Below are 144,179 nucleotides of genomic sequence, written 5' to 3' on the forward strand. Positions count from 1 at the left end.
CACTTCTCCTGTGAGGACAGGCTGAGAGAGCTGGGGTTGTTCAGTCTTGAGAAAAGAAGGCTCCAAGGAGACCTTATAGTAGCCTACCAGTATCTTATGGGGGCCTACAAGAAAGCTGGTGAGGGATTTTTTAGGATGTTGGGTAATGGTAGGACTAGAGGGAATGGATTAAAACTAGAGATGGGTCAATTCAGGATGTTAGGAACAAGTTCTTCACCATGAGGGTGGTGAGACACTGGAAGAGGTGGCCCAGAGTGGAAGCCCCACCCCTGGAAGTTTTTAAGGCCAGGCTGGATGAGGTTCTCAGCAACCTGATCTAGCGGGATGTGTCCCTGCCCATGGCAGGGGGGTTGGAACTAGATGATCTTTAAGGTCCCTTCCAACCCTAACAATTCTATGATTCTATGAAAGCCACGTAAATTCATTCTACTTCATGTTTTGTCTGTCAGATAAATGTATGTGGTGATCTTTGCTCTTTTATCATCATTTCTTTGAAAGAAAATACTCTGCCATCAATTTTCAGGTATCAGAACTATATCTCTTCTTAGCAGGCTTACTGTAGCTACTTTAATAAGCAATCATAAGAAAACATTGGGAAAATCAGAGAATTCCTACTGTTGCTTCCAAGTAAGAATTTTCTCCCATGCTCGGTGTTCAGAAATTCGGTGACACTACATTTCAATGAACAAAAGCCCTTAGCAACAAATGAAGGGAAGTTAAAAAGTATCACAGGAGGAGTCAGAGCTTGATTTCAATGTTAAAATTACAAGACATTCATAAACACTTTATGAACACTGAGCAGTAAAATGCTGTAATTTGAGTAGAATTATGATAACAGCCTTCCCAACATATGACTAAAAACTCTCAATAAAATGATTAGCAGCCTAATATGTCCTAAGCAAAGTCTAAAATAAGCAGTTATATTACCTTGTATTTGTAAGGCTGTGCTGTTCTGAAGAATTGAGAATGCAAAGTACTTTCAGCAGATCCCATTCTGCTACCCCCCTGATTACTCTGATGAAGGGAATGAGACAGGCTCTGAGAAAAGCTGGAGAGCACTCTCTAGATCCAAAGGCATACCATAAAACACAAGGAGAGAAATGCAAATTAAAGATGAAGTTTGCCTGTACTTATCCCTGATTGCAACAGTGCCTGTAGAAACTGACATTATTCAAAGATCAGTGAGTCAGCAACCACTATAACTACGACTGGAGCTTATACCAAGGAAAAAATAAGCTGCTTCACATCTAATTTAAAATATACATATTTCTCTGAATCTCTAAATTCAATAACATCCACCAATTACAACAACAACAGGGCTTGCACCAGATTGGAATCACCTAACCTGGAAGCTCTTCTGAGTGCCCACCCTTATAAAAAGTGCTATAAGCCCTTTAAGAGACAGAAGTTCTCTGAACTTTTTGCTGACCATTTCCTCCGAAGCATGTTTAGCACCCCTAGGCACTTTGTTCAGTGTTGACTGAGAGGGAAGAATGTTACCAGCTGAATGACTAGCACTCTTCCCTGCAGATCCTAGTTATAGGATCACGTGGTTTCATCCATCATTATGACCATAAGGTCGTAATTCATGAGGATACACTGAAGAGTGTTACCACTGCTCAGATATCTCTTTTTAAGCATTGTATTAAGCCAGTGACGCACAGGAAGCCCTGTCACTGTGTTTCTATTCACTCTGAGTTTTCATTATTTCTTCTAATTTTCCCTGATCAACTTGAGTTTCTTCTGTTAGTCATGAAAGCAGTACATGGGGATGAGAGGTTTCTGTTGTTTGCTTTTTAACATATGGAAGTACTTTAATCAAAGTCCAGTTCTACTCCAAAAACTGGGGAGAATTCTTATGCAGTAAATCTGCTCTTTCTGTGATGTTGAGAATGACGTATGACTAATACATGTAGAAGTTTAGGCTGTTTGCAAGTTACTGTTTTGGAAAGCCAATGGGAAAAATGAAAATCCTAGTATGTTTGCACACTGTTGTTCTGAGGCAGTTTGTAGAGGTGACGCTACTGATATGCAGACATGGCTCAATGCTATGCCATAGTGCCAAATGCCTTAAATATCTAAAAGGCGCAGAATAGCACGTGTGTCCAAGCACAACCCTCTGCCTGCATGGGTGCAGCCTGGCATATCCAGCATGGGACTTCCCCTGTGATGACCAGTGTGTCACAGAAAAAGCTCTGCCAGGCAACCACAGCTCATTGGCTTGGGCAGGAAGATGCACCACTAGCACTGAGCTGCTTCTAAAACGTAAGACATTTGCTCAAAAACTTAGGTCAGGGATATCCCTGTTGCTCTTCACTGTGCCATGCTGACATGCCGTAAATCTAGTTCAATGCCTGTTGAATTCAGTATTTCTGTGATGTGGTTCAAGTTGCAAGAGCAGAAACATCCAACTGCTTCACGAAAGGGAAAATGGTGGTTGGTACAGCCTTGTCGATCTTTATTGACGGATGATAGATAAAGTACACAAGCTGGCTACCAGACTCAAAGGTAAATTTACTGAATTAATAGTTAATTTAACTATCACTGGTGGTCTTGAGGGGCTGTGAGTAGTTTGGGGAGGGATTTGTCTGTTTTATTTGCAACCTCTCCACAGTTGTCAAAGAGGTTCATAAAACAGACAAGCACGGCATACATTTAACTGATGCTCTGCAGACAAATCGCGATGACAACCTGAGCTTTTTTAAGTGCCACATTTTGGATTTTCTTGGTGGACAGTGGTAGCCGTTTCACAGAAGTTACCTTGTGCTTTCTGTAGAGATCATTGTAGAGAATTCGGAAATGCTTCCTTGTGTAGCTGCTCCGATAAGCTCCACCAAGGAGGTACTCTATCACCAGTCCAATATCAATCAGTGATATCTTGTAATCCAAGGAAAGGGTATTCTGAAACACCAAATGTCACAAGCATTTCATGACACTATTATATGCAACATTCAACTCAACATGTCAGAGCCCTACTACTATAAGGGGAGTCTGGAAGAAAGTGCAACGAAGAGCTCCCACATCTGTCAGGAAAGCGTATACATTTGTTAGACATATGAAAATCCCCTAGGAGGCAGAACACGGGTACATCCACATTTTCAGCCTGAAAAGTGTGATGTCTACAGTCCACTGCACCCACATTGCATAGGGACATATATTGCAATGTTCACAAGACCAGCCGCATTCAACAGTGCGGGTAGTGGTTCTTCAGGTTAATCACCAACAACCAGACAGACAGATAACCATCTTCTTCTTCTCATAACAAGCAAAAACTAGCATGGTACTAGATTACACTAGTTCATTAATTAAAAATGAAGAAGTGGATGAAGCCTGCATTTAATGTTGTAGACTAATTTCTGGAGACTGGTAATCGCTTGTAGTGGCTCAAGATTGTCATGACAACTAGGACAGCAGCTGCATGTGCATTAGCTGTACCTTCTAAGTCTCTTACTACTTCTGTTTAAAGCACCACTGCTTCCCAGATTACCTCCACTGTCCTTCCATGACACAAGGTTTGTGACAAATTCTCTGAAGAACAGATTGTCTTCCATACAGATTTTAAAAATTATTGGTAAAACCTTGAATCACAACTCTTGGAAGTGAAAAATGGGCCTGTGCATAAAAGGGGTTAGAGGTGTCACGTATTCCTAGTGGTGTATGCCTTTCAGACTGTAAAAAGTAATTTTCTTCATTAGACTAAGGTTTTTTTCAATATAATTTAGCGGCAAGCCTCAGTACAGCCAGCTAAGGCCACCCAGCCCTAGGGAGGAGAAGGCAGCAACATGCCGAGCACTCTAGGGCAAAAGTACATCTCACAGGACAGAGCTTGCCAGCTCTGTCACTGATAGTTAGGCAAGTATTTCTGACTAATTTCTCTGCAATTCTGCACTCTGATAATTCTCTGCACTAAAAAGCATATTTTATGCTACCATTGCAGACTGCAATGTGTCTCCATTCAAAAGTAGCAGCAGCGAAACTGGTCACACTAATGGAGAAAATACTCTAGAATCCATGGTGACATCAGTCTGGTGACTGTCCTAGCTATTGTGTTACCATGTGTAATAAGACTGCAAGGGCACAGCCCATTCACAGAGCATTTATGCATACTTACAGAAGCTCAGGTGAAAAAGGCTTTTAGACCTGTTTGCAGGTCCCAAGGGAGTTTAGCTTACCCAACAGTGCAGAAAGTTTTGAAATTGTGCACCCGTTTTCTACATAAATTCCACTATTTCATTTCAACTGCCAAAAGCTTCACTTTAGACCATGCCCTGAGTTTTCCCAGAGTGTCCTGAGATGTAGCAAGGCCATAAGTTTTAGGAGAGAGGTCATATCAAGGAGCAAATCACTTCAGTATCAATGAGAAAGACAGATTTCTCAGCCTGAAAATGTTCTACGTACTTTTGACACTGAGATCTTCCAGATCTGTCACAGAAATTAGACCCCAAATATGTCCATCAGTATGGGAAAACACAGAAAACAGCTTGCTGTGGAGACCAGAATACCCGACACCTATCTACAGCATCATCAATGGGATTGACATGAAATCCCACTACTTGAGACCACAGAACTCTGCAAACAGTCAGACTTAATATTTTATCTTAGCACTCACACCCTGAAAGAATCAGCCAATTAATCTAGTTTTGTATCTAGGCATCTCCTGCAGTGGAGACTAGATGCAGGAAGAACAGCCTTCCTGGCTAAGCAGCGCTGTGAGGTACAACAGATAACAGAAACACGAAATAAATTAACTGTGTAGCTCTAATAAGGCTGCTGCTGAACTACTAACGGAGCCAGTGCTCCATGCAGTAGTCATCCACTGCCATCTTCTGTTCTCCTAAGCAATGCAGCACATTAAAATGATGTATCTTGTCACAGTATCTTTTTGTTACTGCTCAACAAGGTAAGACTTTTTTAGCTTTGGGGAAATAAGGAAAAGCTTAAAGCCATGAGCATAATTGCTGCACTAATTCACTAAGTCTTTTGCACAATGACTTCATAATGTCATTTTAGTAACTTGAGAAAGAGAGTCTGATCTACATGAACTGCTTGGCTTTGAAATTAAGGTAGAGGACTCTCGGGAGCATTCAACAGCAGTACACTAGTTAATTGCTTAGGGGGATCAGTGGGATGAAGAAAACACCACTTCGTAGATATAGGAGCATAGCAATGAAACCATCACTTCTATTCCTAAAATTCCCCTGTATTACCTAATAGCAGCGTGCCAGTAGACACTGAAGTTCTAAGCTACTGTTTTTGCTCCCCAGCCTTTCCTGTGTCTGTTACCTGTTTCACATCTCGAACTAGGTGATGCAAAAGTAGATTTGATGGTCCTTGTTTCTGTGGTGTGAAAAGACAAGAGAGTAAACAAACACGTCATTCTACATTAGAAAATCAATACAGTGAAAGAAAGCAGCTAAAAGATTTTTGTGACACACTACTGTGGTTCAAACTCTCCCCACTCAAAACCTCCCCACAAACCTCTTCAATAACATTTCAACTCCTATCTGCAACACCTCTACTATCTTAAATCTTGAAATACTCTAGGAATAAGTTGGTATCACTTTGGTTAGACGATGTCTCATTTTCATTATGTATCACAAATCAAAAAACAGAACATATTTCTCACCAGCTTAAGGTGACTACTCAGTCTGGGTCATGACAATGAATCAAAAATAAAAAGCTGGGACACCAATCCAAAAATCCAACATTACAATCAGAAATGATCAAAACCCATAAATTTTCAATTTTTTTCAAAAATGCTTCATAAAAATGTGGCCTAATAATCAAAACAGTATTCTTTCTAGGCATTCTTATCTAAAGTTGTGCACTGGGATTTCAAATACTCACTGTATTGTATAGTTCTTCCAAACGAGAAATGGTAAGAAAACGGTGCACGTTCACTCCATGCTCTATTAACAACTTCACAAAATCCACACGGTCCATCACCAAAGCATCCAGCATTGCCTGTTCCAAGGCACCAACCTCCAAAAGGACAGAGATGAAGGAAAAGCTTAGAAAATTATTCTCTTCTTTTGGAAATAAATAAAACATTCCTGAACAGCTACAGATCTCTTTATCACAATGATTTGTCTTTACCTATATTTAAAGTGTGCAGTATAAAAGAAAAACATGTTGTAGAAAGTAATAAGAAAGTAAAAAATACAACAGAGTGGGGGAGTAAAACTGAGTCTCCATAAGCCCAATGTCTGTAGAGACTTCTACAAATTTAACTTTACAACCAGACTGTGGTAATACATTCTCTACTCTTTAATTCACTTCAGAAGTTAATGTATGATAATGCAGGGGGCGGAGGGAAGCCTTTCTTTTTTGACATATGACAAAAGCCATTTCAAGGTACTGTATTTCAAGATCTCCCTATAGAACTTGAGGTTCTTTAAAGCAGACTTCTTTTCAAACATGAGAGAGAATCTGCATTAGGATAAACTCTCTCAAAGACACTGTGAAGCACAGCTCTACCTACAACAGTGTCCAAATGGTGAAAGCACTCTACTCATGGCACTTGCACAGCGCTCAGCAGGATTCCTATATGCAAAATAGCAAAGGAGTTGGACATATGAGGTTCATATAAATCCATATAAAGAATACCTAGAGCACATCTATGCACAGAAAACTCAGTGGCATGAGCAGAATGAGGACACTGGCACAGAAATGGTGCAGGTGCTAGTGCTGACTTGTCACGTGAAGTTAGTCCTTTCCATGTACGTATTTACACTTAGCGGAAGCGACACTAAAAGATATCCAATAAATGTTACAGAACTGCCACATGTGAAAAGAAAACTTGTGCACTGTTCCTGAATTATTGGTGTTTCTTCCAGAGATATCTCAAAGTGACCATTTTTGTACCAGATTTCCTCTAGCAGTCATTCCTTGCACTAAAGAGGTTTTGACAGCCATCTGGTAACTACCAGAATTCTTTGTTGTAAAATCCATTTGAGACTGAGCTGACATTTAAGCAGAAACATAGTTACAGCTGGTTACAATCTTTACCTTCTGAAATTTTGTGACCACTAAATCGCAACCTTCTGAAAGGAAATGGCCACGGTCTGTGCATAATTGTGCACATTTCCTTAAAACACTTAAATAGACAGAAAAATACTAAGACTGCGTGGACAATCACCTAAAAATTGCTGCTTAAATATCTAATTCAAAATTTGAATTACACACAACACAATAACCATGCACAAACTGCAGATCCTGACAACTGTAGGCCTGGCGGACCCTGAGCAGTCAGAGAAGTACTCCTCTAATTAAGAAAGTAACCAAGTCCACCGTAAACTTTAAAACTGTGTTTGTGCATTTTCTTTTTTCTTTTTTTTTTCCTTCCTCACAGTGCATGATGAAAATATTGTTATTTAAGATCTTTTTTCCTGCATAGCCAAAAGAAAAACTTTCAGGAACATAAGTCCTTCTAATTTTTGCTTGGAGAAGCAGCAAGAGATGTAAGGCTTGTTTATTATGAGTTCTTTGCATCTTACTTGAAGGTGAGAACATACTCATTATTTGACACTGACTTTTCATTCAAATCGGTGCTGAATAACTGCACTGAAATAGATATGAACAGGTACATAGATCTTTTTCAGACATATCAGAAGCCAAGGAGCGAGAGTAGGGGGACTGCCAGCCAATCCGTAATGCCAGAGGATGATCAAGATATAAAAGAAACACACAGGGAGATAAGGCTATTGCAGAAATGATAAATTAATTCGTTGTCTCACTGCTCACTACAGAACATGTTAGGAAAGGTTGTACATCAAAGCTGTTCTTTATGGAAGACAAATCTGAGGAACTGTGTCAAATTGAAGTGTCAGTAGAAAAGATTATAGAAGTAATCCCTAAAGTGTTAGCAAATTGTCAGGACCAGGTGGTATTCACCTAAGAGTGCTCAGGGAACTGAAGTATAGCTGAAATCAGCCCCTCTAACAGCGGAATGGAAGACAGTAGAAAATACATCAATTTTCAAAAAAGACAAAGGAATGTGTAAGTTGTCAAAATATACCATATCAATACAGTTAGAACTTTGTAAGGACAAATATAATGAAACTACAATAATGAATAGCAATAATAGCAACATGGGTAAATACAGTAGAGTAAGAGGAAGCGAGGCAGTTATTTTGTAGAATGAAATCAGAATTCTACCAGAATTTTGCAAGGGACAATGAAGATAAGGCTGTCAGTTTGACACAGTACATTTGTATCTCCACAAAAGCTTTTGATGATGGCTTTCTTGAAGGATTTTTAAATAAATTAAGTCGTCACAAGGCAAAAGGTCCTCCATTTGTTTAATAACTGATCAAATGGTAGGGAAAAAGATTATTAATAGTGATTGGAGACCAAGAAAATCCCACATACTGAATACTGACTTCACATACTTGCTGATGATACAAAAATACTCATCATAAAATTAATTGGGAAGATGTGCAAAAAAATCTTGCAATATGGGATAACCAGCAAAAAAAGCAGGCGATATTCAATATTGGTAAATGTGAAATAATGTGCATTTGGGAAAAAACCCTACCTGCACATCAGTCTTGAAATTAACTCAGAAAAAATGTTAGTGGACAGGTCTTCTGGAAGCATGAACGTAAGTTGCATACAAGTTGGAAACAAGTAAAAAAGGCACATAGACTATTAGGATTTATATTTAGATGAATAGAGAATAATGTATAAAATACTAGTATTTCACTAAATATCTCCACAAAGGGCCACATATCTTGAATACTGGGTACAGTGCTGGTCTACCTATCCCAAAAGATGACCTTATGACCTGAAAAAAAAGTACACAGAAGAGCAGAAAAAGTTGTCAGAAACACGGAAAAGCTGAACAGCACCTTGGGAAAGCTAGGAGTGAAGTGCGGGGATTATGCAATAGTTCTCTCAAATCTTCTGTGTCAAAGTGGTGGGGACTAGGAAAATGTTACTCATTATTTCCCATACACACAGGGGGACCATGATTTCCCTAGTCCTGCTGGACACACTATTTACACTATTTCTGATCCAAGCCAGGATGCTATTGGCTGCCTTGGCCACCTGGGCATACTTCTGTCTCATATTCAGCCAGCTGACGACAAACACCCCCAGGCCCTTTTCCACCAGGACAGCTTTGTAGCCATTCTTAGAATCATAGAATGGTTTAGGTTGGAAGGGACCTAACAGATCATCTAGCTCCAATCCCCCTGCCATAGGCAGAGACATCTCCCAGTAGACCTGGTTGCTCAAATCCTGCTCTTCCCCAAGCCTGTAGCATCGTGTGGGGTTGTTGTGACCCAAGTGCAGGACCCATCACTTAGCCTTGTTGAATCTCGTATGTTTGGCTTTGGCCCATTGATCCAGTCTGTCCAGATCCCTCTGTAGAGCCTTCCTACCCTCAAGCAGATCAACACTCCCACCCAACTTGGTGTCATCTGCAAAATTACTGAGGGTGCACTTGATCCCCTTTGTCCAGATCATTGTTAAAGATATGAAACAGAACTGGCTCCAATACTGAGCCCTGGGGAACACCACGTGTGATCAGCCGCCAACTGGATTTAACTCCGTTCACCACAACTCTTTGGGCCCGGCCGTCTAGTCAGTTTTAACCCCAAAAAGAGTATGCCCATCCAAGCCATGAGCAGCCAGTTTCTCCAGGAGAATGCTGTGGGAAATGGAGTCAAAGGCCTTACTAAAGAAAGCGAAGTTAAGCTGAGAATGTTAAATTTCGGTGGTTGTTTCCTGCCTGATATTTTCATTTGATTCCTTCTGTTCCTTGGTGAAAAGGAGGCTGAGGGGAGACCTTACCGCTCTCTACAACTACCTGAAAGGAGGTTGTAACGTGGTGGGTATTGGTCTCTTCTCCCAAGTAGTATGTGACAGGATGAGTGTAATCAGCTTCATGTTGCACCAGGGGAGGTTTAGATTGGCTATTAGGAAAAATTTCTTCACTGAAAGGGTTATTAAGCACTGGAACAGTCTGCCCAGGGAAGTGGTTGAGTCATCATCCCTGGGGGTATTTAAAAGACATGCAGATGTGGTGATGTGATGCTTAGGGACACGGTCTACTGGTAGACTTGACAGTGTTAGGTTTACAGTTGGGCTCAATGACCGTAAATGTCTTTTCCAACCTCAATGATTTTATGATGCTATTCTATGGATCTATGATTCTATGATCATATCATTTATATTAATTCGCCAGTCAAGGCAAGTTTCACCTGCCACACTTCTCATGTAAACACAAAGGAATGATGCAGACTCATAGGCCTTGCCAACATATATCTTCAGTGATAAAAATGGCAAAAGCATAATGCTTCTCTCTTATTCCAATAGTATAGAATTTCAAGCAGTAAGATAGATGGTATCCCCCTTTCTTTAATATCTTACACAGATGTGTTTCAATAAAGCCTATCAACAGTTCACAGCACAGCTGTTGAATGCAAAAAACTAAATAAACACAAATAGGAAAGTGTACATGCTATAAAACAATGAAAACATTGGGAAAAATAATTTTCTTCATAGAGTCAAAACATAACAAGGTATTGTAAAAAAAACCCCATAAAGGTAAAAATATGCCCACATCATTGTGTATACACAAATCTGTTCCACATTCCATAAAAACAATACTGTTGGACAGAAAGACTGTTAAGATTATGCAGTCAGACACTCAAAAGTTATCAGATAATTCATCACCATGAATAACAATACAATTACTCATTGCTCAATCACATACTATGTTTCCCCAGAGGGTTTAGTCTTATTCAGTTCACAGAGTGAATGATGCTCTCTTACGAGGGAGTTATTCAACAATTTGTTCTAACTTTATTGTTGCAGGCTTGGCACATCCCTTATTATTCACACACCATTCCAATCCTGAAAATGAAAGCGGTAATTTCATTCTTTGCCATTCATTTTTTACCAGGTTTTGTGCAAGAACATTACGTGATCATCTCCATTTCACAGTGAACTGAGCCCAAAGAGGTAGCAGCAACAACAAATACTCCTTTGATTCACGAATGCCCAATTATGCCCAAGCATAATTGTCCGTGTGTTCAGCCTTATACACCACAAGAAAATATGGACTGGTGATCAATAAATTCAGCTCTCTTTGTGTCAAACAACCAGCTATGGTCACTCAAAAAAAATACACCCACTGTCGATTTTCCAAAATTTACATTGTAAAGAAGAAAAGGCACTTGGGACTGGAAAAATCAGCCCCCAATGATTATCAACATAGGCTTGAGGAATACATACCCAAAAGGACCACTAAAATTATGTGGAAAGGCTAGCAGTGAAAACTGCAGGAATTTTAGATATCACCTCTTCTCTGTGGAAATAAATGTGTTTGATTTTTCATCTGATGCACTCTGCAGTTGAATACTTTGCAATTTTAAGAATAATGCCTCTCCAAAATCAAAGGTGATTACTCCAGGAGACTGATTGCAAGCATCAAGTTATTCCTTACTTTAAGCCTGACAAATGCAAATCATGGAAAATTAGTCATCATAATAAAGAGTAAAGCCACTGTGAAAATTAAAAGATAACAGTACCTTCCAGTGTTGTCCATAAACCAGTATGTGTTTCTTGGCGATATCTAGCTGGTTCCAAGCCAACGCCAAATCTAGCTGATCTGAAGCAGACATATTTGTACCTAGGAAACAAGTAAAGGACCTAGCAGTTTACACACATTAATGTTACTCCTTTGCTTTGAAAAGGTAAGCCAATGGGACTGTATGTCAGATGGAAACAGGTCATGCTTTAAGACAGGTACCTTTCAAGAGTGCAGTCAGAATTGCCAAATCAATGTCCTGCTGATCTTCTGACTCCGCATCAAATATGGTTATCTGTTAGAATTGCAGAAGTATACTATTTGAGGTGAGGCAGAGAAGTCTGTAGTTATTTCTTCTTCATAACGGCTGTGGTAGATCAAATCATACACATTTCAACACAAACAATGGCAAAGGCCCAGACATGATTTTCCTTTGTTTCAAACAAAAAATGCATTTTGATTTTAATGCAATGGCATTCCAGGCAAACTGACATCAACCCACTGCATAATAACATGAGTCTACTTCCTTTTGATTAGCCTTTAAAGCTAAGAAATGTAAAAACGCAACATGGTTGATATCTACTCGGTTTTCAACTAAAAAATAAGCACTCCAATAAAGGAAAAAAAAAACAAAAGCAAAAACAAAAGCAAAAGCAAAACCAAAACCAAAAACAAACCATATCGGGTAGTTTCCATCTTAGTGATCGTTGCTACAACTGTCTTTACTCCCATAACAAATACTTGTCATTACTCCATCATATTTGAAAAGCCATGGGAGACTGGTGAAGTTCCCGCTGACCGGAAAAGGGGAAACATAACCTCCATTTTTAAAAAGGCTAAAAAGGAAGACCCAGGGAACTACAGGCCAGTCAGTCTCACCTCTGTGCCTGGCAAGATCATGGAGCAGATCCTCCTGGAAACTCTGCTAAGGCACATGGAAAACAGAGAGATGACTGATCGCAGCTAACATGGCTTCACTAAGGGCAAACTGTGCCTGACAAATTTGATGGCCTTCTATGATGGCATTACAGCATTGGTGGATAAAGGAAGAGCAACTGACATTATTTACCTGGACTGGTGCAAAGTGTTTAATGCTGTCCTGCACAACATCCTTGTCCCTAAATCAGAGAGACATGGATTTGACAGGTGGACCACTTGGTGGGTAAGGAATTGGCTGGACGATCTCACTCAAAAATTTGTGATCAATGGCTGAATGTCCAGGTGGAGACCAGTGACAGGTGGTGTCCCTGAGAGGTCTGTATTGGGACCAGGATTATTCAACATCTTTCTCATCGACATGGACAGTGGAACTGAGTCCACCCTCAGCAAGTTTGACGACTACACCAGGCTGTGTGGGGTGGCTGATACTCTAACAGGAAGGGACGCCATCTGGAGGGACCTGGACAGGCTTGAGAGATGGGTCAATGCAAAACTCATGAAGTTCAACAAGACCAAGTGCAAGGTGCTGCACATGGGTCAGGGCAATCCCAAGCACAAATACAGGCTGGGCAATGAGTGGATTAAGAGCAGCCCTGAGGAAAAGGACTTCGGGGTACTGGTGAATGAAAAACTGGACATAATGTGTACTCACAGCCCAGAAAGCCAACTGCATCCTGAGCCACATCAAAAGAAGTGTGGCCAGCAGGTTGATGTAGGTGATTCTGCCCCTCTACTCCACTTTCATGAGACCTCACTTGGAGTACTATGTCCAGCTCTGGGTCATCCAGCAAAAGACATTGACCCATTTGAGTGAGTCCAGAGGAGGGCCACAAAGATGATCAGAGAGCTGGAGCACCTATGTTATGAGGACAGGCTGAGAGAGCTGGAGTTCTTTAGACTAAAAAAGAGAAGGATCCAGGGAGACCTTATAGCAGCCTTCCAGTACCTAAAGGAGGCCTACAGGAAGGATGGGGAGGGACTCTTTATCAAGGAGTGTAGCGACAGGACAAGGGGTAACACTTTTAAACTGAAAGAGGGTAGATTTATATCAGATATTAGGAAGAAATTCTTTACTGTGAGGGTGGTGAGGCACTGGAACAGGCTGCCAAGAGGTGTTGTGGATATCCCATCCCTGGAAGTGCTCAAGGCCAGGCTGGATGGGGCTTTGAGTAACCTGCTCTAGTGAAAGGTAACCCTGCCCATGGCAGGGGGGTTGGAACTAGGTGATCTTTAAGGTCCGTTCCAACCCAAACCATTCTACGATTCTATGATTCTACTCACAAATGAGCACTTGAGACACTAAACATGCCAGCACATTTCCAAAGTACATTTCAATACACAGAGAAGTTCTATCACTATTCTGTTATCAGTAGAAGAATGGATTGAAATATTCCTAAATTAGAAGACAGACACTACTAGAGAAGAAAGAGAGTAGGAACTACTTGATCTTTTCTCCAAAACCAAAGACGTCTGGCCTATTACTAAAATAAGAAAGGCTGTGATTTCATAAGCAACCACTGAGACTTGAGAAGTTAACTAAACAGGCCCTATGGGGCTAGCCAGTATATAAATTACCACAGACACCTTTGTGTTATCTTTATATTAGAGATAACACCACTATTTCTATCACTGCTGTGCCCACGCCAACCCCCCACAGAAAGAGCAAAAAGGATAACAGCAAATGAAGATGCTCTAAACTCAGAGCATGAACCCTACTCACGGACTCTCTGTGCTCCATGCATTCCATCAAAATGTGAAATAGATGACTGGACTGTTTCTGTCCCAAGCTAAATGTGTTTTGAATCATCAATAACACCTCCTCCTTCACTTGAGGGCGCAGCTCCCTGAAAAATGGATATACAAGCCAGAATAAGTATATTTTTAGCTACCTATTACCAGCCCAAATGACACCTCAGCAAAAGATGAAATTTGTGCTATGCAGAGACATATGAGAAAACCCTTTTATTTCCACTTCTCTGTTGATTTATTCCTGCCTTCTTTCAACAAAACAAAGCAAAGGCATCCCGTAACATAAATTATTATCCACACAGGCGTTAGTTCTGACCATACTTATATACTATTGGGAATACAGTAAATTAAAAAATTAACAATTTTCAAAGGATTGTCTGTGAATATAGAGCTAAAAATCACTAAAAGTTTAGCAAACTTTTTGTTTCTTTCAATAACCTTAGAGGGATAAAATTAAATTCCTCATTATTCGTTCATTAAGATTCATACCTCTCCTGTCTTTTTTCCCCTCATTTATCTTTCTGTCCATAATTTCCTTTTCTTTTGATATGGCAGAATCTTTTTTTTTAAAAGATAAAAAATATGGAAGAGAAAGCAAGTGAAGAAAAAATTTCTCAATACAACACAATAGGGAAAAATACCACCCCCACAAAAGAATATTTAGAAAAGATAATAGGTAAACAATTAGGATATAAATTTCATTAAGATGCTTGGGTTTTTTTTAATTGGAATAAACCCAGGCCACATTTTTAAAATTTGCTTTTTTATTTAAAAAGCCCTTTTGACTTTGAAAAACTTTCACAAAAATATTAATTTGCTACACAAATATATACTTATTTCCATTTTGGATGTAAAATTTTCATCAAGGCAGGTTTAATAGAGTCTGCAGCTGAGGCTGCACTGGAGAGGACACAAAGAGTTACAGTTAGATGAGGATGACAAATCTGGGTTACCACTGGGTAAGCCCAAGCTATAGCCAAGGAATCTTCATCTTCCTCCTACCCTAGCCTGAGGCTTCTACAGCAACTAAGACCAGCCCTAGTCTCAAAAGCGTTGTACAATGCAAATCTAAGCCCGCTTACAGAATACTGATGGCAGGAGAAAGGACTGACTCAAAATCCAAGCAGGCACTTTGGGATCACCCAGCAGTGTCGCCCATCAAAGGTGAGAAACACTATAATAACTCAAAATAGATAGATGAAATTTCTTTTTCCTCTTCAAAAATTCCTTAGTAAATTTGGCAGAATAATTCTTTCAGAACCAGTTTGAGGCAGGGAAGGAAGAAGCTATGCCCTCACTTCACAGAAGTAAAAGCCAGCAAAAGACCATGGCAGGTTTATTGCTAGCAACATAAGAAATTATCTCAGCGGTTTTAAGACGCGAGTTTTCAGGTCCCTCCCAATACAACAGACCAAGCAGGAGGAGCATCATGCCACTACTCACCCCGTATCACCCGTGTGTTTGTGGGTAAAAGCCAGGATATCTGCAGCTCTGCCAGTGCCCTCATAGACCACCACAGGGACAGCTGGGCTGGCCCTCACGTACTCCCACACCATTAGGATCACATTGGGGCCTCCTTCCACCACCAACCCAACTACGGGTACACCTTGGCCCATTCCTGTTTCAAAACACACCTAACCAGTTACAAACAGGTCTTGGTCACACACACACACACAAAAATCAGAACATCTGGTAAATAAATACTCATGAAGGAGTCTCATACGTGGTTCAATGGAGAGGAAATCATGCCTTCACTATCTCCAATTCGACTTACACTTTTTAAGGCTTTCACAGAACTTCTGCAACCGGATCAAAAAGAGCATGAAAACCTCCTGATAAAATCATAAGCAGCCCTGCCTTGGAAAGAAGACACGTCCTTCAGAATATCCCCCTGCCTTTTACGAGAGCACCCTCTCACAAACAAAGGGTGCTGACGGCAGTTGAAATGTCATCAGTGTCCATTTGTTTGCCTACACACGTAGAGGAGTAATCAGGCCCTTCTTAACAGACTTTCTCAAGTTTTACAGCAGCAGGGTGTTTTTTTTAACAATCAGAAATAAATTTCAAACAAGATGCAACAGAAATAGAAAAACAACAGAAAGGCTGACTTGCAAAAACTCACAGTAAGAAAAGATATAACAGGCTGAGTAAGAAGCTCTAAATATGAACAGTTAAAAAACGGGTAGGTTTCTAAGTTTCTAAATTCTGTAATGTGAGCAGATAAAGGAAACAAGGATTCAACAGCATAACTCTGCTAATGTCTTTTTAACATACCTCAAGATTTAAATTACTAGGTAAGAGTGAACTTCCACAAATAATTTATATAATCTAGCACATAAAAAGAAATACTTGTCTATGTAATAAATATTTTATTCATTATTTCTATACCATAACTCAGTTACTGTATAGGCAAACAATGGAAGTTACACAATCTGACAAACACACACTGGCTGAAGCTATTCCTTTTACAACCAGTCTTTGTTTCTGTACCTGAGGAGGTCACAGGCTTGCAATAGAGAAGAGTGATGAGGATAAAAAATAATGAACAAGGGAAGAAGGATTCAAATTCCACTGAATGTGACAATTTTTCTACCTAGCAAAATGCTGGGAAACTAGCTAGTGCTGATACAGAGACCACACAAAATTGCAAAGTGAGCAAATGCTCAATACTTACTAAATAATCCGAGTCATTTACATGTCTCTACAACTGAGAAACAGAATGCAAGTTAGCCCAAATACATAATGCTTTATAAAAATGCTGTCCTCTTCTTTTTCCTGATACTCAGAGTTCAAGACTCGTGCAATTAATAACTTTCAACCTCAGTGACATGTATGGCAAATGAAGATGTTGTAACATGTAGCAGGAAATGTCAAGTACCTCCGCAACTTTTACGGTAGGTTTTTCTGTCATAAAGCTGACCACAGCAGTACTCACTTGTGTGTATTTTTTGAAGGGATATGTACTTCTCCAAATTCCTCCTGAGCACCATTTCATTCCCATATTTGCCTACTGTACCATCATCTGCCATTAGAAAATGCGAATGCATGCTGTTGAGGGTACTTAGCTTGCTGAGTGGATTACCAAGAGTCTGGTAGAGGCAAACTACCTAATAAAAAAAAAAATCTTTAAAGAAACCAACAAAATATCACCATTTAGTTTACGTTGCTTCACTTGTATGTATTTCTGCATCATATTGTAATCTTCTGAAAGCCTCCACCACTCTCTTTGCTGCTCTACTCAAACATAGGTTTTCATCTGATTCTCAACACCAACAAAACCATAATTAATACCACAGAAAGCATTTCTGATTAGTCCTGCAGCCCTTTGTCACGGTCACTGCCTGCCTTTCTTTGGAACAGCTGAAATACAATGGCATGTTTTTCCTGGGTGTATTACCATTAAACACACGTGAGCTATCATTTATCAGGAATTATTTCACCTTACTTGTCAAATGTTTTTAGACAGTTATGCAGATTGTGCCCTCACATTGGCACTCACATAAAGTTCTAGTTTATTAACAAAAAGCATGCCTACTAATAGCCTATTTGTGTATACCATTAACCTGATTGCTTGTCCTGAGTCACATGAATATAGAAATACATCATTTGCAACCACAAGAGAATTGCCTAATTAATTACAAAATTTCAAAAAGAAATGGCAATTTCCTGTAAGAAAAGAAATATTTTAAAACTATTCATTTACATATAACAAGCAAAATACAGCCCTCAACATGCCCCAGAATTCTACTGCCAAGCAAAATCTAAGCCTCTATTACTGAAAAAAAATATCAAACCAATGAAATTAAACAAACAGCAAATAAAAACGGTTTCCAAGAAGGATATAACATCCCCTGAACATGAAGGCTTTTATTATTAAAACGTGTCTGACTCACATCTTTTCCAATGAGATCCCTCCGGTTCTCAATGATACCCCATGGAGGAATCCCAACAGCACAGATCTTTCTCAGGTGTGGTGAGGCACAGCCTTTCAGCGCATCGCCCACATGCCTGGACACTCCTAAAAAGAAAATTAAATCATCATTTTCTTCTACCTTCATAGAACTGCTACAGGACACCAATACAAGGGTTTCCCATCATTTAATTTATTCTACAGTTATGTTTTAACCAGGAACAAACCATGCCACCCCACTTGTATATTTGACGAGCGCTGCAGGAATTGTAAGGCTCAGACGTAATGCACCGACGCTTCAAACTCGACGCATATTTGTAATTAATAACACTCAATATGTTGCTAATGGTGCTTTTTACCCCCATGAAAACTTTATTATTTACATAAATGCACCAGACAGTTCTCATTTAAGGTCAGTGTTTCGTATTACATGCAGAATTCTCTGCTTTTTAATAAAAAAAAAAAATATTAAAAATATTCAGAATACCTGTCAACAGCAGACGAACATGATATCGCTCTTTGAATTATGCTTTTTTACTTATAAAAAAGCTTAATTTTGTGCTAAAATATCACAAATTATCAAACAATTTCATTATATTTGCCCAAAATGTATATGCTCATATGCAGAGAAAAAACATCAGAGGAAGACTGAAACAAAGAAAAATAATTGCACTACCGCTGTTGATTCCTTCTGTAATTATCCATGCTCCTGTAGTCTCAGCAGCCTTCACCAGTCCTTTGCTGAAAACCTGCTTGACCTTTGAGGGAAGCTTGAAATTTTGAATGCCTCCATGAACAGAGATCACTAGCTTTGGCAACTCCATCTGCCATTCTTTAACCATCAGGTGCAACAGCTGATCCAAACTGCTATCGTAAGAGAGCCTGATATACTGGAAGAAATAATAATGGGTAAAAGAAACATCCTTTACATACTCCAAGGAAAGAAACTGCAACACCTTGCAAAGTTCTCAGCACTAACATGTTAAAGATTTTGTGCAGGATTAGAACTTTCACAATACCATTAACATGGTAGCACAAAAATACATCAGTGAGCGATACAGACAGCAAGACAGACTATGCCTAATTGCAGTGAAGTTCAACGTAAAAATATCATATCCACACACTAACCTGACTTACTTTCAGATTCCCCTGCTCTCTTAAGACAAACAATCTGATATTCACTCAAAACCACTTTTTATCTTTCTTATGTTGAAATTATTAAAAAAAGTCGGACATATAAACCCATCACCTGTTACCTTGGCGTGGTAAGTGTGATCTCCGTCTTGAAAATTGATTGTACCAAATGCATCTGTTGGACTCATCTTTGTGTGTTTTTGCACAGACCATTCTCCATCATCTCTTTGTGGGGCAGCCTGATAAACAGGCCAGCTACAGTCCACTCCTGGGTGATCTCCAATCAGCCGTCCACAGCAACATCTCATGTCAAAAAAAAAAGAAATAACTTTTTACCAAACACATTTGCATGCAACTCTAGAATCCTCATCAGACTAGCCCAAATAGTTTTTCTACAATGAAGGATATTGTAGCTTGCTGACTTGGAATATAATAAAAATTAATGCAGCTGAAAAAATCTCAACAATGGCAAAATAATGTTGAAATAAATCATAAGTATGTTTTGTTGGATACAGAATTTGTTGTCTACCTGAGGAGCATTAGTAACAGTTGGGGGATTGGACAGGATGACCTTCAAATGTCCCTTCCAACCCAAACCATGCTGTGATTCTGTGTGACTCTGTAATGTTTTGAGAGTCCCACATAGCATCTCTGACCTGAGCAATGCAGCTCAGATTTACCGGTCTTGTATGTGAGATTTCAGAGGAGTATCTTAGGACACCAAGGTTTGCTATGGCTAATGGTTACGGTTATGCCGCAAGTTACTCTAGGTACGGAAGAAAGATCAAGGAGTTACTGTCATTAATCAGAAGGAGAGGAGCAACCCTCAGCCTAGAGAGAACTTCAGGGTGACCTTTCTACTAACCTTTGGGTGCCAGCAAAGTGAATATACAAAATAAACCGATTGAAGTGCAATGTTAAGGGAAATTTAGTAGAAGCTCTGTTAGCATTAAAGGTTTGCAACTGGATGAATAACCCAGATTCCACATTCAATCAGTATTACTGTCATACAGGCTTCAACAGGCTCCAGTCTCTTCTACAGGATTAACTCCAATGTAATTTATAGTGACATCTGACAGTCCAGCTTTCCTTTAGACATTTCAGATGTTAATATACCCTGGGAAATGGAGATAAATTCTTCCCTTTTAGTCATTTGAGACACCAAAGAGCCTCCAATAACTGCCTTGGGACTCAGATGTATTACTTGTGGATCTAGGGGCAGGTTAGACGTAAACAACATCTGCAAAACCCTGAAGAGGTACATTCAGAAAGAGAGAGAGTTTTCTGTGGAGATGAGTAAGAACTAACTGGTAAAAGAGAAATAGATGAAAAAATAACAAACAAACAAAACCAAACCCCAAACAAGCCTAAGCAAATTAAGAAAGTGAACTGTTTTAGAAAGGCACTTTTGATATGTTTGCAATCCAGTTTTACAACATAGGCAAGCTGGATTGACTCAATGGTCTGCAAAAGCAGACTGGAGAAGGAAGCCGCCCACACTCTTGGGGAATTAATACCATAATTAAACAATCTTATTCAGTGGAGAATTAAAGAGATGTAGAAGCCTAGTAATGCAGAGAAGACCTGAGCTCTATTGTCACGCATATGGTGAAGGTTAGCTAGAAGTCAGAAGGCCAAAATTTTTCTCAAGCTAATTCAACGTGGATTAGCTAACATGGACCACGTACACATTTTCCCTAGCTAAGACAAATATCAGGATATCACAGATATCTAGGGATTTGCCAAAATGAAGTCAGGTGTATGCTCACAACTGAGTCCTGGAAAAATGAAGTGGAAATGATCTAGCTGGGGACAGGAAAGCCTCACAGAGACAATTTTATTGCCAAGTTACTCTAACCGGAAGAATTGCCCATTAAGGCTCATGAACTAAACAAGAAGTACCCAAACTGGAACTTGGAGAATAAGCAAGTCACACTAAGTCACTTACAGATACACAATTAAATGACTATTTCAGAAGGCTGTGAGGGATTAACACAGATGGAAGATCACTGCTGACATCATTTTGTCAAATAACATGTGGATTCAGAATCCACGCTATAGAGACATATCTAAACTCCAAATGTTTCAGAGCAATGTAGCTGCAAAGCAGACAGTACAATGGAAGCAGGTTTGGATAAAACCTGCCCACGAAGAGCATGAGACTATACTTGTTTATGACTCTCCCTACATACCTCAAAGGAAGGACCAGAAGAAAGAGATAGTTTTGATTCTATTATTGGTCTTCAGAGGACAAATTTCTCTACAGATAAGCTATTGGCCTCCTTGCTCCAGTTTTTTCTGCTTGCTTTCTGGGGGACTCCAGGGTAAGATACAGCGAAAGTGAGGAAAAAAATGATATTTAGATGAAAGACAAGAAAAAACATAGATATCCTATTGATCTTTTGTCCTGAAAATACCTTGTGGTCACTGTACTACTCCTCAAGTCATCTCACAATAACAAGACATTTCATCCAGGAGTCATGCTGAAAGATAGCAGTCCCAAATAAATACTACATTACCTTACATTAATCACTCAGATACCACATTAACAGTCTGACTCAGCAAATACCACTGCTTGGAAGGACAGAAGTGAGAAGCAATCAGGCTCATCATCAATGGATTACATTTTCTAAAGTCCAAATTAATTTCAGCCCTTCATCAAAATATAAGCACAGAATGATTATTATCTCATATATTCCTGATCCTTACAGGAGCAGTACATCAGCAGCCTCTCCTAGAGCAGAAAGAGCCAGAGCAACCTGCCTTTTCACAGGTGAGATCCTGTAGAAAGGAACTAATCACCTGACAAGACAAATCAGTGCAGTAACCTCGAAACTGAGAGGTCCAATGAACACCGAATTTTTTTCATCATTAATATGATTTGCACTACATACTTAACATTTACATGTAAGTACACCCAAGGGTGAGCTGCATTCAGACAGCTCAGTTATGCTGAGGCAGGCAGTGGAGGAACTGCACACCAACCTAATACACAAGTGTGCGGGGTACATGCAGTTGCTTTTGCCTTAGAGATTACCATAGCAAGAGCTATGAACTCAAAATGAGTGGTATTTCCCAAATTGCTCATGCTTTGCTCCAATCTGGCATGCCTACTCTACCTAGCCATCCAGCAGGAAGCGACAAGGCGCTAACAACTCCTGAACTACCTGGGAGGTCAAAAGCCAAGACACAGCATCTCAGGAAACCAAAGCAGAACATTTCATATAGCTGTCTGAGGTTTTTTATGTAAAGTTTTGTGCTGTGTGTATAGTGACAGGGCTTAAGGAGAAGAGGAGCTACCAGCCAGGGATGGTGGTCGAGTTGGGATCGCTCAAAAGCACTCGACCCACACACGTCCCTGGGACATGTCAGGCTGCACCCCAAGGTGCTGAGGGAGGTGGCTGATGTCCTTGTGCAGCTGATCTCTGTCATCTCTCAAAGGTCATGGAGATCAGGGAGGTCAGATGCTGCCTGGAAGCTGGTATCCAGCAGCTGGGTCCCACAGGGTCTGAGTGGGGCCTGTCCTCTTCACCTTCTCCGCATACAACCTGGAGGAAGGGATGGCGGGCATGTGCAGCCCTGGGAGGGGGCAGCTCTGGAGCATGGCCCTGGGTGCTGGTGGGCAGTAAGCCAAGCCGGGTCCACCCGTGTGCCCAGGCAGAAATGAGGGCCAGCGGTGCCTGGGGCGGTGTGAGCAGAACATGGGCCGAGAGCCAGGGGAAGGCAGGGACTGTCCCCTCTGCTTGGTGCTTGTCAGACCCTGTCTGGGTGCTGCCTCCAGTGTGGGTCCCCAACACAAAAGAAACACCAGCAAACTGTAGGGACTTCAGGGGAGAATGACCATCCTAATGACAGACAGTGGGGCTGGAGCCCTTGTCCTCTGAGAAGAAGCTGTAGGACCAGGGATGGTTCAGCTGGGAGGAGGAATGGTTTCAGGGGCACCCAACAGCACCCCTGGCACCGATGGGAGAGGATGGAGGAGAAGCAGTCAGGCTCTTCACAGTGGTGTGTAGCAGGAGGGTGAGAGGCAGCAACACAAGCTGAAACACAGGAGGCTCAAGATGGAGATAAGGAGAAGCCTTTTCCCCAGGAGGAAAGCTCAGTGGTGGAGCTGGGGCTTGAGGAAAGTGGGGCTCTCTCCGGCCTCGGGATTTTTATGCCCTAACTGGATAAATCCTTGAGCAGCCTGATCTGACTCTCAGCTGAGCCTGCTCTGGGCAGGGGCTGGGACTGGAGACCTCCCCAGGTCCCTGCCAGCCTGAGATTTCCTGTGATCCTATGAATATATCACATGCATTGATTCAAACCATATTTGCAATGACTTTACCTTCTTTGCCTCACAGGCTCAGTAAACTACTAATGAAGGGATCAATGTCAGTAACACAAAAGCAGACTCCTGGAAAAGTCACACTTTGAGCAACAAGGGAAAGCCTGGAGGGTTGAGACTGAGCTAAAAGTAACCACAGTGGCCAGATTAGAAAATCCAGTGCCCTAGTAGGCAGCACTTTAGAGACTGTGTCTGAAAAATATGCCTAAACAGTCAGACATAGAGACAACTTGTGAGAACATCTCAGATATGTAAGGATGCAGAAGTTTTGCACCACATTCCTGAATATTTATGCAGTCAGATCAATCTAGGTGCTGTCTGGGATGTGTTTGTAAGCGCTGTACTGAAAAGTAAATAGAAGCCATTTCAACACATCAGGGAAGCAGGGACAAAGGTGCCAATAAGTTACTCAAATTTGATTAGCAACTACTAAACAGAGTTATTCTACTTAGTATTAGCAAATAGTTGCATAACCCACTCATAAACTGTTTGCAAACCTTGGAAGTTCTCTGCAAGTAAGAAATCATTAACACATTTCATTTGCCTACAATATTAGGTCAAATTATAGTAGGCATCAAGTACATTCACATCACTTTTGGACTGTTGTGGAAAATTACAGATCTCAGGAGGCCCAAAACCTGTTTGATTGTTGATCTAACAAATGCAATATAACCAGTTATAACACTCACATGAAAACTATTTCCCCTGGTTAGGAACAGAAAAATTCTCCAAGAGGAAAGCACTGTTTATACCTTAAGATATACAAGACGACAAGAACGGTTAGCATTTGAGAAAATGTACTTGCAAGATAATGGCTGGTTAACTGAAATGAACATCAGATGCCCATATTCATTCCACATATATAGGGAAACTGACAAATAGGATTCACATGAATCTAAACACCATGAAAACGCTCAACAAAAAGTGAAAGAAACAACTACAAGATTAAAAAAAACCATAAAGGTACAGGATGACTTTACAGAGAAAGGTGAAAGAAAAAACCAAACCCAACCAGTGGGATGCACATTTACAGTTTCTCTTTGTCTCTCTCACACTGTAGTATTCACATCCATGCAGCTAAACCCTGGTTGATCAGGAGGCTAGTTTGGTGGAAAGATAATCTTGGTTTGGTTTTCCACCCCCCAGGTTAATTTTCACACCAATGAGCTTCCCAGACCAAATAACAACACAGTCACTCTGCGGGGGAAAGGGGGAGGACTGCAGAACTGGTGTAGGCTTGATTTAGATGGGATTAAACCACCATATTTTGAAGCACAAGTTAACTTCAGCTTAGATACCCACCCGGGTATCTGCAGGTTAGCAGGAAGCATTAAAATCCTCCCTGTGCTTCTACTTCCAGGACATGGGCAAAAATCTTCAAATCTCTATTCTTCTGCTCTAAACCAAAATAAACACGCAACGATTCCCTCAGAGGGAATTCTGAGCAGGTGCCACACAGATCATTTGCCTCACTTACAAAGCCAACACAATTGTGTGCACCGGTCCTTTACAGGATCTGGTTTCAAGGAGTAACTTATTTGCTTTTTGCAAAATGTGATTCTTGTTTAACACAGATCTTAGAAGCAAAGTAAAATGTGAAACATGGTGAAAAAGCATGTAATCACTCTATTGCAGGTGACAGGACTAATTAGCACCAGGTTCCTAATCATTAGTCATTGGATACTCATTGTTTTCTGTTGTTTCAGCCTTCAGAGGCCTTTAACACAAAACAAATGTCAAGAAAAGTTAAAATTTTTGTTCCAACAAACAACTGATAATTTATCATCATAAACACACAGCATGGAAACCTGTTTGGGAACACCAGCTGAACAGCAAATGTTGGATTGAAAACAACTAATTAATACAAGCCACAAAATAGGAGCTGTCTGAAAAACCCGCACATGAGTCAAAAGCACCGAAGTGATGTAAATTTTGTGGCTTGCCTTCTCAAAAGCAGGGACTCATAATACCCACTGCAGAGAAGGTGAAAAAAATCTTCAGAAAACCTATCACCAGGAATGTTTCTACTACCCTCTTTCTTCTCCTTTTCTTTTGTTTTTCCTCTTTCCATAATTCTTACTGTTCTTCATTGCTTTTGTCTCATTCTCTTTCATATCACCCAGGATATAGCCAGAATTGTCTCCCATTTAAAGGAATATTTGTGCCTTTCATTCCTCAGCAGAAGATTAAGACAAACTCATCCATAGAAAGCATTTGGATAAAATTTTCTACTGCAAATAAATTAAAGGTTATCATGTACTCTTATTAACCTAGATTTACACTAAACAATATCCATCACACCCCCAGAAATGCTGCCCAGACAATATAAAGGGAAGTTATTTTTATTGTCACTACATCCTTGACTAGGAATGCCCACCACTAACTTTAGGCCTTCATAAAAATCATAGATATATATTTATGCACTCCTACCTGATTAAATTCTGGCACACCTGACATCCTGCAGGACACCTGTGATAGAAGATGGATAATTAATACATGCTTGTATGAAAGACAACATCTGTAACGATATCCATAAAATATCAATTCACCTATGAAAAAATCCTCACCAACAGCATTAAAGGCTGCGTTCTTACGTGCTTGCCCCTGGCAGATGTTCTGGATAACTGCAGTGGTTCGTTTGGTGTTTTACACCTCAGACTGTATGTCAAAATCTGCATTTCATAGATGAGTTCTCTATGTTATCTACTCTATGTTATCCATGTGTTCAAAACAATATGACCAAAATTACAAGTTTACATCCTCAGAATGTGATCTCACCAAGTTTATTTAGGCAACACCACCTATTAGATACACAATGTGGAACGCCAAATTGTGTTTGCTTTCTCAGGTCCTAAAATACAAATTGAGGATTTGATCTTTCCTTTACTCTTTTCACACTCTACACCAGCCTGAGCAGAAACCTCTATCTCAGAAGGCTCTGAGCAGCAGCAGGCATTATTCTGAGAAAGGGAGAAAATGGAGGTACAGGATTAAGAATTCCTGTGCAGCAGTAACTCAATGTAACTCAACCCCTCAATTGGATGCCATACCAGAGTTTATGTTATTGGACTGAGAGCAGCACATCTAAGAAGCCTAGGAAGCTCAATTGCTGCCCATTTCTAATTCAAACGAACAGCCTCATTTAAAACGTACTGGTGACAGTACCTACGAAAACTCATAAACACCAGCAATTACCAACGGGGGCATTGCAAAACTGCAAATAACTTCATCCAAGATACACAAAATTTCCATAAAAATTCTTCTGATTCTTTCTACACATAACAGAAATAAAGTGAAATTCCTTGTTTTACCTGTGAGGATCTTTCGAATTGGGAATGACGTGTGCACATTCTCTTTTACTGAAGACCTCTTCGATCCAAGATTTGGGGGGCTGAAAAGACATTTCAAACATAATCGTGTTCCCGAATTTAATAATACAATGCCAAAAAATACACTATAATATCTACATATTTGTATGCACATGACACATAACTCAAAATGATTCCCATCATGTTAGATGAAACCAAACACTATAAGCTGAAGCTACAGCTCTGAACAGTCCTACTCCTTCATCCCCAAGCTTTACACGGCTCCACAGAAAGAAAAATATTAAACTTTATTTCCGCCCCTCACTAATAAACATAAAAATTATTTAGAGGATCTGTCAAACACATGTACGATGGAAGAATTGGTAAGTATGAATCAGAACTGCTTAAAGGACTGTACTTTCCTTCTGCCAGAAGAATAGAAAATGGCAATCTTACTAAAGCTGTAAGTGGCAAAAAAGGCAAGATTTTCTTTTTACCTGAAAGAGGCAGTTGATTCCTTCTCTTATTATTCTCAACAGAGCTAATAATAGATTCACCCTGGTTAGATGTTTGCTGAGCTAGGACTACAGCAAAATGCAAAAGCAAGGGAGTAAAGACTAGACCTAGCATTCAGAGTGTGTATCAGACAGCTTTTTTTCCACTGGCCTCCTGGGACATTGTGAAAACTGTCTCAGTGAAGCCTGTTGCAGCCGAGTAAACTCAACCGTCACTGTGGTACACAGATTTTTTCCAAAGAGCCTCACTGCGAGTCTTTGAACCTCTTTCTCTTCAGGTCTATCAGGATCAAACTCCCTCAAAGGAATGACAGTTTTTGGATGCTGAACTTTGAAATCTCTGGGACTGAATTTAGTAAACACTGGAAGCAAAGGATGGTTTTTTTGTCATCAAAGGGAACTACCCCCACAGTGAAATATACAGTGGATAGATGTATTATCCTAAAGAGTAAAAACAAGTATATCGACCATTATTCTCTCATTGTTTCTCTTGTTCATCTCACTACCTATAAATCATGGGTATGGATGAGGAGCCAACCGAGAGTTTATGGGCCAGGATTAAAGGGAGAGCAGGTGACATTACAGTGGGGGCCTGCTACAGGCCACCCAGCCAGGAAGACCAAGTAGATGAGACCCTCTATAGATAGATAGGAGCAGCCTCATGTTCACAAGCCATGGTCCTCATGGGGGACTTCAACCACCCTGATATTCGTTGGAGGGACAACACAGCAGGGCACAAGCAATCCAGGAAGTTCCTGGAATGCATCAATGGTAAATTCCTTCTCCAAGTGATAGAGGAACCAATGAGAACAGGTACCATGCTGGACCTTATTCTCACTAAAAAGGAGGGGCTGGTAGGGAATGTGAAGCTCAAGGCCATCCTTGGCTGCTGTGACCATGAGAAGGTGGAGTTCAAGATCCTGAGGGCAGCAGGGGGGAGCACAGTAAGCTCACTACCCTGGTCTTCAGGAGAGCAGACTTTGGCCTCTTCAGGGATCTGCTTGGTAGAGTACCATGGGATAAAGCCCCAGAGGGAAGAGGGACCCAAGAAAGCTGGTTAATATTCAAGGATCACCTCATCCTAGCTCAGGCTTGATGCACCCCAACAAAGAGAAAGTCAGGCAAAAATGCAAGAAGGCCTGCGTGGATGAACAAGGAGCTCCGGGAGAAACTCAAACACAAAAAGGAAGCCTACAGAGGGTGGAAGCAAGGGCAGGGAGCTTGGGAGGAATACGGAGAAATTGTCCAAGCAACCAGGGATCAGATTAGGAAAGCTAAAGCCTTGTTAGAATTAAATCTGACCAGGGAAGTCAAGGGCAACAAGAATGGCCTCTATAGGTATGTTGGTGATAAAAGGAAGACTAGGGAAAATGCGAGCCCTCTCCAGAAGGAAACAGGAGACCTGGTCACCCAGGATATGGAGAAGGCTGAGTTGCTCAACAACTTTTTTGCCTCCATCTTCACTAGCAAAGGCTCTAGCCACACCTCCCAAGTGGCAGAAGGCAAAGGCAGGGACTGGGAGAATGAGGAATTGCCCACTATAGGAGAAGATCAGGTTCAAGCCTATCTGAGGAACCTGGAGATGCACAAATCCATAGGACCTGATGAGATGTGCCCGCAAGTCCTGAGAAAACTGGCAGATGAAGTTCCTAAGCCACTATCTATCATATTTGAGAAGTCGTGGCAGTCTGGTGAAGTTCCCGCTGACCGGAAAAGGGGAAACATAACCTCCATTTTTAAAAAGGCTAAAAAGGAAGACCCAGGGAACTACAGGCCAGTCAGTCTCACCTCTGTGCCTGGCAAGATCATGGAGCAGGTCCTCCTGCTAAGGCACATGGAAAACAGAGAGATGACTGGTCGCAGCTAACATGGCTTCACTAAGGGCAAACTGTGCCTGACAAATTTGGTGGCCTTCTACAATGGGGTTATGGTATTTGTGGAGAAGGGAAGAGCAACTGACATCATCTACCTGGACTTGTGCAAAGTGTTTGACACTGTCCCACACAATATGCTCATCTCTAAACTGGAGAGACATGAATTTCATGGACAGACCACTCACTGGATAAGCAGGGTCATAGTGGCACAGTAGGGTCTTCGTTTATGATTAGGGATACAAGGCAAACAGTAGTCAAATAATAAACATTGACTCCTTATTCACTCATGTTTAAAAACAATTGTTCCTCTGCAAAATGTCTACCCTGTAAAAATGGTTAGTACTTGTCTCCATATTTATTTGTAAAATGTGTCTTTTGCACAATAACTTAGAAAAGAATTCAATTCATGACAATGCCAGTAATTCAACTTATTGAGAGTATTGCTGGGAGCATTTTATGGATGGAGTTCAGCAATAATTCTTATAAAAGAAAATACCTCTCTTTTATCTCCTGAATGGAATTATGAGCCTTAATAAAGCAGGTCCATCTGATGGTTTTTCACTTCAGCTTCATATCGCTACATACCCCCACACAACCTCCCAGCTAGTCAAACAGTTATGGAGGGACACGAGCTGCCTGAGTGAACTATCAGCTTGTCAGCAACTGGGGACCCAGCTTCCACCAAGACTAATGGGAGTCCTAGCTTTGGTTTTAATGTTACTCTGAAACTGGCCCCCACTGACAAAGATGAAAGAGACCATTAAAAAGCAGTTTTCTGGTATTGGTGACCATGTGTATTCTGGAAGCAACCAATTGATCTGTGTCCGGTTCAGCTTTGAATGAAGGAGTAAGAGCGTGGAAGATCCTCAGGGCTGGACAGAGCACAGGCATGCAAGAAAATTATTTTAGAAAGAGACCTACCAAAGACAAAGTGGAAAAATTAAATCCAGAGAAAAACCTTGGAAACAGTGAAGAAAATTTCATTACCTGAGGGCAGGCACACACTGCTCTCAAAAACCTTTCAGTAGTATTCTCATTAGCAATCAGTATTGTTTCATGCTTTCTAAACCACTTTGTTCTAGTTATTTGAGCTACCAAGCAAAACAGTGAAATGTTTCTAATACTACGATACCCTGGGACTCTGATTTTTACCCATTAGTATTGCTGGTAATCGGTTTTCAACCAGAACTAGGGAATAAAAAAATTTTTTTCAGTTATGGGATGCCTTGGATAAGAATGAACTTTACTAAACTTTTCATGAACAGGAAAGGGTGTGAAAGATGTCGATGAGCCTTACAGCATTTGCTGAGGCAACATGCTCAGCCTTGTGAGAGAAGAACAACATCCAAACTGCTGTAACTCAAATGTAGTAAGAGGACAAGCAGTTCAAAGTCATTTTGAGCAAGCTGTTGGCATTGCAGTCTCAGGTAGCTTCCCTTGAGCTACTTTACCTCCCACATGACATATTTGGGAAATCAAGCATTATCTGGGTATCTTTCCAGGTGCGAAGGCCAGCACTGGAGAGACACTGCCCAGCGTAACAAGGAAACATCACATCAGGAACCAACAGCAAAACATGCTGACAGCTGAGCAAGGCACTGGCATTCAGCTAATCCATATGTAAATACACTTGAAAAGGGGTGTCAAAGAACTTCTCTCCAAAGCCCAGTGTTCCTCATCATAAAGTTCCACAATACAAGATAAAAAACAAATCAGTATTTTTAAAGGGGGCAGAGGTCATCTGGTATACAACAGCTGTTTGGTCTGGTTATCTCAAACCAAAATATAACTTAACAGTCCTCAGCGATGGCAATACACTGTGTGAGTTGAAGTTACAACATCTAATATGGGAGATGAAAAGGCTCCCTGTCTACTATCAGCTTCTTGAACATCTAAACTGTCTCCTAAAAAAACATACTCTGTTTTACAAAAGTATCTTTTTTTAGATTTTGGAGGACAATTGGGGGTTAAGACAAAAATATCAATGCTTAAAATTCTGGATGTTTTTTGTATCCTTTTTCAATTTGGTCCAAAAGCGTCTGTGTTTTTCTGCAACGGGGGCAGTAAGGGCAGCAACCAACACATGCCACAGTCACAATGGGTTCAGCTCAAGGTCCAACAAAGCCAATGTAAAATAAACCCTATAGCTTTATATCACATGCCATGAATCTAACCTTGCTACTACAGAGGTCACTGAAAAAAAAAATCCTATTTATTTCAGATGAACAAGATCACAATGAAATTTGTTTGACTTTTGAATCTTGAAGCAGCAAGGATGCACCTCACCCAGTGGTGCAGAGGCTCCCCAGGCACAACACTCATCTCGGTTAACACCACCTCAGGATTCTCAGTAAATAAGACTGAAAACAACATTTCAAAGTGCAATGGGTACAATACTGGGAGTTTTCACCCTGCCCTGCAAAGAAACGTCAATATCTTCCCATGCAGATATTTCAACATTAATCTTCGCTTCTTTACATAAGGAGCTTGCTGCAGTGTTGCCTGTGCTGCGCCCTTTCACCTCCTTGCTCCCTGTAATTTTTACATTTAAGAGAACAGTACTTAGATAGCATATCCTCCGTGCATGATCCTGATGAAGCCTGTAACTTTAACATTTATTTTCATCTCAAACAATAAACATGTTGTTTGAGTATAGCAATATAGCAAAAATATAGCATATAGCAGAAAAAAGAATATAGCAGAAAACATCATTTGCAAAGTCCACCATTTTTTTCTTTAATGAAGCTCCTGAATGGATGGTACTACTGAAGAATATATAAATTGAAATTTCAATTAACTGTAGGAAAAAATAAAACACAAGACTGTATCACTGTATTTCATCTTGTGCAGCACAAATTTCAAAACTGAAACACTAAATTTACCATTATTCTTAATTTTATATCAGATTAAATCTTCACTTAGTATGTAAAATGTACACCATAACAATAACATTAATTTCTTAATCTAAGGCTTTACTTAGGTTTCTAAGATAATTGCATAATCAGGAAACAGGCTTTAAACCTTCATACTTTTTACAGTGATCCATAACTTCAGGGACGGGCGAGTAAAAACAAAAAAAGACTTCTGAACTGCTGTTTGTTTGTTCTTGGTTCTTAGCTTTGTAAATGACGTCTGTAACATGTTTTATAAACTCAGTTTTTTAAAACTCTGGTTAACATTTCAAAACTTTCATAATTTAATTGAACTTCAACAACAAATTAAAATTTCTTCTGTCACTACAGTGAGGTACGTATGCTTCGGCCAGCATCAACCCATATCTTTTCTACCACCAAAGCCTACAGGAGACAAAAATACACCTACGTGCTCCTTTTCACTGGAAATTTCTGTTCTGATATACAGAAGACCTGAAGCCAAGTTTATATTGCAATTTTCCTTCCAATTTTCCTTCCAGAAAGTCTGAGACCTTTGTTTGGGAGTTTGGCCGTCTCATTTCTTGCCAGTCTGAGGATTAGGATTGCTGCTTATACTTCCCTGCCACAGAAGAGGCTTTGGAGATTTCTAGACTGATTTAGTCAATGAAGTGGCAAGAGTTTGGCTGTGAAATTTAAGGCACATGAGTAGTTTTTAGAAAACTGCTTTTAATCACTTCTCCAATATCTTTAATGTCTGAGATCCTTGCATAATATGGTATTAAAGGGACACTGTCAGGTCAAATTTGGTTAAACATAAGTAATGTTCAAGGTTTCCAGAAGTAAAGAGAGATCAGAGCACAAAATGTAGAGAAACACCTGCACCACTCATTTCTTTAAAATCCTTGCTGACAGGGAGCAAGAGCAGACAAAGCCTAAAAACCCAGCCTAGGACAGAGGTCATCTGTTCTCCGAAATCCACCAGCGAGATGAGTGACCATGCCACCGTCCCGCCGGGGTGACCGAGCAGGTAAGCAGCGCTTGGCTCACCAGTCGCAGAGGACAGGGCGACAAAGCCCCGTGATCACCAACGGTACCAGCACTCGCACTGATCCTGCCAGTGCAAAAGGGGGAATGCTTCAATTTTCACTGCTGCTTTCTCCTGCCCCAGCCCACCCCACCCCCTCGGAAAGGACTTGCCAGAGTCAAAGCTTTTTCGATGCACTGCACCAATTAAACACTGATAAGTAGGGGTTAACGTGCATTTGTCCTGCTCCGGAATTAGCTTTACTAAACCAAGATCTGCAAGAAACATTCAGTCCCTTCAAGACCAGACAATAAGCACTGTTCATTGGTTGAGTACCAAACTCACGAAAACTAGGTTACACTGCCAATACTAAACAACAAATTTTTAGTACCTTTAGCTGTACTTAAGTCCCCTTTGGGGTAAAAGGCACAGATACACAGAGCTCCTAAAGAAACTGCATGCTGCTCCAGACACTGTTCAATTCCCTGCAAAGGGAAATTAAGAGGCACACATCTCTGTGTCAGAATAATTTCTTCCATTATTGAAATAAAACCATTTATCGGACAAAACAGCAGCAACTGCCTTCAGTGATACACTGTAGATCCATCCAGACAGGGGCAGGTAATGTGAAATCATATGACTAGCCAGTTTAATTACCAGGTTAGTTCACATAGGCAGAGTACAGTTGTGCTGAAACCTAGCCAAAACAATCAAATAATAAGTCACTTACTGAAATTGCAACAAATTTGTACTGATAACAGAAAGCAAAAATTTCTGTCTTGTGTCTTAGCAAAAACACTATTTCGAGAGCTGGAAAGTGCTGCCAAGCACCGTAACTCAGCTCTGCACGCACTGTGTGTGTAGTGAATCCACCACACACAACCACTTTTCTATGTCACTTCTCAAGAATTTGGGCTTTCCTAAAGATCTTAACTATTGGAGCTAATATTTTTACATTGCTGAGCAGGTTTGGCAGAATCTTATCCAAAAAAAAAAAAAAGAAAAGTATAGCTGCACATCATATATCTCTTTTTCTAGTTAAAAAACTGTTTGTTACCCTCAAAATAATTAGATGAAAGCAAATACTCATAAATAGCAACAGATAATCCTGGGGCTAATAGATTTGCCTCAGGACTCCTGTATATTTATACAGCGCCTGTAAAGAACCTTTACTGATGATGGCAAGAAGTAGAAATATCCAAAAAATCCAAAAGTGATTTTCACTGCCAGGGAAGGAGGGCCCCTTTCACCATTTTCAGGTGAAAGCATACCTGTCCGTGTAGCGCAGTGTGTGACCAACCCTTACTCAAACACACAATGAGGGGAGGGAAAGAAGAACTTCCCCTTATTACAGCAACTGCGAGAATCTGGCCTCACAGTGCCCTAAGACATCTTAAACCCTTTTAAAAATTAACTCCACATAGAGCAAGTCACTTGCAAGAACACTAGGCACCTGAAATGCAGCCAGAGTTCTTGTAAGCTAACCCTCAAGACTATTTCACAAGAGCTCAGCCTATAAGCACGTTGGTATCTCTCGAACCCTTACCCCTGGAAACGCCTCCCGAGCTATAAAAGTTAAGGTGGACCTGCAGGTGTCATCAGTTTATGCATAATAATTCTTCAGTGAAAAACAGGACTTCAGCAGTATTTCTGCATCCCATGGTAAATTACTGCCAGCATTAAAGAGATTTCCAACTTAACAGGCTGTCTTGCATAAGTTTTCCAGGGCAGGAACTTTCTGGTTCAGCTTCCATTACATGCATGCTTCTGGTATGAAGTAATATAACAACTGATTGTAAAAAAGAACACCACTTTGGACCTACATAGGGTAGAAGTGCATTGTAAAACTCCAGCACCTTGTGCAATAAAATATGAATGCAATGTGAGGTTTCCAACAAACTCTCAGGTCTTCTAGAATTTCCTTGTGTTCAGTACCTAAAGGGGGCCTCCAGGAAAGATGTGTAGGCACTCTCTATCAGGGAGTGTAGCGATAGGACGAGGGGTAACGGTTTTAAACTGAAAGAGGGGGGATTTAGATTACATTTTAGGAAGAAATTCTTTACTGTGAGGGTGGTGAGGCAGTGGAACAGGTTGCCCAGAGAAGCTGTGGCTGCCCCATCCCTGGAGGTGTTCAAGCCAGGCTGGATGGGGCTTTGAGCAGCCTGGTCTAGTGGGAGGTGTCCCTGCCCAGGGCAGGGGGGTGGAACTAGGTGATCTTTAAGGTACCTTCCAACCTGAACCATTCTATGATTCTATCCTGTCAGAGCACAACAGCCTTGCTTTGTAACACAGACGTGCTCTGTTTCCCCTCACCTCCATCACTACAGTACATCACAACGATATCTGTTACTAACCAGAATCTTTTGCTTTTCCAATCTTTCTTACCTACTCCTTTGCCCAAGCGTCCAGAACTCTGCACATCTGTGGAAACACTGCATTATAAGTAACTGGATTTGCAAGAACATTTTCATCACCACATTTTAAAAAGACTTACGAAAATATTGTGCAAATAATTTAATTCGAATGCTTCCACTGTTGTTCACCGGTTTGCCATGCCCTATTATAAGACAACTATCAGTTAATCCCAAACTGCCTTTGCAGGCAGACTGCAGATTCAATAGCACTGAGAAGCTGCTTTATTTTCCCCTTTTGAAGATAATATATCATTTCAGGTCACAGCAGAATTTCTGTGATTATTTCCTAGTAATTAATTCAAACACATCCACTGTAAACATATTCTCAGGTCTTCACTGATACGCTACCTACACTAACAGAAGTCACCTGTGCAAGCAGGGTAGATGCAGACCAAAGTCAGAGAGGGATAACAGAACTTGTTAGAAATCTTCAAAATCTTCAGTCATATTAAAGAGAGACTTTATATTATTTTCCTTACCACAAACGGAGCACGTCAGCTTCTCAGAAGTAAATAAACTCCACCTTCAACCAACAGCATGCTATGGCATTTTCTTTCACATTTAATCAACTGCACTTAAAAGCTAAGTATGTATGCCTAAGTGCTTTTCTGGATTGGGGCCAGAAGGCTCATAAAAATGTTTCCAATATTTGGATCCCAAACTTAGCCAACAAAAGGAAAACCCTTTGACTTCAACATGCTTTCCAAAATGTTGCTTCTGATCTCAGAGTAGACCACGCAAGACAACTGGAAGAATATTTCTGAATGCAAATATTCTTCAGCAGGGTCATGACAACAAAACACAGGAAATAGTAAATACAAAATTCTTTCCTTGTCAAAGAAGTTCCGGCTTGACGCCCGGAGCACAGAGCTGCCAACAGCCCAGGCTTCTGCAAATCATCTAAACACAAGAAATCTCAAATCACAATTTATCTTCCTTAGTCCTGTCCTTGAAATAGGGCTCAAAAAACATGGCTAAAAATCCTATATGGGCATCAGACATCTGCAAATTACTTAAAAAGAGGTCTCTGGGTCCTTTCCCCAACTAGAAATGACAAAAAGTCTCTACAATGTGAAACATAATTTGGCCTTCCACCTAAAATAGGCCACTCCAAAACCCACTGCTCTAGAACCACAGCGATTGCTGAGAAAGTTTGGATATGGTTGTTTCATAACTGTGGGCCATACGTGTAATGAAAAAATCCATGCCCAAAGCTGATGGCAGCTACCGTGCTAAAAGTTGACACTTGTCCTACATTGCCAGCATTAAAATACAATATAATACCATGTATCATCTCCTCTTGTAAAGCAAATTCAATGGTCAGCAAAAAACGTGGATTATTGAACAACCTAGATACAGATAGCCATCTTCTATGAACATCCAAGATACAGAAAGACATCTTCTAAAGATTTTAATTGAGGGAGAACAGTCCAAACTGCAGAATAAATTGTAAAAGACACATGAAACTTGTGGCAAACGAGAGCAAGCACCAGTAATACAGCAAGAAATGGCAAATTAATCCAAACTGCATTTGTGAAGTGTTATAAACCCTGAAGGGTAAGAATGGCCTTAATTTACTGTGTTTCTTTCAGAGATGAAAATTGCAGGGTTTCCTGAATGAACACTCCTGTCTGTCTCACCGACAATATTTTGGAAGTTAGCAGTACCATTCATATCCCAAAGAAAACCAAACATTTGGTCTTCTTTTATTAACTAATGCATTATAATCAGAAAATTCCACCAATTCAAGGCACATTACATGACCCCTTTGAGATGATCTTGTTGCAAGTTATTTTAAAGTGAAAACTGAGGCAGCCATATGAAAATGATGCTTCAGGTGTATTATTCAGAGGGTCAATGCAGTGCTTCAGGTCTTGCTTAGATTTCCACTGTGGGATCAATGGAAGCCAGTGCTGCTTCTTTCTCCAGCATTTGGTGCTGGCAGAGGGGTAATCAACTTGCTATTTTTGAAACTGGATCTCACCTACCTGGCACCCAGCAACCACAGAGGGTCAACCACCCAATGGTGTTAAAAACGCATTCCTCCATCAAAGGATTCAGAATTATACATCACAGAGCCCTTCCCAGCTTAAACCAGGAGGAGGAAGAGAAGAAAATTACCTACTGGTAAATTTCAGAGCTCTCTTTTATTTGTTTTATGTTTTCACAGCAAAGGGATTAATATTGACTAGAGAGGTGACTCTCTGAAGACAGGATCTATCTGAAGTATCTAAAATGGAAAACAAAGGCTGTTTGCAAATTCAGCTGGAGGAAGCGTGAAGGGCCCCAGTAAGTCACAGCTTGATAACCACCTGTATTAAACTGTAATACTATGAAGTTTAAAGGATGTGAGGGACCCACACAGCTCACCTCTGGAGCCATGTGACTGTTCACTGTCACCCCTGACAGCACTGCTCTTTTTGCTTCATTGCCTGTCACACACACCAATAAAATCTTCATGGGCTTGACAGCTGCGTACAGCAGCCCTCACACACGCTGCCTGCCAGGCAGACTGTCACGGGACTGAAATCACATTTTCCAAAGCGAGAGGGAGCACAGCTCGGGTGATTTCTGAGGGGGCTGAAGGTACGGTCCCACCTCTGTGTTTCCCACCCGGCCACAGCTCACCACTCTCCTCAGCTCTGCCCACCCCACTACCTTACAAAATAAAATAAAAAATAAAAAACCCAAACAAAACCAAAAAAGCTTTCCTTTGCGATCCTGTCTTGCTTTTAAATGTAAGACATACCATTAACCCACCAAACGCCGCAGACCTAGAAACAGCCGCCTCAACACAGCTGGAAGAAGAGCCAGCCATGGCCTGGGAGCAGCTCCTGGGGACGGAAATGTCTACCTGCCCCTTTGCCACAGAGGCCACCTGGGCACACCCTCGGGCTCTCCACCGGGCCTGTCCGTGCCCTCGGCCTCCTGTGCCAGGACGCAGCCTGCGACTTCAGCCTTAGCACCGGGTTTGTTGCCCTGGAGGTTGAAACAGCAGCCAAAGGGACCCCCCAAGGCTTGGGCTTCCCCGGGGCCAGGCAGCCAGGAGCAGCTGGGCTGCAAGGGACAACCTGGCAGCCATCGCCATTGCCCTCCCAGCACTGAGCCAGGATGCAGCTCCTGGCCCCCACCACGCCAAGCTGCTCCACGCCGCTGCCACCTCCTCTCCCCCTGGGGTGGCAGCCCCAAACCCCAAATCCACCCAGCCTGCCAGCAGCACACCCTCCTCACCAAGCCCCCAGGCTGCCTCTGTGTGGGGCAGTCTCGTGAGCAGCACCAGCACGACGAGGGGTGCAGGGGCAAGGAGGTAGCTGCAAGGCTGCTGAGAGGGATGGGGTCACCAGTTACTGCCACCCAACCTTTCTAAAATGCTGGTGAGCTGGCGGGCAGAGGGACAGATGTATTTCAGCTGCATTTGGGATGTACTGGCAGAAGCTCCTCTACCCGTCTTTGGATGTTAAACTGCACCAATATAATGTAAATAAATGCAGTAGTTTGTAGCAGTCGGACTGCGATCAAACCTGGGATCGTCCCACCCCAGCCAGGCTGGTCAAAAATCCACACCTGCAGTCGGACCACAGCAATACAGCCAAACACCACTGGCACTGCAGTCACAACAGGCTACCAGACCTTTACAGATATGACCGAGCACTGGCACTACACGGCAGCTAGGAAACCACTTTTATAATGAAAACATGTTGGTTTTTGACACTGTGGGGCTGGCACCTAGGTGCAGCCACAGCTATTTACCAAGTTCCAGACCATTACACCCGAAACCACCAAAGCCTGGGAGGTGAGCGTCTGCCCCATCACAGGTTCATTATTACCGACAAGGCTGAAGAGGGCTGAACTCAATTCTCGTCACTGAGACTTAATAATCAGGAAGAAACAGAAGCACGCATTTCATTAGCAACCCAAGGACATTCGATTTGGAAACAGTGACAGGATCCTCACACCCCCTGTGGACTTTAAAAACCCCTTTTCCTGACTTGCATTTATCAACACACAGCATGACAGCGTCCATCTCCTGTCCTGATGAAAAGAACAGCAAGAAACCACAGAAACTGTTCTTAGATGACTCCTTCTGTTCCCGTACGACGGACAGATGGAACTGGACAACTCAGAGCAGTGCGTACCAGCAACTACACTACGCCAGAGATGCAAAACAACACCCAGACCAAGGAAAGGATGAAGACAAGCGCTTAATAAATCCTGCCTTTCTTGCAGCTTAAGCACTTTGATTAGAGCTGTGGCCCCTCAAAGTCTCTTTTATTTCAGGACTGGCAGCAGAAGGTGCAAGCAGCAAGACTGAGGTAAAACGTTAGAGATAAGAACATAAAACAAAAGAACTGGTAATTCAAAGCATACAGAGCGGATCACAAGGGCTCACCAAGTATGCATGTCATGCAGAAATATGTTTACCTATGCCAAGAATCAGGGAAGCTTTACACAACCGTTGATAGAGCCAGTCTGAAAGCAACACCGAGGGAAGACCAAACCTTGCTAAATCATGGCCACCTCAGCCTCCTGTTGTGCTGTGAACTGCCTGAAGAGTCTCAAACTCATTAGTGCCATTCTCATAAAATTCCATTACCCAGCTTGGACCTACCACCTCCCCAGACAGATAGCGCTGGAAAGCCTATAAGTCAGCTTGCTGGGGGACACATGTGGGGGTACCCACCTCTTCAGCTGGCGTGGTGCTACTGAGTGAAAAATAAATTTAAGATTAACTGAGCCACGAAAAGGCAGGATGAAGGAGTGACTTATTTAGGAAAAGAAGTAGGAAGAGTATTGCACATAGTTCACGTAGATTTTCCTCCTGGGAAGGTTCCATTAAGCCTCAGGAGATGTAACCAGGTTAGATCCACACTGATGGACACTGTAGATGGGATACAGGAGTCCAGCATGGTCTGTGCCATCTTATTGGTAACACTAGTCACGTTCAGAGTTGCGCTGATAGCAACGTGAAGGGATTGACCTTCTCTTCTTACCGACGAAGCCTTCCCCTGGCCTTCTATCCTGTACCGCAACCCCACTGTAAAGACAATACTGTAAATTGAGGACAGTTCTGGCCCCATGACCATTAAATCGTGTTTTCTGTTATCTCTGGGCACCCACCACTGTGGCTACGCAGAGGCGAACAAGAGTTCCTTGGGATGACAGAGGGGTGACGTGCTGCAGCTGCCCAGCCCCTCAGGTTCTCCACAAACAAAGTGGCCACGATGTACGCTGAGTTTCACTGGCCCCAAAGGCACCTACGCTCTTACGTGACAACAACATTTTTGAAACGGCAACCTAGGCACATAAGCCGTTCAGATGCCTTTGAAAATGCTACCTGCAGCCCAGAGCAGGCTACTGCGCGCCCCGCACACCATTGCGTGCATGCGGGGACAGACAGATGTTTACTGAGTCCTCTTTTTCCTTTACGAGCTGCAGAAATTTTAAAGTTGCCTGCTTTCTGCTCTTTTAAAACTACAACATGACTTTTTGCCATCCACTCAGGTGGTCACAAATTGCCGGGGGAGGGGGGAGGGGAAGGTTACAATTATTTTATCTGCTCCCTGTCCCTACAACAACAACAACAACGAGAAGTGCAGGCGGAGCTCAGAGAGCAATGTCTCTCTCTGGTACGGTTCCGTACAATCCTTGTTTTCTTCCTGATACTGGTTACTTCCAGGGACAACACACTTCAGCACATTCTCTGTTGAGTAATTTCAGTGCCCCTGGCCTTGTAACAGCCAAAAAAATCTCCCTTATCAAGCCATAAAACAATTGAGGAAGCTTAGGTTCCTATTTGCTGCTTATCATGTTTTTTAATAATGCTTTATAAGCCTGTTACTACTTGAAATAAGGTTGTTATGGCATAATATAAATTTATCAAAGAAAAGCCTGTAAAGAGATTTCACAACTTCAGAGCATACTTTTCATTAAAAAACGCAACGATGGTGCTTCCTTAAACTCATTTTAGCCTCATACCATTATGAGTTATAGGTAATACTGCTGTTCCCCTGGGAGGTCCAAAATACACTAAATCTCCAAAAACTGGCCACTCCATTTTGGTACCAAGAAAAAGAGTTTTTGGTTTGACTTCAGGTGTTCAAAACTTAAAACAGTAGCTCATTTTTTCTTAAGCATACAAGCAGATACTGCATACTTTGAAAATTATATTCATAAACAGCAATACTCAGAATATTCCACTGTAAACATGTTTCTTATATCAGCGAGGATATCAGAAGTGGATACATTAGGTATGTTGCTACAGCATGACCTGTGTGAAATAGCATCCAGTCCCACAATTTTATGTACAGTAGCAGAGCTCTGATCTTAAAACTCCAATATCTGAATCACACACGTTTCATTTTCAAATTTAAAAAAAAAAAAAAAAAAAAAGGCTTCATTCAGCATCATGGGGAAAAGAAGTCAAAATTTAGTAGAGCCAGAGGCACTTTTCTTACATGTTACATCTAACTGTTGCAAACCTCATGGCATTCAAACAGCATTACCACAAAATCACCGTGTGGTGTCCTGCTCCTACCATGGACAATCCTTTTTGCTGGAAGCCTTTCATGGCCACGAGAATACAAGCAGGTGCGTGTGTATATAAAATCACTCAAGTCCACATCTGCAGAAGCACAGGGGGCAACAATCAGCAGTAACACCAGAACGTCACATCACTGACAAAACAGCCCCCTGTAGCCAAAGTTTTCCTCTTTGCCCTCAGGCCGACAGATCTGCTCTCTTCCCACGTCACCTGGACTTGCAGATGAAGTCTGGTGCCATTTACTGATGTGCTCAAGCACCGCTCATGTCTCAGCGAGCGCCATGAATACCACTGGGAAACGAAGAATCATAGAATCATAGAATGTGTTGGGTTGGAAGGGACCTTTAAAGGTCATCCAGTCCAACCCCCCTGCAGTAAGCAGGGACATCTTCAACTCAATCTGGTTGCTCAGAGCCTCATCCAGCCTGGCCTTGAATGTCTCCAGGGATGGGGCCTCCACCACCTCTCTGGGCAACCTGTTCCAGTGTCTCACCACCCTCATTGTAAAGAACTTCTTCCTAATGTCTAACCTAAACCTGCCCTGCTCTAGTTTAAAACCATTGTCCCTCGTCCTGTAGCTACATGCCCTTGCAAACCGCCCCTCCCCATCCTTCCTGTAGGCCGCCTTCAGGTACTGGAAGGCCGCTATAAGGTCTCCCTGGAGCCTTCTCTTCTCCAGGCTGAACAACCCCAGCTCTCTCAACCTGTCTTTATAGGAGAGGTGCTCCAGCCCTCTCATCATCTTCGTGGCCCTTCTCAAAGAGGGTGTCTCAGTCCCGTGCTCTGCTGACAGCTGCCCCATCACGCCTCTCCCTCGGGCCAAGGGGGCTTTGGCCCGGCGGAGGACAAAGACCATTACCCCTAACTTCTTCCCCAGCTCCTCCAGCAGCTGCCCTCTGCGGGGCATCCGGCAGCCCGACCCCCCTCGGCACCCCGACCCGGCGCCGCCCTCACCTGTGGGGCCACGGGTTCGCGGCCGCCCCGGCGGGCTGGGCACGGGGGGGTCCGCGGCCGCCGCTCCTCCGCCGCCGCCGGGCAGCGATCGCGGGGCGGGTGCCGCCAGCCGCCCCCTCGCCAGTCCCGGCCGCCGCGGCAGACGGAGCCCAGCTGGGAGAGGAGCACGTCCCGCCAGGCCGCCATGCCGCCCGCCCCGCCGATCCTTGCCCCGCTGGCGGAGCGGGCGGGCGGCGCCTCCGCCGGGCGCGGCGGCTCCCGGGGCGCCGGCCTTTACCCCCGGCTTTTTAGTTATTTATTTGCTCGGTTGCTTGGTTGTTTATTTGTTTCTTTTTTTTTCCCCCCCCCAGTATTGGAAGGTGGATGCCGCTGCAAAGCAGCAGGTGAGGTTTTCCGACGCGGGACAGCCGGGTCATTTTTTAGGGTGTTGAGAAAATAAACTCGTGGTTTAAGTTAAGGTTACAGCACTCAAGAGCAACCCAAGGGGAGAAGGTCCAAGAGGAGACCAGCAATTCTTTCTTCAATTATGAAGACTTGAATCACATTTAATTGACACCTTATTGCAAAGCAAAAGGTGAAAAAAAGAAACCGTAACAGGGTTACAGCTCCTGGGCGTGAACAACTCCACCTGCCTACAAGAAAACCAGTGCGTGACCACTGTATTAATTAAAACCTTCGTGAAGTGGTGAAATTTGGATATAAACTCAAACTTTTGAACGCTGAGGTTCTTGATCTTCCTGTTCTGCTTCACATACCTTTTTTATCACTTTTTCCACGCTGACAGAGAAAACCCAAAAGAGGAACCTCAACACCCCTTCAGTCTGCCGCAGGGTTGCCGCCGTTGAACACGCTGAGGACCACAGCCATGGGGCCAAAACAAGCACCTGCAGCGACTATAGCCGGTTGCACCCAATGTGGACTAAGACAGCACACATACGCCATTCTCCCTTTATTGTGAGTTTCACTTTGTTTCCAGTTTCCTCTACTTCCTCCAACTTGTCTCTTAAACCTCACTTTTCTTTAAATCTGCATTTTCTTTTGTCCCAAACTTACCCTCTTCCTATAATCTACTCCAGCCTCTAGTTCTTTGGTATCTCTGCCCTGTCCTCTCATCCGCTTCCTGCCTTTTTTTTTATTTTATTTCACAGGTTTCAGTTGTGCCACTGTATTGCCTGTGAGGTCCAATGTCCGCCCGCCTCTGGATTTTATCTTTCTTTCCCATCCACTACTCTTTCTAGAGGTTTCTCTCATTTTCTGGTCTCTCCGTTTCTAATTTTCCTGCCCAGCCAAGACTCAACTTCCTCCATAGTGCCCAGCTCTCCCTCCTCCTCCACTCCAGGAGAGCCCTGCCTTTGGACCACGCTGTCTCAGTGCAGAAACCCAGGAGCAAAGCCTCTGAGAGCACCAGGCAGAAGGTACTCCCACTGTCAGGTCAAGCACCCAGGCTCAGCGGCACCCCGAAAACCAGTGCAGAAAAGTCTGCTCAGCCCTGGGACATGCCTCAGGGCCTTTTGAAGCATTAGCTGTTAAACTTAGCAGTGGTTTCACAGAAAGTATTCTTTCTAAGACAAGGAGGATAAGAAAACTGCTTCCAGTCTCCTCCCAAATGTAAATTTCTGCTTCTTACACTGATGCTATTTTGTCTTTAGACTTCTTACATAGTAGGCCTTAAAGAAAGTATTACAGCTTCCAATAATAGAATGCACTGCTAGGAATTTTAGCGGGTGATGAACAGCATGTTCATTCTTTCCCTAGTTACACCTTTTTAGATCTTAAATTATTTTCAATTACATTTTCTCAAACAAGTCATCCTGATTCCGCACAGAAACTTCCAGCACAATTTGCTAGTTTCACCATGTTTATAAATGAAAGAAAGAAATGTTCTTTTAGTAATACTTATCAGTCACTGTTACCAGGCCTTTCTTCATATGAATCCGAACCCCATAAGAAACCTGAAACACAGGTATCCCAGCACATGCAGATGCTCTGGACTTTGACTGGAACATAGCTAGGTGTACATATTCCTCTGACTGCAAGCATTTTCTTAATTCCAAATTTCTGCCATTTCTTTCCAAGTTGTGCATCCTCTTTCAGTTATGAGAAACTCTCAGCTTTCCCTGGAATCAAGAGTCGTCATTCGTAATCTAATATGAAGACGTAAAAATCTGTTCTGCAAGGCCATACAAACCAATTCTCATACTGCAAATTCTCGCACCCCAATTCACCAGCACTTCACTGATATGAAAACACATGTGGTGTGTTTTATGACAGCTATTTTAGTAGTTCAAAGTCTACATAACTACCATGTACTTTTCATCCTGTTATTTTTAGAAATCATAACTGCTGAGATGTCATCTCCTGCAGTCCTACTACAGAATATCAATCCTATTTCTACAGACTTACCTTAAGATCAGCGCTGTCTTGCTTGTCCATCCTTTATGCTTCTTTTTTTCTTAAGTCCTATATTCCCAGTGTCTAAGCGGTCACTTCAACAGCAGTGCAGCCAGCTCAATTCTTGGATGCCCGTTAGGAACAACACTTCATACCTCCTGCTTTTCACGTCCTAAGTAAGTGAAATGCAGACATGTCAAAGTATGACTGCATTAATTCTTGCATAACCTTCCATTGTTTTCCAAGTCCAAAAATCTGCTACCAAAAAGCGATCTTAAAGGAGGATAATACACTTAACAGAAACTTTTACCAAAACAGGAATGGCTTTGTTTCTGTTGTGACCATGGAGTGCCTGCAGAGGCACAGCATCCAGATACCCACTCTGTTCACTGGGTTCTGTTAGAGCATACCTCCTATCCAGCAAATATATTAAGATGTTTTTTTCCGTCAACCATGTTTAATCAGGCAGGCTCTATTAAAGGAGTGTCCAGATTTTGGAATGAAAATGCCAGAACTAATCTACATCTTATGCACTGGAGGGAACTCCCAGTTTCATTGTTTCATCATCTACAAACACACTGAAGACACTGAATTTCGTAAGACTATCTACAAACTTTTACCTTTGCCTTAGTGCCCTAGCAGATCTTCAAGAACTGATGAAGCAGCAAAGAGAGGAACAAGGAACGAAACTGCTAAAGACTGCTTCTAGATTTCTCCCCTCGTTCCATATCATCAAGAAATCAGCCTGACACAAGGCTGATTTACCTTTAGCTTCCAACATGAATAACAAAGTCTCATAAATTAGTCCAACACTGAAGGCCAGCAACAGATACACTGAACACACCCTCCTCAGATGATGACTGTTTCAGCTATGCTTCAGCACGCTGTGGAAAGGCACCACAGCAGATTATTTTTCATTACAGCCCACAACTTAAATCTTCCTTTTTACCATGCAGGTTCTGGACTAGAACAGAACAGAATCTTCTGCCTTGGTCTTCCCCTTCAACTTACAGTGCATAGAGGACTCCTGGAGTGAGCTTAAGTCATCCTTTATTGCTTATTTCACAGTATGTGAATATGCAATGATTATTCCAGGTCTGATTGATTGTAGTAAATCTTCCCTCCTGCTGCCCACTGCACGCTGATATTACAGAATCACAGAATCAGAGAATCATAGGGTTGGAAGGGACCTCTGGAGATCACCTAGTCCAACCCCCAGACACTGATATTAGACACTGATCTGCCAACAAAGGTTTTTCCAAGAAGGAGAACACAACTTCTCTCATCACAAATAAACTGATTTTTTGATTGAGGTTAAGGATGACAGAACCCAGGCAGGCACGCATATAAATGTCCATCAGCTACATGATAGATGCACTTCAACAGGAGGCAAGAACAAGGACAGTCTTGAACGCTGAATTACACACAGCCAGGATGCCACGTGTTCCTACAGTGTTTTTTTAATCAGATCGTTCAGTAGTTGTGACAAGTAGTTATTGATATCTGAACATGGCTCAAGATCCTTCAAGATAGTTCAGACATTGTATTTGCATGAAGAATTATTCAAAGTCAAGAGGACTGCAGAATTTATTCTATGAGAAAAATTGGCTTTTTAAAAGTTTTAATTGAAGTCTGTACGCAGCCAGGAATGTAGTGGGGTAGGTTTTGTCAGCTTGATGGTCACAGGCACAAATACCCAAACATCAATTCTGCCGAAATGCATTCTGTAAATACCTTTGAAGTCAGTGCAGACCCAAAGAACAAAATGTTTATTCTCATTACTGCCATGAATAGTTTCTGCGCTTCTAGTGATAGTCCCGTGAAAACCAGCATATACTGCTTCCTCAGGTAGGACACCACTGCCCACGATTGAGAAGTAACATTTCAGATGGTGTCATTGGTCTCTGCTACTCAATTGTCATAATAGAGGTATGGAAATGAGTGAGGAAGGCCTAAGAGGACTCAGTGTAGGAGTGTGTTCTGCAGCTTTAAAACGTAGTAGTCTCCATCTCTTGAGAAGAAACACTTCACGGTGACAGAGAAGCACAATGTACTTTTGTAGGGCAACAATCATGGAGGCAAGCAGGAGGAAAACGCAGGATCGAAGGATAACCCCTTCAGCTGCTCTTCTTACCTCAGTATTAGAGACTCCTCAGATTATATGTGTAGCTAAACAGTAACACCTTAAAAAATTTTCTAAGTTTCTGAGGAGCTTTTCTTGAGTGTTAACACAATCCCTGCTTCTAAGAAGAAAAAGTCTTTAAGGGTTTTGTAGAATAGTCTCAGGGAACACTGTCTCTCTCCAGTTTCCTCTGCCATTCCTTTTATCCCTCAGGCTGGCTAACAGATTTTTCAAATGTGTCATCTTTCAGAGTACTCCTAGAAAACGTGAACTCTGACTGGTCAGCTCCCTGGCCTGGGTCAAATGACAGGCATATGGATTCTTCAATGAGGCTTTCTTCAAATGTGACCCCAGAACTTTCAAATCCTCATGTTAAAACAACTTTCAAAATCTCTTAATTTCTTTCCCACCATTTTCCATACCAGAAACAATACACCCTTCTCACGGGAACCATACAGAAAGTAGAACTGGGGGTTTGGAGGTTTGTGTTACTATTGACACATGCCAAAGGAAATGCTTCAAGCTTTAGAGAAAAGGAGACAAACAAAAAACCTCCTGCTTGAGACTGAAAAAAAAAAACAACAAACCTTATGCATATGACCTCTTTATTTTGAACTAATCTAAAACTGTTTACCTAAAAATTAAACAGGGACGAATGTACAGGGAGTGCTGTGCTTCACAAAGGAAGAAGGAATTCTGTCCTGTAGTGACCCGTGGCTAGAGGCAACAGGAAAACCTGAAGACACTTATTAAGGTGTCAGTCAAGCACCCTGAGCACACGCTGAATTCGTCTGTACAGAAGACTTAATGACAGATTATCCAGTGTAAGAAGATGGGCTGATTCATGCAGAATAGTATTGTCCCAGGCCAGTCTTCCAAAGGCCGGGGGCAGCTTAAGGCACATCCCTGTTCACGTGACGCTGTGCATTTAAGATATAATTGCTGACTGCTCTGCAGGCAAGTCCAAAACACTTGGCCGTTTGGTTTCTGGGGCTGTGCTGGCAATTGTGGATTTTGGGCAAGGGCTCCTCATGCGGCACAGCCTGATGGCAAGGCCACGGCACAAGAGGCGAGTGACCATACAGATTCACCCTATGAGCTGGATCTGCTCTTCAGGGCATGGCTTTGACCAGTCCCCACTGAAAGCAGCAGGCAGTCAATGGCAGGCAGAAACCCCACAGAAAAATACTGAGATGCGAGTGTGAGCTAGGCAGGGTGCTGTTGTGATTATTTATTACTGCTTCCAGGCTGTGTTTTGAGGACCTATCACATAGTACATGACAGAAACACACCACATCGTGAACCTTCAAACTGATTAACTTGGCTGTTTGTTGCTGGCTGGTTAAGTTTCACCTTTAGGTACCTAGATTTCTAAGAAGAAAGCAAAGTAAATTAAAGCTTACTTCTATTCAGCAAATAAGAATTTTATTTTGGATTTCTCCTCTGGGCCAATCATCCCATTCAAAAACAACATTCTTCTGCTATGACCCAGTGCCTTAGCCTTTACACAACTTTTATACCAATGCATTTGCTAATTGCTATATTGTGTTTTTAAATGGTAGCTTTTAACATAACAGTGATCAGTACTGGCAACTTAAATCGTTCTCTAAAATACTGACCTCAAATGAAAACACCTTATGTATTTTTTCTTTCTGAGGAAAAACTGACCAGCCTAGGAAAGGAAATGAGTTTGGTTGCATCCCTGGATCAAAGTGGTATATGTGATTATTTTTTTGAAAATGTATTATGTGATCAGATAGACCTTTTTTTTTTTTAAGAAAACACACTAAAAATACTGTTAATTGTTTCCTTGACTACTTGAGTTTTAAGATAAAAAACAAGGACCTGCTCTTGCAAACAGAGTTACTGCGCATTACTGTGGGCTGTCCTGAAAGCATGAAAAGAAGCACACCGCATTTAGAGAAACTCCAAGTCAGAATACTGCAACTCAAAAAAATCAAATTCCACTGCTTTAACCTGTAGTACAACAGTACCACTGAAATACAGACACCTTCAAAATCATATCTTGAAAAGGCAAAGTGTTTCTAATTTTCCATACTGAAAAGGAAAATCTAATACTGCACTTCTATCACTCTTCTAAGTCAACGATGGACACTGGTAATTGCTATACAACGTGGTCTAAGGAATTTGAGTAAGAGCATTTTGATTGATGAACTCATTATTGCAATGACTGGTCTCGTAAATTAGCAATTCTGGCCTCAGAATAATTCAAGACCACCCAAACAAAGATAAACTGTGAATCCCAAAAGGGTTTGAGATTGGAATAGTTAGCACTGACAAATCCAGGGTATTCACAGACAAGCTGCATGATATAAATGGGGGAGAAAGGAATGCATTAAAATGCGGGTACCAGAATCTGTCTCATGGCTCAAAATAATGAGAAATAAAGATAACGGGGAGCCTCTTGTACCTTTTATGCTATTTGTCGGCATAAAAGCAAGTAGGCACTCTCAGTACCTATTTGTTTGACTCACTGACCAAGCTGTATCCTTAAAGCACTTTGGGCATATGTGCATTGTATGTATGGACTCTGAGAAGAAAAACCCCAAACATATTGGGCATCAAAACCATCATAATTTCTCTCTGAAGCCTTGCCATGTCATGGAAATTAAGGCATTTTGATATTTACACTCCAGGTTTGATAATACTATTAATATCCATAGTATAAATACTTTTTGCTTGTTAGCCATACCTTTCCCTCTCATATCATACTACATTTCACAATCACACTTTAGAATTATTTTTATGGCTTCAATTTAAACAGTGAAAAGCTGTCTTTGGTGTCTCTGTATTTGCACATTACACATTTGGAAATACAGAGGTTTGCCTGAAGTAGATTTTCCTCTTTTCAATCACAGGTTTCTCCAATTCCTAAATGGTAAAAACAGAAAAACTATTGAGGGATACACAGATGCAACATGCTGTGCTTATTTGATAAAAAAAAAACAACATTGCAGTTTACAATTCCAATCATGAAACAGTAGGATTTTGGTAGCTTACTTTATGCCAAAGTAGTTCTTACATAATAATTGCCTTTTATGCAATCGGAAGAAAAATTGGTTTTTTAGAATGCCAGGAAGTAAAAGAAACTGAAAGCAATTTTCACAGTCTGCAAGTTGAAGCATCAAAAGGAGATATCCACAATACAGCATGAGGCTTCAGAGAGAGGATATTTGACATTTAGAGCAGATACAGTGGAATGAATTATCATGTGTTCCAATTTAATTAGAAAAGCACTGTGCACTGCTCAAATGAGGGACATGACAAAATTCACCTATGTAAGAGAAGAGTGGACAGACGTGGCTCACTTCCATTCATAGCTCTGCATGAAAAAAAACTTTGCTCTGGCTTTCACTTCATTGAGGATAGTACAATGCTATTTTTGCTTACTTTTCTCTCTCTCATACTTGGTAAACCATTTATTTCATCATATTCCAATCCAAACATGAACTCTCTGGGTATTCATATAAGAATACTGGTAAAAATTGTAATGTTTAGCCTGTCCATATCCCTTCTTTCAAAATTCACTATTATAATAGAAGAAAAAACAAACCCAGGAAAACTAGCATCCACCACAATCATTCTTAAATGCAAAATAAAATTAGAAACAAAAATTGACTTTGTCTCCATCCTCCTTTCACAATTTTTCCCCTGGGAATGTTAACATATAAATAATAAGAAAACTATTTTTTCCTTCAGCAGTGAAAAAGTTACAATCTGTATGGCTTTAAGAAAAGAAAAAACAATTATTTTTAAGCCCTTAGAAGTGACTAAGAAGTCATGAATGCCGTTTTTTTGACCAAGAGCCTTTAAAACATACTTATTAATAACCAACGACTTCACTTGAAAATGAAGTATCAATAATTAAAATTTACTGTTTGCTGCATTAACATCAAATTCTCTAATACAAGAAGTTTTAAATAGGAATTTTCAGTAAGCAACCTTTTAATAAGACTACTTAAAAAAAACTATTTGAAATTTCCTCATACATTTCTAATATACTGTTACCTATATGCCAACATTTAAACACTACTTCATGAGTTAGTTTCTCAGGAATTAGCACTTACCTTTTTCTTCCCCATATTTAAGAAGTACATTTCAAGTAGCCTTCAACCACCGACCAAGGTTTCCATCCAACATACAGTCCGATAAAGCTTGCTTTCCAGTTGTAACTGATGGAAACAGTGCTGAGCAGTGACAATGAATTCCCATGTGTTAAATTGGTAACTTTTTTCTTTTTTTTTGGCAGGGGGAAGAGAGAAACAAGAGGTGAACCAAAAATTCTTCACAAAACGTTTTTACTCCAATTATGCTGAAGATCTCATGTCACCTTTTAATCAGGAACTTGTGACTTGATCTGCCTTTATTTATGTATCACGGTAAGGAAATGATTAACATTCATGATGTCACTACTCAAATTTTCAGTAGCAGTTCAGAATAAAAGCACGCTCAAAACATTTTCCAGATTCACTGTAGTTTACCGGTTTACCGTGTATGTGTATTGCCACCTAGAGAGTCAAGGTTATAACTGTAGGCATGGAAATAATTAAGCCAGCCCAAGCACACTAGCTATTTTGACACGCTTCTTTGACCATAAGCTTTGCTATACCAAACAATTAGCCCATGCAGTCGAACATCTCCTATTGCAACTGCCATCAGCTACTTTCACATAAATAAATGTGAATTCCCCACAACAAATCCGCCATAAACAGATCTAGCTGCCGAATGCTGGACAGCAATTACCTTTGGTGCCACCTGGAAACATACATTTGCACTCTTCTTATTTTCAACATGAACGATCCTGTGGATTTTGCAACTACCTTGATAGATAAGTGTGTACTTTTTTAACGTCCATCAAATTACTGACTTTGCCAACAGGAAAAAACATCAAGCAGTAACAGTCAAAACAGTGAAAAACCCTAATAAATTTACTGTTGATCACCATATTCACAGTGTTGTATATGTTGCTGTGCTGAAGATGGAGCCAATGCTGAAAATATTACTTCATGTCATTGCTCTGTTGGCTAACTATGCCTGCGCTCAGTTGCTACGCTACCTCATCATCACCTGTCTTCCATTCCCCACTTTCTTCTTTCTAATTTCTTTCTACCACAGTTTACTTACCCAACACATGGTCATTAATGCAGCCTGTTTTTCATAATAGTTCTTCACTTTCCTGATTTGAGGAAGCTTTAGGTTTCTCCTGGAGGCTTACCTATCTTAGGAACCATAAACATAGTACAGGCCTTCCATAAACACAAATCAGAACATGTAAAACAGGCTTTAAGTTTAGAATGAGACAGGAAATTTACAAAGGCCGGCACGCTGATAATATTACTTTGCTGTTTATATCTGCTCTGAAACGTATTTACCTCCAGCATTTCACTTCTCATTAGAATGCCCATACCTTTACTGTCCTCCTTCCAGATACAATACCCTTACCAACCTGGGTTGGTATCTGGGTAGTATCTAGATGATCTCTGTGGTGACACTGTACATTTTCTTACTCCTTTGACAGTGGTTCTTCCTGTCACTTCCGGAACATTTTAGGCAAATGAGAGAAACATTTTAGACAAAAGCAAACACCCAATTACCTAGAGAGAGTATAAACAATTTTTTTTTCTGAAAGTTTAAGAACATATCAAATGAAGATCATCAGTTGGTAGGTATTATGCTACTCCTGAGTTGAGTAAAATTTGTGCCAACATTTTGTTATTTCAAAAGAACATTTTCTTCTCACTGGATATGAATGCACATGCAAATTAAAACATCTTTAGTTTACTTATAGTTTATGCACAGCCCTTGAACAAGAGCTCTCTAGAAAAATGGAATCAGAAGTCAAGACCAGTGTTTTGGTAGCCCACAGGGTCACATGGTATACAGAGACACCAGACACTGCGCAATGACATGTCTTGATCACACCTTCTGACAGCTCTAATGCTAAGTTTATGTAACCCATCATTACTCCCCTTACCTTGCCCAGCCTTTTGTATAACCCAAACTCTCAGACCCATTACAGAAAGTTTTCCAAGGCTTTTAAATTTGCCTCTATTTGCAAACAGATGAATGGAAAAAATTAATCAGCTCAGCAAACACTCTGAAAGTAGCCTTAACATTCCAGCCCATAACCCAAAGCCCACGACTGGAACAAGCTAAGAGGAAAGTGCTTGCCTACAGCATAATTGCAAATAAAGTAAACATACGGCCTACAACATAGCGCAAGCTTGATTTGTTTTAAAGAACTTTTTTATTTTGTATGGAAAAGCTCAAATATATATTTTAAATACATTAATAAAACCTCTTCTGTCCTTTGAATATAATGGAAAGGAGAGAGATTTTAACACTAAAATGCACTCTGTAGCTAGGACGCACCTACCGTGTACAAAGCTACAAGAAGATTTTAAGTGACTAAAGTATGTCTGCAAAAATATAAGCTAATAACACAAAATACTGGATCCTGAGAATACTGGATGGTATGAAATATTACAAAACCCACAAATATAGGAATGCATATACTAGCTAGGGTAAAAAAACAACAACAACAAACCCCAAAAGAAACACCTCAACAAATTAATAAATATAATTCCTTACCAATTTATTTTTGGTTATAGTAAACATGAAATAGCAGTTGCATTCTTGCCAGAAAAGGAGTGTGCTTTTAAAAACAGTTGTAAAGTACTTCCTAAGACAAGCTGACGTACTTGAAATTTAAAAATCTAATTTAAAATGTGTGAGAAAAATAAATATTGTTTAAACATGTATCTAGCTAATCTGACTGCTGGTAGAAGCATATGTAAACAAGCACCACAAAATGCTTGAGTCACTAAGCCACTTCCTTTCTTCTGTGGGTAGTAAGAGACACTAGCAATCTAAACAAATAACCAATTAACAAATACAGATACCTTACAGCAGAAATAACTGAAAAAAAGTTTCCAAATGTTTACTAAGAAGACTGACAAGCTAACTAGTTTAAGCAAAAAGCCCTAATAAAACGACAAAGTCATAGAAGCAACAATCTTAAGACATAAAGTCAGGAACTTCACACAGTAAGAGTCCCAAAGTTTTCAAATACACACAGCCAAAACTTTATTGTCCTTAGCAAATACATTACTAAAAAAAATAAAATTCACAAGTTGCCTTCTTCAATGATGATTCCAGCAAAAATACAGTGTTTGCTATCCTTAAAGACAAATCAAATCTGCAAAGTCTGACAGTCTGCCCATACAACTTCAGGCTATTATTAAAGACAAGTATTTCTAATTGTACTTCAGCTTGTAAATAAGTTACAGAAGACAAGCATTAAGTTTGTATTTTTCATGAAAAAGAAAAACCCAAACACTAAATCAATGAAAATTTGAAAAAAATTACTTGAAAAGATTTGAAAAAAAAATACGTTTGCAAGATCCATAGTCTCTGTAAAAACTACATCTCAGTCAGTCATGTTTGAAAAAGCCTATGTGGTAATCTTGCATTAACTTTTCTTGACACATCTGCACACACCTGCCATTTCGATGCTACCGACTGGTTCAGAGCTAACATCACAAAGAATAGCATTAACTCGAGAATGGACCAAAAACCTGAAAGCTGGGTGCCCACTACTTTGGATAATGTGAAAGGAGAAGGTGAAAATACTTTTTTGCAAGGAAAATGAGAAAAACTTTTAAAACAGTGGCAGTTTACAGAAAAAAATATCCCCTTTTCCTTCCTCCTCCCTGACACACTTGGTTTTGGTTTGCATAGAAAAGGGAATGTTTTGTCTGGTTTTGGTAGGCTCTTATTTTTTGGTTTAGCTATTACACAGAAAAAACACATTAAAAATCACTACAGTCTGTGTGCTTTATGATAAATTCACATAAGAAATATTTCAGGTACCACAGTTACATCTTTTTGTTCAGGACAGGCAAAATGACTTTCCATTTCCTTTCAACAACATGTAACAAATCCACCCATTTCTTTTAATTGCATCCCAAAGTTCTAATTTTCTGTAGTCTTCTTTTAGCCTGCCTCCATGTGTTCAAGCATTCTTGCTTGACATCATAGCCTCGTCCACACTGTACACCTCCAGACAGCTTACTATTAAGTACCTAATAGCGATTATTCCATCCACTTAAGACAACTCAGATTTGCTTTTGCAGACTAACATAACATTGTTTCTTCAAGAATGCAGAAGCATGCTTATTCTTCTCCCAAGAAGAACAACCTGAATGCAAATGGAAACAAGTTTCCTGTGAGTAGATGTACAACTATGAAACAACTGATCAGGTCTCCATTTCAGTCTCCATGGTATCAGTCCTTGAAGGAGTTTTATTAGCTTCTGGTGGAGTCTCTCCATCTAGGTTCTGAATATCAGACAAATCAAGAGTAGGCAAAGGTGCTCTCCAATACAGGAATGAGTTATACTGACAGAATTCTTCTTCTTGCTATGAAAAAGACAAACAAACAAAAAGGCAACAAAACATTACTGTATATCACAACAGTACAAAATAATAAAAACAAACTTTTATATAAGAAACTGAAACAAGGAAGAGTTACTCAGCTGTTGCACATTAATGGTTCTTATAATTTTATACAGAAAATATATAAGCTATTTCTAAGGAAAACACCACAGAAAATCTCAACCACATGATAATTTACTTTTGTCTTTTCAAATATTCTTGCAGAGGACTACTGTACAACATCTGGGAAATATTCCATAACTCCACAAATTTCTTCAACTTGCAATCTATTGCACAGAACAATACTGTAAAACTTGTGCAACTATTGGACTTTGCATACAAAAACTGTTCACTGCTTTTTCTTCTCAAAATGGTACACAAATTTAATGTATGTTTAGAAGCTGGTATTCAGAAGAATGTATTTAGCTATTTTACATCAACTCAGAGGATGATATTTGCAGGAAAAGTAAAGCATTGAGTAATGTTTCTACCACATTCTGCTGCTTCTTTTCTGTATCTACATTTTGTACTCGAGTATACATGACAAAAATTAAGACCTCTTCTAGGGGCAGGAAGGGGAAAATTTAAGAACTAGTAAGTTGTAGAAGAAAAACCTTGGAGGAACACATACTTATGTACTACTTCAATATGGCACCACAATTTAATTTATTTTTTTTTTTAAATCTCTGTTAGAAAACACACTGTTTGTTTATAATCACATGTTGTGGTTATAAACAGTAGCCAACTGTGCATATTTCTATGGACATGATACACATAAGAAGAGGTATTCTCAAGTCATTCCTTAGGTCTTGAGCATATACTTTCTTCTGGTATGTAAAAATATTGAATGCTGCCACAAACCTCAAATAATGCATTTCCATATAATATTGGTTTGCATTTTTCCTAACATACAATCAGAATTTTTAAATATTTTACTTTAATGTCTCAGCTGTAACAAGTGCTGAACAGAAGTGTTTTTAACAAATGAACTGGTATAACTGTTTTGAAATGGCTCTTGAAAAATTTCATGCTTTGTCTGCTGGCTCTACAACAGAATAAAAAAATGTAATGTTCAAAAAATCACAATAAGTATCATCCATAAAGCCTCTCAGTTACTGGAAAAATTATGCTTTCCCACTCTGCCCAAAAAAGAGAAGTACATAAATTCACCATACTTTCCATTTAAAGAATACATTTTTCTATTTGTTACCACACAAACCTCTCATGAACTACAATTTGTTGTAGTAGGTAGCCTGGTTATACTACAAAAACCCTGTATATCACGATTTTGTGATAATTAAGAAAGGCATGAAAGGTGTAGACATTTCATAGCAGCAAGATAGCTGCCTGTCTATAGAGTATTACTAATGTGAATTTGCTCACTAGGAAAAGATCATCTTCAGGAAAAATTAAAGAACCAAAGCTAGCATTAATGGAAATCAAGACCAAAACCAATTAAATAATATAGTGCCACAGCAACAGAAGGATTGATTATATGGAAACTGGAAGAAATCCAAACTATAAGTAGTTGCACATATTTGCATAAATATTCTTGTAAACTGAAATTTTTGTACTGCACAGCATTAATAACAGAGTGCAAAAGAGAAAGGAAGATTTTCCAGCCTGTGGAACCACCGATGCAGCGTCACTCACACAGAACTGTGCAGGGCAGGTGGCTAACAAATTCTTTGGAAAAAGTCTCCAGCAATGGAGTTTCAGAAACTGTCAGACACCCTTACAAATTCTTCCTGTGTTTCATCTGAACTACCCTTATATTTCAGTAAGTTACTGCTCACAGTGTGATACCTAAGTACTTGAAGTCAGAACACCCCTGTGCTAGGTGCTTTGTATGCACAGAGTAAATGAGAGCATTCTTGTTTCAAAGAGATTATAATCTAAAACTTCATAACCACAAAAATAAGCATACTCTTAATTTTAGTTATTTATTTAGACTCTTAAATAGTCTTAATTAAGACTGCATACAGGATTAATCTCAAGAGCATTCAAGTCTCCAGAAGAGCAGTACTGCAGTTTATTGGTACCTCCCAATAAACTGGGGGCATAAAAGACAGAAGCAAACGCTAAACATTCATATATAAAATGCAAAATAAAACATCAAATATTCACATTCACCTAAGTATCTTTCAAAACAAGTTTTCAGAAGAAATTCTAGCAAGGTAGGTACAGCTCAGATTTTGTGGATGAAGGTGTTTAATTTCTAAGGAGTTAATTTTCCAATTCTAGCAAATAAAACTCAAATAATATTTCCTGTCAACGGTAATATAATTAGAATTGCTCATAACTTTAACAAAAACACTATGAAATTTAAGTGTCCTGATCGTGATAACTAGTGTAATGAACTACACAATCCACAAAAGAGGAAAGAATAATCCCAACCTACAGCTGTATTTTCCAAAAGGTGCAGAAATCATCATCAGAAATATCCTTGTGAAAGACTTAAAATATACAGGTAGAACACACAAAAGATGGAAGAAACACCTCTTGTCTGCTTTATTTTACAGCAAAAAATATATTTTTTATACAATACTGTACTTCAGAAATCAACCTGTGAAAAATACAGTCTTACAAAAATATTTTATACAGAGAAATATTCTTTACTGTTTGGAAATCTAGGGGGCTTTTTTTTGCCTTCCTACCACTGGTAAACCTTACAAAACTATGCCTAATAACCCTACAGATAAGTAAAGAATTCAGCATCATATTCGTGATGGAGTTCCATAGAGGTCTGCTCAATTTGTTTAATTTGCTTTGCTTCAGAAGATGCTTGTTCTCTCTTCAAAAATGAAAGATGTGACTATGTTTAAAAGGTGCTGCCTAAAAAGCATGTGAAATTTTCATAGGACATAGAATTTTTTCCTCAATTCTTTTATGCCTTAATTCTACCATCCATCACAGGAAAAAACCAAAACAAATCAACCAGCCAAACACCAAAAAAACCCACCAAAAGGCAAAGCCTGAAAAAGAAAAGCCACAATGTTCTTTACAGATCATAAATGCATGTTACACCATCAAAGGTCCCAATTTTTCAAAACCGGAGAGTCTAAAACCGGAGTTCAAAATCCATCTGACCTGATTAGACCTTCTGCAACTCCCACATCACTGGATCAAATATTTCAGTATCACTTAAAAGGTCCAGGTGGGAGGAAAGGTGAGTTTACATATTTCAAACTTATAGGCAAGCACGAAATTAGACCTAGCATTTTATTTTTGCAAAACTAAAACTTTTTCAGCATCATATTTTGTTTTCTGGCCTACTGTATAAAATGTGATCAAGGCCAGGGAGAAGAATGTACATTTTTCAAAGTTAACCAGAAACGTCAGAAGTCAACTGCGCATTTGTATATATCCTGATCATTAAATAACTGATCCTCTTCTCCTGACCGCTGCCTTCGCTTTCGTTCCTATCACTGCTAAATGCCCATCCCAAACAAAAAGAAAGAAAATGGCCAGATGTTGTAGTAAGCCTGAGCTGCAGTCTCAAACAACAGAGATTATAAAAATACTATAAAATCTACAAGATACATATATATATTAGATATTTAAATATATTTTTATATATCGATATATAAAAATACATGTTATCTATAATATATAATAAAAAGGAACTCTTCAAGCTTCCACCACGCTTTTGGATGGGGGATGTCGCTGAATACAGACTTAACTAAGGTGAACTCCAGATAGGCTGTTTGCCATCAGTTTTTCTACAGGGAGGGAAGGGAAAAAGCTAGACGCGTTACTTCTTTTGCTTCGGGAGATGAAAAGAAGAATATATAATAGCTTTTAAGAGGCCCACAACCGATCAACACCGGGAGGAAGGGCTGGGCTGCGGGGCGCCGAGGGCTGTGCTGTGCCCCGCCAAGGCCGGGGGACTGCGCTGCCCGCCCGTTCCGCGCCCATGCCGGCCCTCCTGGGTGACACCCGCGCCCCGGCGCAGCGGGCTGAAGTGGCCGCCGCACGGTAACGCCTCAGCGGCCACCGACACCGCCCACGACTTTCTCTCCCCGGCGGCAAGCAGCTCGGGCCCGCCCACCGCAGCATCCTCCCCACCAGGCCTCTCCCGCCGCCCCGGCCCCGCACCATTACCTCAGCGGCGGCGGCCCGCTCTTTTCCCCGGCCACCGGCGCATCCCTCCGCCGCCCGCTCGTCCTGGGGCGCCGCGGACCCGCCGCGCCGCCGCCGCCTGTCCGCCGCGTCCCCCTGCTCTCCGCGGGGGCCGCTCCCCCGCAGCCCGGGCCGCTTGCCCGGCGGCGCCTCAGCCTCCTCCAGCTTCCGCTTCGGGGCGGCGGGGCGTGCGCTCGCCTCTTCGCCCCGGGGGCGCCGCTCGGGCGCGGCCGCGCGGGGCGGGGGCGGCGGCTCGCGCAGGAGCCGTTTGACGGGCACGTGACACAGTAACGGCTCCGCGCGCCGCTTGGCCATGAGGGGGGCCCCGAGCGCCGGCGGCTCGGCGGAGCGCGCGCGTCCCACCCCCCCCGCGCACCGCTGCAGGCCGCGCCGCCGCGCGGGGGCAGGGCGCGTGCGCGGGACGCGCGGGGGCGGGGCGGGGCACGAGTGACGGGCGGGGGGCGGAGCAAAGGCCCGGCGGGAGGGAGCGGGGGTGGCGGGGGGGCGGTGGGAAAGGCCCGCCTCGTCCCCGAGGGTACACGGCCAGAAACCGCGCCGGCTGCGGGCGCCGCAAACGGGGCGGTGCGCACAGGGCGAGGTGACGCTTCCCCTTCTGACCGCGCGTGCTACGCATAAATAAAAATACAGGACGCTTCACACTCATCAAACTCGTTCCGTGTCAAGGAGTACCACGCTGACGGTTATGCAGCATTTTATTTTACACCCGATACCACGTACAGTGTAACAGCGACCTAAATCACACGGCCTTGGCTTCAGCTGACAAACACCTAAAGGGCTTCTCCCTCCGTATGCAACCGAGAAGAAGAATGTGATCACAGTCAATAATACACAATTATTCCTGTGCATAAAAATACTGGCGATTAATTTTAAGGACTCACAAACAGAACTGCAGGTAAAACACCACTGACTCATACAGCTTATGCACAAGATTGTTCTGCTTCCAACTCTTAATGCGACTGTTAAAATTTAAAGGGAAAACATTGGGGAAAACTGGCATTTGTTTCCTAGATTAGAAACAGAAGCACATTGCTATATACCTGACGTAAGTCAGTAAGAACATTTTCCAAAAACACACCGAAAAAAATGGCACTTGTGACAACATGGGGTGGCAAAGAACAAAACCACCGGAACAAAGGATACTGACATCCAGCCAGAAAGCAAGAGTTCAATTTCCTATTTGCAGAAAACAACACCACATTCCAAGTGTAACTACAGACTGGGCAGGAGGAAGAAATCAGGCAATATTACAGATATATATACTTCTCGGTAATGGCATAACTGACTTTCACCTCACCTTGTCTTAGCCCAAGGAGCTTGAAAAGCAAGACCAGTCATATTCTATCTTAAGGAAAAAAAAAATCAGAGTGAAGGCAAAGAATCATAAAGTCCCTAAAAAAAAACCCTAAATAGTACAATAAGGAAATTAAATGAACTTTAAAAAATTATTTTTAGGTGTGCAAGGGCTTGCTGCAATCACCATGTTTCAGCTTTAAACACATTTTTCTCGGAACAGGGTGGAACTTTGACAGTTCATTTATGGAGCTAAATTTTGGTGGTGCACTTTTAGAAAGAAGAGACAGTTCAAATAAGACTAGTTTAAGCTAAGCTCTAATTGAAAACTTCTGTAGACCAAAAACCTTTATTCTCAATACGGATTCTCAGCAGAAATGAAACACACCCTTTCACAGTACTGAAACACACCCTCTCTTACGCAGTGCTAAAACTATTAAAAAAAACCCAGTTTCTGTTTTCCCTCCTTGCAGACTTTCAATTTAGGAACAAAGGCACAAATTTCTGGCCTTAATGGGAAAAATCCAAAAGCCAGTAACAGATCGATTAAAGAGATGCAATTAGGATATCTCCATGAAAAAAAGAGTCTAGAAATAGTGACAAACAAACAAGCTGTTTTCCAGGACCATTATGACCAAATATGAAAAATCAATTAATTCCTTATAATATTTTTGTACTTTAAAGAAATTTTTGAAAATGGATAAAAATGGTACTTAAGATAACCAATATATTAAGAAAACAAAATGGCTAACATGACACCTCCTCTCAGCACCGCGATTACTACTTAATGATTTCTCATGTACATCTGTCACTTCTAAGTGATAGAAGACCCAGCCTCTTGTATGGTGTCATGATTTGTAGGTTAAATATTCATGTAAGCCACATCTGCTAGTAAAAAAAAACCCATTAGGATAAGGAACCAAGAAGTCACTAAGTCACAAGGCTACAGTGCCTGAAGTTCCAAGTAAATTGTCTACCAATTAGTCTGCATATGCTGACTCAGGTAGAGATGATTACGTTACAGCATGTGTTATTTACATGTAACTTTTTTTTTTTCACCCTTTGAGAAACAGGCATTTTTCTGTTGCACTACCTACACATCGCATGAGTAACTCAGCTATGTTATCAACTTTAAAAAAAGAAAAGAGCTCAAGGTATAATATGACTTTCTGTTAACTAATTTTAACAAAAAATACCGCTTCACTGTTTTGGCTTAAGCAGTAAATGACTTGAAATCAATATATTTTAAGACGGTAAAGCATCTAATATATTTATTTCAGTTTCAACACTAAGAGATTAATCAAAATTGGTGTCATTCCCAAAATGAGGTTCACACACGGCTTCTCTGTGACATGCTGCTTTTCCTTCACTCAGTACTCTGCTTTCACATAGTATTTGTAATTGTCTACAGGCTCTGTGTTTTGATTAAATTCGTAACAGTGGTACAAAGATTAGTATTTGCATAATAATGTATTTCATTTCAGTTCCACAGAAAATGCTGTATCAGTTCTGATGGCTATTGTATCTATCAAGAATAATTTTATCACTTTCCAGACACTTCAGACTTCATAATTTAAGTACATGTTTAGAAATACTTCTCTAAATGTGACAGTACAGTACAGTACAGGCTAGTACAGTAAGCATCTTTATGCAATCCTAACATCAGAAAGCAGAAAAAAGAAAATCGTTACAAATCTATGAAAAATGAGGCAGCATATGCCTCATATTAGCGTGGTTATGGAAAACATTAAATGTTACTCTCAAGAAAATGTTTTTGCTTTTATTTTCAATGCATTCCAAAGCACAAAGACAGTGTATGTGAACATCTCCTCCTCCATTTTCACAAGTATTTTACAAATATGCATGGCATAGAACACGTCTGGATAGCAAGAGATATTAAGAAAATAGACACTATCTAAATCCTATTAGGAATAAGAAGGCACCACTGATTTGAGGTTGTGTCCAACATGACCCAGTCCATTTTATTCTGATTTCTAGCTTTCAAGCCAACATTTCTTTCCGATTGGCCTATTCAGACCACTTCTATTCTGGTTTTCTCACCACAAACAACACGCATTCATAGTAGTATTTCATCATGGAGAGTTCATTCACAGTGTAAGTTGACAGTACAGATTCTTTTTCCACCTGAAAAAAAAGCAGCAGCTTTCAAAACACCTTCTCTACAAGAACTACGCAAGTTTCCCTTAATAAGAAAGATACTGCTATACACCTACTAGGTTTCACAGCCCATCTATACACTTTTTAAAAATGCGGAAAGCAAATAATTTGCAACACACTTACAAAGATGTAATTCTCTAGAAGTTATTAACATATGCAATTATGTTGAACTAAATTTAAGGTAAAGATTTATTCAAAGGAGTTCGTCTGGTTTATACCAATACTACTTACTGCAAACTACAGCATCTTCTTACCTCTATGTGGAATCCATATTGCAGTATAACACTTTTTATATCCTCATAGCTTAATTCTATAGAAAGTTCATTTCCCAAGTTTTCGAAGTGGTAAAGGAGAGGACCTAGAATCCAAAGATACAATGGAAATGGCTATCAAGAAGACAAAAATGTTTTAAAAATCAAAAGCACTGAAAGCACAAAGAATGCTTATACCCAGACTTATGTATTCAAATACAGACGAAAGAACACATTTCTGTCACTCGAATATGATTTTTATAATGAATTTCAGAATCAATGCAAAATGAAAACAAATTAGTTCAGCTGCTTATTCAACAATGAAGTCTCATTTCCTACCAGGTTGTGTTTTCTGTATCTTAAAATTTCTTCAGTCTAGCACCACTGCTGTCTCTTTAGAAGAGAAGGGCAGGACACCCCGTGATCTACCCAAGAGCTCTGCTTGCATTCTACGACTGGCCAGGACTGGTGTAATGACTGACTAGTGACTGACCAGTTTCTACAACACAAAATGTTTAACTCCTGAGTTTTGCCTGCCATCCCTTCAACTTAATTTTTCTACCGAGACAAGGCATACATAAATCTAATTCCCAAAGCTTCTGCTTAGAAGCAGCACAGTACAAATTAGAAAACAGATTAAGAAAAAAATGCAAGCATGTATTTACACACAGAGCAAGTTCCATTTCCTTACAAAAATAGCAAAAAAAGATTACAGGACACTGCATTTGTCAAATAACGAATGTCTGATGCACGAATGCAAAACCTGCCACTGGGAAGATCTACTTCTCTATTTAAAAATCACGTGGTCTTGACTTGATTATAACTAGCAAACATCCGGACATTTTCTGAACACACCTGACATAATTTCCAAGCCCTAGATGTTTCTAGCTCTAGAGTTTTCAGTACAGACACACTAATCCCCATAACTCTTTTCAACTACTAGATGCCTGTTATGAGATCTAACATAAGTCAGGGCTAGCGGGAAGAGAGGTTGGTCACACTTGCCTACATTTATCCATATTCCGCCGGGCTTTAATATTTTCCATATAGTATCAATGTAATCAATAACGTTATGTGCTGTATCTATGAAAAAGCAAGTTGCTACGCAATCCCATGTATCTGCATAAAAAAAGCGAAGTATACAAAGATTAGTTTCAATGTTTCCACCCCCGTAAAAGTTCATCATTTAATCCCAGCATTTGTTTATACGCTCAGCATTACGTTCAACTAACAACAGCTGAAGGTTACTAATTTTATTTACAAGTAAATAAAATATTTTGGTTTATGTTAACAACAGTTATGTTTGGGTTCATGTGACCTACAGATAGATATGTATGTGAATATGTAAATACACACTCTAAAATATTATACGTATTTATTATTCATGCATCTTATAAAATTGTTCACACACGTTAGATAAAATGAGATATACTTACATTATATAATGTAAAATGTTAATATTGTAACATATTTTATATAAATGAAGGCCCAAGTGTGCTTTTACTCACCTGTCCTACGAACTCAATTACCACAATAGTTAAAAATACAACTGCAAAAATACCCAGTGATTTTGAGCCTTTCTACTTAATATCTAGAACAATACAAGTCTGTACACTTAAGTGTAGTTTCACAAATCACACAGCTTTAAAACATTTTATTCAGTATCTGAACACTTCTCAGCTGTTTTCTCCTAGTTAATTTAACAAGCAGGATCTTTCAAAGTCTACCTTTTAAAGCATGAGTCTCCCTGTTTTTCTCTAAACATGTGTCCTTGAAATTGCAAAAGTTTTAAGTTCTGTAAATAAAAAAATTAGAAGTCTCAATTTATGCCAGTATCAGACTTTCTAATGTAAGAGAACCTTCAGAAAATTAAGCAACAGTAAGGAAGGCTCCTGCAAGAAAGTATCTGGAAGTCTACCTGCATAATAGAGGGTAGATTAACAGCTATATAATCCATGTGAAAAATGGCTATGGGTCTAATAGGTACAGAAAGATGGAAACAGAAAATAAATGCCCGAAGTGATAATCCAATACTGTGTAAGGAGAAAAATGGTGACTTCTAAATAGGCTTATATTAGCTTATTGGACCACATATAAAAGAACTGGGTGAGTGCTACCCTTGATCACATCCTAAACATGTAATTGGTAGAGTAGGCACTACACAAGATAGTCTTCTGCAGGTTAATTCAACATTACGTGAGTCACAAAACATTACTCCATAGCTGCAATGAGGACAGCACAACTAACCTAGTATCACATGGAAAAATAAGGTTATTTGTACTGACAGAAGTCTCAATCTTTGATAATTATCATCCCCATAATGTGCCTCTGAAATATTTACTATTGACAGTCACTAAGTATATACTGTTTCCATTTCTAATTTCGTACTACTGAAACAGTTTGCTTTGCTTATACAACAGGAAATGAATCAACAAAAAAACCCTCTTTTTTTTTCAGTAAAGAAGGGAAGTCACTAGTTACATTGTTCCCTTTGTCACATCACTTTTCTAAATCAAGTGTATGCTGTCTTATTCTGAAAGAAACTACTGCAACAAAGACATGTTAGGCAAGGAGATGTCCATATTTTTTGATAACTAATAAGAAAAGCTGATTTGGAAAAAGAAAATTTTGCTACAGTTAGTACTTTATGCTTAATGTTTGTAGATACAATTCCCTTCTATTTGCAACCATTAACTGTCCCATAATAAATATTCTGAAGATACAGTTATATGGATGGCTTTGAAGTTTGCATTTACTCACTGCACTCGGAATAAATTTCTTGAAAATCCCCTGCTGTCATAGAGAAGTTTGAACCAGAAGGAAGACTGTGAGGATCAACATCAGGGAAATAAATTGGACGTATCTGATCAGCAGATCTTCTGTTATTGCTGAACTGATGAATCCAGGGGTAAAGCTTACATGAGTTAATTTCAGAGCATCTGCAAAATACAGAAATCATCACAATTCAGTTTCAACTAATTGCTTATCTATTATCCAGAAATGCAGGAGTCAAAGACTTTCACAAACATCCATTGTTTTGTTGATAAAATTCTTGCAAAAGCTACGCATTTTTAGGGGACTTGTATTTCACAACACTTCAGACTGCCCATCAATTTATGAACTGATCAAAAAAACCAATTTTACTCTGACAAATTATCATCACAAAATAACTGTCCTTTTTAATTTTAAAATTGCCTTTTCCCACTTTTAATAATTTTCCCTCACTTCTCCACTGAAAAAAAATGCACAAGATTCTTTTGTAAGATTAATGAAATTTATGATTTAGTATATTCAGAAAAGCTAAGCCTTTATGGATCATTTTTTCCTATTTAATTAAAAAAACAAAAAGAAAAATAGTTCCACTATTAGTTTCATTTCTTTAGTTCCATGAGTTTTATTGGAAAAATTCGTTCTCATTCTAGACTTTTGTCTTTTCTGAACCATAATCATAGGCATTTTGAAGCACAGCAGAACAGCAGCATTTTTCGGCTGCTTTTAGATTTCAAAAAATAAATAAATTCAATTTTGCAAAGCATAGTAGTTTTGCACTAGATGTCTTTTTAAGTTAGCAACATCTGCAGCATTGCAATTAAACTAAGTAAACATGTTTTGCAAAATAAAATTTGTGGGTTTACATGACCAACTAAGTCAACTCTTATTTTACAACGTGATAAAATATAGCATTGAAGTATAAAAAGCAGCTTTCCCCACAGCCATTTTCTTTCAGAGACAGAGGACGTATCTGTCCCATAAAACACATGTCATCAAACACTTAATAAACCGCAAGCAATCTACCAGGTTATAGCAAGTGCACTCTTTTGGCTGGTGTATAGAAAACACCAGTGGTAAAGTCTCTGAAATAACATTTTTTACCTTCTTCATGTCATATTTGTATTTCATTTTATCAGTAAAAAAAATACAAAACCAATCTGCAGGCGGGCAGCAGTATACTGCAGTCACCAACCGCCTCCATATAAAATGAATAAATAAATATCAACCAGATATATGCAGTCAGTCAAAGCAAAGAAAGCATGGAAAAAGCCCTGATAACATAGGCATCATTTTCTTCAAGAAAGGCATTTCTATTTTGGTTAAAAAAGAAAAACAAACAAACATCAACAAAAAAACCCACCATAACACCACCACCACACACCCAAACACCAAAACTCCCCACTCTGGCCAAGAGAAGTTGTGTGTTAACCATTCTAGCATTCTCCATGTGTTCCCAGTCAATTTGTATTATCCTCGGAACGTTATTCTTGTTATGAATGATACGAAAATTTCATATCATACCAAAACCACTGAAAATTTCCCCAAAAGCAAGGTAAAGAAAATAAAGAGATCTGAGTAGATTAGAAAGGAGCTTTTTTCTGAGCTATAAGGGAACACAGACCTCCTTGTTGGTTTTTTTTTCCAGCATGAAGAATATTCATGTGTAGCCTTTTGAACAGCTCCCAAAGGATTTTCCAACTTAAAAGACCAATCCCTCTCCATATTCAAGCCTGAAAACCCCCCTTTCCAGCTTCAGTAATCTATACTTCAAAACTATGTACTGCAGTCCTTTACAATTTCATCCTTCCAACAAAGAACATACGATATAAGTTATGTTATAAAAATTTAACATCTTTAACTAAGTTTTATGCACTTCACTATTTTCCATAGGGGCAGGTCATTTACTGTTCAACATTCAGTGGAAAAGACGGGTGTGTCAAATCCTACTTCTGTCAACTGAATTAAAGATAAAATGCTTAAGAGTTTTCATTCTAAAGCATTCATGGACATGCAACAAATACAATTAATCAGCCTTCTCAGTGTCAAGATCTAAAGTTGCATTCTTTCTGGAAAGCACAGATTACCCAATTATTAGCACGAATTCTACTGGTATTAATTAAAGGTTTTTTAAACCAAGCCTACTCTGGACTTGAGTACAAAGTCATTTTATATTACTTCAGCTGAACTTTCTCAAATATTCATAAATGGGATTACTGCTACTGAAGGGCTGTTGGATCAAGACAACTGACCCTGTCCTCTGAATCTCCAGCTGCTGAAAACAGCAAGTCAGCACAAGCTGCTCCTGTCTCCTCCAGATAGATACGACCCCAGTGTTGTTTCCCCTCCTGTCAGATGTCAAAGTGAAGCAACGTGTGTCCTGTGCCTCTAGACTGCCTGAAAATTTTGGTATGCTTTCCAGAGGCAGGAAAACAGCTTACGCTTTGCAGTTTTTGCTCTTCCAAAACATGTAAGAAATTAAACGTGTCTGTACGTCACCAGTGATGACCTCTGCCATCTGTCATTGTACCCAGAACTCACCTAAACACTTGTCCTGGTTTGAGGTAGAACAGAACCAATTTTCTGTTTTGTAATTTTACTTTTTAGCTGGGCCTCTTCTAACTGACTAAACTCTGAAATTAACAGCATATTGTTCAGACACTGTTCACTCTCAGTGACAAGACCTGATTATACCAAGGAATGGTATGCACAGAGGCTCTTGCTTATACTTATTGCTATAACAACCAAGGCCAGCTAACTTCGCTGTTTGTCCCGTTAGAGGGTCAGATGCGGAAAAGCATAGAGGTGTCCCAGCCGCAGGGAGGAGCGGGCAGGATAGGTGACCCAAAACTGACCAACAGGGTGTTCCATCCCATATGCATCAGTATAAAAGCTAAGGGATCAAAGGGGCAAGTCTCTTTCTTCAATGGCCAATGTCTGAGGAGGACCCTGTCTGTTCCCGCCTTTGATCCCGATCCGAGCATTCCTGACTCCAGATCCAGAATTCAGCTCCTGTCTATCGTGGACTCCAGTCTGGGACTTTCCCTGTGCCTGCTGGTGACCCGGTCATCATCCTGGGAGCTGGATACGGTTGTGTATATATTGTGCACTTTTTGTTTATTTTATTATTATTTCCTTATTTATTATGATTTTCATTAAAGAAGTTTAGTTCTTTTTCTAAACCTGTAAGTCTCATTATCTCTTCCTCTCCTCTCTTTGGAGAGAGGCAGGGCAGGGAGGGCCATCTGTCATTCTGATTGGCCAATCTGGCCAAAACCATGACAATACTAAAAAAACCCACCAGCAGTTAAGAACCTTACCCATACAAGAAAAAGCACAGTTTCCCATATGGGGACTGCAGCAGCCTTGGAGCCATTGTAGCTTACCTACTCCGGTGTCACTTTATTTTCAAATTAGAGCTTCTTCAGTGGAATAATGCTCTCTAACTAATTTCAAACACTTTTAGTGACCACAATTACCCCTTGATGCACTCTCTACATAGCATGCTATGCAACTTTATCCACAGTAACAAAACTTCACAACTTAAGAGAATTAGATTTCTTTTTACAGCAGATACCACTTTGTATACAGAAGACTTAAGTCACTGTACTACATCTAGGAGCCCACTGTTGTAGTTGGCTTGACACTCAAGACAGTACTTTGTCTTCCTAAAAATAAACCAAGGTCAGAGAAAGAAGGTATATCCAAACTGTAAGCACGTTCGCAAAATCCTCATGTTTTTACCAACTGAAAACAAAAAATAATTAAATTAAACCTCTAGTTAAAAGCTAATTTGAAAAATCCTTCTTTCTTACCACTCTTCCTTAACCGGTAAGTTTAGCTCATATTGATCATTCCTGTTTCTTCCAGTTCCAGGAAGGCAAACATGCCCATTTCAGAAGGCTAACTAGGAACAGACACTTAAGACTAAAATAAAAAATCACAGAAGTCCCTAAAACTTTCTTAATAGACATCCCAAGCCTAGGCTGGCAGAAAGGAATGCCTGGACTTCAGCTGAATTGGCTGAAATTCATACTCAGGTTAGCAGTATTCTCTTCCACACTAACAAGGAAACTTGTTACTCTTAACTTGCCCAGCAAGGATGAGGACTACAACAGCTGAGCAACACAAAATTTTGCTGTCTAAAATCTAATACTGTTAGCAAGTCTAATGCATATACACCTCTTTGTTAAATATCTTATATAAATAGGAAACTCCACATAAGCATTAGATGCTTAGAATGATTACTATCGTAAGCTAAGCATGGATCTTCATGAGAATTCCCCATATAGGCAGGAAGGACAAAAAACACGTCATCAGAGGTAGTTAGGGGTGAAGTTAACTTTCAGATTTGAACCACTGTGTCAGCTGATCAGCGCTCCCAAAGATGGGAAATGAAAACTTTTATGCTGCTTTGAATAATTTCAAAAGTTCTAAAGAGCCTTAGAGCCAGCAGGGCTGTAGAGCTAAGCATGAGAAGAATGTGACGTCCTTTCAGTAGCTGCAAGGCATTAGATCAGCTCAACTGTAATATGCAATTTCGCCACCAGATGAGTCATTTAAGAATAATGTAAAAAAAAAGAAGACATCAGCCTCTAGCAAATATTTATTTTCATCACATTGAACACTACTGTTTTAAGCAGACATGCAGCAGGCATAATAAGCAGTGTTTTCCCCTTGTTTTTGAACAGTAAGCTATAACATATTTAAGATTATCACAGTCCTCTGTGAACAATCAGGGCTCCAAAACATCATGATAACAGAATACAACAAGCCAATAATTTAGGTGTTTTCAGCAAAGGTGCATAATCTCAGACTGAAGAATGACCTGGCAAATTCTGTCTCTCTGAACTTGGTATAAAGCAAAAGCAAAACATCCGCCACAGACCTCCTTCATAGCTGCCCACCCACTACCAGACTTCCCACCCTCCTTCTTCAAAGAATGTTGCGTTTGTTGCCTTCTTTCCTCTGTAACGAGTTCGTTATGAAACCAGGAATTTCCAATGCGAGTGACAAGAGTAACAAATATAAAAAATTCACTCTAAGTTAAACCTATAAAGTGAAATTTACTACATTCAAATTTAGTACCTCAGCATTAACTGCAGAACTATTAACTATATTGTTTTAACAACTTGCTTAAGAAGCGGTTCAGCGTGCTTTGGTGGTTGTTCTTCATGTCAAAACAGTGCCTAGAATTTTAGTATGGAACGTAACACTTTCTTTAACACGTTTCCTGTTACTCATCACCACCACTAAGTACCACACACATATTAACTAGTCCATATTTGACACCGGTGAGACAGGTGTGCATTTTACAGAAACAGATGTGAAATAAATCATAAAAACCTATTCAAGATAATGCAGAAAATCTGCAGCACAGTCTAGAGATTGTAAGTCTCGTAACTTAAAAGCCATGCTTCCTGCTATAATCTTAATGACTTAGATACAACGCTTCCCTCCCCCATTTGTCCCACTGATTTACTTCTTTTTTCATTAAAACATCCTAAAAAGCGGTTCTGTGTGTCCTGTGCTAGGACTTACAAATCTGTTCTTGTGAGTTTTATTTATTCAAGTTTTTCTCATTTATAATTTTGCCTCCCTAGTTTTCAATCAGCAAGTAAAACATAAGCTATATACCTGTTGAGTACAAAGTTAGAAGAAAAGAGCATAAAGAGGCTCCATTCATTTCCTTGGCAAGCATAACCGAGCTTAGCTATTTCCCACGCCAATCTACCTAGCCCAGCACCAGGTACCAGGATATTAACTTTGGAGAAATCCCTGCAACAGAACAAAAATAATAGTTAAGACTTTATCTGATACCTCTTAACAAAACTTAAGAGGTCCAGTCAAACATTTTTCCCCCCATATACTTAGATACTATAATGTAATTCCTGTATGACTTTACTTTTAAAATACAATCTGAGCCAGTTCTGATCAGATTGGTTAACTGTACAAAATAATTCACAGAAATTATTCAAAAGAACATATACAACCCTCATTCAGAATACAGAGCATAATTACAAAATAATTTTTTTCATTAAAACTTTTGCAGTTATCAAGCTAATAATCTCTTAAGTGAATTGATGAAAGAACATTACCATATAGCACCATTTATTTTTCTATGAGGCCCACTGATAACTAGTAAATATTCTAGAAATCTTCTTGGTTACATCACATGAAAAATTAAGAAGTATTTTGACATCAGAAACACAAAACAAACAAAACTTCCATTAGTTGATAAGCAATTCAGACTGTAAAAACCTTAAAGTAGTTACCTTCTCAGCAACTGTAGGTTTTACATATGCTGTTCACCAATTTCACTCACATTAAGTAACGTAAGATTTTTCTAAATCATTGCAGTACATTGCAGCAGTCTAAGCCTTCAATTCCCTTAGCTAGGCATCAAGTTGAAGATGACCAGAAGACATCCAGCAGTGTGTGTTTAGTGTGATACCTACAAAACCTCTCCTATCTTTCAAGTTCAGTAACTAATAGAAGAACTAAGAACCCCAAAATTTTCTTTCAGGCAGAAAGGCAATATATACGTATTTTAACCATTAGACTTCCACCTCAATGCAATCAAACCTTCAGTTATAAAACAAAAAACACTCCTACACCAAACTGAAAAGACACTTAATCTAAAAAGAAGTAATTTTTCAGTTTCCAGTCATGAACAAGGCTTCATAATTTCATATACCAAAAAAACAAGTGTGAACATTCAAGACCACCCACCCTTTCACATATCACATTCACAGACAAAACATCCGTGTATCAATTTATATGCAACTAAATGAAGGAACCCACAATCAGCACTTCCAAACATATGATGAAAACAAAATGCAAAGCCTTTGACTACATAAAAATTCAGGATGTGAAAAAGGGTTCAAAACAGTTAGTATGCTGCATAAGCATGAACATGAGTGTAGGAGTAATATAAATTCTGAATAGTATATCAAAATCAAAAGAAAGCATTATTCTTTTCTAAAGGCCACACAAGCTAACAAAGCAGTCTTAACAGTCACTTTTGGTTTGTGGCTTAATCATCTAATTAGTGAAGCCTCCCAAATGGAAAATCAAAGTTCTTCTAACTCCTGATTTTCATTTCCCTTGCATTATAGTTTCAGATTCTTTGTTTTGTGATAATAACAAGAAGCAGGAAATTGAGACTTTGCTATTACTTAAGGAGCACTCCAGTGAAGCCACTTTTCCTCTGGTAGATACGTAATTGCAGCAGTTGCACATACATTTAAAAAAAATAATCCTGAACTATAATAACCGATAATAACCCAAAGGCATCCACAGGGAAACCAGCCTTGAACTAGCCAGCAGTAGCAGGATTTCTATGACAGATCTAGCATTGGTTAGGAAGGTAAGTGGGTATCCAACAAGTACCCATTAAAAACCTGTGGAGCAACACAGAGGAGATACTGGCTTATTAACCTGACAGATGTGGGGAGAGGAGGCTGTCCAAGGAGCAGGGAAGAGGGCTGTATGGTAATGTTTGGCTCAACTACTGAAACTGCAGCAGTCTCTTAAAAATATAGTGGAGAAATATCATAAACAACTAAACTCTGTCCTGCCATTACTGTACTGCATTTTAGTGTGATGTATTTTCAGCTTTTAGAAGTTTAATGACATTAATGAAGATTTTAACTTGCTGTTCTTTCTTTAAGGGAAAAATACGCTTGATAAAAACAGAGGCTTCTTATTTTATGACTATTGTGCTTTAACAAAAAAATAATAGTGCTGAAGACGTAAACTGAAGTTCAGCAAACGAAAAATTAGTGTGTCTGATCAAATACAAATCTCATTTTCATAAACTAAACACCTCAATTTAATGTTATCTAATGATAAGAAGTGATAAAACATATACACCCCACACACAGAAGATCCGTAGAAACACCAGCATAGAATCACAGTGTGACTCATTCTTTCCTGATGTCTTCTCTCTTTAACGTTTGTAAATTTAGATATTTTCCAAACTTAGCAGCTGAGGTTTATATACTTCCACGTAAATACCTGCAAAGACTTCAGTTGACTGCAGTTACAGTGAAAATATAGTTCATTCTTAAATCCAATGTTTAAAGCAACATTTATGCTAAGCGCTATTTTTGACGAGATTAAAACCCCTGCAAGGACAGATGTATTTTATATAAAGTTAAATTACATTTGTATAAAGCAGAAATTTTATCATCACTATAAACGTGACTGAGGATATGCAGGAACTATAGCCAAGCTTAGGCTTTGGACTAATATGCTACATTTTTCAAATAAAAAGGAAACTGTCCTGCCAGTATCTTGGAAAATGCAGTCAATTCCTGGACAGTGCGATAGATTTAAATTTCAAGTTAGAGGTTCCAGAGGCCAAGCTCATGAATAAAAGAAAACTTTGGAGAAAATACCTAAGTTTACTGTTCTTGGCCATGGAATCATAATTAACTAAAAGGTAAACTATTTCTTTGATTTCTTTTGGACAAGAAGCTGATGGTCCTTACATCCTTTTCACATAAGAAGTAACAGTAGATGTGAAAGGAAAATCAAAACAACAAAAGAAAAGGGGGATTAAAAAAACCCCAACATATTGGTATGCTTATTTAGATTTTTGACTTAATGTTTCCCCATAAAAATGCTTTAACAATTAATTCCATCAAGAAATAAAAGCTATCAATAAATAAAATGTAGAAAGCGGTGATCGTGGTTCATTCAGATACAAGAAATCAAAGAAATTTAAATGGCTTCATCGAAAGGTAGACAATACTATAGAGACCAACTGAGCTGAAAAACAATTAAATTCCAACATGAATAATGCAGGAAATCTGTGTGCTCTTCAGGAAGATCTTGTCTCATGGGACTTCACTTTAAACTGTTTTGTTGATCCTACTAACAGATTCTGTATTAAGGTGCTAAACAGAAAGACAGCATTATTTCTGAATAGGAATGGAAGGCAGAAACAGCTTTTGCCGTTTTATTTTATTTTTAGATGACAGTCTTGTCAGAAAACTGGACTGAAACACAAGGTAACGGCAGCACCTACTCACAAGACTGTTCTAATTTACAAATGCTGTCAACCATTGCTTGTATCTCTTCTGCTTCCCAGAAGGGGAAGCATATAGAGCATTTGACTTCTTTTCCTGTTCTTTGCATACCAACTAAACCAACATAGGCCAATTTTGCAAAGAAGAGCAGCAATACAACATGTGCGTGCACAGAGCGAAACATACTTGAATAGTTTCAAAAATTTAACTCCTTTTTCACATAACTCCAACACATGGAACCAATAACAAGTATTGTTAACTAGAAACTGAATGTATAATTCCACTGAAGCCATTAAAAAGGTGACTTGTACTCACAGCTTTAAATTTAAATTATTTCTCTGTCTTTTTCAATGCAAAGTACATCTAGACAAAGCTGTTTTCATCACCCAGTGCCAACAACATACTTTTTCTCTAGCACTTTCATCTCATCATCTCAGGAGACTTCAGCATTCTGTGCTACAAAGGCAAACTCTAAAGGAATGTAAAGCTGCACTATGAGGTTCCACCCACGGGCTGTTTTCCCACATGAGCACCCACAGCCAGTTCCCCCCAAAGAAAATGGACTTTGCACCCACTATATACAACAACCAGACAGAATAACTTCACTATGGTCAGTTCAGTCACTGTCCTTCCCTTCAAACTGAAAACCACTGCTCCCGTCCAAAACTGTAAAAAAGGAAGCAGATTTACCAATCAGCCTGCCCTGCCAGGGAAGTTACTTCTCAGACAAGGGTGGGGTGGCACTGACAGTTAAGCCTGATAATACATGAAGAGAAAAGGCCCTTGTGAACAACTCTGCTTCTTGCCTCAAAGAGGTAAATACACCTAAGTAGGAGAGCTTTTGGTCACTAGGAAAAAGAGTGAACTGACAACAGTAAGTAATAACGCATGAACTGAGAAAAGGTTTTGCATAAATGCCACGGCAGCTCCATAATGATTATCAATATTAAACCTTTAAATAGGTACGTAGATTTCTGTAGAGACAAAAAAAAACCCAACTGGTATTTCAGAGCCATCACAACAGGGGCAGAAGCACTGTCATGTGACTTAATGTTTGACAACAACAAACAGGATGCCTGGTAAAGAAGCACAAGGCTATCAACTTCAGATTCACCCAATCTGTTTCTTTCTAATACCAACTGGAGGGTTTGAAACAGAGCTCATTGACGATTAATGTAAAAGTCAAGACTTTCCAACTTCAGTCACATATCTCTTTGATATAAGTTACTTCTCCCATAGCCAAAAAAAGCTAGCACATAGAGAAAAAGGTGAATTGCTACCCTGAAGATTAGAATGATTACTTTTGAAACTAACTATGACTTTTCCTACAGATACACACATCAGAGGTATATCAGGTAACCTGTAGTATTTAATTCTTTTTTATCTTATTGACTGCACTATTAGCACTAAAAACATTGCCGAAACTTCACCTTCAGATAAAACATTTTCAGAGGTGCATACACCTTGAGATAAGTTAACCTAAGGCAAAAGAGAAACCAACCAACCATGTCCATTCCATGTTCTGCTGCCACTAACAGTCTTTACTAATGAAAATTAAAAGATAGCTAGTGGAAGGTATTTTAAAATTGGTACAAGTGCTTTATTAGCAATAACTGAGAAAAAAGAAAATCCACAGTAACACCTGACCATATCAAACCTCAGTTCTGACCTGTTACATTTACGAATACAAAGTTCACAAATTTTCCGAGTTTAAACTAAAGGTACTTTGTGATGACTGGGATGAATAAATGGCAGAACCATTAAACAAGGAATTCTTACAGCAGCAGTGCCCTCCAAGATTCTACCAGAACACTTCTACTTCAAGTTACCTAAAAAACCCCGCACTGATTACTACTTTGGTGGTGTTAACAAGACAACGCAGTTACAAAGCTACCCTCACACACGCAGCAAAGCTTTTATAATACTTGCCTCGTAGCACCTGTCTGAAACCAAGGCTAGAATTAAGTATTTGCAGGGTAGATTCTTAGTGCAATAAAACTGCGCTTGAGGTTAAGAGTCTTCTTCCCTCCTTCCTATTGCCCTACGAAGGGCAATACTCATAGCTGCTGCTGCCACAAGGGTCCTTCCCTTTATCTGCAGCACACACACTCCGAGAATCTGCTAACCTGCAAACTCTACCTCACCGAGCACAACTGAGTTAACTTCACAATCTCCTGAGGTCTCTTACTTGAAAAGTTAACAGATAGCCCGTTACATCAAGCTGCAGAAAAAAAAATAAATTAATTCTGGTTTACCTGGTATTCCTTTGTGAAGATTATAACTATGCTCTTTTCCAGCACCTTGTATTAGAAACAAAAACTTTCTTGATTAAAAAATAAATTCCACTGCATTCATAGGAATTTATGTATTTTAAAATCCAAGCTTTTCATTACTCCATAAAAAATTTGTTAGATTTGTGCAAAGTGTATGCCCACATAAAGTTAAGTTTTAAAACACTATTACCATCTTTCTTTTGGAAAGTTCTTTATAATTTCATTAATGATTGGCTGGTAGCAGGAATCTCTCTCAGGCTTTCCCTCTTCACTCCAGTCTCTCACAAACTGCTTCAAAGTGGATTTTAATTTATCCATGTCAAATGTGGAAGCTGGTGTAATGTTCCCTCTTCCCTGATTAAAGTGGGGGAAAAAAAAAAAGTTAGTGGAAAATGTACCATGTATCTTTAGTCTTGAAAAAAAAAAAACAAAAAAAGAATTAAATTATAAACAGACAAAAGCCATGCTATAAGAGCTGTTGGGAGTTATAGCTGACAAACCACTCGCCTTTCACTCCTGGGACCGGGGCTCAAATCCAACCTAGAATCCTAAACAAATTCAGTTTGCTGGTCTCGATTTGGCACCCAAGAGATCACGTTCCACAACAACAAAACAATACATAGTATGGCACAGCGGAGCACATTTGGTAGTCCTTATTGAGGAAAGGACCAGGGCTTACATAATGCAGAGGCTGAACTGCTTACCCTGAGAACAGAATCCCCTTTAGGTACTGATGAGGCAACACTGAGAAGCTCACATTAGAGCTGCCCATGACTGTACCTTGCCTGCAGATACCAAAAAAGGACTTTAGTTTCCACCTCTGACAGTCTTTTAGTCTGAATGGAATTTTGTTTGATAGAGATGCCACACTGAAAAAGCAGGTAAGCAGTGAAAAAGTTTTTACAGGTAAGAACATGAAAAATACTTGGCCTATCTAAAATTGTAACTGATTTAGAATGCCATAACATATAATAACCTAGAGTAAAACAGACACCACCATTTATGCTCTACATAGTTAACTGAAAAAATAACTTTAAAATGTAACCAGGGCAGAGCTAGAACTCTGGAGAGAAAAACTCTTTTTTAGAATAAGTGATTACTGTGATTTGCCAGACCCGCAGTTAGTTTTCATAAGTGTAACTACAAGGACTAACAACAAATACTTTTATTAAACATCAGTTCTACAAGATGTGAAAGACAAGAGTGAGAAAGTGTAAGCGAACACGAAGTAAGAAAGGAGAAAATAAAGAAGGCAAAAGCAAAGAAAGTTGGAGGCCTAAAAGTGTGAAAAATAAATGCAGAAAATGCCAAAGCGTACAGAATTTAATTTCGGAGTATGAAAAAGTCCATTTTAACATACATCTTCTCCATATTCTTTATTTTCAAACATATGAATGCAGTCATTCACGATGGTCTGCAGTATCTCTTGATTATGATCGATGCATTTCCGAATGTCGTCAAGGTGAGGACGGAATTGAGGAAGAAGACTCTGTTGATTAGCTGGGAGAGATTTAAACTGCCTCTCTGTTCTGTTCACTCGTTCATGCATATTCGTTCTAAAACGCAAAAGGTTTAAGGCCTTTAGATATTTAGAAGCAATACACACACTAAATATAAATAATTCACTCTAAGCTATTCCAGTTACAATTATTCATTGATTTAGACACAGAAAGTGATCAGACTTTGTAATTCTTTACTTGAGAACAAGTTTTCAAGAATTTTTAGGCAAAATGTCTGTTTAAGCTCTAATTCTTCACTACCACTTCTTAACATGTTGCAGTTTAAGATGACCATTGTTTTCTTCTTGCAGTTTCATCATCAGCCACTCATTTAGATCACTCATAGTGATCACCACCTTAATACATGGATCTACAAAATATAATGAACAACCAGCCCCCAAACTCACCAAATCCAGCCAGACTGTTTCACGAATCCAATTTAAATCGAATGAATAGCTGATACCGTGGTAAACTTTGGCTACAGAAATAAAGAGAGGTGGACTGGGAATAGGGATCCTCAAAATCAACTGTTTTGGAAAGAATCGTTAAGAGTCACAGCTGGACCATAACGGAGTTCTAGCAGTGTCACTAAGATAACCTAGCTACCTTCTTTTAACAGCATATTCCCCTCAAGTACGAGTGCTGTGAATTTGGTCATGTAACTGATCCAAGCTAAAAATAAGTCTTCCAATTCCCCAAAATAAAAGTTCCATAAACAAGGTGAATCTACTGCCAAGAGAAAGAGGTCTATTTTTTTCTCTCCCCTTTTCCTCCTCCTCACCCAGAACAGTTCTGCCCTCCATCTTATTCCAGCACTCACCAGGCCTGCCACAAAGCTCAGTTAACTTGCTAACCGTGAAGAAACCTGTACAGATTTTGCTAGATTTGATTTCTATCAGTTTAGCAAGTCAAGTTGGCTGAGCACAGTCATAAGACATCTAGAGAGAGAGGTCAGAAAGCCAGGACAAGGGATACTGCCCTTTTGGCAGCACAGAATCATGTTATCAGGTTAAGTCATACTGCAGTTTCTCAAACTCTTGTGTCAGCATACAGCAGCACAGAGTTCATAACTAGCCACCAGAGAGAGTAAGCTGCAATTGCTGCAATTTGAGTTGCAACCTCAATCTGGAGATTTGACCAGTTAGTATCTCCAACATGACATACGTGCTTCTGAGAAGGGCATGTTCATTGCAAAAGCTCCACTGGTTTAAAATGACATTTAAGAACAAAAAAAAGAAGGAACAGTTAAGAAAAATAATCTGATTGTCTATATAAAGGACATCACCTTAGCTTAATATCAGCTTGAAAGTTTTGTCAGAAAAATTCTTTGAACTATAATCCTCCGCTCTTTCCTGTTGAATTGCAACCTTCTAGTGGAATGAATAATTCACAGATATCAGAACTACACACAAAGAAAGAAGATCATCTTGAGTGTCATCACACGGCACGTACAGGACAACAAGGTGATCACGCCCAGTCAGCATGGCTTCATGAAAGGCAGGTCCTGCTTGTCCTACCTGATCTATGACAAGGTGACAGGCATAGTGGATGAGGGAAAGGCTGTGGATGTTGTCTACCTAGACATTAGTAAAGATTTTGACACCTTTCCCCACTGCGTTCTCTGGAGAAAATGGCTGCTCACAGCTTGGATGGGCATATGCTTTGCTAGGTAAAAAACTAGCTGGATGGCTGGGCCCAAGGAGTGGTGGTAAACGGGGTTAAATCCAGTAGGCAGCCAGTCACAAGTGGTGTTCCCCAGGGCTCAGTATTGGAGCCAGTTCTGTTTCTAATATCTTTATCAACAATCTGGACAAGAGGACCGAGTGCACCCTCAGTAATTTTGCAGATGACACCAAGCTGGGTCGGAGTGTTGATCTGCTTGAGAGTAGGAAGGCTCTACAGAGGGATCTGGACAGGCTGGGTCAATGGGCCAAGGCCAATGGTACAAGGTTCAACAAGGTCTCAAGTGCTGGGTCCTGCCCCCGGGTCACAACAGCCCCATGCAGCGCTACAGGCTTTGGGAAGAGTGGCTGGAGAGCTGCCCGGCAGAAAAGGACATGGGGGTGTTGGTCAACAGCTGGCTGAATATGAGCCAGCAGTGTGCCCCAGTGCCCAACAGCATCCAGGCTTGTATCAAGAATAGTGTGGCCAGCAGGACTAGGGAGGTGATGGTCTCCCTATACTTCGCACTGGTGAGGCCCCACCTCAAATACCCAAATTCAGTTTTGGGTCCCTCACCCCAAGAAAGACAATGAGGTGATGGAGTACATCCAAAGAAGTGCAATGAAGATGGTGAGGGGCCTGAAGCACAAGTCTTATGAGGAGCTGCTGGAGGGAACTGGGGTTTTTTAGCCTGGAGAAAAGGAGGCTAAAGGGAGGAGACCTTATCACTCTCCACAACTTGATGAAAGTTGGTCTCCTCTCCCAAGTAACAGGGAATAGGACAAGAGGAAATGGCCTCAAGCTGTACCAGGGGAGATGCAGATTGACTATTAGGAAGTATTTCTTCACCGAACGAGTTGTCAAGCATTGGAACAGGCTGCTCAAGAAAACGGTTGAGTCGCCATCCCTGGAGTAGTGCTGAGGGACATGGCTTAGTGCTAACTTGGCAGTGCTAGTTAACAGGTTGACTTGATGATCTTAAAGGTCTCTTCCAACCAAAATGATTCTATGCCTCCAAAGACAAGAACTTTAATCTGAACGCATCTGAAAGTGTGTTATTGCCTTACTCATACAGATATTTCCAATTAAATGACTTTTAACTACCAAGATAGGTAATTTCACTTAAACTCAGAGTTATTTCTTTGAGTCAGAGATAATTTAATTCAATTTCTGTACTAGAAATTTCAGTTATAACCTTTTGTTATGTGTTTACCAAAACTGAAGTATTCAAAAGCGACCTAGAGTCACAGTCGAGCATGAGGTTGAGAAAGATGTTCCCAGCTTCTAAGGCCTGAGGATACAATTACATCACTGAAATAAGCAAATTACAGCTGGCTGTTGTGCTAAGAGTAATAACTAATGAAGTTTTTGGTATGGCCAAACCGATTTAGCAAATTCAGTCTGGAAGAGACAAAACATCAAAATGTAGAGCAACCTCCTGCTCAAATACTAGTCACAGAAAACAAAAAAAAACCCTGAAGATACAAAACCAGCAAGCAGAAGAGATATTATAAATATCACCCTTTCCAGATACGACTGTCATGTAAAAATTATGCTTGCATTACACTGACAAAGAAGGTGCAGCACATAATAACGATTCACATGGCAGCGGTTTGTCAACTGAAGTATACAAATATGTAGTGTAGCTACATCCCAAATTTGTTTCCCAAACCTAGACTAACAGAACACAATTAACCAAAATACTGTAGAGGACTGGACTTTTTCAGCCAGTCCTCCCCACCCCGCAATTTGAGTAACTTGTTTGCTCTTCCATTCAATGGATTCAGATATTAAACTGGTGTCGTGTCCCCGCCCCTCCCCCCCCTCCGTCCTTTACCTCATCCCTGTGGGACCATCAAGCCGTTTACTGACTCACAAATGTCTAGAAAACCACAGTTATAAAAAAAAAAAAAGTCACTCATTAGCCCTGTCAACAGGTCTTATCTCTTGTGTAAATTAAAACGTCTTTCCAAAATCTCCTTAATAATCGAAACACCATTTTCATTTCTTTACTAGCAGGATCTGCTATTGTTTTGAGTACTTTACAGCGTCTTAAAGCGTTTTATCTTACAGAAAACAGACATTTTACACCCTTTTTAGGTGCGTCGTACTCCTTTTTTTTATTATTATTAATTTTTTTTATTTTATGCTTCCCAGCTGGCAAAAACGTTGAGGCGTACCCAGAACCAGAAAGGAAAGGGGAGCAGAGCTCCTTTCCCGACTCCCGCCCCTGCACCCCGCTACAGGCGCGGCGCTCCCCACACGGCGCACAGGCCGAGAGAGGCGGCCGCACGACAGGCTGGGAAGGGACAAGAGCTCCGGGAGCCAGGCGGCCGGAGCGCCGCGGGGCCGCCCGCAGGAAGGGCGAGCTCCTGACCCCTGCGGAGGCGGATCGGTGTGACAGGAGACCGCGGCGGCGGGGAGGGGACCCTCGCAGGGCCGCGCACACCCGGCGGCAGGTCTGGGTTACCCGTAGTATCGGAAGGCGTTGATGATCCTCCGGAAATGCTCCCTCTCCAGCCGCTCCTCCTCCTCCGCCCCGGCTGCCGTGGCCGCCGCCGCCGCCAGCGCCCTCGGCTCTTGCGGCTGCCGCCGCCGCCGCCGCTCGTCGCTCGGCGAGGCCGCCCGCTCCGCCTGGGGCTCGCCGCCCGCGCTCTCTCCCGCCCACGGCAGCGGCTCCTGCTCCTCCTGGTGGCCCCAGCGCAGCCCCCTGCGCATTGCCTTGGCCGGCGGGTCCCTCTCGCCCGGGGGACGCGGCGGCGGCGGTTGCGCTTTACGGGACACGGCGCACGTGGCCGACATCCCTGCAACGGCCGCCGCCAACGGCCTCTCACTGCCACGCGCGCGCGCACGCTCGCTCCCTCACTTCCGGCGCGGGGCGGGCGGAGGTAGGGCAGCGGCGGGCTCAAGCGCGCTCCCGCCGGCTGTGGGCGGGGCCGGGCGGGCGCAGCGGGCGTCCGGGCCTCGGAAAATGGCGGCCCACGAAGGGGAAAGGTGGAACCCTCCGACGCGAGGCGCAGGGCGCCTTTACCCCCGGACTGTCTTTTAGATCTGTGCCCTCACAAAGCACTGTCTGTCCAGGCGTTGGCTGTCACAGGGAGGGAGGAAAACTGTGGTCCCAGCCCGTGTGAGATGGCACATAGAATCATAGAATGTGTTGGGTTGGAAGGGACCTTTAAAGGTCATCCAGTCCAACCCCCCTGCAGTAAGCAGGGACATCTTCAACTAGATCAGGTTGCTCAGAGCCTCATCAAGCCTGGCCTCGAATGTCTCCAGGGATGGGGCCTCCACCACCTCTCTGGGCAACCTGTTCCAGTGTCTCACCACCTTCATTGTAAAGAACTTCTTCCTAATGTCTAACCTAAACCTGCCCTGCTCTAGTTTAAAGCCATTGCCCTTCACCCTATCGCTACTTGCCCTTGCAAGCAGCCCCTCCCCATCCTTCCTGCAGGCCCCCTTCAGGTACTGGAAGGCCGCTATAAGGTCTCCCTGGAGCCTTCTCTTCTCCAGGCTGAACAACCCCAACTCTCTCAGCCTGTGTTCATAGGAGAGGTGCTCCAGCCCTCTCATCATCTTCATGGCCCTCCGCTGCACCAGTTCCAACAGGTCCATGTCCTTCTTGTGCTGAGGGCTCCAGAGCTGGACACAGCACTCCAGGTGGGGTCTCACAAGAGCAGAGTAGAGGGGGAGAATCACCTCTCTGGATCTGCTGGCCATAGTTCTTTCGATGTATCCCAGGATGCAACTGGCCTTCTGGGCTGCAGGCTGAAGGGCGCTGAAAGGGCTCCGGGGTGTGCCTCCAGAGGCCTCGCACAAAAACTGAAGTACAGGTTCAGCAAGCGGAGAACCCCAGCTCTCGCTTGGCCAGCCGCAGGCCTCCTCCGCCTGGCTGGCAGCTCGGGGCTGTGGTACGGTACACCGTGCAGCAGCCTCCGGCCGCCCACAGTGAGGGAGCTGTGCTGAGGAGAGGCAGCAGCCACAAAGGGAGAAAAGTGAGCAGGCAAATGTCTAGCAATGCATGAGTCACTAGACAATAGATTTCCACCCACAATAACACACTTTCACCCTAAGGACAATTGAACACGTCCTCCTCCAGCTGACAGAACTTGTTTGGCTGGGCACTGACACCCTCCTGTGTGTCCCACAGCAAGTCACCTGTGCCTTCACAAGTGCTTTGAGAAGAGGCAGCTCGTACCAGAGGGCGTTCTTTGTAAGGGCCCATCCCCCCCTCAGTTTGAGAACCTGAAGAGCACTGTTCTATGTAATGATTTAGTAAACCAAGTAACATAAAAGGGGAACAGAATTTTTTTGGCACACTGCCCTTCTCTCTGTGGAAATAACACACACTCTCACTTAACTCTTAATGTTTCCAGTTTTCTTTACTCTCACACTGCTGTGGCTCTCTTGCAACTACTTTAACTGACTGGACAGTTTTGACTACAAAGGTCTTCAGTGGCAGTGCTGGAGCGAGAGCACAGATATCATTCCCAGCTGGATGGACAAAAGAGCCATTGGTGCCAAGAGCTTATGAAGTAGTTTCTTAAAGTAGGAAACACTGTGTATGTGACAAAACCAATACCTGAATCAATGATACACAGTGTAAACAGTTAGAAATTCAGCTTTTAGAGTTAACTCTGAAGGTTAGAGACGGAGCAAGAGCTCTGCAACATGAAAAGTTTGTTCCTACTACATCAGTGCTTATGACTACTACACTGTTATGTTCTTTCCACTATTTTGAGAACACAAAGAAATCACCTTCTTGATGTCAAATTAATCCTGTACTTGCATTTCTATGTTTCTTATATATAAGCCATTAGCCTTCTATAGAACAACGCCGCTTCTATTCCCACTGTGTTGCTGAACAAGACACTTCGCAAAACTTTCCTTCAGCTATGACAGCCTGAAGCCAGCACAACGTAACACCGCTTCCAAAAAAAAACATCTTTTCTTCACAAAAGAATCACAGGCTCCTCTCCTGCAGCTCTCCCCAGCCACTTTACAGCTAGCACAGCCCTGGTGGGCAAAAGGCATCTGCCAGGGGCAAACTAGATTTTTCCTCTTGGGGGCTGTTCCACCTTCAAAGCAAAAGCATCCTACCAACATACCAGCGTTGCAGGGGAATTCTGTAAGCTTTTATAATGGCACCTGAAATACTTTATCTCCCAAAGACACTCAGAGAAGTTCACTGTCTTTTCCCAGTAAGGTGAGTTGCTGTAGCAACTGTCAAGAGGACACACAATTCGGACACCACAAGTGAGCCTAGCCAGTTTCTACAGGCCATCCATGGTATAGCCCTGCCTGCTTCTACTGCTTCTTACGAGTGTGGTGTCAATGAGTCTTCCCAATCCGTTTTGAACTTGCTGGTACTGTCTGCCTCCTATGGCCTTATATCTCAGAAGCTCACCGTCTGCTGTGTGAAATATCACCTTAATGTAATTGGTAAATCTGTTCCAAGTGAAGGAGGATTCCCCCCTAAACTAGTATTTGTACAATTTGGTGAATACTAGTTCTGCATACACTTGACTCACTGCTTTCAAGATTTTGTAAGCCTTGACCTTTTCCCCCCTCAGACTTCTATCAAGAGTGAAGGGTTGCAGCATTTTCAGTCTCTCCTCACAAAGCGTCTCCTCCATTCCCTTGGTCACATTAGTTGCCCCTCTTTTAACTCCACTATGGGCTCCCTCCAGATATAGAAACCAGAACTGCCCTATACTGAAAACGTAAGTCCACCAGTTTTACGTAGGAGCGAAGCAGCATCACCTGTTTTGTTCGCAATACACTTCTGTAAGATGCCTACCTAATATTTTGATGCTGCTCCACAACGTGGTGATGGTTTCAGAAGAACTGTCAAAAATACCTGCTCTGAGCAGAAAGAAAAGGTAATATTATTAATAAGAAAATAATGAAATATATACAATATATACAAAACCATATCAAGCTCCCAGGATGATGATCACATCACCAGCAGGCACTGGGAAAGTCCCAGACTGGACTCAGCGATAGATGGGAACTGAATTCCAGATCTGGATTCAGGAATGCATGCATCGGGATTAAAGGCAGACAAACAGACAGAGTCCTCCTCAGATGCCGGCCACTGAAGGAAGAGGCTGACCCCTTTGATCCTTCGGCTTTTATACTGAGCATGATGCCAATGGGATGGAACAGCCCATGGGTCAGTTTTGGGTCACCTGTCCTGTCTGCTCCTCCCCGCAGGTGCAACCCCTCTGTGCTCTCCCGCTTCCGACCCTCCAACAGGGCAAATGAGAAAGTTAGCTGACCTGAGGCATTATAGCAATAAGTATAAACAACAACCTCTCTGCATACCATTCCTTGGTATTAATTACAAACATCAGGTCTTGTCACTATTGAAGCAGACACTGTCTGAAAAATACGCTGTTAATTTCAGAGTGCAGTTAGTTAGAAGAGGCTTAGCTTAAAAGTAAAATTACTGAACAGAAAATGGTTGGTTTTTATCTCAAACCATGATAAGCCCATTCAGTCTTAACCCTTCACTTCTATCCTTCTCAATGCATAAAAGGATCCCTGATATTCCTCTGAAACCAACATACCACTTTAAGTTCTACTCATGCATTTCTCCACATAAGAAAACACTTCAAAAGTTTATCAAAGGGGCACCATAAGCCTACAGATTCCATGCAGGGATGGGAAAAGCAACAACAAAAGATTTCTTCCCTTCACCATTGTATTGGGCTTACATGGCAAGGTTCTTCTAGCCAGGGGGCTACAGGAGTGACTTCTGTGAGAAGCTGCCAGAAGCTTCCCCCATGTCCAATAGAGCCAATGCCAGCTGGCTCCAACACAGACCTGCTGCTGGCCAAGGCTGAGCCCATCAGTGAGGGGGTAGCACCTCTGTGATAACATATTTGAGATGGGGAAAAAAACCTGTAAACTGCAACAGCAGCCAGAGGAGAGGAGTGAAAATACGTGAGAGCAACAACTCTGCAGATACCAAGTTCAGTGGAGAAGGAGGGGAGGAGGTGCTCCAGGTGCCAGAGCAGAGATTCCCCTGCAGCCTGTGGTAAAGACCATGGTGTTACCAGTGAAAAGGCAGCGCAGATGCCTCAGGGACAAGGCACAGCACTCAGCAAGTGAAAGCTTTGGCTTTATGGAAGGTGTAGCATTACCACAGTGGGAGCCCTGGGACTCTAATGCTAATCAAAATGGGGACCCAGCACAGTGGAGTCCCCTTTAAGAGTGAAGCTCAAAGGAAAGCACCACAGCAGGGGATAATAAAACTTGCACTGCTTAACATATCATACATATACGATGTCCTGTTCTGCTCATTAGCAAACTTTCTAATGTAATTGCTCAAATTCTGAGACTCACAGCTGACCTGTTGCTGGCGCCCATGCAGGGGTATGTGCAGAGGGCAGGGAAACAAACTACCTCAAGTTACCATAACAAAGAGATAAGACATGCTTGGGACTCTATGTACTCCATGGGGGAGGTGAACTGCTCCAGATTACTGTAGCAAAGTCTTCTCATGCCCTGCACATGATGAGGTCAGGCTCTCCCCCCTGCAGCCCATGGAGGTCCATGGTGGAGCAGATATCCACCTGCAGTCTGTGGAGGTATATATGGCAAAGCAGTTGGATGCCCAAAGGAGGCTGTGACCCTGTGGGAAGCCCATGCTGGAGCAAGCTCCTGGCAGGACCTGTAGACCCATGGAGAGAGGAGCCCACACTGGAGCAGATTTGCTGGCAGGACTTGTTACTGCATGAGGGACCCACACCGGAGCAGTCTGTTCCTGAAGGACTGCACCCCGTGGAAAGGGCCCACACTGGAGCAGTTCGTGAAGATCTGCAGCCCATAGGAAGGGCCCACATTGGAGAAGTTTGTGGAGAACTGTCTCCCATGGAAGGGACCCCACACTGGAGCTAGGGAAGTGTGTGAGGAGTCCTCCCCCTGAGGAGGAAGGAGCAGCAGAGACAACATGTGATGAGCAGACCACAACCCCCATTGCCCATACCCCTACACTGCTCAGGGAAAGGAGGTGGAGAATTTGGGAGTGAAGTTCCATGTAGGTTTTTGAAGATTTGTTCTTATTTGTTCCCTACTCTGATTTTACTGGCAGTAACTTAAATAAGTTTTCCCAAGTCATGTCTGTTTTTACTGTGACTGTAATTGCTGAGTGATCTCCCTGTCCTTATCTTGACACATGAGCCTTTTGGTGTATTTTTTCCTCCTGTACAATTGAGAAGGGGAGTAATAGAACAGCTTGGTGGGTCAATCCACCACAACCATCCAAGTATTAGCTAAATTTCTCCCAGTTGCACCCCTTCGAAAGGGAAATAAAAACAAAAATACAGTTTAAAGTCAGACAGTCCATCACTGCATTTGCGCAAATGCAACTCAAATATTTTTACTGCAAAATAAAATTACAAAATATTATTTGGAAGCACTTTGTCTTAAACATAGCTTTATACAGCTCTAATCTGCTTAAGACCTTTTTCTTATATACAGGTTTAGGAGTCTTAATACTGTTAACAATAGAGCATTACATTTCAATCACCATGATCATTTCAGCTGACACATAATAAGTAATGTAGTCCATCCTTTGCTTTTCATGTCTGTAGCTTGATTTTTATTCTGCCAGATAAAAATGTAAGGTATTGCATAGAAAATGTAAGAGTTAATACATTACTTATTCAGCAGCCAAATATGATTCAACTTTCCAGTTTCCTAGTTTATCTATGTACACAAATCTTGTAAAAAATGTTAACATATTTTAGCATAGCTGCTTTCTGAACACTTTCAGTACTATAATTTCAACCTGAGCTATTAATATTAACAAGAATTATTTCTTCCTTCCTCCTCCCTGAAGCATGCATTTATTGTCTAATAGCCTGTGCCATCCAACCCCTGATCTGCACAATATACACACTTAATCTTGTTAGCGATGCATCTGCATTCTCTCCAATATCAACATATTATTCCCCCATCCCTTTCCAACAACCTCACTTCTCTTCAGATTTCTCTGGATTTTTTTAATATCCATTCCCAACTGTTGAACCAATATACAACATAAAAATTACTTGACAAACACAACAGAGGTATTTGGCAAGTCTAAGTAAGTTCAGTTACAAGGTATTCAATAACAGCTTCAGTTACTGAATAAGCAGTGTAACAGCTTATACAATCTTAAACTTACTATTGCTACAGCATATAGCTAGTTCCCCTAACCATGTTTACCAGCAATTAGAAATTTGTAAAAATATTAGAGGTAATCACTGTCCAATATGACCATTTCAAATTATATCCATCCATGTTCAAATATGCTTATTAATTCAACAGAACTGCCTATTTATAGTTTTGTTTTGAACACAAAAATATGCACATTCAATCAGATTTAAAGATCAGCCAAAGCATGACTGATTAAAGCAATTATAAAGAATAATGCACTGTTGATACTACTCAACAGTATCTGAGGCTTACCAAGTTAATAGTCACTACAAATCTACCCGTGTTGTATGAACTAGTATTATGGATGCACATGTAACATCGGCTCAGTTGGCTGGCTTGCCAAGTACGACACTCTTCAGGTTTTCAATTCGTATCAAATGTAACACAGGCTTTCTACATATCATGCTGTGACCGGCTGATCTAAAAAAAAAAGTACATATTTAACTGTAGTGTCATTTGTCTGTTTGCATGCGACTTCACTGTATATTAGAAACTAGCACCACCAACACATCTTTCATTGATGCTTTGCCCTATATTCCTCCTGTTCCCCCCTTTTTATTATTATTTTATCATTAGATAATAGTGGATTCATCTATTATTTCAGAACTTAAAAGTTATATCTTATGATGACTTAGAGTAATGGGCAAACATGCATAAGGACTGTAATATATAAGGAGATATAGATCTATATAATCCTTGCAGTATTTCCATATAAAAGGATTAGCTTCTTGTTAACTTGGAAAGGGATAAACAGATTCAATTTCCAGTAACATTACTTACTTCCTTCCCTCAGCTTTTTTAATTCCTGTATTATATCACTATATACACAGGATAATAGCTCCTCTTGAGATTTTGTTCCATCCAAATAAACTAAGACAGACAAAAGAAAATGTTTTCATGAGTTCTGTGCCAGTTATCTGTAACAGCAGTTGGTAAAGTTTTCAGTATTCCTATGGATGCAATCAGAAGAAATGAAAAAATGAAAACCAAGCAACAGTATCTCTCTTTTCTTCTTTCCCAAATTCATTTTACATGTTAAAAAATAACAATGGAAAACTATCCTAGCTAAGAATGAATTTCCACTGCTTTGGGGTATGGAAGTCTCCATAAGGGAAGCGGTAATAACAGTAGGACAGTACAGCAGTGGAATAATTCAGCAGAAACGTTCCTATGCAGTGGAAGACCTCAGCTTCTTCCTCAGCTTCAGGGTTTGATCAAGGAAGGGCACCGTGGTTCCCATTCTCACTGCACAGTAAGGATGAAGCAATCGCCTGACTTCTCTTTCCTCTGGCCCCCACTCCAGAAGTATGCAGCCTAAGAGTGAAGTGTGAACATCACATAAGCTCATGGCATTGCCCCACCAGCCTGCCCAGCTTCTCATGCAAGACTGGTGACTGTAGTGAGTACAGTGAGCACTTAGGAAGTATCTTAAGCTTATTACAGGACTTCAACCAGGACTTCAATTCTGTTCTGAAGAATTCTGCCACTGCATCAGCTATTGTCTCAGAAGCTTCCTATCTAGCCATATGCATGTATGCACACAGCTTGTTAAATGGACTTAATTAGCAATCAGAACCTTTCTATTTTTTTAACATCGTAATTTTCATTACTAAAAACACCACAGACTTGAAAAATAAACCAACAACACCTCCGAACCTACTGTCCAAGAGCCACAAAAACATCTGAAGAAAACTTTGTCCCATTCAAAAAAAGACCCTCAACCCAACCAAAACTGCTCAAATGCCACACTTAACCATTTTATAAGTTTAAAATTAAGGATACCATACCAATGTTACTTGCATTCTCTTCCAATTCACTTTTATATTTCAGATACATAGGCCACACGTGTCCATCGAAGTACCCCGGTGTATCTGCTGGCTGATAGACTCTGGTGCTACACAAAAACATATTTGCTTTCCCATACAAGTTTTACATTTTCCCCCATTGTCAGCTGGTTTAATAAGATCATCTACCCAAAATAAAAAAAAAAAAGACTGGCAGGCTGCATAACTGATGGAACAAAGGATGTTCCTTTGTTTTAATATAATCTGCGATATGAACTCTTGCCAACTTACCTATTTCTGCCAATTAAGTTACACTTAAAATAACTGAAAAAGGTATTACATATAAATTAAGCTGTATTGAAAGCATCAAAAAAAATTACTTTTTCTCTTTTCTAATTGGGTAGAGAGACTTCTCAAGTTTTAAATGACTAGCAGTTTTGTCTAGTCACTTCCAGCCTGTACACTGAAGTCCTTTAAGGGTGAGTCTAGCGAGAAACCAAGAAAGTGGAATCAACAAAAGCCAGTTGAATAGAGGATTTCTTCACTCAGCCAGCCGATTCTGACTTTGTGCATATGTATTGCTCCAAGCACACAGTATTGCTCCAAGTTTGGAGGCAAGTCAGACACTGGCTCAATGATCTAAATCAGTACAACTAATGCACAGTCTAAACAAAGCATACACTAAAACCACACATCAACATTGTTACTGTGACAATAATCATCATGTAACTGTATTCAACCAAGGATAAGACTGCTTAGTAGTTTTTAACTGTTTTTCATTGTACTCCAACATGCAGTCAGTAACCTACACAATTTATCTGGACAACAAATTATCTTTTCAGTGTTTGTAAAACATTTAACATTTCTAAAATGAAAAACAAAACAAAGACCCCCATACATCTCTGCCTGCTTTTGTTTATGTTGGTTAATACCCACAGTCTTCCCTGGGAATCACAGAATGTTAATCACAGAATCACAGACGGCACTAATAGCTTACATTTAGCAAGATCCAAAGAAAAGCTAATACAAAAGAACCACTCCAGGTTAGGTTGTGCAGTGACCCTTTGTGAGCAATAACTGAATAATCTTACCTCCTTCTCCTTTTGCACTCTTCATAAGGAAGGGTCAAAAAATATCTTCTATTCCATAGTTCATTAAGTGGCCTAAAATAATAATATATTTACTTCCCTCTTCCTTTTTAGGGCAGCCTTTAATATACCAGGTTACATATTGCTGCTTACTCATAATTGTATAGCAGAAAGCCTTCAACAATCAAAATATAAACATGATCTGTATTTTTCAGATTGTCACACGTATTCTCTGGCTCTTCTGTTACAACACCTGAGCTTCCTGGGTTTTTCATCCAATTGTGAATACTTTTGACCATTTCATCCATATAGAGGGCATCAAGTACTAGATGAAAACAGAAAGTTAGGCAGCCCTTAAAAACAGAGAATTAAAAAGAAAAAAAGAGAACCCTTAAGTACCTCTAGGTTAATCATTAAGAATCAAATAATCTATGTACAAATCTAAATGAAACAGAACAGGATTACCCCAAAAATTCTGTCACACATATATAAGTAGTTCTATGTTTGCAATTAATGATATCCTGAGACCAAAGCTTTCCCCAGGACTGGGGTATTTCTGGTAGGTGTCGTCTTTCAACTCTGTGGCACCAAAAAGTGTATGAAATCACTGCACAGCAGTGATAGAAACTTGATGATAGAAACTACAGGGACTGTTCCCCCGTTCCACAAAACTTGTAAAAACTTACTCTGAGACCTCCACCCTTCTGTCAGTTGTCACTGACAAATGTGAAGAGACCCAGCAATCAAAGTTTTTTGCATTGGGTTTTTATTGGGTTCTTGTATTTGGAGGGTGGGGGTGGATGGATTGAAAGGAGGATGGCATACAAAGCAAAACAGCACAATGCAGCACCTGTTTTTGTCTGTAGACATGTAAGAACATGTTGAGTAAGTACTGAATGGTAGAGAGAAGGCAGCCTTTGGATAACATAAGAGCAAACACATTCTAGAGGAGCTTTTAAGAGCAACATTAAACCCAGATACTTGAAACAGAATGTCCCACTTATCCCTCCAGTTCCACATTCCAGTTTTATGAAGTCTAGAAGTTGAGCCAAAGACTGCCTAGCTGATAAGAGTCAGTTTTCAGATAGAATTTAAGGTTCTGGCCAATATTCTGAGTAATGCATTTTGTGATTACCAAGTATCAACAGGGATTGGCTATTAAGCAACTGTTCACAACTACATGTGACCTGAATCAAAGCACTGGCCTAAGGTCGATCTCAATCTAGTTCATAAGACTAAATTGGCATGTTGAGCCAGCATTAACCATAAACGTCAAAACATTTGGTCTCTACGTCAGATCAGACAAGAAACAAAGGTGTCAGGATCAGACCCAAGTTTTGACTGATTTAGAATATGACGATGAAAGGGGCTCAATAGTGATATCCCACAAGTTCAGTATCAAAGTGAAAAAAAAATCCACCATCACATAAGCTTAACCTCCGTGATGAGGTTAAGCTTACGCCAGTGCTGCAAGCCAAGACTTCTACCCGAACAGTACCATTTGCTACTGCACTAGACCCCACTGTAGAAACAGAGGAAAAGACTTAAAAGAGAAAATGAACAGTTGAGCACCAGCTTGACCTATTTACTAGTTCAGCAAGTTTTCTTGTTTATCTCAGTGAGCTGAAACAAACTGAGAAAAGGATTGCTCTGAAACAACCATTTGTTTACTGCCCTGCTCAGAAGAGGAGGGGAAGAAGTGCTGAAGCTCAGCACTACAGAATTTCAGTACAATGTTCAAAAGCAATGCATCAAAGTTACTGACCATCGTATAGCTTAAATCCACGTTCATCTGTTTCTACTTCAGACTCCGGCTGAAGGGGAAAAAAAATTGAGTATTTTCAAGACTGCTTTTATGACCACTGTCACTCTTCAGTTACAAACATAAGGGTTATACACTTTTGTATCTCAATTGATTAAATTTATCTTCAAAATTAAACTGATGTATACAACTGTTAAAATACAATGCAAACGCTTTATTTAATATGGAACAACAAATTCTCCAAATCATACCTCTTAAGTTCACTAGAGCTTTACGTAAGAAATAAGAGCTCCTTCACCCTCCTTAACAGCTCCTACATCATGCAAAAGTTGTTTTTCTGTTTTGATTTGGGAGAAAAAGAACTATCTGTTGCTGTATGGGTGTAGGGTTAACACAGTACCATTAACTTATTAGCACAATGTATCTTGAAAAATGCATCCAACACACCCATTCCTTATTTTAAAAGGGTATCAAAGAAGACTGTAAGCTTCTTTTTCTCGAGTACACTCACTGGTTTTGGCCACTGAAAGTTCAATTACCCCAGTGCTCATTTTATTTCTCTTTCTCATGAAGTCAACATTATTTTCAGCAGCATCAATTTTAAAAGTTTATCGATAGGAGAACTGAAAAGAGAAGAAACAATACTAAAATCTACTCAAGCTTTACTTTTACCTATCAGCTCTTTCCATTAATACTTTTACCTTAAAGAAGTCATCTTGAGAGATTATATCACAGTTGGGAAGCATTTTCTTAAGCTTTTCTGCCAGCGTTGTTTTCCCCCCATTTGTTACACTGCAATAGAAAACAGTAAAAACTGCATCAAGACAAAAATCAATGTTTCAAACCAAAACTCAATCTTTTAAACATATGTACAAGCTCACACACACATCTCTATATAGTTAGACACAAAGACACAATCCAAACTACCCCAAAAGTTTATTCACATTAAATACTCCCTATCTCTAGAAATTTTCTGGCAAGTTCCATCAGCTTTCAGACAGTAAATCTAGCAGTGCCAAGTAAGAGGTTAGAGAGAGGTGATACTTCAGATCTCCAATGGAGACAGAAAATTTTTTTAAGAGTTACATGCCATAAAGTGAGACAATTATATGTTGTATCTGGAATCTATTTTTTTAAAATATCCATTCAGAAATAGAAATGGCATCACTTAATTCTGAAAGGAAGACCAGTCTTGAGCTGTAGAGGAAATTTAATTTGCTAATACTTACCCTCCAAGGCCAATAACCAGTACTTTCATAGTTCGTTTTCTCCTCAGTTCTTCCTTTTCACTGCCAAAAATAGTAGCCAGTGAAAACTCTTAATTCAGCAACAAGGAAAGCAGCTACTGTATTAAGAAATATCAAATACAGAAAAGACTTATTTTCTGTCCTTGTGTCCTTTTTTTTTTCTTCTTTTTGCAAAGCTACTGTCAGAACCTCAACTGCTTGTTTTAATGCTAACAAAAAACCTGCATACACTTGCTCCTCCTCTGCTCCACCACAGAATAACATGAAGTCATTAAAATACTGTAAAGGCAGTTTAAGACATCCTAGCTAATTCAGTGCTGTGAAGGACTGGGTAGCACTTGATCTTCTCCAGAAGAGATTAAAGACCGAAACTCTGAAAAAGGTTACATTTGTCCACCTATATCCCTTGTTGCTGCACAGAAACCAGCCCTGAAGCTCTGTCTGGCTGAACATCTTCAGCGGTCAGAGCTGCCAAAAGAGACAATCCTGTCTTTCCCCAGCTCTTTTCCTGGAACTTTCTTCTGGAGCAGGTGTTTGCAGAGTCCGTGGTGAACTATACCAGAAAAACTGAAAGCCAGTTCTGCAAAGGAGCAGGGGGGGGGTGGAAATATTAGTTTTCAGCTGAACAAATTTCCTCCAGTTTACCATCCAGTTACCCATGCCTACAAAAGTATGGTGTAGCAGAAGGACAATGGGGCTACTTCTCTTGGCAGCAGCACTAGTCTATAGAGTTTGTCAGACCAGTTTAACATTTGTCAAACATTGCTTTCCAAGAGCACACACCAATTAATAACTATTTAACCACATGCACTGTCCTGCTCTGTCCTCCTCAGTCACACATAAGGAGGTAAGGCCTATGACACCTAAGACCTGAAAGGACTAAGCAGGTAACACTGTCTCCACTCCTTGACAAACAGGTATCTGTACTATACTAGAAAAAAGAATGTTACAGGGCATCAGTATGAATGTAAAACCACACTATTTCTGTTAAAGTAAGTTTTAGACATATATGGAGTCTGAGGTAATAACATCCTTTTGCATTTGGTGCAATGACTGGAAGTTCAACTGTTTCACAGGTCTGTGATGTGATCTTTGAATGGTTGCTTCATCTGTTTTTTCTGTTTAAAAAAAACCCAGACGTACTGACTGGGCCAAGCCATCACCAGTATGACAGCCATTGCTCTGCAATGGTTCTGCGTACCTACAGTAGTTGGCACCGGCAAGTTTTATAAGGTAGCATACAAGGTTTTTCTAAGAACATTGTAATTCTCAAGTTCAATGATGAGGTGCATGTTTATTGTATGGGCAATCTATTCAAAGAGCTCAAAGAGATGATCTGTTCTCAGGAAGAGATGATACCCAGTCCATTTAAAACAAGAACAACAAGTTTTCTAAAAATCATCAGTAAGGTTCGTGTTCCAGGGGATTAGCCTTTGTCCCACAAAAAATGCTATGTAACCAACTAAATAACATCTGGACACACATACTGAGCTTTGGACTCTAATTTACGTCATTGTCCGTATGAAGTTAATCACAGTTTAAGGCAAAAAACACCAGGACGAAAAAAACCCACCAGCTCTTCCTCCCCCCAGAGTAATGTGTAACACGAATTGCAAAGGTGTTATCTGTCACTATGTTGCAACACAGAAATCCTACTCTACTCTACCGGGTTTAGCATCTTTAAACAGAACGTAACCCCGTGATAACCCTAATTGCCACCACCCTGTTTTTAACGGCACAGCCCCACAAAGCTCCAGCACACGGCAACGGCCGAGGCATGCTTCTTTCTGGGCACCACCACACGCGGGGAGGAAATGTCTCTCCCGGGCACCGAACCCACAGGCCCGGGGCTGGCGCAGAGGCCGAGGGCAGAGCCCCACGCCCCTCCCAGCCGCTCACCACGCTTCGGCGCCCCTCAGCCTGGCGCTTCACTTTAACCGCTGCTTAAACACACCTTCTAGGGGGTACCCATCAGAAACCGGCCCGGCCGAAGGCGAGACACCACCTCCCCCGACGCCCCCCGGTCTCTTACGCCCGGTTACGGAGCTGCCCGAGGCGGCAGGCCGGCCGCCGCGAGGCACAAAGCTCCTGTCACACGCCCGGGACGGGGCACCTTGCAAACCCACCGGGACGGGGCACCTTGCAAACCCACCGGGACGGGGCACCTTGCAAACCCACCGGGACGGGGCACGCCACACCACGACCCGTCCGCACTCCTCAGGCCTCGCCGCCGACGCCGCTCAGCGTCCCCGGGGCGCGCGCCACACCGCTTTACGCGCTCCACCGCCCCCGCCCCGCCCCGCCCCGCCCCGCCCCGCCGGGCCCGGCCCGCGCGCCCCCATTGGCCGCCGCCTCAGTCCTCTTCCCGTTCCCCGCGCCCCTCCCATGGGGCGGGGCAAAGCGAGGAGGGGGCGGGGCGGACCCTCGGCGCGGGCGGGGATTGGCTGGGCGCCTTGTCGGAGGCTGGCGAAGCGCCTGCGGCCGCCACTGGGTGGCGCTGCCTCTAGCGCCCGCCCCACCCTCCCTCCGTCCGTCCGTCCGCTCCGCTCTTCCTTCCTCCTCCTGACCGCCGCCGCCCGCCGCTCCTGGGAGCCCGGCGAGGGCATTGCGACGCCGCCCGCCCCGGCCTGCCCCGGCCCAGCAACCGCGGGCCCGCTCGCAGGCAGCCGATCGCCGCCCCGCCGCTTCCCCCCCGTCCGCGCTCGGGCCGGCCCCCGCCATGTCCAAGCCGCCACCTAAACCGGCCAAGCCAGGTAAGGGAGGGGCCCGGCGGCCCGGCTCCGGCTGCCTCACCGGCCGCACGGAGCAGCCCGCTGTCGGCTGACAACGTGAACGGCCGAGGAGTCGGGTCTGGGCTGTCAGAACAGGGAGCCCGGCCGAGGGCGGCGTGGCGGGGGGGGGCTGGGATAGGGCCGACTCCCCTTTCCTTTCCCTGCCCCGCCGCCATTAACGTCCGCGCCGTTTGCTCGGTGTCGGCGGGGGAGGCGGCGCCGTTCGTGTCCCAAGCGCCGGCGGCCCCGCTGGAAGCCGTGGTGGCTCTGTTCTCGGCAGGCAGGCGTCGTGTCTGGGCGGGATGCCGCGCCCGCTGCGGCTCGGCAAGAAGGTTGGGGAGTGCCCCCGGGGCAGAGCCATCGCCCCGGGGCGGGCCCCCCGTGTCGAGGTGTCGCGCAGAGCCCCCTCACCCCGGCCTTCCTCCTCTGAGACGCAGCCCTGGCCCGGGAGCCGTTGTGGCCGAGGTGGCCATGGGGACCATGGTGCTTGGCGTGGTGGCGCGCCCAGCCAGCGGCCGCCGTCGAGGGAGAAGCTTGTGTGGGCTGAAGTGCACAGGAAAGAACCTGTTTTTCAACCTGTTAAGAAAAAGGCATTGGAAACTCTCTGAGGTTCGCCCTGTGATTGCGTGGATTAGCAATATATTGACGCATAAGAGCGGTTTGATAGTATGGTCCCACACTACGTTCTTCTTCCATGGCATCCACGGGTTTCTCTTCCAGGACTCCCAACCTCCCCGTGTCCTTCGACACTCTGGTGCAGATGTGCGCAGTCACCCTTTCTACTGCATTCAGCCATTGATGCATAAATTTTTGCTTCTGCACCCTTTTCAGATAAATTTAGTGCAAAGTAAGTTTAAAAAAATTTAATAAAAATCACAGATTTTTCTAAAAGTATGTTGAACCCCATTGGAAGTTGCACAGTTTTAAACCTCAAAACAGCAATGGCATCTTCCAGACAGAGATGCGTTCTTCTGTCAAAATTTAAGCCAGTAGGTTTACGGATTTGTTTTTTTAAATAAGGAATTGATCTGGAAAATGCAATTGCTGTTTATCATGTTTGCATATCATCTCCCAGCATGAAAGGTTACATTCATACTTAAAAGGTAAAAATTCATTGTGAAGGTAATTAAATAGATAAGACTAGTTGGTGTCTTCCAGAATATGATTATCTGATCCCTAAATACAACTGAATTTTAGTATTTTTCACACTTAGAATAGTATTTGAAATATTGAAGTTTTTTAGAAATAATTACATACATAACCTAATATAGTATTTTAACTAGCTTATAAAACAAGTTTTTAATTTGAAGTCAAGTAAATGCAAGTCTGGTTTAGACCATTTAAACCATCAGTCTCAACCTGCCCACAGAAGCAAAATCTGTTAAAGCTCTCTGAATGTGGAGTTTCATGTTTGGATGAAGCTAAGCCTCTCTGAAAACAGTTTATTTGAAATGAAAAAGACAGTAATAGAAGCATTGTTGTTGCGGACTGTCACTGAGAACCTGTACTGAGGAAATCTGTGGGCTTCTGAAAGGGTGTGGTGTTGCTTTTAAAAGCCAAATATGTAAGAAGAGTAGATTTTTCCAATGAAGTTGATAACTCAGCTTTCAGATTTGAAAAAAGATGAATTACATTTAACCTAAGATTCTTATGAAGTTAAAGGCCGTAGCCCTATCTAACCTGCAGCAGATATCAGACTAACTCAAACGTATTATGTCTAATAATATGTGTCTCTCACTAGCTTGCTGTGGTGCAGTTTTGTGGTGTGTTTCATCTGATAAAATGCAGACTGACACCAAAAGGACAGGTTCCTTACTCCCTCCACTCCCCTGCCATCGCTTTTCCATTCCATTTAGTGACATGACAAGCTGGATTGGTGTTCTGACTTTTTATGTTAGGTTATTTTTATGTCTAATGAACTTGCTGAGATGGTTTACCGCATGGGTGCTTGACATAGCAAAAGGAAATGGATATAAATAAATGGCTGAAGAAGGAAGAGGAAGAGAACAAGACTCTCTTGGTAGTGGCTTTCAGAACTGATTAAGGGTAATGAGATTAATTTTGCTGAATCCCTAATTTTTTAAGAGAGAAAGGCTTACGGAGGAAAAAAACATTTTTTTCCCAAGGCATTTTCAGGAACAGACTGTCTTTGAGCATACTCCAAAATATATCTGTAGTTGTAGGGCTGTCTGTTCTCTCTATAGTATCAGTTATGTCGATGGTACTGTCATTGAATCTCTCAGGGCTATAGATGTTAAAGTGTGCTAATTAAAGACAGGTAAATACAGGAACTGCATGTGGTAAAACAGTTGCTACAGCAGTGTAATACTGTCTCTTTTGGTGGCTTTTAGACTGCATTTGTTGGGATGTCTTAGTGTATTTGGTCAAGCTGTGTTAATTTTTCTTCACTGACTATTGTCAGGTATCTAGTCTATAAACTGGGCTATAAGCTGTGTCAGGGAACAGGAAACCTGCTTGCCTTGCTGCTGAATCATTACAATTCAAGACAGAAGAGAAAGCAAGACATTGGTTGCTGTAGTCCTTTCCTTTGTGTTCAGGAAAAAAAAAACAGTGCAGGCTAGATAGAAATGGAAGGAAATATAACAGGTGGCAGGGAAATGAGAATATTTAGTGAAATAAATATTCATCATTTATAAAACAGTGACTGTTCACTGTTCATCACAGTGGTGTTGGGCATTAGAGTTGGATGGCTAGACGGTGCTTTAAAAATGTGGGGAAAAAAAGGAGGTGTGAAAGGAGAAAAACTAACTAGCCGTAGCATTAAGTGTGGTTTTCTTCAGTACTTAAGAGCATTTTGTCTGACAGAAGGCTCTTCTATTAATCCTGTGGCAAGCACAGCACATTAGGATTTCAGTTACAGAGAGATGGTTTTGACATCAGTATATTTTAGACAATCATCTGATATGTTTGTCAATCACCTGTGGTTAGCCCTTCAGTCATGATTGGTTTTAGAGGCTTTTAATTTCTAGTGTTTTGAGACTTTTTTTAGAAAACATGTGCCTAGCTTTGCTTTTCTCTTGGGCCTGTGTGTTGTTATTGTTTTCTAGCTGTATTTTCTATTTTGACTTGCTGTTGAAAATACAAAGAAGTGGCATGGGCGTTGAAAATAGCAGAAACTTTCTTCTCTGCCAGTGTTACGCAAGAGAAGGGTTTCCCTTCCATCTTTCAAAATCCTACTGATGTCTCAAACTACATTATTCTTTGCAGATTTCATAAACCTCTTAAACATTCTGTGTTGGATGTTAATCCTATGTACAAAAGTCACTTATGAAGTCGTTCACTCTACCTTAATTCTTAGGTAAAGTAGGAGCTGTGACAGTTAGCATTCACAGGAGGAGGAGATCTGCATTGAGTCGCATGCCTAAGATCTTAGCAGTGTGCTTAAATTTGTCTTAGGTGGTGGTCTTTTGGGTTCCTTCTGTAGTCAAAGGAAGGTTTCTGATAGCTAGAGGGATGTGAGCATGTGAGTGTGCGGAGTTGTGGGGAGCAGTGCTGTGGCCATCAGCTCTAAGGGGAGAAAAATATCAGAGGAACAATTAAACAGTTCCAAGTCTGATTTCAACACGAATTTTAAACTTTAACTTCTGACCCTAAACCCTCTTCTTACTGTGAGCTGCTGGGGCCACAAACAAGCTTCCCACAAGTGAAGGCGTTCTGTGTATTTGCAGAAATAAAACTGGTAAGAAGTAGAAGATTTCAGCATGAAACTGTGCCGGTTAAAATTCATGTGTGAAATTGTGTTCACATACATCTTCTGTGAGAATATTCTTAATTCTGATTTTCTGTAAGCAAATTCTATTTGTTCCTTCCACTCTAGATACCAACTAGTGCAGTCCATGATTGTTCCTGGGCTACCACAGTTTGTCATCTACCCTGGTACCAGTCTAACCATTACATTCCTTTAAAACAGATTCCTAGACTTTTTTTGTTAGTTTAATACACCCTCCTCTCTCCCTCCCCTCTGATTTGTATGCCGTATGTTCACTTCCCCTTTCTAACAGGCACTACTTAGAAGTGGAAGATGGTTCTCTAAGCAGTGGGGTCTCCACTTTTTTCTGACTCAGTTGCGACAATCCTTAAATGCTGTGTTATACTCAGTTGTGTCTCTGTGCAAGATCGTGTGAGCAAAATGCCAGAATACAAGCTGCACTCCAGTGAAATGTATTTCCACTACTTTTATTCCTCCTTGGAGGTGTGGGTGTAAAGCACCTTATTTTCCAGTTCCTGAGAAGCCAGAAAACAATGTTTCAGTTTGGCCATAAGGTTGGCCATAAATTGGCCATGGCAATAAAATTGCACATCTCCTGAGAGTATGTAGATCATAACATGAACATTTATTTGTTTACTTAAGCAAACTGCAGGCATGTCACAGATTATTCTGATCTGTGGCTTTGATATTGTCACTTGACCAAAAGATTGTGACTTTGGATTGCTGGTGTTGCCAGGTTGCGTGGTTCCTTTTCAGGTTCTTAGGCCAACATTAAGAAAACAAACACACTGTCCTTTTGCCACCATGCTTTCTGTAAGGTCAAGCAGAAGATGCCTCTCACTTCCTTCAGAGACATTCATATGAACATGTATAAAATTCATATTCCCCATTATACATATTCTGGGAGGAGACTCTCAAACCAGCATAGGCCCTGGAACTTGCAGACTGTCCTTTTTCTTCCCCACATGCCAAATCTTACATGTGTTTTCTCTTTTTTGTCCATTTGTTACAGGTGGGGATTCAAATTATTTGTTTTCAATCAAGTTGGAGAGTACCTGATTCTCAGCTGCTTCAGGGAGGAGGCTGGCTGATGACAATTAGACCAGGATTAGCTTGAACCCTTGTAGGAGTTGGTAGACTTGAAATTTTCTAATTTTTCTGTAGATGACCATGGCCAGTTCTGATTTTCTAGACCACAGAGATTATCCGTTTCTCTGTATTATAGGTAGTGTTAGTGCTTTTGTGACACCCAGTGAGTGTGTTTTGATTAAGTTAATTATTCTGGTTTTTATGGCAGTCTATAGCTGTTCACTCTAAATATACCTAATGAAGAGATGCGGCATCAGGATCAATATCTGATTTGTAGAACCTTGTTTGCATGAATGAGATCTGATTGTGTCTGTCCATGGCAGGTGAAGCAGGGTGTCAAATGCTAACAAAAGACGCATGTAAGTCCACTGGGGACAACACTTGGCAGCTCCTGTGAACATTGGCTTGCTGCCATGATTATTTTCTTAACTAAAATAAATTGTTCCTGTACCAAGTGCTTTTTTTTTTTTCGCTTGAGAAAGTAATAGAAATTGACAGCTAATTTCTTTCCGTCCCCTTTAGTGCTTGTATTGGGTTTGCGTGGCAAGGTTTTGGTAGCCAGGGGGCTACATGGGTGGCTTCTGTGAGAAGCTGGCAGAAGCTTCCCCTGCGTCTGACAGAGCCAATGCCAGCTGGCTCCAACACAGACCCACTGGTGGCCAAGACCAAGCCCATCAGCGACGGTGGTGGCGCCTCTGTGATAACATATTTAAGAACGGAAAATAAGTTACTGTACAACAGGAACTGCAGCTGGAGAGAGGAGTGACAATATGCGAGAGGAACAACTCTGCGGACACCAAAGTCAGTGAGGGAGGAGGAGGAGGTGCTTCAAGCACCAGAGCAGAGATTCCCGTGCAGCCCATGGTAAAGACCATGGTGAGGCAGGCTGCGCCCCCTGCAGCTCACGGAGGTTAACAGTGGAGCAGACACCCACCTGCAGCCGTGGAGGAACCTGCACTGGAGCAGGCAGATGCCTGAAGGAGGCTGTGACCCTGTTGGAAGTCTGCAGTGGAGCAGGATCCTGGCAGGACCTGTGGGCCTGTGTAGAGAGGAGCCCACACTGGAGCAGGTTTGCTGGCAGGACTTGTTACTGCATGAGGGACCCACACTGGAGCAGTCTGTTCCTGAAGGACTGCACCCCGTGGAAAGGACCCACACTGGAGCAGTTCTTGAGGATCTGCAGCCTATGGGAAGGACCTACATTGGAGAAGTTCATGGAGGACTCTCTCCCATGGAAGGACCCCACGCTGGAGCAGGGGAAGTGTGTGAGGAGTCCTCCCCCTGAGGAGGAAGGAGCAGCAGAGGCAACATGTGATGAACTTAACCACAGCCCTCATTCCCTGTCCTCCTGTGCTGCTAGTGGAGAGGAGGTAGAGAATATTGGGAGTGCAGCTGAGTCCGGGAAGATGAGAGGGGTGGGGGGAAAGTGTTTTAAGAGTTGGTTTTATTCCTCATTACCCTGCTCTGAGTTTGACTGGTAATAAATTAAATTAATTTTCCCCAAGTCGAGTCTGTTTTGGCCATCATGGTAATTGGTGGGTGATCCCTTTGTTCTTATCTCGACCCACAACCCTTTGGTTATATTTTCTTCTCTCCCCTGTCCAGCTGAGGAGGGCAATGGTAGAGTGGCTTTGCTGGGCACCTGGCCTCCGGCCAGGGTCAACTCCACACAGTGCTGGAAGTTTAGCCTAACTCAAATATCTAAATAAGCAATGCCATGCAGGGCTGGGCCCTTCCCGCCGCCCCCATCCGGGTCAGGTGAAGGCAGAGAATGCTTTGGTGGGAAGGTGAGTAAAAGAGGTGATTTTAATGCTAGTGTCTGTGGTGGTATGGAGAAGCTGGGGTAAAAGAACAGAAAGGAAGTGGGGGGGAAGAAGCATCACTCAGAGAAACAGTAACTCCTTGTTTTGAAAACACTTAGCACTTCTTTGGAAACAATCCTCTGTTAATGATACTGCAATTAATTAAAAATAAACCTCAAAATTGCTAGGAGGAAACAAAGAACATCTAGTCTTTTGAGAAAATGGTCTTTTTTATTACTTTGTATTACAAAGCGCAGCAGTGATCTTGTTTCAGTTCAGTACATATCAGAAGCTTAATTTTTAAGCTGTTACTGTTTAGTACCTTAGTTTCTTTACTTTTATGCATTTAGCTGGGAAAGGGTCATATTAGAAATCTTAGTTGCCTCTTTCCTTTCCTGATAAAAGCAGGAGAAGTTTATACGAAAAGTTATCCAAAATAATTCAAAAGGTATTGTGTCAGCTTAACCTGATAAAGGCATTTGTTTTATGTTGCTGGTTAATCGTTAGTTTGACTCCTTTACCCTGTTGTGTTGCTGGGGGAAGGTTTGCAAATTGTGGCTTGAGGAGTTTGTATGCTAATAATATTTGTATCAGTTTAGCATGTGTAGTAAGTTATCTTTTTTATTTGTCAAATAGTCGTTTTGCAGATGTTTAATGCAGATCCTGTGAGAAGGGAAAAGAGCCTTATGGCTAAAATATGGTATTGAAAAGAAGAACCATTTAAATTTGTCCTTGTGCTTAGATGAAGATTTATTGTGGGACACATCACTGCACTGTGCCTTCATTTCCTTTGTTTTTAAAAGGGATAATTCCCTTGTTAGTCATGCTGAGAACGAAGTCATTAATGTTTGCCTGGTGCCTTGAAATCTTAAAAAGGGACATGCATCTTCTGTATTCTAGTTATTTTGTTCTCTAGAAATACGTGGTGGGGAGCTGCAGTCAGTCAACTTTGGAAAGTTCAAATCAGTGCTAATGCACTAGGTTCTCCATCCTCCATGAATCCTACAATATGGTTTGTAGTGGAGAAATGGTAGGAAGGGAGAGCACGGGAGGTCCTTAGGTGCTGTCTAACTTCTTGCTTATCCCAAAGGACACCTGCCAGTGCAAGCTGTAAGTCTGTCTGCATGCCTAGGGGTGGGCATTGCTAGGTAAAGGTACTTCAAGTGTTTGCAGGTACGCATGTGCCTAGCAGAATACAATTTGTCGGTATTTGCAGAACAGAGATTCAAGTTTAATGTGCCCTTTGCATCCTTACGTTCTGTTATTTTACATCATCTAGACTGATTTTTTTGCATTGAAATTTGGCACAAATAATTGCCATGCCAAGTGCTGAAGTCGTGTTGTTCTTAGCTCTTATGTGCAGCAGCATAACCAGGCTTAATGTCTAATTATAATATGTAATAAATATATATTACATATTTAAAAGATTGGTGCCAGTAGTAAGTAGTGTTTAACTCCCACGTAAGGTGCTGTAAAATTAACATTAACCAGACCTGCAGTTCTATAGATGCAAATCTGTATTTTGTATTTCATCACAGGAAAATGTTTTAGAATGTCTTGTGCTATGTGTGACACCACAGCTTGACATTTGGGGAAGTAACTCTCTGTTTCAGTTGTACTGAATTAAAAACAAACAAAAACAAAACCCAGAAAAAATCCCAACCGTCAATTGCTTTTTGTTTAAAGAACATTTCAGCAATACTTTTATCAGCATCAGTGTTTCCATTCTTCTTTTCCTCCCCTTAGGATGTGATGGCTTTAGAAAACCTGTTGACACAGATGCAGTACCTTAATACAGGAAACACATACCACACACAGAGAACTATATTTCTTGCTTTTCCCTATCTTCTGCCATTTTCGCATTTCCTCTTTTAATATTTCTTATTCTTCCATTTTGTTGTCCATTTCCTCCTTTTACTACATAAACCCTTGAAATTTGGTGTGTGATGGCTCAAGTCACCAGAGTCGTCAGTGTGCAGTTCTGTCTTGCATTTTTCTGCCATCTGTGTAAGAAAGCCAGGGAGAAGGGACAGCGCTCTTTCACTTACCCTGTTTTGTCATCTCCTGTTCTTTTTTATTTTTTTGTTTATTTTTTGTTTGTTTGGCTTCTCCCCAGCTACAGTTTAGACATTTCATTCTGAAACTCTTAGATCTAGAACACGTCTGCTGTCCTTGTTCATCATTTCTGTATGGGTAACAAACAGAACAGATGCTTCATCCTTTTTAGCTGTTGCCACAGTGCAAGTATTTAGTTTCTGAGGCAAAGGTCTGAGAAGCGTTGGACCTTTTATGTCTCAGAAATGTCTGCTGTGTGTGAGAGAGAACCAGTAAAGCCAAATTGAAATTCTGTGGTGTTATTAAAAAATAAGATCTGTGGGGAGTGTGGGATACAGTTACACATTGGAAGAAAACTCATATACACAGGGTCTACATGTATTTGGCAATCTAGAAAGTTTATAAAAATTTATTTTATGGTTATATTTTTACATACACTTAGCTCCAAAAAAGCCTGAGACAGAGGACTACAGAAATGGTTTGCTTAGTAGTTATGCCTTGGTAAATATCACTTCATAAGTATGTGCTGTGGCATGGTGCTTGCTAGGGAATATCCAGAGGTATATGAAAACACATATTAAGAGCCACCCCAAGACTGTGGGGTATGCTGCAAAATGGCAGCTTATACAGTTGAGTACCGTACTCCTTTCTCAAGCCTGTCAGCGTATATACATTTAGGCTGACATTACTGAAGCCCTTAAGTTAACTTTCTAACATGATCACTGTTGTGGGTAGGCTTTTTTAGGTACTTGGGTAACAAAGACTACATCTAGCAAAAAATCAGGCAAAAAATTTCTAGCAATGATTCTTTTTTACAGGAAGGTAAAGGCTTACTCTTGAGACATAAGGAAACCTACTCTCTCATTACTCAGGTCTTTCCATATAATATACTACACAAGATTTTTGTGTACGCACGTTTTATTGTACAGTACTAACCTTTGGCAGAAAGTTCATCAGTTTCTCTGAGGATACAAAATAGCCTGGGCTAAGTGTGGTCTAAGCAATGCGTTATCCTGATGGACCAAATACTGCTTCAATCACAAGTTAATCTATATAAACATGTGAAGTGTAGTGTAAGAACCTGAAACACAGCTACATACTTAAGTTATTTAAAAGTAAACAAACCTACATACTTAAGACTTCAGATATTCAAAAGTAAACAATACAGAACAGTCTGCATAATGTATTTGTCCATTGAGTTCAGTGGACTTCATCAAGTCAGCTAATAAAATTATGTAAGATACATGTTTCTTCTCCTGTATTCACCTTACACTTTCTGCTTGGTGCTCTTGAAATGTACCTTATTGAATTTTTAAAAAATGTTTATAGGGGTGCTTCTTTTGCGGTTTATACAATTAAATTTGTACCTCTCTGCATTAAGGTTATTTTTTTCTTGGCTTGGATGCTGCTGACAGTCTCTTTAAACTAAGTGTTGCCCACTTAGTGGAATTGTAAACACTATTCCTTACTTTAAGCATCTGAACCGACCACCAGGTCAGCTGTGCATTCCATAAGTAGGACTCAGTGACCATTTTCTCATTTTTCTTAAGTGCAATTATTTCTGTGCTACTGCATTATTTTCCTAATTAGTAAAGACTACAAGTAAGTATGAGAACATGTTGCAGATATTGGTCGTTGTTTTGTTTCTTTATTCTTTCCTTAATTCTGTATCCTTTGACAAATCTGAGATTATTAATAAAATATATATACAACATGTATGAATGTGTGTGGATGTATATGACTGAAACTACACTTTGCCTGAGAAACTGATGGCAATGCTTCAGTTGACACACGTGGTGAGCTATGAAGACCATATTAGATATGGACAAGAGGCAGTTTACATTTAGCTGGTCAGTTGGCCCATTTCCTTCAAAACCAATGCTGCTGGGTTGAGTCTTTTCATCATGATTTTCATTGACAGAGGCATAGCACAAATTCATTCACCAAGACCTTTAAGGATTAAGGAAAGGAATTTATTTGGATCTGAGGGCTGTATGTGTGTGCTGCGTTTAGAAGGCATGATACTGATACTGTTTGGTTTTTTCTTTTTTAGGGCAGGTTAAAGTTTTCAGGGCCCTGTACACATTTGAGCCCAGAACGGTAAGTACATCTAGATTTTTAGGGTTTTGAGAAGCTTAATTTTAATCTTGTCTATAATAACATTTCTTCAGTTCTGCTCAGGTTGGCCTGTTAGACTTACTATACTGTTTTCAATGAAAAAGGCCGTTGGTTATCATTCTTAATGTCACTAAAACTGCCGCATTAAGCATCACTCTCCTTTTTTAAGCCCCACTCTTTTTAAAAGCAGCATGCTTTCTTCTCTTGTATTAGTTGCAGTCTAAGATCAACAATCTAAGTGATTTTTTTTTCTTGTCTTCCAAAGGCAACAAAGATAATTGAGAACTAAAAGATTTGATGAACTGGGACCAGCCAAAATGGGGATGAAGTTAGCAAACACAAGATACATTTCTCTGCTTTTGTTGCATAGTGGTCTATTGGGAAGGCCACAGGCTTTTTCTCTATTGTCAGGAAGGTCACCGATCCACAAAGTTGGCTGTAGGCAAGTCAAACTATAGTATGAAAGACCATTGCCTACTTGCTAGAGAATTTGAGTGACTATTCTTTTGAACGGAGAGCGGAATGTACTCTTCTTTGTCCAGGTATATGTTCTACATAAGTGCACACTTTCAGCTTTTTGCTTACTCTTCCTTTTTTTAATTTTTTTTTTTTTAAAAGCCAGATGAACTGTACTTTGAAGAAGGAGATATCATTTACATCTCAGACATGGTGAGTCTAAGACATCCCATACAGATTGAATACTTCTGAGATGCAGTATATCCCTTGTAAAATATTTTCTCTTTTCTCTGCAGAGTGATACCAATTGGTGGAAAGGAACTTGCAAAGGGAGAACTGGACTAATTCCAAGCAACTATGGTAATGTCTAGAATATTTTCATTTGGTAAGATCATTCACAATCAAAGGAAATTACTAAATAAAGATAACTGATACACTTATTTTCAAAAACTGATCACAGTATTCGCATTTAACAGTCCTCTACCAGACCGTTTCAGAAGACATCAGCAGTGGACAGGCTGTCTTATGTTTTTATAACCTAAAGATAGCTTGAGTTTGCCAAGTGTTCATATTTCCGGTTTTGGAGGTAACAGCAATAGATGTTCTCAGTTTTGAGGGGAAGAACACTTAGATCTAAAGTATGGTTTTACAAACAGCACATGAAACTGATAGGCTTGTATTCTTCATACCCTCAATAAACATATTGCAGTTTTTAAGATCCTCTCATTAGCAGTCTCTTGGCTATATCCCTTCAGTGTGTACATTGCCTTTTTCTTAAGTAGACCCAAGGATCGACAGACACAGCTTTTAGTAGCTTTGAGATCAAGAAATCTTACACAGTGTGGGGTGGCTTCTTACAGAGGTAGATAATCAATACTGGAATTTTTAGGTAAACTTGCATATGGACAGGGAGCTAACACAGATTGTGAGCAATTCTATAGACCTCCTTTGATTATTTCTTTTTTTCCACTTAAGGAACAGTGCTGGGTTTTTTGTCATTTGTTGCTTTCTAATGAATATATTCAGCCACAGAAAACGTTTTCTTGGGGATTGCACCACATTAAAAGTCCCATACCTGTTTGGACTGCATAGAAATTGCTTTTTTAGATTGAACTAAAGTCACTTTGAAAAGCCATGAGTACAGACAACGCAGCACAATTCTTCTCAGTCCTCCCAGGAAATGTAGGCAGAGTAGCAGCATCACATGGCAGATTGTGTCAAAGCTGCTAATATGTTAGCAACTGTGGTATTTTCATATTGTTCCTTCTTCACTGGGAGATGTGGTAGCAATGCAATGGTTCCCTATTCTGACTTACAGTTAGTAGAAATACATGAATAGAAGCCTGTGGTTCGGTTATCGATACCATGACATCAAAATTCACTTCAGTTTGTGACTTCCAGACTGATTGTACTCTTGCCATCTGACAGAGGTGGTCACTGTTATATACAAGAATAGATCACGCATGCTTACCTACACTCAGATTTCTTTTGAACATTGAAGTGTGTTATATTTGAAATTAAACCAACAACTTACTAAGTTTGTGTTCTCATTGAGATAATTTGGAAAAGTTGCTTCCAGACTGCTTTACTGAAAAGTTATCTGAAGAAGTTTAACTTCCATTTCAGGCCAGGCGGGGAGGGTAGGGTCTGCACATTTGCAAAGATTTCACGTGTAAGCAGGACGGAAGCCTCTGCAGACCCTAAGAACGAAGAGTATACGAGGAACATGTCTTCTGATTTAGACAAATCACAAAATCCCCAAGGGGCTAGTTGCCACCATTAAGACTGCCTAGGTTCAGTCTTAACCATTGAAACACTGTGATCTCTTGTGCTCATCTCCAACCTTTTTGCAAATGTTGGAGACAGACTTGAGACTGCTGAGCCTCCGGTGGGGTCTTGTGCTCCATCTGCTGGGCTTGAAGGAACACATCTGAAAAGACTGTGAATGGAAAAGCTGATGAAGATAGAATCAGTGTTAGCTGCATTGAAAATACTTACTACTAAACATCTGACAAGAATTTTCTAAAGACAAAGTTATTTTTAGGCTTTTAAGTTCTTGCAATGCTTTCTGCTGTGCATAACAAGCACTGCTCGATATGACTAGCATGTTCTGCTTGTGTAATGACTGTCTGCTCTGGGACTGGCTTCTCCCAGTCTGCTTTAGGATTCTGTTTAGTGTTTGCACAAATTTTTTTTAAACTGAAATGTTAGAATCTAGCATTTGTGTTTTATTTTACTCACAGCTACAGATAAGCATGTGAAATCTTGCAATTACAAGCATTATGGGAGAAATACACACCAAAGTAAGGAAAGATCTGGATAGGCCACAACAGTCTTGACACTTTTATTTCTGGTAACTGACATACATTATATTTGCCTGCATTGCATCTGATTACAATAACGGTTTGATCTGAGGAACACCCTTTCACATTCTCCCTGCCTCCTGTAACAAGTCGTAATGCAAGGGCTTAGAGAACCTGCTCATCTCAGATTGTAGACTGACCTGCTTGCCTGTACCCTTAGTAGTCACACGGTTTTCCACCTAAAAAAGAAGTTTTTAAAAAGGAGTTTCCAGATTATGGTCCCACACCCAACTGTTTCACAGCGCTGTTCAGTTTCTTTTTGCTGTTGAAACAGCACAGTGACCAGGAAGTGTTTGCTGCTTCCCTCTAATAAAACCTAAAGCTTGTGAGATCAAGAAAAGTCTACAGAAGCCTGAACTTCAATCTGCCCATCACTACACACATTGTTTAAGCAGTTTGGATTTGCGGATCTCCTGCAAGTTTTCCAGGGAAAATATAAAATCCCCATAAAACAAATAGGAATCCTATTGACAAATTTTTTTAGTTGTCCTTCCCAAACCCCTTGGAAATAATTCACTCATAACTACAGACTGTTCAAACCCATCTTACAAATGTAGGAAAGGAAGTAAAAACAGAGATGAAATATTGCCAGATTCCTGGTGTCTTGCAACCACTGATCAATTTGATGCTGCTGTTTGAAGTTTTCACAAGCTCTTCTCGAATTGCTTTCCCATACACAGGAAATTGAAGTGTATCTGACTAGTCCATCACTCACAAATCCCTTTTCACATTAGAATCAAATATGTATTATTGGTTCTTCTGGAATAAATGAAAGTTCTGTTTCCAGGTGTCAGATATCTTTCAGAAGTAGTTAGAATTTACTCTCTGTTTCATTTCAGTGGCAGAGCAAGCTGAGTCTATTGATAACCCACTGCATGAAGCTGCCAAACGTGGTAAGTGTGATTTGGGTTTTAGTTGTGTAATGCTAAAGGATGATTTATTTGTTTGTTTTCTGCCACAATAATAATATATTTGGAATGAAGATGTCCTGTCTGTTTTGGTTGTCTGGCATCTTGAACAAGTTATCTGGTAAGTTTTGCGGCTTTCAGAAGTTTACAGCCTGGTAGAATTGCCACTGTGTGATTGTATAGATGTTTGGTGTGACTTGGACTGGTTGTTTTATGAATTGTAAGTGTTGCTGCTAATCACTTTTTCTCCTCATAAGGTCATAGGAGAACTGATACCCTTCAGAAAGAACGATATGCCTTTAATGGTTCTGTTAACTTTTCAAATGAAAAAAAAAAATCATCAGAACTGAATTTGTCTTTCAGGCAACCTAAGCTGGTTGAGAGAGTGTTTGGATAATCGAGTTGGGGTCAATGGCTTAGACAAAGCTGGAAACACAGCTCTGTACTGGGCATGCCATGGAGGCCACAAAGGTATTGGAGAATTAATTTGAATTTACTGTTCTGTGGTTTTCTTGATTCGCTTGTTAGACTGATTGCTAAAATTGCAGTACTAAATAATAAAGCCAGGATTTTTTAAATATCATTCTAGTTTTTTTAAAAGAAAAGTTAAATCTAGAAGGGAGGTTCAGCTCCATCAAATCCTGTGTGTTTTGTTGTTGCTGTTGAAGCAGGCATTCCAATCTGTGTAACTGTTAGAAGTGGAGTGGGAAGAGGGACAGACCAAAAATAAGTGTTGTATTGTTTTGGGTATTTTATGCAGTAGCATTTCTTTGTGACTCATGTTTGTTTGCTCAATGCAGTTTGACTGTTACAGATTTTCATTAGCTGATTGGATTGCTCTTTCATTAAATCTTAACCACAATTTATACGAAGAACAAAAAAAAGCCTATTTTGCTCCCACTAACTTTTTCTCTTCATTTCCCCCTGCTGCTTTCTGCAGATATAGTGGATGTTCTGTTTACCCAGGCAAACCTAGAGTTAAACCAACAGGTAAGTTAAACCAACAGACCCTTACAGTAGAGGTGTGATGTTATTCATCGTTGGTACAAGCTGAAAGTTTTTTTGCTGTATTTTAATCCTGTTGCTTTTCCCTCTAACTCCACAGAACAAATTGGGAGACACAGCTTTGCATGCTGCTGCATGGAAAGGTTATGCAGATATTGTAGAGATGCTGCTGGCAAAGGGTAAAGATCTTCACCAAGATTTCAACAATCTGTGTGGCAGACTAGATTCCTGAATGTTTATTAATCTGTATTTTTTTAACTGTTTTCCTATAACCCAGGTACAGTCCTTAGCCAGCTTGCCTGCCTGACTTTATAAGCCTTGCAGAAAATTCTGGCAGCTGTTTGGAAAGTAGACCTCTCACCTGCTCAAGATAAATTTCATCCTGCTTTGCAGACAAAATTAGGCACTTAACCCCAGAACAGCAGTGACATCTGCTGCCTGGAAAGGGAGAGCAGCCAGCGAATTCCCTAGCCAACTGTAGCGTATGGAAGAGCATCCATAGCTTTTAATCTGCTTCAGAGCAGTCCACAGATGAGATTCCATTGTCCATTACTGTTCTACCCATGCTACTGAAATTCATATCATAATACCATTGCTGAAGAAATAGCTGGGACAGTGATTGATGATGAAAATTTTCTATTATAAAGGGGCAAGAACAGATCTGAAGAACAATGAGAAGAAACTGGCTTTAGAAATGGCAACCAATGCAGCTTGTGCTTCCCTGCTTAAGAAGAAACAGAGTGCAGGTATTTCTGGTTTTGTTATTCTGATACCTTTTTTCTTTTTAGTGGACACTTAGTATTTTGACCAAATATCAATACATTGATAGCCGTAAAAGCCACTTGGGAGCTACATGGGCTAAGAGCTGTGTTTGGAAGGGTTTGCTCGAGAGTTCAGCAGAACTATGGTAGAGACCTGTGGTTTGTCACATTCAATGTTGCTGACTCCACACAAAATGCCATCTTGCATCAGGCCCTTCAGAGTGCAGAGACAGAAAGCAATGATGGAAACTACTTTAAAAGCAGTATAGCACAACGGATAGGGTATGAGAGTAAAATGTTGTGCTATGTCCTCCTTAATCCTGTCTGTTCCTCCAAACAAAGCCAAACGACACAAACAGACGCTCCTCTTTTATTGCTAAATTTTTAAAATTTTTTATTCCTATGTCTGAGTGACTCTCTAATAGAGAAATAAAGAATGCTTTCAGGTGTTTATCAAAATCATCTCACTGTCTCCCACTTGTGTTCATCTCTTCTAATAGTACAGTGTCCATGTACAAAAGAGTTAAAGAGATACAAGGCTGTTATAAAAAGCTGAACAAACACTGAGTGGTTCAGTATCACATAATTAATGTTACTTGTAGCTTTCAGGAGGCTGAACTTAGAGTGGAAACCTTAGGTGAATTACACACGAAATGAGAAATTACTTAAAAACACAGGCAGAGTTACAGCTTGTATCAGTGAGATATGCAGTCTAGCAACTGTATTGTCACAGGGCTAGCAATGGGAAATGCTAACCCGTGGGTGATTAGCGGTTTTGGTAATTAAATGGTGGAATAGCTGACTGCAGCTTTAAAAGGCCAAAAAGTGCAGTTGCAGCAAAAATACTGTCTAGCTTTTTGATAGACATAATATCAGGATTTTCCAGAAAACCCTGACAAATCATTTCCTTCAGTTTTGACTCTGAAGAAAGCAGTTGTAACAAAGGGCAGAATTTTTTCTGTTTCCATATTTTTTTTCTAATGTTAGTTAATCCCTGTTAGGAGCACTTATTTAATCTTTGCCTGTCAATTGTGGGTACCTGATACAAGAGTATTCTCTGTTCTAATGTCCCTAATAATTGTATTAGTGTTTCATTTTCTGAAACTAGGTAACTTATCTTCTACTTCTGGTGCATTTGCTTCACTCCCTCTAAATTAATTTTGTTTCATGGATGACTGATTTTTCATCCTTCGTCACTTCATCTATCCCAGTCTCTGGTACTCTTGCACACTATCTTTTCTTGTTTGCCTTGATATAAGAGCTGATGCTCTCAGCCTAACTGCAGTTTCAATATTAGCTTTCTTGTTTGTTTTTCTATCTTAATTTGGCCTTTTATAATCTCACTTGACACCACTGATCTGTATACTTTCCTTGTATTTTGTATTTTTTTGGTTATTTTTATTCATTTCATTCTTCTGTGTCTGTTGATTCTACATTTCAATATTTCCAATGTGAGTAAGTGAAACAATTGCTCTTTTTCAGAGATTCAGTCCTATATCAGTAATCTTCCTGTTCCCAGTTTCAAATCTGTTCCTATTTAGATGTGGATTCTGTCATAATCCATCTATAAAACATTTTGTTTTGTCCAAGGAAGCTTATTTTGCTTCCACCTAAACGTTTGCTTTTGTGTTTATGTGTATACACACACATTCAAATGTCATGATTGCTGAAGTATATTCTAAGAATATATCCAAGTCTTCTCATAGAAATGCAAAAAGATTGTGCTTTTTTGCTCCTGAAAAAGGGAACAATTGTTATATAGAAGAAATGGGATTTGTCCTTTCTTGAAGTATGGCCCCTTGAGCACAGGGCTCTACAATTTCTTTTCTTTCTTTCTTCCTTTGCTGCTTCTCCTACTCAAAAGGAAAAAAAATAATTTTTTTTCCTTCGATTTCTTTTATCAATGTACTTGAGCAGGTCAGTTTTAAATTTACTCATTTTTCATCTTCCAGAAGTCTAGGATAGTATGGTTATTACTTCTGTGAATTATGTCAGTCTTGTTATGTTTGAACCTGATGTTATTTTTAATATTTTGGTTTAATATGTTATTGCAAAACTATGACTGACTAGGATCTTGTGCTTCCTGGCTCTTAGTAGTACAATGTCATGGTAAATGAGGTAAATAATAATCTATCACAAAAAGCCCATGCTCTTTATCTTTGTGCAGTCCCAAAGGTAGAGGTAGTTCTCCAGGCACTGTTGCGCATCTGGTGAATATGCTGTAATACTCCTGTTTTCTGCTTAGCATCCTCCAAAAGCAAAAGCTCACAACTGGATCTAAGAAATACTTATTCAGGAAAAAAGCTGGGTGAGAAAAGAGGGAAGGGAGAGAATAGACGGAATGCATTTGATTTTTAAACAGAGAATGGCAGCCAGCTAGGCACTCAGAATAAAATCATAGAGGCTCTTCCACCAACTCACCCATCCTTTCCTTTGCAATTTAGAGGTAATATATGCAGAAAATGGAATTCAAGAGTTCCAGCTCTGCTGTACAGGTTTCAAGGAGCCAGAAGATGGCTTTTGAAGGTCACTAACAGACTAAATCTCATGTATAGGAGATGTGATTACTGGCTCAGCCCTGCCTTTGAGATCCAGATCTACTGCCCCATCTGTGTAGCCCTAACATCTCTAAATGATAGAGGAACTGGATTTCTCAAATACTGCTTTGCAAGCATTGTGAATGTGAGGCTTTTTCTGATTTTATCTGGATTAAGAGAGATCTTTGTTTCTTTCCAGGTACAGTCCGAACATTAAGTAATGCAGAAGAATACCTCGATGATGAAGACTCCGATTAGCTTTTTTCATTCAGCCTAAAGAACTATAACTTGCATTGCCTATGGCATTCCCCAAATATATCTTTACAAGTGTAAAAATATCTTACTTAAGAGTATTGCAGTCTTCCAATATAGCATATAAATGAGAGGGTGAAATCATGCTTTCCAAAGGAATAATCTTTATGTGTGCCAGAAGATGCTACATTTTAAATCAGTGTTCCTTTGGAATTTTCTCACAGAGGAAGTGTGGCATACCCTTATCATTGAATGGGCAGAGGACCATCTTCTAAACTCACAGGCTTCATCTCATGCCTTCCCAGCAAGTGCCTTGTGTCTCTGGAATACACTCCTCAAACTGAAAGGTCCCTCTGGGACAGCAAGATACCATTGCTAACGTTTCTCAAAATCTCCCTGGATATAGGTTCCTTTGTGCAGATAAGATAATACTGGCAGAGTCAGTACCGGCTGACAGGCATAAATGGAGATGCTGCTATAGAGGGTGACAATCTTTTGCCCACATAGAGCCAGCAAGACAAAGTTTGATCTTATTTTTTAATATTTTTTGGCAAAAATTTTTTTCCCCCATTCCTTCCTGTACCCCTGTAAATAAGGGGTAGAATGACATGGGATGGTCTGCCCTTTATGCTTTGTCTTCTCTATTGCTATGGGCCCAATCCCTGAAATGTAAACTCAGGTGAAATGCTTGCTTAAGTCAGTTTTGCTTGAGAAATACACTTACTTCTGACTTAACAACTTTATTATTTTGCTTTTTGAAGTGCATTATGCTGAAACTATTCATAGTGAAAGGAAGACAGAATATTTTTCTATTTATCCTGCCTAATTTTTTTTTACTGATCTCTTGCTTTTGTTTTTTAAAAATGTTCTTATATTTTATCCTAAATTACCTCAAAGCTTAAGTGTGTTTGACGGAATGAGGGAAGATATATATCAAATATACCAGAGTTATCTTTAGGAGAGATATCTGAAGCTGAATAAACATTTTAAAAATGTATTCCTTCTTCCTGTGAATTAAAGAGAACTGAAAAATAAATTGATCCACTTTCAAGCTTCCCTACAGAGTTAAAAAATAAGTACTTCCTTCAGATTGCTCAAATAGCAGCAGCCAATTATTATACCCTACTGAGGGATACTTCCTTACTGTGATGGTAAGAAAAGTATTTGACATACAATCTCATTTTTAATTTTTGTTGCTAACTTCCCTATTAGCAACATATAGCAGTCTGTGATACTTAAAAAAAAAAAAAAGGAAAAAAAAAAAGAAAAAAAGGCAAAAAAATATCTCATGTGAAAGACTGGGGATAAATGAAAAGCTTGTGTGAAAGATTGGGGATAAATGAAAAGCTCTTGTGAAAGACTGGGGATAAATGAAAAGCTCTTGTGAAAGACTGGGGATAAATAAAAATCACACTAAGTATTTTAGAGATTAAAAGAAGTCTAGAGCACTCTAACATCCCACTTTAAAAATGTACTGAACCAAATTTTTTGTATTTTTATTATCTGGAAAGAACTAGATACAGGTAAAGCTTGTTCTATGAGCACTTACCAAAGAAGGCAGCACTTGATTGACCAGAATTATAAGATAGAGCCATTGCACAAATAGTCATCTGCAGATATAATTCTAAACTGTTTAAGTGTTAAAACCATACAACAAATGATTTAGCCCTATGAAATACTGTGGTGGACTGGACAGTGATGTTTTATTTTGTGTGAACTTGAAGATCCTAGAGGGAAAGAAATTAAAAACAAAGCCACCAAGTTTTTCTCTCTAGCTTTCATTAGAATAATTGTTGAACAGAACTTATAATAGATGGAAACTGTCCTGTTTCACGTTTTATCAGACAGCTATTTTTACTCGCTCAGACATCTATGACAGTCAAGCCGCATGCATGCTGTTTAACATGATGCAGTTTCCCAGTGCAAGCAAAAAAGGACCTGTAGTAGGAGGCTAGAGAAGCAAGAATGTTCATGTACCTGTTACAGGAGTCTTTTTCCTGCATAAACAAAGCTCTCAAGGTTAAAATTCTTCAGTGTCACAGGATGTGGAGAGAATGACTCTTCCAAGTCATTGTTTTCTCTGTCAAGCTTTGGAGGTGGAATTTGTGGTCATAAATAACTCTTAATGTGATGCCTTCTGCTGCCACGTGTTCAATATCCTAGAAGTTAATTGCAGCATCTGATATAAAAATCTAATGTTGTGCTCACATCTGTGGAATTAGCTGCTGCCGGAAGACCCTGTGTTCTTCTGCAGGCAGATCTAGGTGCTGCAAGGGCGGAATGGTGGCGGAAGCACAAGATGGGCCCAAAGATTGCCTGTGAAGTCCTTACTGCTGTGTCCTGAAGGAGGCACATTTACATCACAAGGCAGCTAGCTAATGCGGTAATTTGTTTCTAGGACCAGAATTACTGCTTTTTTTTCCCACGACTTTGTTTTTCCTTATGCAACTGTCTACTCAGCTTGTGAAATAGAAATCACTGTGAAAACTTTCAGGCAATAAATTACTTTTTGCCTAATTCTAGCATTTAAGTTTTGATTTAAAAAAAAAAAAGAGCACAGAGCAAAAGTCCTATAGCTAGAAGGAATTACAGCTGGAGTAAGATGATACAGTATCTTACTAGTTATACAAACCTAGTTACTCCCCTTACTTTTCTACAATGTGTGTGCCACTGCAGGCTCTTCGATAAATTCAAGACTCTTTCCAAAGACATCTGCCTTCAGGTTTGTAACAATAAGAAAAATAGATTTTTAAGAGGAGCAGCAAAACGAAAGTTGTCAAGCTCATGGTGTCTCCTAACTGCACATTGAAAGATATTCTGTCTTGTGTACTTCTGTTTGAATTAAGTGTGTGCCTTTCTATTGAAAATAAGCTATGTTCCAATTAGAAGTGCTATGCTGTTAGGGGATAGAAATTGTTCTGATTTATTTGAGGCTTTTTCAAACTACACCAGTAAATTTTTTGTCTGCTTCATCAAAAATAAAATGCTTAATCCCTCTTTTCTAGAAAATAACATGGGACGTTTCTTGAACTGTCTTTAGTATAGTTCTTAAACAGTCCGTGTGGATAATCTTCAAGTTATTACGCTGTTTTACTAAGACAAAACCCACCTTACTTAATTCAGCTCTTGCATGTCCTATCACCTGAAATATAATTTGCTTAAAATGGTTAAGGTCACATTAGATGTTTAAACTCAGTGGCCCATTTTCGAACACAGTGTCCGGTTTGAACCCTCCCTGAATCCTAATTTCCGAAGAGAGCATCTTGTTTCTTGTGTTTGAATTTTATATCAAGGACCAAAGACTGCTGAAAGTAAGTTAGCCTGACCTTCTCAGTTCTGTGCTACCAAGTCAGGTGTTTGAGCACGGGGTATACCTCACTGAATTAAAGATTTGTTTTCAGACATTGCCACCTTCTAATGAAGCCATTGAAACGGCACAAAGAGCAGAGTGAAAAGTAACAGGCCATCCGTCTGCTGCTTCTTGAGACCAGACATAAGTTGAAGTTACAAAAAGTGTTACAAAAAGTGATCATATCAGGAGACCGAAACAAGCAGAAATGGTTTTGAAGAACTTGAAACAAGGTTCTTCAAAAGAAAATAATTTGATGCAAAACCAGTATCCTCATTCACTAAACAGATGAAAAGGCAACAGCTGGATTTCTTTAAAAGCTGCACAATAAAAGAAAGTGGAGAAGCTAAAAGTAAGACAATAGTACAGAAGCAGTTCAGAAAAATGTAACTCTACATCACAAGTTCTGGGGCATAATTCGGACTGGTGGTAGAGTTTGGCTATGGCAGGGGAAAAACTACCAGGTACCCGTTTACCTCATGCATGCTGTTTCCCAGCTGATAATTGATGTTTAAGATGATGGGTTCAATCTGCATCACTACTTCATCATTCTACAAAGCTTAGTGGTTTTCCTTTGGGTTCTGTAGAGCAGGTCTGTAGCACACCAGAGAACTCTGCTGGAAGAGGTATTTCTGTGAGACAATCTTAACTGACCCACGAGCAACATCACTGGAAAAATGAGTGTAGTCCAACGTTCACCCTCTTAGAGAAGCAGGGGCAACTTCCTGTGTCTGTGAGCAACTGCTGAGGTCAGAGACTGAGGGAGCCTGTTGCAAAGAATGGTAATTTAGATGGAGTTTTTCAGCGCATGTAGAACAGCACAGATCTTGGCAGGGTACCAGTGCTCACCTGTTCCACATGCATTAAGTTTATGCATCCAGGAAAGAATCCATAACTTAGCCTATTACCTTGAGAGTTAGAGCTTTCACTGAAATCCTGAAGCACACATCAGAGGATCTGTATCTGTTCCTCACCATCACCTGGGAGCTTTTTCTTATCAAGATGGATTATTTGGAATATGTACTATTTCTTAGCATGAAAATTCCTATTTCTTCCTCTTCTCTCCAAAGACTGACTCTTAACTTAAAGGACTTCAGTGAAATTTAACATAAAACTGGCATGAAGATATAAAGTACCACAAGCAAATTGGACATTTAAAAGTTTATTATAATCATATTTCTGATTTAAAGGTCTGAAGCAAGTCTCTGGAAACCAGTAAAGGTACATGGGAAACGGAGGACCTCTTTCTTTTAGCTCAGCACAAATCTATTTTTGTTCTCTTGATTTGTGTTGCTGAAAGACTACAGAGTGCTCTCTAGTCAGACAAGATTAATTCAAAAGCATGAACCATTGCAGAAGCTGAGCCAGTGCGAATACTTCCTCATCAGTAGGAATGTCTCTGAAGATGAACTGTTCACATATGCTTTTTCTAACTACTGCTGAAAATGCTTGAATTACTTCCGTAGGTGTGACAAGGTTATAGAATGGTTAGAGTTGAAAGGGATCTTGAAGACCATCTAGGTCCAACCCCCCTGCCATGGGCAGGAACACCTTCCTCTAGACCAGGTTGCTCAAAGTCTCATCCAACCTGGCCTTCCAGGGCCAGGGATGCGGCATCCACAACTTCTCTGGGCAACCTGTTCCAGTGCCTCACCACTGTCACAGGAAAGAATTTCTTCCTACTGTCTTCTGTAAATGTACCCACTTTCAGTTTAAAACCATTACCCCTCGTCCTATCACTATACTCCCTGATAAAATGTCCCTCCCCATCTCCCCTGTAAGCCCAATTTTAAGTACTGCAAGGCTGCTAATAGAGTCTCCCTGGAGCCTTCTCTTCCCCAGGCTGAACAGCCCCAACTCTCTCAGCCTGTGTTCACAGGAGAGGTGCTCCAGCCCTCTCATCATCTTCATGGCCCTCCTCTGGACCCGCTCCAACAGGTACATGTCCTTCTTATGTTGGGGGCCCCAGAACTGCATGCAGTACTCCAGGTGGGGTGTTACAAGAGTAGAGTAGAAGCGCAGAATCACCTCCCTCAACCTGCTGGCCATGGTTCTTTTGATGAAGCCCAGGATACAGTTGGCTTTCTGGGCTGTGAGTGCTCATTGCTGGCTCATGTTGAGCTTCTCATCAACCAACATCCCCAAGTCCTTCACAGAGGTGGTTTTAATCCATTGTCCACCCAGCCTGTATTTGTTCTTGGGATTGCCCTGACCTGGGTGTGGGACCTTGCATTTGGCCTTGTTGAACTTCATCAGGTTCACATGGGCTCACCTCTCAAGCCCATCCAGCTCCCTCTGGATGGCATCCCTTCTCTCCAGCGTGTCGATGACACCACACAGCTTGGTGTCATCGGCAAACTTGCTGAGGGTGCACTCAATCCCAACATCCATGTTGCCGACAAAGATGTTAAACAGCAGGGTCGTGCAAGTTAAATGAGTGTGACATGAACAGCCATTATTACACTAGAGAAAATAGGTTGAAAGGGTCTGGTAATACTTACATTTAACAAGGAGTCATTTCTATTGAGTTTTACCCAAAGCCAGGCTACACCAGCCACAGCTTCATCAGTTTTCTTACCACTTAAAGATTCCAGTTTTACTTGTATCATTTTAGGGAAACTACAATTTAGTGTTACCTTACCATTTTAAGGGCTGTTGGCTGTTAATTATCTGAGCTCTGGCTTTGCACTTTTTCTAGTGACACCAATTGCCTGCAGCCTATGTACTGTTATTGTTTGCATTTCAGTCTAGTACTTAAAAAAGTTTGAATGAAATTTGATATTCTTGTACTAGTCTTAGTTTTCCTGTTGTTCAAACTGGATGACAGACTGAAGTGCGCTGTAGCCCTCTCCTTACCTCGGTGACTGGATTTCCTTAAGCAGTTAAAAGTATCTTGATAGTTAAAGAAAAGGAAAAAAATAAATTAAAAACTAAACCTAGCACATGGACTTTATAAATCTAATATTTTTGTTGACCTATGGGTTAGTGAAAACTCATGTGTCATCTGAGATGTGAAAAGGTAAGAGTTAGTGCAGTATGGCATCTCTTTGCCATAGATAGGTAGATAGGCCTGCTGTTTAAGTACCTGCACACCAACATAATAGCATTATTTTTATGTAAATCCATACACGCAGCGTGAAATTACTGTTGCCTGATTGTATAATTAAACTGTGCGCATATCTGTGGCTTGATTTCAGGCTTTTTTAAAATTAAATTTGTCACGACTCTGTTTCTGGTTTTCAGGAAGCATTTGTTTTGGCCTTATTTCAGAAAGGGGAATTTCAGTCTTGTATGAAAGAAGTAAAGAGATACTTTTCGCATGTTTGGTGTTTTTACGTACCCATAACTTAGTGCTTTGAGATGTGAGTTGAAAAAAATCTGCTTAATACTTCATGTATTAAGACACAAGTTGAAAAATACTGCTTTTTACAAAGTGATAAAGAGCCGCTAAGCACTGATTGATTTTAAGTACTTCCCATTTGTGTTAAAGGACAATTTGACATAGACTCTGGTATGTTAATGTATTACTGATTTTTGCTCTTCTAGATCAGAGCTTTATTATTTATTCAATCATTTTGATTTTATTTTAAATGAAGTTATGTGAACTAGTGATTTCCTGCATACTGTGCACTGAAAATTGGTCACACAGGCTTGGTGGACCCAAATGCATCGCTTTCATTCCCGTATCAAGTGGACTTTGCTAATGAGCTAAGTGGTTCTCCTATTAGGATTTAAAAGAGCAAAGCTGAATTCTTTTGCTTTCCGAATAAGACATATAAAGTCTACAGACCTCATCACGTTCTCTATGCAATTCTGTATTCTGTGTTGACCAGATCCTAATCATTACGCTGTACAAACAAACTTACTGCCTGCACAAGGTGACTACGCAGACAGACGTAGCAAAATGCAGCTGCACTTGAAGTCGAGAAAATTGAAGCTGAAGAGCTGTACCCAGTCTCTCGATTTCTGGTTAATAGATGCAGCATAAGATAGCACAAAAATATTACTGGCTCACTATAAACTGAGTGAATTTCTTTATTTGAATTTTTCATAACTCTCTTCTGTAAAAATGAGAGTTATATTTAGAGTTATGTAGAGAACAAAGTCTGATTGGTAAAAGAACATTCTGATTGGTTCCCTGACAAAAACACATGGAAAATTTTCCTGTATTGAGCAGTTTATTAAACATAATCATCTCAGCTTACATGAATGCTTACCCTGTGATTGCAGTAAAACTTGCTAATTTTGATCGAATAATCTCGGCACTTTGCAAAAACCCGTTAACTGATTCTTCAGAAGTTTACTTTCATTTCACTAGGCAGGCAAATATTTATTTTGCCTAGCTGAGTAGCATTCCTGTGAACTAAACTTGTCCTGGGTGCAGAGCAGGGTGTGTAACTAAGTGTATAAACAATGACAAGATTTCCAGGCTCAAAAAAGAAGTCTAGATGTGATTCGAGGTCAATCTTCATGTTTCTACTACTTGTTCTGAACCAGCTATTTTCAACTGTTTGGCAGTGAGGAAGACTCTTGAAATAGTCTATCACGGAACTACATCCAGAAACTGGGATTAGGCCAGTCTGAGCGTGTGAGGGATCATCTGAAGGAAAGTTACCAAAATCAGCGTAAAATGTGGTTTTTTAAGAGAAAGGATGCATGGATATACATGCAGACAACTCTGGCATCAGGGTGGTTCCCCTGTTTAAATATTAATGTGTGAATTCTACAGTAAAATTCTCATCCCTACAGCATATTTGCACCAGTTTTTAGCTGGTGGACTTAACCTCCAAATTCATTCATGATTGCTTCTTTATTATTTCTTAAAGTATATAATGTTATATATAAATACCTCTCTGTTCAGCCTGGGGGATGAAGAAGGAAAGGGAAATGAGAGGGAAGAGCCAAGACTTCCTTAGGTTTGTGGTTAGTCTTTTCGTGCTCCCCTGTGCTTCAAGATATGCTGTATCTCTCCCCCTCCTTAAAAACATTTTTCCTGCTAATGTGATTTCCTAGCCTTCTACCAATTACTTGGAAAGATGACTTAGTTCTCGCTTTGAAAGGCAAAGCGGATATAATTTGTGGGCAAGACAAGTCACTGCATTCTCAGTTACCTAAATTTTATTGGTTGTTGCAAACGCAACCATTTGACACAGTCCTAATGCAGCAGAAAATTACCACCTTCAGTTCTGCACTAGAGTGGATAAATAGAGATTGTAACACGACTAAGTTAAAAGGAGGGTCTGGCTGATTTTTGGCAAGCATCAAAAATCTGATAAGGGCAGGCCATTACATACCCTATTCTGCTGACCCACCATCAGGACCATGCACACAGACCTCCCCTTCACATCATGTAATACACGGCTGTGCTCCACCACAGGTCTAGAAAAACACGTTCCTACCTGTACTGTACTTTTCTTAAGGTCATGTCAATATATGATCCAGGGGCATTTCAAGAAAGTATGTGATGGCCAATATGGATTGTTCTAAGGAACTGTATCATGGTTGGCCATCTTAGTGTAAGCACAGCCCAAGATGCAGGAAAACCAGGGGAGTTAATAAAGGAAGAATGGTAATACGAATATTCTCATCCATTAATATATATCACGATGAAATGTTTTCCACTTCCTTATTATGAAAGGCTATTAACATTGTTAAGGATGAGTATTTAAAGCTGGAAAATAACCCTGAACACTAGAACGTTCCAGGCAGACAGAAGAAAACTACTGTTGGGTCCGTACAGAGGAAGCAAAAGCAGCACAGCTGCAGTAAGCCTGCAGAGACTTGATACGATGGAGTTTATGAATGAAGGCTAGCAGTGTAAAACCAACGGACCATTAGCCTGAGTGTCTCATCAAACCTGGTGGTGCTATTTGTGCAGTTTACCAATTTTCAGAAACAGCATATCTATTTTCATACAATGTATAACTTAACGCTACGTGATATTCAAATACAGTTATAATGCAAGATATGTCTACCAACTGTCTCACATCTCAAAAAAAGGTCTGTTTTGGCACAGATTTGTTAAATGCTGAAAACTACGTAACACATCAAGTATACAAAAATGTACAGTCATCGTTGACCAGATCTGCGGATGTAATAACAAACTTGTGGAACAGTAAATAATAACGCTGTTTATTATTTATGAGGATCTGATCAAATTAAGTGTTTTTTAAGAAAGCCAGATGCAAAGTTATGCACCCAGGAAGGAGGAAAGAAGAGGACAGAGTTACAGAATAGGGAATTGTGATTTTGGTCAGGCTGTAATCTCTCTCTAAAATCAATTTCCTCTGAGGGAGAATTTGTAAAATATTTTCTGCCCTTTTCCCTGTTCTTACCAGTCCTTGCTGTACACAGACGGATGAATCAGTCATCCCAGATACCTTTTGGCACACAGCAACCAAGGGTGGAAAATTTGAAATTTGTTGTGGGTTTGGGTTTTGTTTTTTGGGGTTTTTGTTTGTTTGGTTTTTTGTTAGTTTTGTGCAAGTGTGAAGGAGATTTTATTCTGTTTTCACTAAATTATATATTGATTTGTAGCAGAAAAAAAGTTAGTAATATTACTGCAAAGCCAGCACTACAAACTCACTTTATACAGTGCTTCTCCACAAATGCTAGAGAACCTGTTGCAATCCAAGCAGTCAGATTGTGTGATAGAATTTGGCTGATCTGCAGTAAAAGAAATCAGAAATGAAATGAGAAAAGGGCTGGTGTCTTTGGTGGGGGAAAAAAAAATCACAAACAACAAACAAAAACACACAAAAACTTTGTATATCCCACTTCCTGGTGTGTAAGGCTGCAAGACCAAATATCTTTCAGTCATAATTGATAAGTGGCATTCTTATACCTGATTGTATTTTAGCATTTCAATAGAACCTTTTCATACTAATGTAAAAATAAATCCTCAGGGGCAAAACTCTGCTGTTTCCAATGAGCATTTTACGACTAGATGGTCTTTTTCTATACAGCTGTATTAGCGCTCTAGCAGGTCCAGTTTTCTGCTAATTTTTGACTGGGTGTTTTTTTCACCTTTCTTCTAGATTAGTACAGCTTGCAGCTCTACTCTGGTGTGTATTTATTTCCACTGTAGTAATTTTTTTAAAGGTAAAGCTGGTTCCAAGCTAAGAACCATCTTTAAGGCATAAAAGGCAATTTTAACTGCGCTTTAGAAGTTTTCTTTTGTCTTTTTTTTTTTTTTCTTGATTGCCTCTTTTCTCTGTAAAAGAATGAAAGCTTCTATATTCTTGGAAAAATTTGTATCAACTTTTCCATTCCCTCACCAGATACCTTAGGGATGTCATCTTCAAGCAAGCTAGCACACACCTGGAGTTTAGTAGTTGAGATGATAGTTTTTTATGTCTCATCTCATGTAGAAACTTCTAAATGTCTTGAGCATCTCTTTCAGTGACCCTTTAGAGGAATACCACCAACCCAAGCATGCTGCCTGTCTTGGCCGTGAGCAGCAGATCCCTGAAGCAATTGGATTTCAGCACAGATGCCCCCAACAGCTCTTTTTTGAAACCCAGCAATACAAAATGGTATTTTGGATCATTTAGTAAGTGTTTGGGACACACATTCTTGGGACTTTAGCCAGCAGACTCTGAAGTGACCTGAATTTCCTAGAGTCTCAAGCCAAATTTCCCCATTCCATTTTGGGATGACACCTGTGGCTACCCTGCAGAGTACTACACGACTCAGGGACTTCCAGTATTAGCTTTGGTTTTATCTGTTGCTTGACTTTGGGGTTCAGCTGTTCTGCAACTTTTCAGAAACCTCATGTTACTCAGTGTCAGTAATGTGATGGGTAATACCAGCCCTCCCTCACTTAGATAAAAAGCCCAAAGTAAAATATTTGAGCGAAGCTCAGACACTAACTGCATCCTTCTTTAACTCTGCTGCTTTGTGTGTGTGTTTTAATCTGGTGGACATTTCCTCTTCTGAGTTTGATTCAGGGAATATAGTCAATGCTAACTTCCAGTCTTTTCTTTCAACAGTACTTTTAACAGCTCTACATGAATGATATTTTTCCATTTATCTGGCAGGTCAATATCACAACTCACTGAACCGACTTGCCTGCCACTGTAAATGTTACTTACCATTTTGTAAAAGGTGACAGCAACCACGCTACCTTGTTCCATGTGTTGCCAGGTTTATTTCTCCTCTGAGTCACCTAATTTACCTCATATCTGGATTATCTGTGCTGAGATGAGAAATGTCTACAGGCTTTCCACTCCTCTTTATAATCAGTCCGCAGAAGAATCTGAAGTTCAGTCCTTTTCAGTTTTCTTAGTAGTAACTAATGTGTCATGAACCTATGGTGTATGTGCAAGTGGAGAAAATCTCAGTGAAGTTTTGAAGACTTAAAAAATGCAGCAGTCTCAGCAACACGTATTGTGAGGGCTAATACTATAATAGTTGGCTGCTTAGGAGTTAAGAGGAACGGCAAGTTAAAACAAACCATCCTGTGCCTTTCATCCTTTACCTCTGACAATGTGCAAGGAAAAAGAGCTGTTTCTATCTTTGTACCCCTGCCTTCTCCTCATGTGATCTCAGACCCCCAGCTCTGTGACAACTTGACAACTGCTTTGCTCAGTCTGTCAGAAGTTCCTGAGCACTTCCTGATACTAGATACAGCAACTGCTGCTCACACTCTACACAGACTGCTCCTTGGATTGACCAGAAAATGCAGTCAATAAACTCACTCGTGCCTCTACGAGGTCATGGTCATCTAGCACTGTGAGCAGCTCCCAGGATATCTCTCAGACTGTTTTCTGGAGCACCTCCTGTCTCCTCCTCCAATCTGCTCATATCTTATCTGCACACTTCTTATCCGCTCACTGGGCAGTGATTGATTAGGGTAGGTCAGTGGGATATGAGCTCAAGGCCCAGACTCCCCAAAGCAGGATGGACTTGTCAGATTTGCCAGTGCTGTTCTTAATTTTGTCGTGCAGGGGTTTCAGGCACTTGATACACTCCCTACCCTGGATATCTTACAACATGGACCAGTGTCTTTGCCAACTTCTTGCAGTAACTTCACATGAATGCAAATTCCAGGCACGTGTCGAGGAAATCATGGGTTTTGTGATATTCCCCTCAACAAAATCCTGTAGTTTCCCAGAAATCTTCCACAGAAACTGGGGCAGGCTTCATGGAGAAAGTCTGTTAACACCTGTGGTTTGAATTTAAAGTGACCAAAACCTACCAGCGTGCAGGAGGGAATGACTGAGAAGCGAGCAGACAGAAACCCAGGGTAAGAACAGTCTCTGGGAGAATGAAACCCCAAGATTCTAGCAGCATATAAAGTCATCTCCCATGTAGCTTGTCCTTTTCCTTAGACAAGGCTTAGAAGGAGAGATTCGACGTACATGCAGGTGGACAACTCATGCGTCGATGCTGGAGGGAAGTCAAGGGTGGGGGAAGTGCGCAACAACGTATGCGGAGAAACAAGTGGGACAGCAGCAATGTGGACTGTTCTCCGCAGTCTCCCATCCTGGTCCAAGTGAAATATTCTCCTGGCACAGCAGTATCTGAGCCACAAGAGGTCACTGGTAACAGCACTAAAACCAGCTCCCAGGTTTCCCAGCCTCGGTGTTCTTTCTCTGCCCCTCGTATCTCGTGCTTCGAGTAGCCAGGTAGCACCTACACCATAAACTGCACCTAACCTGCACCTATCAGCATTTGCAACAAGCCATGCACAGGTCCACAGCGGGCTCGCACCAAGCAACCTTCGTGCAAATCCCCAGCTGACTACAGGAAGGCATGTGCTGTTTGTTTGTAAAATGCAACCACCCACCCAGCAGTGGTCAAAGTTTTCTCAGCACAAGGGTGTTGTATTGATTTCAGTCAAACTAACTGAAAAACAGAAGCTTTATTTTGCCAAAGCTTTGGACATTTCAACTTTTTCCTCTCATTGAACTACAATCTAAACAAAACCTCTCTTGTGTTTTCAGGAAACAGGACCATGTCAGCACGCCTGTGGGTGACCCGCAGGATGAAAACCCTGACCCAGGACTCATCCCTTCCTCTTTAACTGAGGAAGAGCAAAAGTTTGTTTCAGCTTGTTTGTTTTTTGTTGGTGTTTTGGTTTTGTTTTGTTTTTTTATTTTAATCCTAAATACTTACATAGAAGGCACGAGAGGCTTGTGCTCAGTTCTTCTTTCTGCCTCATGTGACTCCCATGACCTGACGAAATTTTGCCAAGCACAGACTGCTAGGCACGCTCTCATGAGCCCCCTCTCCTCTGCAAGAACTTGTCAAAACTGATTTTTCTCCACAAAATATTCTAGTTTGCATATAGCATTGTATTAGGGCAACATTTGTTTTACAAGCTCTAATTTATATTACTATATCAGGAGGAATGCCCCCATCTTATCAAATAAGTCAGATTGTTCAAACACTATTGTGTAAAAATACTTATTTGCCATGAGTCCATCATTAACCCATCACAGAATCAAGCTCACACATTCCCTAGGTATGAGATTATGGTGAACTGATTTGGTTCACTGGGATTTTAATGTAGTCCTTGATTTGTCATTTCTTTTATTGTAACAGCTGTAGTACAACAACATACCACATTTTGCTGGGGCATCGGTAAGAGGTCAAGCTTCAACAAAGTGCTAGGAATATTACCATGTGGAAGTGAAACAGTTTTTTGGATGGAAAAATACAGACAGAAAGAAAATGAGAAATCAAATCAACAAACAAAACTTTGCTCTCTAGCTTTATACTCAAAAATGTCTGTGAACGAGGTACCCCGGCTCCAAAGAAAAGGCACCATGCACGTCGCAGCGAGGAGATGCCAGCAGTCTCCCCTGCCACGCTTACTACCGCACGTGGCTGCCTGGACAGGCGGTTGACAGGGTTTCACTGTGCAGGAGCAAAGTTGAAGAGGAATAAAGCCAAAAGAAGCTTTAAGAAAGTTGAGGGTGCTGTTCATTTACTTTGACAGCATTTTGACTACTTGGCAGCTGAGTGGAGCAAGATGTCACGGTGTCTGAGAAACTGTGCATCTTTAGGCTTCGCTCGGAAGCATCCCTGGGCAGCAGACATGTCTTGATGTCCCCGTGCATTTCCTCGATCAGGTCCCCTGTCTGTCTGCATTCGGTTTTATGAGCTGTTTGAAGGAACAGCAGAGCTGTTAGAGGTTTTCTGTAAATCAGATGTTGATCTACTGGCCTCCCTCTGTAACCCCGAATCTTATCTGTTGTTACCCTCAGCTTTATTACCACTAAAACCATTTGTTTGAAGGAAAGCCCTTCTACTCAGACTACCTCATTCTCACTCAGAAAAGGAATTGAGGATGTTTTGATATATATCTTGGTGCATCCTCTGTTCTTTTAATTCCACTACTCCTTATAAAGCATCTTTGCTGTATCTGAACTAGACCATAAACAGCTTGAGTCAGAAATGAATGTTATATGACTGGGTATTTACAATGGCATGTAGGAAGTCACAATTGAACTTTTATTGCGCTGACTACAATGTATAAACACTTCGGCTCAAAGCTTAAGAAAACAGAAAAAAAATACCTGAAAAAGAAACCTTAAAGATTCCAGGTTTTGGAAAGAGGAGAATTTATAGACTATTACAAGCAATAAAAAGGTACTTCTGGTCAAGCATGAAGCCTAAGCTGCAGTACATGAGCTTATTCAATGAATATCAGAACTCTTAACCTTGCTGACTATTCCCAGCATCCCCGGGGAGACATTAAGCTACATTCCTTCATAAAAAATATCAAAAATATAAAGAAAAGCAAGAGCAATGGTGACTGAAACTCATCCAACTATACAGCAAGGAAAAAAAAGCCTTTTTTATTTGCTGCTTACCAAGGTTGTATCCAGACTTGTCTCTTTTCAAGGAAATAAGCTCTGAGAGACAGAGAATGGAAAATCAATTCACCTTACCCGAAGTCAACTATGCTGAGTGAATTTACAGTTACACTGCCGTATCCCTTTCACACAATACAGGTAAATTGTGTTAATATGCAGTATTTTTACCTGAACTGATGGAAAGAGGGGCCCAGTGGATTTGGGGGAAAAGGGCTGTTCTGCTGCCTTGCCCACAATTCAGCAGACACTGTGGGAAGGTCTTTTTTGACAAAACCAGCCCATTGGGACCGGGCAAATACCATTTCCCAGCTGGTAAATTTGTGTTTGAGCTTTATTGCCTGAGGCCAGAAGACACGGTGAGCCAAACCCTCTTCAGGTAAACCTTGTGCTGGCTGAGGTAAAGGCCCCTGGTTTGACCCAACATTGAAGTCACCACAAGCGACAATAGGGACGGTGTCTGTGCATTTGTCCTAGTGATATTGAAAAGACATTGAGGTGCTGGAGCAGGTCCAGAGAAGGGCAATGAAGCTGGCGAGGGGTCTGGAGAACAAGCCTTATGAGGAGCAGCTGAGGGAGCTGGGGTGGTTTAGCCTGGAGAAAAGGAGACTGAGGGGAGACCTTATTGCTCTCTACAACTGCCTGAAAGGAGGTTGTAGAGAGGTGGGGGTCAGTCTCTTCTCACAAGTAACAGGCGATAGGACATGGAAACAGCCTCAAGTTGCGCCAGGGGAGGTTTAGGTTGGATATTAGGAAAAACTTTTACACTGAAAGGGTTATTAAGCATTGGAACAGGCTGCCCAGGGAAGCGGTTGAGGCACCATCCCTGGAGGTTTTTAAAAGGTGGGTAGACATAGTGCTTAAAGATATGGTTTAGTGATGGCTTTTGTCAGAGTTACATTGATGGTTGGACTAGATGATCTGAAACGTCCCTTCCAACCTAGGCAGCTCTATGACTCTATGACTCTATGGTTCTATGATAAATCCATACACAATCAATTGACTGAGCAAGCATTTGCTGTTTATTGATGGCAACCCCAGCTAGGGTAGCTAGAGTAATGATTTTAACCCCACATTAAAATTTTTCCATTTCCCGTGTTTCCTTCCCATTTGCAAGCTCTTGTTAGCTGCTGCAGCTTGGAAGGAAGACTTATCAAAACTGTTTTCATTGTGTGGTACTGAAGACAGTGCACACTTGGTTAAATAATATATAAATTTAAAAAAAAAAAGGAAAACCCTGCTGTCTGGAGCACCAAGTGTGTCAGAAAACTGGGAATTTCAGAGCTGTTAGGTCAGGGCACATTAACGGCACCCTACAGTATATTTTCCTCTGGTAAAGAGGGTGTTTTTGGCTGCCGCTATTCTGACAGCCGCATGTGTTAATGACCCATCCATCAGGCGCTCTGGAGGGAGCCTTTCCCTACTTTATTCTCTGGTCTGCCTAAGAGCATATGCTGCAAGTGTGCTGTCTGCACACTCATCTTTCTGAGTGAGAGATCAACCGGCTGCTGCTGTATTGTAATTGTTATTAACACACTTGCAGGAAAGCATGACCTTGCGTGCCCCTGGTCCACGCTCATAGAAAACATGCAGTTTAAGGTACAACAAAACTTGTGTTAGAGCTTCTGGTTTTTATTGTTCCAACACGCTGAAAAATTTCTGTCAAGAAATACAGCCAAATGATCTGTCCGTTTGACAAGCCTCTGGCGTACAGAATTTATTAATTTTACTTTGTGCCAGCGACTTCATTTTTGTTCTCCTTTTCCAGCTGAACCTGAGCTTTTCCCACTGTGAAAAGAAACCTGTCCCATGTGCCCTCCCTGTGCTCGGTAGAAAGGAAAGAAATAGCAATTTCTCTCCTGTTTTCCTGGAGAGCCTTTTTGTTCTAGTCACCTGCTGGAAACGCAGCAAAGGCAATTTTAATTTCAGGAGCTTCCTGCTTTTCATATGCTTAAGCCTGTTTGGCTCAAGTAGCCTCTGTCATTCTAACCATGATGGGCAGGCTCCTTCCCTAACTCCCTGTTTCACCCCTCATCTTTTCACATTTGGCTTTCTCAATTCAGAAATGAAGAAGTTTCCTGCCTTCACTGAAGGATTTTAGTGCTTTCGCTTTTGACCTTTTTTTTGTTGCTGTTTCAGTTGTCCCTTTCCCCAGCATTTAATGTTATAGCACAAATTTTTAGAGTAAGTTTATTCTCCTGGGAAAAGCTGAGTGTATTTTTTTCCTTGTGTGCTCCGAGGCTCCCATGCTAACTGCTGTCTCAAGGGTTAGGAAATTAATCCTTACAGGGTCAGAAAAGGCTTACAAATGCAGTCATCTAAGAGAAAACCAGAATTCTAGAGGTAACTTTTTCTGTCAAGTCTTGTGCAAAATTCCAGCAGCGGTAAAGGAGTAGGAGTAAGTGTGTTGACACGCTTCAGTTTTAGCCCTTTCCCTAGAGTTAATGCTTCTGCTCTCTGAACCTCTGACGTCTGTGAGGGCACTCCTCAATTTTTCTAGAATTTATTCCCTGACTAGGAATTGCTAACTTCCTTAGAAAAAATGGTGGAGCATATTTCTCCCGTCATATTATAGACAGACAAAAAACTATGACTCATTTAATAGCAGCCATCACTTTGATACTAATTTTTCAATCTACTTATATAGCATCAGTTGTCATTAAAAAGAAGAGTTGCTCAGGAAGGTGCTTGAAATATGTTTACCAATAATTTATTTGAAATCTACAGTACAGTGCCTTTTGTTACATGACTTATAAGTCACTGTAGTATTGCAATTCCAAACACCTATAAAATTTTCGTTGTCTATGATATGCTATTTGAGAAGTAATAATTTTTTAAATTAACAACAAAAATGCCCTAGTAATAAAGACCAGAGACTCCCCAGCGTTACAGTGAGGGATTCAAGTATTCAAATAGAGGAATTATTTTGAAACAAAGACACTACAGGAAAAAAAAAATAAATCAATGCATGCCTTACTGCAACAGCTCTTGTGCTTTTGAAAACTTGGTAACTTGAAGAAGCCAAGGCAAGTTTCCTTTCAGAGCTACGTAGCCTAGTGGATGCCCCCATAAGATTAAAGTACTCTGTCTGCAGCTCTTTAAAGTAGCTTCAGAATTGTTTTCTGAACACTTGAAGAGCACTCAGCAATGCTTAAGTATTGCAAAAGAGGAAATTCTTTTGTGATCTCAGACATACATTTTTAGTGGTTGCAGATTTTCTACCTCGTCTTTGCTCTAAGGAAGATGCATGCAATTTTAATTTGACACAAAGTTACTGTGACCAGTCATCCCTTATGTTAAAGAACATCTGTCTTACATTCTTCTGGTCACACAAGTGAGAAAGCAGAAGCAATAAACTCTTTGCAAAGCCACTCTAAGCAATGTAATTTTTGATTAAATCTTGCTCTGGGTGTAACAATCTGTCTGAAAAAAACCCCATGTGATTTAAAAAATACCATGAACAAGGCAGTAATAGTGTTTTTTCAGCCTTTTTTTGGTGGTCCTAAAGTGGCAAAGAATTGCAATAAAAATAAAAAGACCTCCATAAAATCAGGACTGCATCTTTACGTTTAAAATTGCACCTGATCAGATGAATTACTTTGTTATTTACCCTTGCAGCTGAGGCAAAGAAGTTGTATTACAAGGAATGACACTTCTGAAAACTTACCTTAAATGGTACTGCAAAAGTTTTGGCAAAGCCCAGTCCAACATTTGCATTGGTATCAATTTATTGCAAAGATGTGGCGAGTACTCTTTGTCAGGTTCCGATTCGAAACATGGGCTTAAAACTCCCAAGCCAAGTTTCCGTCTTTGCTCCCAGGGGGCCTCTGTCCATCGGATGGCTTTCCTCTTTTAGGGTGGCTGACATCTCCACAGTGCCAGAAAGATTTAAGGAGTGACATGAAGACACTGGAAAAAGAAATAGGTTAATTCTGGAATTTGGCCTGGACGAATAAAAGTCCTTTCACTCTCCTCCTGGCCGGACAGTTCTTCCTTCTTCCCAGCTCTCCCTCCTGTACTTGCCCCATCCCCTGGAGAGCAAATACTGAGCCAGCAGGAAGCTGTTTACTGGTTTTGACTTGGATCACCCTCTTACCTGAATATAATCCTGTTTTCCCAAATCACTTCTCGGTTCAGTTTATTTTTATGCTACTTCTTTACCTCCAAAAGGTCACGCCAGTTTATAGATTTTAAAGATACAGAAATGCTGTTTCTTACCAAGGGGAAATTAAAAAAAAAAATTAAAAAATTCCAGTCTGGCTAAGTACATTCCAAGTCTCAAGCCTAGCTAAAGGCAATGCCAAAAGAAAAGGGCTCTGTGGACTTAATTTTCTGCTGTCTTTACTCCCCTTCCCCAGCAGGGGAAGGGGCCGTAACACTGACTGTAGACATAATTTGCCATCCAAACAGAAAACACACTCCTGAAGTGATGATTCTGTTTGAGCAAGCAATCATGGCAGCAGTTGTTATCGAGTTTGCTGTATCCAATGCAAAAGAAATTCCTCGGACACTTTTTGTGACATGTGAGATGGAGAACAGCATGCCAAAAAGACACAGGTCTACTGTGATCCCTTAGACCGTCTGTCTTGAACCTTCCTTTTAAAGAAATTTGAAAGCACAGCAAAGCACAAGGTGGCTGCTTTGAAGAGCTACAGGAGGGCATCACTGAATTTTCTAAAAACCTGAACAGAGTTGAAAGATTGGAAGTTGATGGAGGACTAGGTATGAAAGACTCACTAAAGTGTGTAAACACTTCAGGAACCATATGTTGGGAAACTGCCCAGTGTAGGAACGTGTCTGAGAGAAAATGGTCATGTGAGCCAGCCTCCCTACTATGAGAGATTAGATTAAGGGCAAAACAGGTGGTAGAAGATGGAATTAGTACATGGGAAAAACGGGGACTGAGAAGGTAGAAAACATGTTGTGCTAATGACTAAGTAATTTACTATGTGAATTCTTGTAACCAATCTGATCTGTGAATGAACTGCATGGACAGTGCGTGAACAGAGACTGTAAGCCAATCCTATAGCTGCCACTAGCGCGTGCTCTTATTGCCTGACTGTATATACTCTGTGACAACTTGAATAAAGGGAGAACGATCATACTCATATTGAGACTCCATCGTTACTCCGGGTCCGTCTCCCACTCCAACAGCCCAGTGTTTTAAAAATTTGAGAAAACCAAGATTCAAGGATAAAATGTGTGGAAACTATTACATCATTCTTATCTCACTGCAGAAAAGGAAATAATATTTCCCTTCTGTAAACCAGACATGAACAGAGCTTTGGAGACCTGCAAACACTGATTATGCTGAGGCGGAGCTTCAAAATAAAAGTCAGTCTCTGTTGGTCACATGTGGCGTCTTAAGAAGAAAGCAAGGAAGGATTTAGGTGCAGTAAATAGCTTTTATAGTACCACCAATTGACGTAGAAGGTAATAATATTAATAATTTAAAAAAAAATCTCAATAACTGATTGCATGGTGAAGGGCAATAGAAATTCAGGCTCAGAAGGAAAACCAGAATATACGGTAAGTGGAGTAGGAATGCCCTTTAAGGCTCTCTGAAACAAAGCCTTCCTGTTCCTTCATGTGCATTAGATTTTTCTGATTTTTTAAATCAGCTTTATCTGAGTGTATTTTGCCACGAGTTGGTCTTTATAGCCATTAGCTGTGCATTATCCTCTCCTCCCTCCTCATCCTACAGCAATTTCATTGCACTGTTTTTTGAATCTAAGGATGTACTGTTTGAACAAATGACATCTTATACGGCCTAATTTCTAGTCCTACCTGTTCCTCATGCTCCTGCTCACTAGTCATCAGAAATTTTATTGCTAGGAAAGAATTTCAGGGAACTGCTGTTATCTCTGTTCAAAGATTTGGAAAAGAAAGCAGCAGAGAGACTTGCCAACTGCCTGATTTGTTTCAGTGTAAAAACCAGAAGGAAAACCCCCTTCTTGAGGGCACCAAGTAACCTTCAAGAAACCTCATTATAACAAATTCCTTTCCAGTGCCAAGATGTAGGTGCTATTTGTCACCCGTGTTTGGTTAGGACTTGACCACATAATCCTTAGTCACATTTTTAACTTTTCTTTGCAAATAAGTCTGGCAAAATCTGCAAATGTAAGTATGAACTGTGAGATGAGCTCTACGAATTACAAACTGTTGTGTTGTTATGCAACAGCTGAAGTGTGGCTCGATTTACCTCCAGGTATGCTTGCTAAGCACGTCCCATTTGGATGCGTTTTACTGTGCCTGGGATTATTCTTCTGCTGCATCAGCCCCTTTTTAGCATCACTCCACAGACGCAATCTGAAGTGTTTCTTCACAGTAGAAGAACTATGCTTTGAAATTATTATGAAAGCTGTAGAGAATTGAGAGGAAGGGAGACTCTTTCTACTTTTGTTCCTCTTCGTCTCACAGCACCCTTTTTCCCTAATGTGGAAGCATCACAATTTGTCTCAGAAACATACCTTCACTGAGCAGCAAGCTCTCCAAGGCAGGCATTTTGTACAGAATGTAGTAACTGTACACAACAATGATGCAAAGCTGATCACAATTCATGGTTGAAAGTTTGCTCACTTAGAACAAAAATGACCAGTTTGTGCAGCTTCTGAAAACCAGGATTATAAAACTATTTCTACTATAAGTTGTTTTTCTACACGTATTACACAAATTCACATTCCTGAGTGAAACACAGATTCACTTTCTATAGACTTCTGGATTAGCTGCATGAATTAAAAGGAGCTTTCCACTAATAAAATTAGCCTTGATCCTGTAAACAATTTTTAAATACCTCTGCTAAATGCTCTTCAGTTCAAATGATATGCGATATTAGCAGCACTCTTGCTGTGGGAAGCCACAAAACTGCTATTAATACATGATACTTATTCATATGGTACTAAGAAATCCCCTATTTTATGGAATTACCTGGTGCTTATCATGTACAGATTAGCAGTTCACTTTTGTACCACCTATGTTTAGACCTTACCCTTGACTATAGCAGCGCCGTAAAAAAATACCAAGATCCTCTTGATGCTAATCTTCTGCTCCTTATTTTTCCACGGTTTTTTTTGTCTTTTCACTGTGTGATTTTGACCAGTTTGCTCAAATATACAAATGCTTTTTCAGCTTACACAGTCCCATGCATGCAACTGTATTCAACAGACAGATAAAACAAAACCAACATGGAGGGTGTTTTGAATATTCAAGTGCGAAGCTGATCTAAAATTTCACGCAAAGTGTAAACCCCAGGTATTTGGGGATACAGGCATTACTTTGGAGATTAGCGTGCTGGAGGGACCAAATTGCTTGGTCCACTGTTTCTATTCTAATTCTAACATATTTCACGCAGCTCAGTCTTTAAATGGATTTAGCATATAGGTTTAGCCTCAAAGTACACCTAAATAGCTCTCATATCTGATAAAAAAAATCATACCAAATTTCATTTTCCCTACGGAAAAGAAAAAAATCCCACCCACTGAATGGTACCTCTGGTTCTATAGGATATAATCATCCTCTTTAAAAGCTGGAACACTATGTGCTCCAATATATATCACAACACAGACTGGATGTACATTTATTGCACGTGTATAAACCACAATTTTATTGGAAAAGCTCATCTGGCAAAATAATAAGAGCAATGAGCATATTCATTTTCTAAAATACAATATTGAAAATATAAATCAAAATCAGTGAAAGATATCCTTACTTTATAGTAAAGCTGACTAAAAATATAGTCAGTCCAACATCAGTCTTCAGGGGAGAGAACATAGTTTTGCATTCAGTTAAAGTGGTGATATTCATTTTATGTGAAAAAATCTAATACCTTAAATTCTGAGAAATAGCAAGTTATGGAACTGGCAGATAATTTGCTTTCTATAATGAGAAATATTCCAATCTGTATGTTGTAATTGTACCATACATCACAACGTACCTCTCCTTCCCTTGCGGATACATACGATATTGAAATTCGTGGAGGTGCTTCAGATGCAGAAACATTAGCAATCCAAAGTTTGGCACTGCAAGAGTTTGAAGTTTTTACGCCATGGCATGCAGGAAATCCAATGGGTTAGAACTATGTTTTCTTTAAAAAATACTAGCATGACCTACAAGAGATTTCAAACCTTAACACTGATTCGTTTATTTTATGCTTAAAAATAATCTTACTCATTATAAAATGTTATAATAGCAGCTGTTAAGTTTAATGTTAAAAGCATTGCAATTGGAACATCTATGTTGTCCTCCAGAACCTGAATTTATCACTCTACAAACTTCTCTGTCTCAGTCCTGCACTGACATATCACCAGAATTAACCGTTGACCGTAATGCATTTTCTATTTCATTAAAACATGGGCTTGGAAACCCCAGGTATTCACCATTACTCCTTGGAAGTCTTTAGCACAGATTTTGATCCCTCGTGCATCACAGCATCTTGCTTCAGAGCGATGAATCTGGCACTTTGACTGGGACAACCAACAGCTAGCCCTTGGAAGCCAGTCTTGGCTGTAGAGAGTTTTAACCCACTGCTGATGATCTGCCAGGTGTACATGGCACTATTACTTTTATTGGTCTTACTACGAGAATTTGTAAGGTTCCTTAGGTAAGACTAACCAAGAATTTTCCGGGGTCCATCATTATTTCTTGTTGGATAGGTAAAACGATAATTTCTCCATCTTTGCAACCTGGGAATTTCAGCAGTACCCACAGGTTCAGACTTCTGGCAAGTTGTTGGGACTGTAACAGCTGTGCCAACCACCTCGTATTCAGCAGTTTAGTTTCATAATATTGTGACAAAAAAACTTCAATTCAAAGATATTTTTTAATGATAACAAAGATTCTCATACAAGAGTCACTCTAATGCCTTTTATCTCCTGAAAAAGAAAAGCACAAACCTTACTTTAATATTGCAAAAGACATTTTTTGAGAAGTGTCATGGCAGTTGCCTCTACACAAGCAAACTGTCAGTAAAAAAGCTGACACTTAATTCCCTGTTGATGATGCCCTCAAATCTTTCACATCCCCATGGGCTGAGCATCAATTTATCCTCGCTGGAAGCCAGCCAGCTGCCCAGACAATGTGAGCACTGGGAGATTTAGCAGCTTTAGTTTGTGGGAACATTTTATTCTTAACTGTTATGAGACAACTGATTCATACTTTCTCTGTAGATCTGAAATTTGTGGAGGCTTGACATAAGGGCAGCAGGGATACAGGGCACTGCTCAATGCAGAAGTTTCTAGCAGTGGTTTTGCCCCAGTCAGATTTAGGTAAAGCCCTCTTTTGGTAATTCCAGAGGAAACCTCCCTCGTTTTAGTCAGGGCAGTCAAGCCAATTAATTTAAGATTTTTTTTTTTAATATTTTCAAAACCAGTTTTAAATCGTTACTTACAAGCCACGTGGCACCAATCGTGCATTAACTTTAAAACAAAATGCAACACTGCATGAGGTCTGTCAGAGCTACCTGGACCAGAGTTTACCACCAGAAACTAGCAACGCAGAATGGAAAACCTTGGAAAAGTGAGCGGGGGATCAGCCCTAGTCAGCATGGGTTTATGAAAGGCAGGTCCTGCCTGACGAACCTGATCTCCTTCTATGACAAGATGACCCAGTTATTGGATGAGGGAAAGGCTGTGAACATTGTCTACCTAGACTTTCAAAAAGCATTTGACACTGTCCCCCATAGAAGTCTCATGGAAAACTGGTGGCTCATGGCCTGGATGAGCATACGATCTGCTGGATCAAGCACTGGCTGGCTGGATGGTCCCAAAGAATGGTGGTCAATGGAGTTAAATCCAGCTGGCGGCCGGTCACAAGTGGTGTCCCTCAGGGCTCGGTGTTGGGACCATTTCTGTTTAACATCTTTATTGATGACCTTGATAAGGACATAGAGTGTATCATCAGCAAGTTTGCAGATGACACGAAGCTAAGCGGGAGTGTTGATCTGCATGAGGATAGGGAGGTTCTACAGAGAGACTTGGATAGATTGGATCGATGGGCCAATGCTAATGGAATGTGCTTCAACAAGGCCAAGTGCTGGGTCCTGCACTTGGGCCACAACAACCCCATGCATTACTACAGGCTTGGGGAAGTGTGGCTGGAGAGCTGCCTGGCAGAAAAGGACCTGGGGGTTCTAATTGACAAGCGGCTGAACATGAGCCAGCAGTGTGCCCAGGTGGCCAAGAAAGCCAATGGCATCCTCGCTTGTATTAGAAATAGTGTGACCAGCAGAAGTAGGGAGGTGATTGTCCCCCTGTACTCAGCACTGGTGAGGCCACACCTTGAGTATTGTGTCCAGTTCTGGGCACCTCAATACGAGAGAGATATCGAGGTGCTGGAGCGAGTGCAGAGGAGGGCAACGAAGCTGGTGAAGGGCCTGCAGAATAAATCTTATGAGGAGCGATTGAAGGAGCTGGGACTGTTTAGTTTGAGGAGGAGGAGGCTGAGGGGAGACCTCATCAGTCTCTACAACTACTTGAAAGGACATTGTAGAGAGGTTGGTGCTGGTCTCTTCTCACAGGTAATTAGCGATAGAACAAGAGGGAGTGGGTTCAAGCTGCAACAGGGTAGGTTTAGACTGGACATTAGGAAAAAATTCCTCACAGAAAGAGTGGTCAGACACTGGAATAGGCTGCCCAGGGAGGTGGTGGAGTCACCATCCCTGAATGTGTTCAAGACTCATTTAGATGTGGTGTTAAGGGATATGGTGTAAGGGAGAACTTTGTAGAGCAGAGTTGATGGTTGGACTCGATGATCCCAAGGATCTTTTCCAACCTAAATGATTCTATGATTCTATGAGTCTAACCATGAAAATAGCTAACCATGAACTGAATCCAACGTTTAGTTAACACCTTGATGATTTATAAAGGACAGATCTAATTCTTATCAGTCAGATCATTGTTTTCTATAAATAAAT

General features: G+C 40.7%; 5 protein-coding genes across 18 annotated transcripts in view; 1 reads left to right on the forward strand and 4 right to left on the reverse strand.

Moving 5' to 3' along the window:
- The window catches only part of TRPM6 (transient receptor potential cation channel subfamily M member 6), a gene marked incomplete at its 3' end in the record, with an annotated part of 62,219 nt that extends 35,212 nt beyond the window's left edge, over positions 1-27,007 (reverse strand). Inside the window, exons 1-14 of the mRNA XM_074568866.1 lie at positions 26,907-27,007; positions 26,026-26,064; positions 19,391-19,571; positions 18,811-19,024; positions 18,118-18,242; positions 17,160-17,331; positions 15,668-15,842; positions 14,196-14,319; positions 11,759-11,831; positions 11,538-11,638; positions 5,848-5,982; positions 5,284-5,337; positions 2,761-2,901; positions 928-1,062 (exon numbers count right to left, since the gene is read on the reverse strand). Of these exons, the coding sequence (XP_074424967.1) occupies positions 928-1,062; positions 2,761-2,901; positions 5,284-5,337; positions 5,848-5,982; positions 11,538-11,638; positions 11,759-11,831; positions 14,196-14,319; positions 15,668-15,842; positions 17,160-17,331; positions 18,118-18,242; positions 18,811-19,024; positions 19,391-19,571; positions 26,026-26,064; positions 26,907-27,007 (1,770 nt within the window). The remainder of the gene's footprint in view (positions 1-927; positions 1,063-2,760; positions 2,902-5,283; positions 5,338-5,847; positions 5,983-11,537; positions 11,639-11,758; positions 11,832-14,195; positions 14,320-15,667; positions 15,843-17,159; positions 17,332-18,117; positions 18,243-18,810; positions 19,025-19,390; positions 19,572-26,025; positions 26,065-26,906) is intronic.
- A 27,203-nt stretch (positions 27,008-54,210) lies between these two features.
- CZH9orf40 (chromosome Z C9orf40 homolog) lies at positions 54,211-60,583 on the reverse strand. The gene is made up of 2 exons (XM_074570582.1): positions 60,172-60,583; positions 54,211-56,052 (listed from the first exon to the last, which is right to left on the reverse strand). The coding sequence occupies exons 1-2, from the start codon at positions 60,502-60,504 to the stop codon at positions 55,891-55,893; spliced, it is 495 nt and encodes a 164-aa protein (XP_074426683.1). The 5' UTR covers positions 60,505-60,583; the 3' UTR covers positions 54,211-55,890.
- A 301-nt stretch (positions 60,584-60,884) lies between these two features.
- CARNMT1 (carnosine N-methyltransferase 1) lies at positions 60,885-87,054 on the reverse strand. Of its 3 annotated transcripts, none has more exons than XM_074569288.1 (8): positions 86,965-87,054; positions 79,367-79,562; positions 78,197-78,360; positions 72,336-72,476; positions 66,690-66,868; positions 64,935-65,048; positions 63,933-64,036; positions 60,885-63,645 (listed from the first exon to the last, which is right to left on the reverse strand). In XM_074569288.1, exons 2-8 carry the CDS (start codon positions 79,553-79,555, stop codon positions 63,544-63,546), a joined length of 993 nt encoding a protein of 330 aa, XP_074425389.1. In that variant the 5' UTR covers positions 79,556-79,562; positions 86,965-87,054; the 3' UTR covers positions 60,885-63,543. The 3 variants fall into 3 exon arrangements, 2 of the variants coding, with proteins under 2 accessions (XP_074425389.1, XP_074425388.1); XM_074569287.1 differs by lacking the exon at positions 86,965-87,054 and adding an exon at positions 83,638-84,062; XR_012584855.1 differs by lacking the exon at positions 86,965-87,054 and adding an exon at positions 83,638-84,066 and having other exon boundaries at positions 62,744-63,645; positions 64,939-65,048.
- Positions 87,055-89,497: 2,443 nt separating this feature from the next.
- NMRK1 (nicotinamide riboside kinase 1) lies at positions 89,498-98,558 on the reverse strand. Of its 11 annotated transcripts, none has more exons than XM_074569295.1 (9): positions 98,431-98,558; positions 96,235-96,350; positions 95,707-95,797; positions 95,009-95,057; positions 93,397-93,568; positions 93,247-93,318; positions 92,159-92,265; positions 91,152-91,241; positions 89,498-90,791 (listed from the first exon to the last, which is right to left on the reverse strand). In XM_074569295.1, the coding sequence occupies exons 2-9, from the start codon at positions 96,261-96,263 to the stop codon at positions 90,772-90,774; spliced, it is 630 nt and encodes a 209-aa protein (XP_074425396.1). In that variant the 5' UTR covers positions 96,264-96,350; positions 98,431-98,558; the 3' UTR covers positions 89,498-90,771. The 11 variants fall into 11 exon arrangements, with proteins under 11 accessions (XP_074425396.1, XP_074425397.1, XP_074425399.1 ...); XM_074569296.1 differs by having other exon boundaries at positions 96,235-96,294; positions 98,431-98,553; XM_074569298.1 differs by having other exon boundaries at positions 96,235-96,294; positions 98,405-98,553.
- Positions 98,559-98,735: 177 nt separating this feature from the next.
- On the forward strand, positions 98,736-119,336 carry OSTF1 (osteoclast stimulating factor 1). 2 transcript variants are annotated; one of them, XR_012584910.1, is made up of 10 exons: positions 98,736-99,005; positions 109,753-109,799; positions 110,436-110,486; positions 110,570-110,633; positions 113,476-113,529; positions 113,908-114,015; positions 114,485-114,534; positions 114,650-114,728; positions 114,827-115,295; positions 118,047-119,336. XR_012584910.1 is itself a non-coding variant. In XM_074569950.1 (10 exons), exons 1-10 carry the CDS (start codon positions 98,972-98,974, stop codon positions 118,103-118,105), a joined length of 645 nt encoding a protein of 214 aa, XP_074426051.1. In that variant the 5' UTR covers positions 98,736-98,971; the 3' UTR covers positions 118,106-119,336. The 2 variants fall into 2 exon arrangements, 1 of the variants encoding a protein (XP_074426051.1); XM_074569950.1 differs by having other exon boundaries at positions 115,197-115,295.
- The last annotated feature ends 24,843 nt before the right edge of the window (positions 119,337-144,179 follow it).

This window comes from Larus michahellis, chromosome Z (assembly GCF_964199755.1).
Source record: "Larus michahellis chromosome Z, bLarMic1.1, whole genome shotgun sequence".
Classification (NCBI taxonomy): domain Eukaryota; kingdom Metazoa; phylum Chordata; class Aves; order Charadriiformes; family Laridae; genus Larus; species Larus michahellis.

Excerpts from the sequence above, each read along its gene's own strand:
- CZH9orf40 (XM_074570582.1), bottom strand. The coding sequence starts at position 60,504 with ATGGCCAAGCGGCGCGCGGAGCCGTTACTGTGTCACGTGCCCGTCAAA. Across the intron at positions 56,053-60,171 it reads AGCGGGCCGCCGCCGCTGAG|CAAGAAGAAGAATTCTGTCA; the intron begins GTAATGGTGCGG and ends TCTTTTTCATAG.
- CARNMT1 (XM_074569287.1), bottom strand. The coding sequence starts at position 83,969 with ATGTCGGCCACGTGCGCCGTGTCCCGTAAAGCGCAACCGCCGCCGCCG. Across the intron at positions 79,563-83,637 it reads AACGCCTTCCGATACTACGG|AACGAATATGCATGAACGAG; the intron begins GTAACCCAGACC and ends TTTGCGTTTTAG. Across the intron at positions 64,037-64,934 it reads CGGAATATGGATAAATGTAG|GTCCTCTCCTTTACCACTTC; the intron begins GCAAGTGTGACC and ends TTTGGATTCTAG.
- NMRK1 (XM_074569289.1), bottom strand. The coding sequence starts at position 96,263 with ATGAAAGTACTGGTTATTGGCCTTGGAGG. Across the intron at positions 95,798-96,234 it reads CTGGTTATTGGCCTTGGAGG|TGTAACAAATGGGGGGAAAA; the intron begins GTAAGTATTAGC and ends TTTCTATTGCAG. Across the intron at positions 93,569-95,008 it reads TGGATTTAAGCTATACGATG|TACTTGATGCCCTCTATATG; the intron begins GTCAGTAACTTT and ends GTTTTCATCTAG.
- OSTF1 (XM_074569950.1), top strand. The coding sequence starts at position 98,972 with ATGTCCAAGCCGCCACCTAAACCGGCCAAGCCAG. Across the intron at positions 109,800-110,435 it reads ACACATTTGAGCCCAGAACG|CCAGATGAACTGTACTTTGA; the intron begins GTAAGTACATCT and ends TTTTTTTAAAAG. Across the intron at positions 110,487-110,569 it reads TCATTTACATCTCAGACATG|AGTGATACCAATTGGTGGAA; the intron begins GTGAGTCTAAGA and ends TTTTCTCTGCAG.